The sequence below is a fragment of the Mercurialis annua genome, linkage group LG3 (genome assembly GCF_937616625.2).
Source record: "Mercurialis annua linkage group LG3, ddMerAnnu1.2, whole genome shotgun sequence".
Lineage (NCBI taxonomy): Eukaryota > Viridiplantae > Streptophyta > Magnoliopsida > Malpighiales > Euphorbiaceae > Mercurialis > Mercurialis annua.
In genome coordinates this window covers 70,536,655-70,677,814 of record NC_065572.1, presented here as the reverse complement: position 1 = coordinate 70,677,814, position 141,160 = coordinate 70,536,655, and the positions used below count along the sequence as shown (strand labels likewise).

The following is a 141,160-nucleotide window of genomic DNA, read 5'->3' as shown; positions in this document are numbered from 1 at the left end:
CAGGGGTACGAGCTATTGCATCAGTTAGAGCCTTTCATTAACCAGGTATTATAACTCTTTTTGTATCGCGACAAATTAATAAGAAAATTCAATTTCTCAGGGCAAAGGAAAGAAAAAACAAGAAGATAAATAGATATAATACTTGGCGTAAACTTTTCTGGATTGTCCAAATGCGCTTAGTAAAGTTCTGGAAATAAAAATGACCTGTATGTCCATTTTACCCAGTGTATTCTCTTTCTACGAATCACATCCACAAACTTACTCTCTGTTTATAATTCCTTCGAATCATGGTACAATTTTCTCTGTCTGCTTTTGCTAAAGGCACTTCCAAGAAGCTTAAGAACTTAGTACAACCAGAAAATTCTGTGGTAAGAGTTAAGAGATGATTCGGGAATTCATTCATTCATTCATTGTGCCTCTGTTATTGTTTTGAAGCTGGCAAGTATTTTCTTATTTTTACCAACCTGTATCATGGCTGAGGAACTTAAGTGTATATCCTTCAGAATTGCAGCAATACTTGTAGCCTCCGTACCTGGTATTGTAGATACCATATCATGAAATATACAATTCCGTATAAGGTTAGAAATTTAAGTTTTAGTTAATAATCAGACTTGCTCATAACCTTCTAGAATTTATCGTCTCTCTTTACCAGATGGCTTCTTTAAGCATCCACTTTGATCTCACAGCCACCCCGTCATACATGCAGAATTTGTTTGTGCTACTTTAACTTTTTATTTCATTCTTGAGACTTAAAACCACAAACTTCATTTGAATTTGCTCTTCTGACCTTACATACATTGGTGCCTCTTTGTTTCATATCCAAGTTATTCAAAAGTATGAAACCATATGTAAACTTACTTCGCGTCTGATGAGCTAATGTACTTGCGTGATACTTCCAGAGTTGCCTACTGTTATCTAGTTCCATCTTGAACATATATATAAAGTATGCCCTTTTACTTCTCTCAGTTGGAATACGATTAAAGTTTGAGGGTATTATTCTATAGGTCTTGGCTTATGCACAGCAGTCTAGGGAATGCTCCAACTATGAGCAAGCATCGCTCAGTGAAAGGGCACAAGAGCACATGAGGCAAATTGATAGAGAATGTAAACACCCTGGAGGTGTTGGTTCTCCTAGTAGTGGAGACGGTATGCGGATTTTTGCTAAGAATTCACATAAAGTGATAGAGGCAGTTATGCAATCTGCAGCCAAGGGGAAGGTAGTTTTCAAATGGATATCATATACATACTTTTAGCGTATTCTCCTTGTGAATTGGATCTTTAAACTTTCAATTATATGGTTCTATATTTAAAATAGTCTGCTTAATGAGTAGCTAAGAGCCTAAGACTTCATTTTGCAGGTTCAAACCATCCGACAAGGATATTTAGCAAAGCGTTCCTCAAATTTGAGAGGTGACTGGAAAAGAAGGTTTTTTGTTCTGGACAGCCGAGGAATGCTGTATTATTATCGTAAGCCTTTCAGCTGGACAACAGTAAGTTACTAGATTAAAGACGGCTTGCAACTTATGAGTTTGAAATTATGGTTCTCATAAACTGTCTGCATACTCATCCTGTCTTAGGCAGCTGGAAGTCAATCTTCTGTGCAGAGGAATGTTTCTGCTGATACTGGCCCAGGGTTGCTTAGTAGGTGGCTTTCTTCTCATTATCATGGCGGAGTACACGATGAAAAAACTGTTGCACGTCACACCGTAAACCTGTTAACGTCAACAATAAAGGTTGATGCAGATCAGTCAGATTTAAGATTCTGCTTCAGAATTATTTCGCCTGTGAAAGTTTACACATTGCAGGTGCTTTTCTGAAGTTCAGCATGAACTTATAGTTCCAATCATAATTGTCTAATTAGCAGCACTGGTAAAAACCCTTTTCTTTTGGCATCTATATTGTCATATTCTCAACTTTTTGTGTTTGCAATGCAGGCCGAGAATGCATTGGACCAGATGGATTGGATTGAAAAGATTACTGGAGTGATAACTACATTATTGAGTTTTCAAACACCTGAAAGAGTAAATATTGGTGATTGTTTCAGTTACCATTTAATCTATGGCTTTGTATGGTAATTGATAAGTGCAACATATTTTTCAGCGTCTTTCTACTAGTCATAGAAGAAGTGGTGATCATCATTGTAACAGTGAAAGTTGCTCATTAGTGGATTCTTCTGACATTGACCGGAGAGAGATCGAGGAATTCACATCTATAATTCCCTCTAGAAGTCATTTACATTCATCAAGACTTTCACTACAGCAAGACTTTTCTACGAGAAGTGAAAAGCCAATTGATGTGCTGAGAAGTGTACCTGGAAATGACAAATGTGCTGATTGCGGTGCGCCTGAACCAGACTGGGCATCCTTAAACCTTGGTGTTCTCGTATGCATTGAATGTTCCGGTGTTCACCGTAATCTTGGTGTACATATATCAAAGGTAATTTACCAAGTATTGCATGTAAAGCTATGTTGTTTTCTGCATGGTCAGTTAGTTCCTATATAGTATCTATTTGGAAAACTTGAAGACAGGATTATGGTCTCTTGAAATGTGAACTTTCTAAGAGACTAGTTCTAAAGTTAACTGGTTTCAGTTTCTTTTGGGGGTCGTACACTTTCTGCTACAATAGCTGTTTTCTACTTGCACATTGACTGAATGATTCTCAATGCAGGTAAGATCACTAACACTTGATGTCAAAGTGTGGGAGCCGTCTGTCTTAAATCTGTTTCAGTCACTGGGAAATATTTATGCAAACTCCGTTTGGGAGGAGTTGTTGCATTTAAGAACTTCCTTTACCGGTGATGACATGGCTAAGGGGTAATTAATTCACCTTTGATATGACTCGAACCATTTTACAATCCTTCTCTGCTTTTTTTAATAATGCTAAGAGGGCTGGTGCCTTTTGTGATATAGTTATCCAAAGTCAGATAGACAGAAGCTTTTCCATATAAGAAAACCAACTCATGATGATCCTATTGCTGTTAAGGAGCAGTTCATTCATGCTAAGGTATTTTCTTAAAACAAATATGGTAAGGAATTACTGGTGATGAGTAACAATTAACCGAACCGATTTATTTTGGTTAATGAGGTTAGAGGTTTTCGGTATTCTGGTTGGTTCGGTTACGGTTAACAGTTTAAAACTTGATGAACCAAATTAACCGATACTTTATATATATTTTATGATTTATTATAATTATTCTTTATATTTTTTCTGGCTGAACCAAACTAAGTGACTAATTCGGTTGGTTCAGTTTTGTATATTTAAAAATTTGATATTTCGGTTAATTTGGTTAATTCATTCGGTTTGGTTAATGAGCTAAAATTGATATGGTTTATTTGGTCCGGTTTTGACTTGAACCGACCGAATGCTCTAGGAATTACTGCATATAAAGCATGTTCCCGATACTAGAAGGTACATATTCCTTGTCAATATTAACGGTTTCTTTGTGATCCAGTATGCAGAAAAAATATTTATTCAGGCAATAAAGGATGAGCAGCATCTCCTTCCAGTGGCGGAACAAGTACGGGAAAGGGTCCACAGTAATGACAAGAAAGCAGTTTACCGCCACATTGTTTGCTCTGGAGCAGATATCAATGCCATCTCTGGGCAAGCATCATTTTGTACATCCTCATCTTTGACCTCTGTAATTCAATAGGAAGAGCATTATAACCTTGGCCTCATCTTTGATTGCTTTTCAGGTGACTCGCTGGACAATCCCTTGACAAGCTACATGAAGTCCATAGATGAAAATGAAGAAGATCAGCCTCTTAAAGATTTTCCTGATGGCTGTTCGCTTCTTCATCTTGCCTGCTTAACTGCTGACATTGGCATGGTGGAGCTACTCTTACAGTATGGTGCAAACATTAATGCTTCTAATTCAAAAGGACAGACACCATTGCATCAATGCATCATGAACAAGAGACCTTCCATGGCAAAGTTGCTTCTCATGAGGTTACTTCTTTTTTTTTAACTTTGCTTTAGCATCTTATCTTTAATCTATGACAGCTATCAATTTAAGGTTTTTATTGTTCTTGGTATCCATTTCATCATCAGTGCACTCCATAAGTAGGTAAATTATTATACTATTGTTCCTTGAAATTTCTTTAAGCTCCATTAAACATGGATTTCATTCTCAACAAGAAACGGAAAATACCAAAAAGTTCAAATTCACAGCTAATAATATTGATTCAAGGGCATTTACTATGGAATCTAATATACCCGCCACTCTCTTCCCCTTGAATCCTTGTTTTCAGCAGTATTTCGAGCTAGGGATCTTACATTTCAGTGAAATTGCATTTAGTGATCTCATCTTTAACAGAGTCTTCCCCTTTATTATTATTATTAAGTTAAAGGACCTTAAAGGGTAGTCAGCCATTATATACATGGTGTATGTAGTCATTTTCAAAGTTGTAAATATGCATCTCTGATTTCCAAAAGACCACCACTATTATTTGGGTTATTAATATTACCCCTATGAGTTTAGGTTCAAAGTTCAAACTACTGTTTTCCCTCATATATTCAAAAAATTACTTTCCCCCCATATTTTAGTTTTCTTTAACTAAAACCCTCCTTTATAAGGGGTTAAAATTCAATTATGTAAAACATGTTAAGGGGAAAATAGTATTTTTTCAAAATTGAAAGGAACGGTAGTGCGGATTTAAACTCATAGGGGTAGTAATAGTAATTAACCTTTATTATTTATAGATGGCGAGGATTTTCAAAGTGAAAATTTTATTTTTGGATGCTATTTATCCCGAAGAATGTCTTTTTCCATCTTTTTATCCTAGAAAACTACTTGAGAAAATCTTAATCAAACATGGTATGTAGTAGTTTGAAATAAGCAATTCCTTTAACAATTACCAGAGCTCCAAAGGAAAATCATAGTTCAAGACATAGCCTTAGCATTTAGTTGAATAAGCTGACTAAGCTCGATTGTACTATTAGATGTAAGCGTAGAACCGTAGGTTAAAGGTCATGGGCTGCCCTGGTGTTTTTTCCTGAGAAAAATATATGAAGAATGCCTTGGCAGGGTTTTTTCATCATTATGTCATGCTGTCACGTCACTTTATGCTGAGTGTTTTACTTATACAATAATGCAGGGGAGCAGATCCACAGGCTCTTGACAATGTAGGAAATACCGCGCTTCAGCTTTTATCAGAATCAGCCATTGATGACGGTGAGCTTGTTATTCTTTTAACAAAGTAAATGATGATCACTCGAAAGAAAAAATTGTATCATACTTTAGAAAATTCTGAAAATCAGATTCCTTGTCAAGCAAATAACCAAACATTGTTGGTCTAGCTAGGTTATGTTTGTTCAATCTGTCATATCCAGGAGTGTGTGAATATTGAGTTCAGTATCTGTAAATAGTTGCCTTCCTTCTCAGAGTGCCACTTTTGTTTCTTGGGACTCTGTTAGATTGTAACTTCAAATGTTAAACTACTTTGTATATAAACTACTCTGACAATTTACAGAGCCTCAGTTTCAGTGAATCAGACAAATTATTGTTTATTAGTTCCATATCGCTGTCATAGTTATAGATTAAAGAAATATACATTTATTTAAGAGAATTACTATGACCCTGAGGTTACAAAAAAATTACTGTTTTGTCCCTGCATTTTATTTGAAAAAAATCATCGTACCATATAAGGATCATATGGTTTGCATGCTACATTACAATTGAATCAGATCACTTGATTGAATGCAGAATCCTAACCCCGTTGCCTCTTAAGTTTGCATGCCTCCACCTCAGTTCTGCTGTGGCTTAGTTTTGGGTTGGATTTAACCGGCGATCGCCGTTATAGCCTTTGCTCGGTTGGGTTTCTGTTACATGTTTGCATGGCCACACATATCTTCTTTTAAAGAAAAAATGCATTCCCATGAGAACTAGCTTTCATACCCCCCACTTCAAGATTGTTCTGCGTATTTTGCTTCCACCCAGCTTCTTCAGTCGAGCGTTGCATGCTCGGCAACAATTTGTGGAGAACAGGAGTTGGTAATTCACAATGTCCTGCACAACAACATCAACTTTCATCGTTAGGTTATTAGTCCAATGTCACAACTCAATTCAATTATTTTTTTTGAGAAAAACTCAATTCAAGTTTAATTTGATAAAAAATTACAATTTTACCAAAAAAAAAACACAATAAGTAAACAAAAAATCAGACCAAAAACTGAATTACTTATGTAACTCGTTTAAAAAAAATTTACAACTAGAGGCCTTTTCATTCCATTTTATTTAACGATGGTAGATGCAGAAAATAGGCAAGCAAAACACTATAGCTCACGCAATAACTGAAAAGACCACAAAAGAACGGTATATAACGAGTATAAAAACTGTAAATTCTTACTTGACAAAGACTAGCCGAGGATGGGCCAGTTTTCGTAAGTCAATAGCTGGTGAACCAAGGTTCTGTGACATAGCAGCAACTTAAACACCTATGCAGTGCCAACTCCTTGATTAAAGAACTATCAAGTGTTTCAAGCCTTCATGTAAGAGCTACACCAAAGTTCCCAGTAAGCACTGATAAATTTCATTGGATTCAAAATATCTAGAAAGAAAAGAAAACACCCTTTTCATACAACATTACGACAAAATCACAAGAAACAACTAATCAAATTAATAATAGATGTGAATTCTAAAGATCTTTTTGAGTTAAGAAAAATTTGTACCATGTTAATTTTCCAATTTCTGCACTCCAGTAATCAGGCTCTAGACGAGCGGCTTCCAGTGTTGCTTGATTTAAGAAATTATTCTCAAGAATTAGTAATACTTTGATCCTCGTTGATTAAATCATTTAACGCGATGGAGTCGGGAACCCATCTCAGCCTAACCATGCTTTCAAGAACTGTCAATGCTTCATCTGTTCTTCCTGCTCTGTGGAAACAACATACTAGAACTCGACAAGTAGCAACACTGAGTGTGATTCCTTGCTCCTCAACTTCATCAACTAATCTCAACAGTTTTGAAATATTTTTATGGTAGTACAGGGCATCAATTAGTACAGTGAAAACATGTTTACCTACATTCACACCCTTCAATAACAACTCATCAACCAGCTTTAAAACTTTAATCCAGTTACCTTCTTCTAGGTAAGCATCAACCATCAAACTCCAGGCCACATTGTCAGGCTTGATACCACTTGCGATCATCTCGTCAAAAAGGGAAAACATCTTAGATCTATCACCAACACGGTTATAACCATGTAAAAGTGTTGTGTAAGTTAATATATTTGGCATCACATTCTTTTTCTGCATCTCTGAAAAGAGCTGTTCTGCTTCTTTAATAGCTCCTACCTTGCAATGATAGTCGATCAGTGTTGTATATGTTACATGATTTGGTGTAATATGCTTATCAACCATGTCATTCAACAGCTGGTTAGCATCAACCAGCTTCCCCAACTTGCAGAAGCCATCAATCAGAGCATTGAAAGCAAAAGTAGAAGCAATACCCTTATCCACCATTTCCGAGAATAAGGATAGAGCCTTTGCTGTATTTCCTTCTTTGCAACATCCATCAATTAAGGCACAATAGACGAAACTATCAAGCGGAACCCCCTCTAAATTCATTTTGTCCAGCAACTGAAATGCCTTAGTTAGATTTCCAGATTTGCAAAATCCATCAATCATTGTAGTGTAAGTTACAGTGTTACGCTCTAAACCCCTTTCAGGAATTCCATCAAATAATTCCTGGGCCTTCCCAATTTCACCCGACTTGCAAAGTCCATTGATCAGGGCATTGTACGTGACAATGTTTGGACAGATTCCCTTTTTATACATCTCATCATGAAGTTCAAAGGCCTTATCTATATCACCTTCCTTACACAAGCCGGAGATGAGAGAAGTAAAAGTAAAGACATCAGGAACTAAATCCTTGTCGAGAAGTTCAGAGGACAGCTTTATCGCTTCCTGAAGTTTCCCATTCTTCGAGAGACCTTGGATGAGGATGCTATATGTATGCACATCCGGGATAACTCCTTGCTCAAGCATGCATCTAAATTTTGCAAAGGCTTCAGAAATATTACCCTCCTTGCAGTGCCCATCAATCAAGGCCGTATAAACAACGTCATTAGGTGTTATACCGCAATCTAGCATCTCCGTAAAGGATCTCTCCGCTGCTTGTAATTCCTTAGCCTTGCAATATCCATGAATAAAAGCCCCATAAGTATAAACATTTGGCTTTACACCCTTCGTAGCCATTTCAACCAAATAACTTCTCCCTTCTTCCATCTTTCCGGCCTGGCAGAGGCCAATTATAACAGTGTTATAGCAGAAGACATCAGGTGCTATCCCTTGCTCCTTCATATTTTCGAAAATCTTCATTGCATCCTGAACTCGACCTTCCTTGATGTGACCTTTTATTAAAGTTGAGTAGATTACAACATTGGGTTTCATACCCCTAGAAATAATTTCCATAAACACTCCATTTGCCCGTGTAAGGTCTCCACAGTAGCATAGACCATTCATTATCACACCAAATGTGTACAAACTAGGTGCCAAGTTCTCTCTCTTTGTCTCAATTAGTAACTCATAAGCCTTTACCATATCTTTCACCTTACAATATCCTTCGATCAAACCATTATATGTCTGAACATCAGGTTTTATGCCAATTGCGGTCATTTCACTGAAAAGAGCTTCCGCCTTCTCCATATCACCAATCTTTCCCATCCCATGGATAAGGGCATTATACGTATAAACATTTGATTGAATTCCATGAGCAAGCATCTCCTCCTTGACCTGTAAAGCTTCTCCAACATCACCTTGTTTCACAAGCCCATTAATCAAAGCCGTATAAGCAATAAGATTAGGTTTCAAACCCTTACTATACATTTCCTCCAACAACAACTTCCCTTCTTTCGATCTCTTCTGCTTACAAAACCCATCAACAAGTGTAGCATACGTATAATTATCTGGGACCAAACCCTTATCAGCCATCAACTCCTTGAGCTCCAAAGCTTCAGCAACACACCCAACTCTACACAACCCGGCAATCACTACGTTATAAGTAACCAAACTAGGACTACAACCCTTCTTTTCCATATCAAAAAGCACACTTTTACCCTCCTTAACACTCCCTACTCTACAATATGCATTAATCAAATTAGTATAACTATAAACATCAAGTACTAATTTCCCCTCCAACATACCATTATAAACTTCCCAAAACAACTCCAATTTATTACCTTTTAACAAATCTTTAAGCAAAGAATTACAACAAAACAAACCAACAGTAAACCCATGTTTTTGAGCACCTAAATAAACACTAACAGCCTCATTTAAAAATCCATTCTTCCTATACCCATCAATCAAGATTTCAAAAACCACTACACTATTACTACTATCACTCTCATTAAACCCTTTAAAACACTTAATAACTGACTCCAAAATCTCCAAATGAGGCTTATGAGTACCAACCATGCATTCCAAAACATTGCTAGCAGGACCAAAAAGCTTGGAATTGCATAAAATAATAGCAAGAATTGAAAAGGAATAAAGATTTTGAGAAAACCCGGTTCTTGAATTGACCCAATTGAAGAAGCCATAGAGGCGTCTTGGGTCATGATTGACCCGGTTATCTTTAAGAACAGAAAAAACAACATCTGGGTTAATTTTACTAGGTAACAGTGGTGATGATTCTATTAGGTATTGCCAGTTATTTTGCTTAAGTAATTGTGTGATTTCTTTTACTGTGTTGTCGTTTTGGTTAGGAATTGGTGTTGTATTGGTAGTGAATGAATTTGATTTGAGAATTAGGGCTCTTGCTCTTGAAATTAGGGTTTGATTATTGAAGAATTTGAGATTTTTATGAGTGATCATTGTACCCATTTTACAAAAAATGGGACATCACTGATTTTTCACAAGAAAGAACAGAAGCAAAACTACAGAGAGAGAACTGGCGGAAGAAACGACACCGTTTGAAACACTCCTGTCTTGGGCCATAGCTGAGCTACGGGAGTGAAAGCTACTAATATGTGGCCTTAAATGGAGGCCCGTGGGCTTCAAAATCTTAGTCTTGCTTAGGCCCAATCAAATATCTATATGGAAACATTATATTACATATGATTTTAATTTATTTATTTTGCCTAAAATCCATTTTCAGGCAACCTTATTGCAACTTAAGAATATAATATTTTATATATTGGAGTCTAGGAAAACTCGAGCTAGACGAGAACGACCGATGAAAATCAATTTGGGCTTTATGCAGGTTTTTATTGGGCTTTGTGCAGAGAACAAATCCATAAATAATAAACTTTTCAATTTCTAGCTATTATTATTTAACTTTACTTTTTGTTTTTTTGGTTTTAAACTAAAATGGGATGCGAATGAACTACAGTTTCGTGTATGAAGATGAAAGTTGTCACATAAAATGAATGAATGAATGAGAAATTGACAAAAACAGTGGGCTCAACATGTCTTGCTTTGAAAGGGTAAGAGTTGCTATACTGAACTTGGTTTTGGTTTGTTCACACTTTCAGCAATATAAACATGTGCATTTAAACTATGCAAATTCATAAATTGCAACAATTTCTAGCTACTTCCCCCTTATTAGTGTGATCAATCAATTTTCAAATCAATTCTTACATTCATATTATTACACTTTATTCTATTCCAGTCTTGATTAGATTATTTTATTTTATTTTCCTTGTAAAAATGTTATAAATGAATTATATCTAACAAGTTTTGTGAATTTATAACCTTCTATATTAACAATGTGAGAATTTTTTGAGTGGTTTATAGAATTCAAAACTTTGATCTAATTATTTTGGATTCTATGGAAGTTAGTTGGACTATTTGATAGTTAAATCCTAACTAGTATAATATTATTGATTTTAATCAGTGGGATAAGTAATAGGACTTTATTGATTATTGTAGAATGTTTGAGTTTGAACATAGAAGACTACAAAGGATAAATTTCAACCATAAAATCATACTTACCCATCATCAAATATAAGGTGCATGAATGCTACTAAAATTGTCAATGAGGAAGACTACTTGCATGCCACGTGTAGGAGACATAATACATTAATAGAAGAAGAAAAAACCCTACTCCACCAAGGATCCAAATTAAAACAAGATAAAAGGAATAAAGGAAAGAAATAAAAGAATTTAATTACAATCAAAATTTACACGTTTGTTTTCTGAGTATATATATTGATAAAAAAAATGAAAAGTTGAAAATGAGAAGGTGAAAAGGGTATAAAAAGTTGTAAATTGCACACGTTTTGGCAAATTGAATTGGTGTTGGTTGGACCATATTTATGCAAATATTATGAATTTGATGTTGAAAGATGAAAAAAGAAAGACAAAACAAGAGGAAAATATGCTTATGCTGGGGTTGTAAAGTGGTATAGATTAAGGTATACAAAAATGAAACCAAATTGGTTCAATATATCTTGATATTATAAACAAAAATTATTCGGTTCGGTTCGGTTCGGTTCAGTTTTAGACATAAAAATAGTTAAGTTCTAATGTAAATATGAAAAAAAAAATGACCAAATTAAATTGAAAATGAAACTGAACTAAACAGTTCTGTTAAAACTTCATTAATTTTTTAAAATTATAGTCCAAATTGATTTTGAAAAATGAATAATTTTAATTGGGTTCGGATTGAACTAAATGCACACCTTCACAGAGATGGTAAATGTAGCATTATTATTGATGCATTTTCAGTGCCGTGTTGAAAACCCATTCCTTTTACTAGCAATAGCATTCATTGTTTATCACGTTAAAATGGGACTTACTCGTCCTACTTTGATTTTATTGTCTTTAAATAGAAAAAATAGTTCCTTTTATATACTATATGAATTAATAGTAAAAACTCTATGGACCGAATGCAATCGCATATATGTACTAGGGTTGAACAAAAATTATACAAAATAAAGGATTGAAATTCTCTCAAGTTTAAAATGAATTTGAGGGGTTATGTTCACGATGTACACCGTTCATTATAAAATGAACGGTGTAAATTAATTTGATTAAAATTATACTTTTTTTATCTACACCGTTAATTTTATAATGAGCGGTGTAGATCATGAACATGACCCTCTCAAGTTCAAAATGAACTTGAGAGAATCCTAATCCCAAAATAAATTATCAGAATTTTCATTCATAAGTTATTTAGCAATCTTCTTTAAATGCACGTATATACATATGATTCACTTATTTAATATGAATATGCGACTCTTTCAAAACAAAATAAAAAACACTTCTTGATCCGTCTTTTTAAGTTGTAACATCATTTATGTTAGTCAAATTTCATATTTCAATAGTAAATTAATATGTATATTTGCTCATATTATTTTACGATACAATATCATAAAAACATTCAACGATTTTCACAATATTAGGTAAATGGCATACAATAAAACTAAAATTGATTTCACACAAAATCAACCAATTAAGTAGTGCCAATTATCATTAGTCTAAATGTAGTAACAAATTAATTTGAAGTATTTGCAGAAATATAGTGTAAAACAAAGATGTATATAACACCACATGCCACATTGGCATGTGCATAAGGTCAACAGAAGGCACTAAGAGCATGGATGGGGTTAACAAAAATGGATTGAGGAGGTGCCTCTTAATGAAGCCTTGTTTTGTTGTCTGCCATAAGAAACCAAACTCTAAAAAGTTTCATTTTAAGTGATTTCGTAAGGAGCATGGGATTAGGTGTTTAAGGCTATAAATAAACAAAGTGTAAGCATGTTTGTTTCTTATTTAGTTTCAGTAAACATAACCCTAAAACATTAGTGGTATATATTCACCCCAATCTGCTTCAGTTGAGCACACAGGTTTGTCTAGGTATGGCCTGGGTTAGGTTAAGGTCGACCAATTGCCTATGTTTTTAGCCTCGGTTCAGTACATGTATTAAGGTTGGTCTTTCACTCCTTTGTTGGATGACTGCACTTTCTGGAATAAGTTGAGTTCGCTGCCTAAATATACCTACTTTTGGGGCTTGTATTTTTTTTTCAAACATTGAGTTTCATATCGAAATAAATCGACTACAAAATTCTAAATGCTAGTCCCGATATATGGGCTAAAATTTACATCAAACCTTCCAAGAGCTTTTTCAGTTACTAAAAGCCACTTAACACACTTTCAAAAAAACAAAATATGTAGATTTAGACAAATGAATATAAAAATTACAAGTTTCAAATATCGCAACATAAAAGCCATAGATCTATAATGATCTAAAACTTAAAATTTGTAAACATTTAAATTTGTAAAAAACTAATCTTCTAATGCGCCGGAATATATCGGAAAAGTCGCCAAAGACGCTGGGAAATACATTATTGACGCCGGAAAACCATATGAAGATGAAAATGGGATAGGAATCCGCTGGGGTCACCTCTCTTCTTTCTTTCGCGAGTTCCAGCCATTCTCCTTCAATAATTGGGACCCATAAGGGGTTAAAAAGAACCCATTTTAGGGTAAATAGAATAAAAGGAAAACTAAGAAAAACTAATATAAACTAGGTCTAACGTCTTAAAAAACCCCGACATTTTAGCCCCTTTTCAATCATACCCTGACGTTGAAAATTTGTCAATTTTACCCTATTTTGCATTTTTGTGTTTCAATTGTATCCTGAAAAATTAAATTAACGTCTTTTTCGTTTGGAATTTTTTTAAAAACATTCTCCATGTCTAGCATATATTAATTGTACGTTTTTAAAATTTATTTAAATTTAGTAAAATTAATTAAGAATTTAAGTTAGTGTTAATATGATTATGGGTTTTAGTTAGTTTTTTAAAATAAAGGACTTATTTGTACTTTTTTGAATAAAAAAGAATTTAATTTCATGTTTAAACTTAGTTAATTGAATGATTTCATCATTTAAGTTAAAAAATTAATAAAAATTAAAAAATTGGGGTACAATTGAAAACGGAAAATTCAAAAGTGGGTAAAATTGACAAATTTTCAACGTCGGGGTGGAATTGAAAAAAAATTAAAGGTGAGGGTTTTTTGAGTGATTAGGCCTATAAACTATGATTTGTAGAAAAGACGCCATTTATTTGTTGCATTATGAAAAATTTGGAAAAGTTTGGAATTTGGGGAGGTGATATTGGCTACAATATGGTCAAAGCCACCTCCCTAAAATGCGGTGCCGGTAGAGGAAAAAATGAGGTTAGGGTTTCTCTTTAGAAGAAGAAGTTCGGAGCTTATTTACGCTCACCATCGTTGATGTATTAATTTTGTCAAAAATTTTAGATTTTAATTTTGGCCTATAAATCTTTTCAGTTTAAATTTTATAATTAATAAATTTTTTGCCGTCTATTTTTAAAATATAATAAAAATAAATTAATTATAATATTATTTCTATTCTTCAACTAGCCAATTATGTTTATAATAAAGTTTTAAGAGACCGGTAAATATTTTAAATCACATTTCCTGATTTCATATTTGTCTTCACATAATTTGAAATGTAATAATTAAATAGTATAGGAATATTCATATTTCATGTCTTACATTGAAACCGATAATAAATAGCATAGTATATGTATATTAATAGTATAGTAAAGTATAGAGTGTGTGTGTGTATTTATATATCCTTTTAAAAAAAACTTGTATAATATAAATGCTTAAAAATTGATAAAATCAATTTTAAACTATTGAATCTCATAAAATCCTATATTAATTCATAATTATAGAAAGGCCAAATGACGTAAAAAGCCAAACCTTTTATAAAAGTTTCACAAAAGTCCTAATCTTTTAATTTTGTCGATTTTGGCCAAAAACATATTATTTAATTTCAATTGTGGCCAACTCTCAATTTGATTTCAATTTGTCTATATGACGCCTACGTGGCATTGACATATATTGAAAGGTCAGGATTTTTGTGAAATCAAATAATCAGTTTTTGGCCAAAATCGATAAAATTGAAATGTTGGGATTTTTATAAAATTTTTGTAAAAGGTTTGGCTTTTTACGACCTTTGACATTATAGAAATAAGTGATCCAAGAATGAAAAGATGATAAAATAATGTGGATGGTGGAATATTTACTAGGTCTATGAATTAAAAACAACTATGTGATACTAGGTGTTGCATAGAGGGAAGCAATTACAATAAATCTTCCAAACTTTTTTTATTTATTCTCCTTTTCAAATTTTAACAACGTCATGTGTTACACAATCCTCTGGGTATTAAATATAGTATAAGCTTAGCACACAAAATGTTTAAATCTTGACTAATTATATTTATTGATTATACATACATTCAAATGTTGCTTCCTCATAACAATCACTAATATATAATTATGCAAATTCACACAAAAAGGTTAATTATGCAAAAGTTTAGCCGGTACCAACTTACATTTTAAATTCATCTTAAGGACATAGACGGTGGAATTGTCATTTTAATGTATTTTTTATAAGAGAAAATGTTAATATTTGAATAGGTATAGCATGTCATTGGCTTTCTTGACAAAGACAGATTGCTGAAATATGCCTCCTACATTTGTGAAATTTATGTACTCTATTTATTCAACTATATTATGGCTTATTTTCCTTATATTTCAATTATATAATAAAAATTAGGCTTAACCATGGAAGAATTCCTCATATTTCTGTTTTTTTTTATGATTAAACTTTCAATATCATCAATTTTAGTTTGTTTTTCAATTTTTTATTTCAATTATAGTCATTTATTTAATTTAGACTCGGAAAAAGTTCAAATACACCTTTCATGTTTAGAATTTTTGATGATAAAACGCATATTGGAACAATAAAAAGCAATATGAAGAACATATTTGAATCTTTTTTCACTTTAATTTGAACAAATGACTACAATTGAAACTGAAAATTAAAAAATAGCTAATAGTGTAGATTTTGAAAGTTTGGACCATAAATGAAAAAAAAATGTGAGATATTTTTAGATGATTGAATCTAAAATTATACTATAATATAGCTCTATTTGAATTGATTTTTTAAAAAATATTTTTTTTTTATTAAAGGTTTAATGGTGTTAAAAATTTAAACTTTGTTTAATCTTTTTAAAACTTACACAAACATTCAACAATAAGCTAATTAGTATTTTATTCGGTTAAAATTTGTATTGTTCAAAAGTAAGGGCTGTTATTAACTGAATGGCTTGTATAACTCTAGATAGTCTGTGTATAGTGCAAGGAAGCAAATGCAAGGCTAATTTTCTTTTTGTTTATGTAATTTTTAATTTCTTGATGTTTTGTGTGAGAATTGAGATGGAGTTAACGTTTGAACAAGAAAAATAATGTATTCAACAACTTAGGTCATAGAAGTTATGGGCATACACTACACAATAAACACATGAAAAAAGAAGACACGTGGGATGTAGGGTTTATATTTAGGGTTTTGAATTGGATATGGATAGCTTTATTTATGGCCTTATTTCACATTTCACACCACCACCACCAACATCAACTACCACTGCCTATGCCCCGTCCACGTTTTTCCCTATATTCAAATTAATCACCATATATATATTTATTTACCACATTCTATTTCACTCTTGAATTTACAGTAATGCTAATCGTAATCTTTTAACAACTAGATAATTTGATATCAACTTGAAATTATAGCAGTTATAATTATAAATATTTTTAGAAAATAATAATTTGAGATATAACAAGATGTTTACACTAAATATTTACCTCTATTCTATCCAGCATAAATAATTCGATAGAAAAATAATAAAAAGTAAAAAATGAATATTTCTTTTCTAGGTCATCAATTTCCTTTTTGAGTTTTCATAATCACAATAATAAAATTATTTAATTTAAAAAAATAACATTAATGTAAACCGAAAAGCAAAATAAAATGAGGGTGAATGGATGTATATGGTCATTAACCATTTTTCCATTCACCTATTTGTATTATTAGATTTTTGTAATAATTTTTTTATTATGTAGTTTTTTTGTGTTATTTCTGGTTGTGTTGATGTTTTTTCCAAAAAAAAAATTATTGTTTTTGGAGATCATATATGATGACTCTCTATTATTCCGGTTTGCATATTGCAAGTTTTTAATGGATCAAACTATTAGTTTAGTAGCTCTAGTGCAATTATATAATTTAAACTTCTAAAAAAGCTATAACACAATCTGTGATTGAAAGTGTTCATGTTTGTGGTGAAAACATCTTATTCTAAGTCAATTTGTAAGATTTTATTTCAAAATTTATACTTGTAACTGCAAGATTTTGAGTTGATTTAAATTTCTATAAAAAATAATATAATTTGTTTATAAATCGTCCTACACACTTGAAAATAAAAAAATATCAACTAGATTATAAAGAAATTGCAACATGTAATATTGAAGCGGCACGGAAGTCTTGATAAACTCAAAAAAAATATAAGAAAGACCGCAAAAACACACTAAAGTGACAATAAAAACAAATTGAAACAGAAAAATCTCAAATACGGAGTAGTATTGAAAATAAAATAAAAAATTAACATAAAAATATACAAAAAGGATATAACCATGTTGTATTTAAAGTTCATCTAAACATTATTATAATAAATGGAGAAAATTAATATTTCTGTCCAGACAAATTATTCACGCTGCCAACGGAGGACAGTTGCATCCTCCACAAACAAATTAAGACATGAAAATGGAGTACTAAATGATAACGACGCATACATTTATATATCCGAATCAATGTTGATTTGGTGTTCTTGATTATACATATGTTTCGGTTTGGTATATACCAAGCATCTTAATTTATTTAATTTAATTACGTTCTTACGTTTGAAATTTGTGAAAGAGACTGAACTATTAGCAAAGACATAATTTAATACACTTTATGTTTGACATAACTTTACTATATAAGGTTTATAAAGATAATTAGCAAAATGATGCGAATAATTATATTTTATTTCCAACAAAGTTGGATGATTAATGTACCACACACGTGTTGTCATGCCATCGTGTCATGTTTTTTATGTTATCTTGCTTTGAGTGTTTAATTTAGTAATCACAATTTGACATTTCAAATTAGTTTAAATTGGGCTTATGTTATTGTTGATGATATCATAAACAAGTCTTGCAAACAAAAAAGAGTTGACAGCCAACAAGTAATGACAACTTAAATTGAGTTTTGGCTAATTAAAATTGGGAAGATAAGATTAGGACAAAATTGTTATCATTAGCTTTGATTAAACTCAGGATTCTAATTTTTTCTGGTTAGGAGAGGACATGTTATCATGTAAGATTGGTTAATTAAACTAATAACCACAAGTCATGACGCCCTTGGATATTAGTATATTAGTTCTAATTCTTTTTTGACTTCATTGATAGATTAAATCACTCTTCTAATATTTCATCACAGCTCTCTAATCTAGGAATTATTAAGATTCAATGTCAAAAAAAAATACAACTAAAATTAATTTTTAAAAATTATATAATTAGTGTTTGAACTTTTCTGAACCGATCTACTATTAGTATTTAAATTTAAATTTTTTATGTTAGGTATTTTAATTTTATTAAGAATTTATTAAATAGATATTTTATTTATTTGGTCATCAGTGTGTAAATTTGTATCACGATCCAAATTCTATTGATAAAATAACCAAAAAGTACTATAAAGTAAAATATTTAGAGAGTTCTTTTAAATAAAGATTTAATAAGGACTAAATGGAAAAAAGAAAATTAATAGTACGTGGACTTTTAAATGACTTTAGCTTAGAAATTAAATGTATATGCACTAAAGTAGGAGATTCAGAAAAATTCAGACATTCATGATATGATTTTACCATTGATTTATATAAGCTAGACTGTCATTTTAGAGGATCTAATAAGCTAGAGTAATTAGAAGTTTATGCTGCTATAGATTAACAGTGATAATGCATTAAAATATAAATGTTTATTAATGGACAATTAAAGTTTATTTAGTGCATTACTCAAGTATTAAGTGTCTCAATTCAAGGGATATAGAAGTGATAAGCATTGGAGTTTTAGATAATTATGGTATGAAACTATCTTTATTTAATTTCCTTACTAAGATTTCAAAAAAAAACTGAAATTATATAGTATGTACTACTAATTAATTAAGGGATGTTGGCCATATTATTAAGAGCAAATTACTATGACACCCCTTATATTTAACATAATTCACAGTTTAATCCCTCTTATTTAAAAATTAAACTATATAGCCCTTCATTTTTACTTTTGTCAACGATTTAATCCTTCCGTCCATTTTAAATGTTAGTCAACGAAGTCAACAAAACTATATGGTCCCCCACTTTTATTTTTGTCAACGATTTCACCCCTCATTTTTGTTTTTGTCAACGATTTCGTCTCTCAGATTTGATAATTAATTTACCCACAAATCCTTTGATTTCGTTGACTAAAACTAAAAATTGATGGAGGGATTAAAATATTGACGGAAATAAAAATGGGGGGCCACATAGTTTAGTTTTCAAACAGGAAGGAATAAAGTGTGAATTATGTTAAAAGTGAGGGGTTTTATAGTAATTTGCTCTATTATTAACCGCACCACAAACTTATTTCGATTTTTGTACAACACCCCTGTTGTTTCTCATTTTTCCTTAACAATAGGTGACCAAAGGCAAGGAGTCACCTAAGAGACAGCAAATTCTTAAGTGGACGGTGATTTTATATTCATCTTTGCTACCTAATATTTTTTACAATAAAGTATTATACTATATAATATATTAGTACGTATTATTAAGTGGATTGAATTCCTTAATTTCTCTCCATATGACTAGAGTAGAACTGTAGAAGTGTGCATCGAACCAAACCGAACAACAGTCTGAACTGAAAATGGTTTATTATAGTTTATTTTGAAATTTAAGTTGAATTTAACAAATCTCGAAAACCGAAAAAAGTTAAACCATCATTAAATTTAGGCCTAATGTCTTAAAAAACCCCGACCTTTTAGCCCCTTTTCAATCATACCCTGACGTTGTAAATTTGTCAATTTTACCCTATTTTGCATTTTTGTGTTTCAATTGTACCCTGAAAAATTAAATTAACGTCTTTTGCGTTTGAAAATTTGTTTAAAACATTCTACATGTCTCGCATATATTAATTGTATATTTTTAAAATTTATTTAAATTTAGTTAAATTAATTAAGAATTTTAATTAGTGTTAATTTGATTATGGTTTTTAGTTAGTTTTTAAAAATAAAGGACTTATTTGTACTTTTTTGAATAAAAAAGAATTTAATTTCATGTTTAGACTTAATTAATTGAATGATTTCATCATTTAAGTAAAAAAATTAACAAAAATTTAAATATTGGGGTACAATTGAAAACAGAAAATTCAAAAGTGGGTAAAATTGACAAATTTTCAACGTCGGGGTAGAATTGAAAAAAAGTTTAAAGGTGAGGGGTTTTTGAGTGATTAGGCCTTAAATTTATAGTTTTTGATTTTGATTTTTAATGTTTCTTAAAAAGAAAATTAAAAGAAGAATTATTTTTTGTGTTTATTAAAACTGCACTGAATTTTACCTCTCTAATTCGGTTTAATTTCTAAATTTGGTTGATTTAAAAAAAACAAATATTAAGCCGAGCTGAAAATCAATTGCACACTCCTAACAAAGGTATTACCCAAAGTTTTAGATTTTTTTTTTTCCACATATTTTATGTAGAGATGAAAATGGGGGTCCATAAAGGAAGATTTTTTAAATTTGTGTGCTGAATATTGATGAGCTGGTCTCAGTGTTTCCCCACCAATGCACCCAGAGAGAGAGAGAAAGTGAAAGTGGTAGAAAAGGTGGTGATTACAAAATTGAGGGATGTGAGCTTAATTAATGTTTAATTAATTAATGAAACAATAATTAATTAAGATGATTTAGTGTTTGTGTCACCTCTCTACATCATTTGTTACGCCAAACACACCCCACACCTGTCTTCTCTGTTTGTTTTACTTTTGCTCACACCAATGAGGATTGCCGCCATCATCATTATCCTTTTCTTCTTACTTCTTTATTCCTTTGTTTATTAAGTATCTTTGATCAACATGGAGTGGGATAGTGATCTAAACAAATTGTGCTATTCGCGAGTTATTTGAGATCGATCCGGAAAATTTTAAATCAATTTAAAAACTTCAAGTCGAGCTTGAACTACTCGCTTTTCATATCAAATCGGACACGAGTATCACTTACGGAATCCCGTGAGGTTCGCCAAGTCTAAATAAACTTCTTTTATACATAAACTTCTTGTATCACTTACGTACGGAAACCCGTGAGTCGAGCTCGAACTACTCGCTCCATTTCATTTTAATTGACGTTTTAGATAAAAAAAAAACAATTGTTCCAAATTATATGACAATTTACATTTATCAATGCATTTAAATTTTATTTTTCTCCACATGCCCCAATTTATTACACGCTACTTCTATAATAAACTAAAGTCAAATAATGATTGAGAAAGTTACTATAAAGACATTATAGTATAAAAAGCTATTTCCTCCGTCCATTTTTAGTTGTCGTTTTAGGTAAATAATTTTGTCCATCAATAGTTGTCACTTTAGAATTTCTATGTGATTTTTTTTATAATAGTATTCTAAATTTGACTTTCTTACTAAATCACTTCATTAAATGGTAGTTCAATTTTCAAAGCTAAATCATCCAATAATGGGTTAATCACTCTATTTTCAAAATTAAATTTTTCAATAGTGGAATTTATAAATAGGGTTATATTAGTCTTTATGTTTAGGCTTAATTCCTTAAAAAACTCCCACCTTGTATTTTTTTTCGTTTATATCCTGACCTTGTAAAAACACCATTTGTACCCAATTTTGAGTTTTTATGTTTCATCTCTACCCAAAAGCATTAAATTATATTCTTTTCATTTGAAAAAGAGTTTAAAACAATTTTTTATTTTTAACTTATATACTATTTAGATATTAATGTTATTAATAGTACAAAAATACCATTTTCTTCAAAAAATTAAAAAAAATAATTTTTTTTATTTTTTTAAAAAATATTTCCGAATTTTTTTTAAATTTTTAATTTTTTTTTTAAATGTTTCCGACAAACAAATTTAAAATAATAATAATTTTTTTAATTATTTTATAAAATTAAAAAAATTAATAAATTATTTGGATGTATTTGATTATTTTTTAAGTTTAAGGATTTATTTGTATTTGTAAAAATAGAAAAAAAGTATGTTTTAAACTCTTTTCCAACTGAAAAGAGTACAATTTAATGCTTTTGGGTAGGGATGAAACATAAAAACTCAAAATTGGATACAAATGGTGTTTTTACAAGGTCAGGGTATAAACGAAAAAAAAGTGCAAGATGGGGGGTTTTAAGAAATTAAGCCTTATGTTTATAATTTAAGACAAAAAAAGTACTTTTTTAATCTTATCAATCTAGCCTAAAGCGACAACTAAAAATGGACGGAGAGAGTACATGTTTGCTATATAAAAAGTGAAATTAAAAAGATTAATTAATATAAAATCACGACTTTTATACTGATTCATGAAAAAAAATATCTTTTAAAACGTGGCAATCGAAACCTTCGTTTATGTTTAAATTTAACATTAAGGATGTTTTTGTTGACGTAGCAGAATACGCGACAGATTCATCAGATGTCAAGTCAGTGAGGTTTCACTGAAAAATGTGTTAATGCTAAATTTATAAAAAAAAACGAAAGGTTGTGTCTGCGATTGTCACGTTTTAAAAGTCATATTTTTTTCGCGAATTAGTTTAAAAATCGTGATTTTTTATGTAATTCACCTAAATTAAAATAAAATAGATATTATTTTTATTTTATTTTTTTGAAAGTTTTAATATATAGTGTTAAACACAAGTGTACTTAATATAATCCATGATATATGATAAAAAAATTCATAAATTAGTTAAAGAAAATGATAGTTCTATACGATGTATTGAACAAGGGATCATTTTACTCCCTCAACTTGGCACAAAGTATCAAAAGAGTCTAAAATTAAAAAACATGATAAAAAATACCATGAACTTATCTAAACTGAATTAAAGATCCCCTACACTGACGTAACACCTTAATCGGAGATTGAAATTTTAAATTTTAAATAATCAACTCCATTTTACTCTAATTAACCTAATATAATTAAACATTTAACCATACTTGATATAACTTAATTAACATTTAATCTAAATTTTAAACTGATAAACACTACAAGAAAACAGGGCTTTAGCGACGGAAATTTCCGTCGCTAAAGCCCTCATTTCCGTCGCAAAACTGCATTTGCGACGGATTTGCGACGGATCGTATCCGTCGCAACATTTTTGGTCGCAAACAAAATTTGCGACCAAAAACGTGTCCGTGGCTAATTTTGCGACGGAATCGTCCGTCGCAAAAGCCACAAAGTCCGTCGCAAATGCGTCTCCAATTCATTTCGTTTGGAGACAAATTGGCGACGGAACTTGTGCATTTGCGACGGACAAGTCCGTCGCAAAAGCCTCAGCCTTCGTCTCCAAGGCTGAGGCTTTTGCGACGGACTTGTCCGTCGCAAATCAGCGACGGAATAGATCCGTCGCCAATTCATCAGCTTTTGTCTCCAAAAGCTGATGAATTTGCGACGGACAAGTCCGTCGCAAATTCCTTAATCCGTCGCAAATTTCAATTTTTTTTGGCATTTTTTTGCCGTTTTACGCTATTTTTTGCCGTTTTCCCCTGTCGTTTTAAATACAGTAATAACAATTCATTTATAAATTACAATCAATTGAAACTGATAAATAAATATATATATATATAAATATCAGAGTATAAATGTAAAGGTCAAAAAATAAAAATAAAAACCGTATATATGTGTGTAATAAAATAAGCTAACACGACACTACAAAGCTGGAGTGTCGTCATCGTCTGGTGGGGTAGGTGGGCGCTGTGGCCGATACTCTGCCGGAAGGTTAGGAATCATCCTGGCAATCTCCTCGCGTATCATCTGGGCCATGTTCGCAGCCTGCTGTTCCCGAGCCAGTCGCAGACCCTCCTGAATGCCGGCCTGCACACGGCGCTCGACCTCCTCGTCTGCCTGCTGCGACGTCCTAGAAGAGCTGCCTCGCTGCACCCTGCTGCTGCTTGGCCCGGCGTACCTGCTGCTCGCAGAACCCAACCCGTACACGCGTTTCTTCTTGTTGACGCCCTCGATGTCTAGAAACACCTGGGTCTCGTCCACTGCAGCAGGGGTCGAGGAGCTACCCTCTCCGGTCTGAGGCTGTGTCGCAGCAGCAAGCCTCTCAGTGATGGCGTCCTACAAAACAATAAAAAAGATATCAGTTTAGTTTTCAAGCAACCAAAAATGCATAACATATTACAAAGTAAACCTAATTTCTAACGAAATTTCGACAGCATTTCCTCTGTAATATGAGCATCACCCATTTTTCAGGGAAGTCCTGCAAGCAAATTCCAGTATATAATCCAATAATAAACATGTTTAACAGCTAACCAACAAGCATTTTCAATCTAATAGATCATTTCCGAATTATTAAATTCAACTTAGAGAATTACAAGTTTAATAAAAACTTACAGTCATATCCTGAGCCCGTTTGTCGACCGGCTTCTTGTCAGCCTTCGTGGAGTGAAGGCGAGTGTACAACTCCGTCGCACTCGGTTTCCGGCCAAGCTCCCTTTCCTAAAATAAAAAATACAATTCAATTAGTATCAAAATAAAATAAATACGTTATTTAAGTATTTTAATTACTGAATTTTAAAACAAACCATGACATCCATATGCTTCAGAGCAGAGCGAGATCCACCAGTATGGCGGACAGGTCCAGAACCGGCGCCCGCTGGCTCGCTCATCCGATTTGCTCGGGCGGTTTCTGACCTTTTTTTCTCTTTCTCTGAGTTCCAGAACGCGTTCCAAGCATCCCAGATGTCCTGGGTCACAGAAATATGCTTCTGTTGCGTCCTCCTCATTCTGTGGATGTTGTCTTTGTAGCGGTTGGCTGCATGGACCATGAAGACCTGTCTAATGACCTCCTCGCTGTACGCCGCACTATCCCACCAGAACTCTTTCTGCAAACAGTACAAACATGTTGCATTAGTTAGTTTTTAAAAAAAAATATAATTTAAACGTTACGAAGCTTTAAATTAAATTACCTGAAACTCCTGGAAGTAGAACTCCCTCTGCTCGGCTGTTAGAAAGCGCCATGCTGTTCCATTATCGAACCAGCACTTCCTAAAAATCTCCCGCATAGCCCGTGAAACAGGCCCAGAGTCGATCAACATCGTCCTGTGATTTTTTAGGCATAGTTTAGTATATATACATATTACAATTTAAACGTGAAAAACTAAATTGTAAACATACCTGCTAGGGTCCGGGTGAACCCTCGCCCTACCCCGGTCGTCCAGAACAGCCGGGGGCTCGCCAGGCTCACGCTGTTGCCGAGGCTGAACAGGTGCTCCAGCCTCTAACTGCTGCTGCTCCTCAGCAACGTTGTCATCGCCAGGAACAGGGTCTGATCCCCGTCCGCGTCCTCGGCCTGAGGCTGATCCTCGGCCTGTGCCTGATCCTCGACCGCGGCCCCTCATACCTGCACATACATCAATTTTAAATGTTCGACAAACAACCAACAGATTTATTAATAAAATTATACATTCCTTCGTGAAACATAAAACTATGAAATATTAATTCAAATTCAACAAGTGTACACATGAATAATATAAGTATAAAACATAAATTGGAGAAGCGTTAATACATCATCTTTAACAATTAATTAAGGTTTCAAAAATCTAGTGCATAAAATATACTAAACTACTAAAGTTCTTCGCTTTCATCTTCGTCTGATGAGGATGCGATGAACTCATCTTCTGTTTCTTGTTCAGGAGGCATGAACAACGCATCTTCCTCAGCTTCTCCAGTTTGATCAGCCAAATATGTCGGATTGTCTTCTGTTGCAACAATGAGAGGATTTTCTTCTATGTCATCTTGAAAGGCCGGGATAATCCCTTCGGGCATGTCAAGCTCTGATCGCGCCTTTATCCTGCAAACTGCCCACCAATTTATTTTATCCCTTCTTTTACTCGGATATGGCAGGTAATGAACTTGGTCGGCCTGTTCAGCTAAGATGAACGGTTCATACTTATTGTATCTCCTTCTGTTATTAATATCCACCATGTTGTATTTTTTGTTACTAATTGTGCCTGAATTTTGCGCTGGGTCGAACCATTCGCATTTAAATAAGACAGTCGTTTTCATTGGAAGCGCTGGATACTCTAACTCAATTATGTCTGTCAGAAATCCATAAAAGTCATTTTCGCTATCGACATATTGAGTTCCCCTTACGCAGACTCCACTATTCATTGTAAGTTGTTCCTCCCCATAAGCTTGAGTCTGAAACTTGAACCCGTTTACACGGTACCCCTTAAATGTTCTGACTGATCTAAGAGGTCCTTTAGCGAGACTAAGAATGAAGGGATTGGTACAGACAGTTGGATCTTGCACCTGAAGCGTAAAATTGTATTATAAATCGGAACTTTTACAGATGAGATTCGAAATATATTCTGTTAAATACTTACATATTGTTGAAACCAGCAGGCAAAGTCACTCTCGAACTTTGCTTCAATTTGCGAGGTGCTGATTTCAGGGTTTCCTCTACGCAACTCGCCTTCGAAAACCCTTTAGTTACGAAGAAAACAATAATTAGAAGCTAAATAATCATTGTTAATTACATTGACAGCTGTATTAAAGCTTACTCTCTGTAATTTTCAATTTCTGAACAATTCAACAGAACATATGTCCGGGCAGCAACAATCTCAGCATCTTCAAGATATCTCTTGCGGCAAGCACCCACTGATTGCCCTTGCGGCTTGAAAATCGATAGTCTCTCAACATCATCGTCGACTTCAATGTCACAAACTTCATTTCTTTGCAGCCGCTCAGGTATCATTGGGTCACCTTCTGAAAAATAATAAGCTGCAAACTTTGCGGTTTCTTCATTTAAGTATCCGCTACTAATGCTTCCTTCCACCCTCCCTTTATTGCTCACTTTTTTTTTCAGTTTTCTCAAATATCTGATTCCACATACGCCACAGTAAGTAAACATTACATGTTAATATATTGATACACAGAATTGAAAAACATGTTGAAATATTACCTTTCAAATGGGTACATCCAGCGATACTGAACCGGCCCTGCCATCATAGCTTCGTACGGTAGATGTACGGGTAGATGTTCCATAGAGTCAAAAAAGCTGGGAGGAAAAATACGTTCCAGCTTACACAATATCTTTGGGATTTCCAGCCTCATACGATCTAGATCTTTCTCTGTTAGAGACGTGGAGGTTAACTCACGAAAGAAGATACTCAACTCTGTTATAGGCTCCCACACTTCCTTCGGTAAAAGCTCACGGAGAGCGATTGGCATAAGTCTTTGCATAAAAATGTGGCAGTCGTGACTTTTCATTCCATGCATTTTCATACCGATTGTATCGACACATCTGGACAAGTTGGACGCATAGCCATCTGGAAATTTTATTAACTTTATCCACTCGAGCAAAGCCTTTTTTCCGTCCCTGTCCAAAGCATACATTGCCTTAGGAAATCTCCCAGTAACCGGATCTTTTGCTAACTCAGGCCGAGCACATATGTCATTCAACTCTTCTCTCGATTTTGCATGGTCTTTTGTTTTCCCGGGAATATTTAGTACAGTATTGAAAATGTTGTCGAATACGTTTTTCTCAATATGCATGACATCGAGATTGTGACGAATTAGATTCGTTTTCCAATACGGCAAATCCCAGAATATACTTTTTTTATTCCAACCATAATTTTCCGACTTCGCAGCATTATTTTTCTCAGCCCCAATTTCATATGCCTTCATAAATCCCAGACTGTCCACCTCTGCCAACAATTCTTCTCCGGTTTTCGGCTGTCCGAAACTATTGGTTACGGTTTTTCCTTTTCGGAAATGAGTTGTATTACGCCGGTACGGGTGACCACGAGGCAAGAACTTTCTGTGACAGTCAAACCACGACTGTTTTCTACTCCCTTTAAGCGTAAAAGCTTCCGTATTTTCCATGCAGTGTGGGCAAGCCAGCCTCCCAGATGTGCTCCAGCCAGACAACATCGAATAAGCAGGAAAATCATTAATTGTCCACATAAGTGCCGCTTTCATTTGGAAATTCTGTCGCCTTTGAACGTCGAATGTCTGCACTCCGAATTCCCACAGTTGGTTCAGCTCAGCTATCAACGGTTGCAGGAAAATATCCATTTGGTGTTTAGGATTTCGAGGCCCAGGGACAATAACAGTTAAAAACATGAACTCGTCTTTCATACACATCCCTGGGGGGAGATTGTATGGTGTCAAAATTACAGGCCATGATGAATAATTCTGCCCGAAGGCCCCAAATGGCTGAAACCCATCAGTACACAGGCCCAGTCTGATATTTCGAACTTCTGCCGCAAACTCTGTATGCAATTCACTGAAATGTTTCCACGCCGGGGAGTCTGACGGGTGACACATCTTTCCATCAACCATTTCGTGTTCTGCGTGCCACGTCATATGCTTGGCGGTGGCTTTAGAAGCGTACAACCTCTGCAGTCTCGGAGTTATAGGAAAATAAAACATTTTCCTATAAGGGACGTTAACTCGTCTTTTCACAGAATTTCCTTTAGGGGGCGGTTTCCACCGTTCGTGATCGCAAATTTTGCATCGCGTTAACTCCGCGTCTGACCCCCAATAAATCATGCAATTGCGGAAACAGCAATCGATAACTTCAACCGGCAACCCAAGACCTCTGACTATCTTCTTTATTTCAGCAAAGTTCTTTGGCATCTTGTTGTCCTCTGGGAGCAGCTCTTGTATAAATTCGGTCACATCATCTACTAAAGCTACTGACCCACTATGTCGACATTTGATGTCCAACATTTTAGCAGCTGCAGACAAGGGAGAATGTTTGCTATTACCGGGGCATACAGGTTCTTCGGCCGCACGCATCATATCATAAAAATGTTTAGCTTCATTATTCGGCTCCTCCTCCGTGAACACTACTTCTGGACCCGCAGCATCAATAACCATTCTCTGAACTGAGCTGAACTCGTCACCCCCCTCATATTCCATGTCAACGTCACACTCCGGCAGTTGTGTAACAGGACGGGGATTTAAAACATTTCCCTCCCCATGAAAAACCCAAACTTGATAATCTTTAACAAACCCTTTCTGCAAAATGTGGAGCTTCACTGTTTCGACATCTCGGTAACTCGTATTTTTACATCCCACCCTAGGGCAAGGGCATTTAATATCGGGCCCGCTCATACACGCTGGATGGCGTAAAGCGAAATTTACAAACTCTTGGACGCGCTCCTCAAAACCAGGGTACAGCAACCCGCCCTGGAGCCGCCTATACATCCAACTTCGGTCTGTATCCATTTCTGTAGCACGGATAATTAGGAGGGTTTTTGCTCGAGAATAGCAAAGTCAATGTAATTTACTGCTTTAAAGGTGTGGACCTATCCCATTCGCAAAACTGGCTCCCCTTAACTCGGCCACGATATATGCCTAGCAACGGAGAAAAATATTCGGCAGCCTTCCGGCGTCGTTCTCCTTCAGTGCGATATTTAGTATATGCGCCGTAACGCTAATTATATATTCCGCGAGGAATAAGCGTTACAAAACATATACTATACATCCACCCGGAGAACAAACGCTGGAAAACAACCAAATATTTTTCTACCGCTACTAGACATATATGGTTTTCGTGACCGAGTTACGGGAGGACCAGTTTTGCAAACTGTACAAACTGTACAATCCCGTGTCGTTCAATCTCTTGAACACACGAGACGGGAACTCTAAGGCTAGGTTTGCGATTTTATTCGGTGGGAATAAAATCGCGGTCAATTTAGGTTGAAAGTTGTAATTCAATAAAGTAAATAAAATAACAACAATAAGCAATAACACCTACTTGTTGAAGCGCAGAACCGCAAAAAATAGAAGAAACAGCAGGATCAGTCGGAACAACTCTACTAGCAACCGTCAACGAATACAAACCTATCATATTAATTAAATATTAAGATTTATCAATTTTGTTTTTCTAATTAAATTTTGGCAGCACTTCGCCTAAAAAATGAGCATCACCCATTTTTCAGGGAAGTCCTGCAAGCAATTTATGATACACAAACCACCAAACTACAATAAACAAACAAAATTACTAATAAAACTCAGTCCAATTTACTAATTAAGTTAAACAATTCACCTACCTATCAATATAACAACTTAACAAAAAAACCTAAGTTAATGTAACAAATATTAATCTCTTTTAATAAACTAATTAATCTAACAAAAAATATTAACTAAATAATGTAATAAATTAACCTAATTTCAAATAATTAACATAAACTAACTTTACCTAACAATACAACTAAAACTTTTACAACTAAATAAAAAATTAATTAAATTATAACTTAAACTATTAATTAACCTAATTATAAATATATCAATTTAAGTAAAAAAATTATTAACAATTTTACACAATTAATAATTAACCTTTAATTATTTGGCAAAAAAATAAACCTCTATGTAAATCGAATTTATGAATTTAAAATAATACTAAAATTAAACCTAACAATTTATCTAAATTACCAATTAAAATTAAACCTAAAATTTAATCTAATTTACAATTTAAACTAAAATAAACCTAAAATTCAATCCAATTTATCAATTAATTAAACTACAATCAACCCTAAAATTTAATCTAAAGTACCAATTTGAACCCTAAAATTAAACCTTAAATTCTGCCCTAATTTAATTATATCTAACAAAATATATTAATCTAACTAAAACATATATATATTAATCTAACAAATCAATTTAAAACAAATAACTAACAATTAATAAACAAATAGATAATAATGCAGAAAAAAAACTCACCGGAGAAAGGAAGGCGGAGGCGGCAGCAGGCGGAGGCGGCAGTAGGCGGAGGCGGCGGCAGCAACAACACCAGAAATGAAGAAGAAGAAGGCCGGAGGGGGAAGGCGACCAGAGGGGGAAGGGGAAACAGGAAGGCGACCGGAGGGGGAAGGCTGGAGGTGAAACGGCAGTAGGGGGAAGCGGCAGTAGGGGGAAACGGCGGCAGTAGGGTTTTTTTAAATTGCAAACTGAATGAAGAAGAAGACCTGGGAGTTAATAACATTCGATTTTAGCGACGGACTGAAGTTTCCGTCGCTAAAATGGAATCCTTTACGAAACGCACCGTTTAAATTAATGATTTGGCGACGGACACTTAAGTCCGTCGCTAAATTAGCGACGGACAGATTAAATCCGTCGCTAACGTCTCCACTGAAACGGAGCGTTTCATCATGGGCCACATTAGCGACGGACTTTTGTCATCCGTCGCTAATTTTCCTAAAAAAAAGGCGCCTTGGTTTCCCACCAAAACGCGCCAAATTCAGTGACGGATTAGCGACGGATATCCGTCGCTAATTGTTTTTTGGTGTATTTTGCGACAGTTTCTTAAATGGTCGCTATATCCGTCGCAAATGTGGCTGATTAGCGACGGATTTAGCGTCCGTCGCAAAAATCCGTCGCTAATCTACTGTATTCTAGTAGTGAAATTTATCTGGTTTTTCTTTTACACCACCACCACCATTGTCTCTGCTCCTTCACCTCTACCAGCCACCGTCCAAAATCCATCACCCACCGCAAAACACCAACCACCAATGAGTCTCCATTGAGAGATGAACTTTTCGTCTCTCACAAAGACGTCGAGCTCGTCTCTATGAGAGATGAAGCTCATCGTCTCTATCAGAAAGCAGATGGCGGTGAAGAATTCCGCCAGCTGCTCTTCAGATTAAAAAAAATTGAAATTGTTTGCAAAAAATATAAAACAATCCTTTATATTTTTAGTTAATATGATTTGATACATAGAGTTTTGAAATTTAAAAATTTTAATTGTTTTTTATCAGTTATTATGGATAAATTGAAAAATAAAAAAATTAAGATCATTTTGATTTTTTTGCTATTCAGAACCATTTTGAGAGAAAAAAAACCACTATCAAAATCGGAAAGTGTATCTCATTTTTTGGGTGAGAGTGGGGAGGGAGGGTTTTGATTCGATTTTGCTAAGTTCAGAACAAAAGTGATTTTGTTTTTAATTTTGGATTTTTTAATATTTTATGCTAAGTTAAGGGGTAAAATGACTCTTTGTTCAAAATGTATTTATAGCATGTGAAAAAAAAATGAACAAAGGTTCATTTGACCTCCTCAATTTGTAACGAAGTATCAAAAAAGTCCAAATTGGCAAACCAATATCACTTTTACCCTAAAAATCATATCAAATAGCCCCCTCCCCACTCTCACCCAAGAGAGTCAGACACACTCTCAGATTTTTTATGGTGGTTTTTTGATTAGAGTGGTATTTTATGGTAAAAAAGTTTAAAATAGTCCTAAATATTTTCTAATTTTTATAAATTAACACATAATAATCTAAAAAATCAATTTAACCCTTCTAATTTTAAAACTTTATATATAAAATTAATTCAAACTAAAACATATAGAACTTTTTTGTAATTTTTACAAAAAAAATTAGATTTGGAGATGGGCAACTGCCAGAATTCTTCTCCGGCAGCTACCCATCTATGTTAGAAGAGACAATCTCGTCTCTAACAGATGGAAGATTCTCTTCTTGTCGACATCTTCCTCGTATTCCAATTCACGTTCTTCAACCCAGTAGTTCTGCTCCGTTCCACAATTCACAGTAACATCCATTTGATTGGAATGACCGAAAAGTTTACTTCCACTACTCTGTTGCGGCTGTACACCGCCATTCATTCCCGTTGCTGAGGAAAAGATAATTAACTTTCTCATTAATCCAATATTCCAAGTCTCTTTTTGAACAAGATTTCAGCAAATCAAAAAAACAATATCACTCATCAAAAACCTAATCTTTACTTAATTAAATAAGATTTCCAAATATCATCGAATCAAAAAACATCAAAGGATTTGATTTCTGAGTATTGAACAAAGACGACGCTGCTAGCAGAGACGAGATCGTCTCTGTTGCTGAGAGACGAGCTTGGTCTATGTCTCTCTCGATTAGAAACGGATCCAGGAGGAAGGGTAGCGGTGGAGGAGGAGGAAAGGTGGCGGAGGAGGAGGGGCAATGGTAGTGGTGGTTAGTGGTGGTGGTGGTAAAAAGAAAAAACAATGGGTTTAGGTTAGGTAAATTAGAATAAATGTTTAATTAGGTTAGGTTAATTAGGACAAATTGTTAATTTAATTTGAGTTTATTGAAATTGACTCTCCAATTAAGATGTCACATCAGCATGAGGAGGTTTTTGATACGGCATTGACAAATTTGAGGTATAAGTGATACGATTTTGTTAATTTGGACTTTTTTAATATTGCGTTACAAGTTGAGGGGGTAAAATGATCCTTTGTTCCTGAAAAAAAATATGCAACGATAGTAATTACATGGTCCGGTAATAATTACCATTATTGCTTGTAGTCCTTTTTAAAACAGAGAAGATATTTTTAAAAAAGGAAAAGATATTTCTCTAAATAACAAAAGGAAATATGACGTGAAAAGCTGCTAAAAATAACGTCATACCGTAACGTTCCCACACCTTTACCTAACCACCGGTCACGCAACCATCGTGACAAGACGTAACGAACCTCTCCAAAACCGTCCAAACAAGCTCTCTGGCAAGTCAGATGAGCAGCCACGTGTCCTTTAGTAAGCCACGTTGCAGGAATCCATGGTTGGATAACTGAGAATGGTTGTAGTGACCATGTCAAAGTCGATTATGGCGGACTAATATTTTCCCACCTCTAAATGAAAAACTAGTTCAAATTTTCGGAGCCGTATAAAATAAGATATAAAATCATATGTTAATTGATTTAATCGAGCATAATTAATTAATTTTACTTTCTACATCAACTTAATGTTAGGTTCTACAAATAATTTATAACATGATTCATGTGATTAATACGTTAATTCCAATAGCACGGATACAATATGATGATTGTTGGGTTGAAGAGATAGATATGGTTTGTTCAAGAGAAAAGAAATCACAGAAGCGGAAGAAATATGTCTTATTAATGATGGATAATAAAATTTGTGAAAAACACTCAAAAACTTTATATTAAAGACTAAAATGAGTTTCCATTTTATTAAAAAATGAGTTAATTTTGTGGCTGATTTGTTGAACCTTTAATAAATAAACTAATCTTTTAACACTTTAAATAATATAATACTAATTTTTAATATATTAATAATAACAATTAATCAAATCTCAACAAATATATAATACTATTTTTTATGAGCTACCAACTAAGTAGCTATCAATAACAGTTTAACCGAATATAAGTCGAATAATTTTGTATCATCTTTTGTGACTATATGTACTACTTCATGTGATATAATAGTTCTCTTAGAATAATTAAACGGTATAACTAGAATTTTTCCAATAAAACTATAACTAAATAAAAATAAAGCAGAAGGTATAAAAAAGCCCTCGAATTTTTTTTAAAAGTATATATCAGTCCTTTAACTTTATCTGGGCATAATTAAGCCTCCATGTTTTTAAAATTGAACAATTAAACCTTTATTATTTTAAAATCGAACAAATAAATCCTTTTAGTTTACTTTTGGGACATTTACCTCTTCAAATTTTTGGTAACTATTTTAATTATTAAAATTATGTTTGAACTTTTATCCTATATGATTATGAGAGACATATCATCCATTAACGAGTGTTTCTAATGATGTTGGATGAAAGGGTTATTTGTTCTATTTGAAAATAAGGAGGGTTTAATTATCCCCTAAAAAAGTAAACGGGTTGATTTGTACTTTTGTGAAAACTACGAGCGTTTTTTTATACCTTTTACCTAAAAATAAATAACTTAAACTTCTATTTTACTACTGAGTTATAGCTCAAATGTTATAAACGTTGGGTACCAATTGTTATATCGTGAGATCGATTTCTCCTACAACACTCTCCTTTCAATTATCAAAAAAAACTTAAACTTTTTTTTTGACATTAAATAGCTTAAACTTAAACGGTAAGTAATTAAATATAAGTCTTCTTTTGTTAAGTATTTAAGCCGTCGAGTAATTTTTTGAATTTTATTTAGATTAATGAAGTTTAATTTTCTTAAAAATGAAAAGGAGAGAATAAGGGTCTTAATCCAAAATAAGGGGAGGGTAGGGGGCATTAAGTAGTAAGGAGATGGGGGCTTTGGTCTGTGGGTTAGGGGTCAACAGAGGAGAGATTAGGGAGTGCTAAGGAGAGAGGAAACACAAAAGCCGGACCCACTACTAGGATTAGTGTAAACTAAGCAGGGGACATTTTATGGGTTTTATTTTTATTAATATTATTGTGGAATTGTTTAGATTGTGAGTATGATTTTTATATTTTTCCTCTTACCTGTGTGACCTGTCTCTCGGTACACCGCACCATTTGGTCAAGCTAATGAGCAGCACTGGCTTGTGTTCCATTTCAACACTGATGCTCATGGACCACAAATCTTATTCATTCATTCAATATTTGCAAATTTCTACTCCTTTCGTTCTTTTTTAGTTGTTCATCTAATAAAATTTATTTATCTGCAATTATTTTAATCTGAATTTAATTATTATTTTCTAAATTTATTTATTCTTAATAAATAACTCTATGAGTTAATTTATAATACATTTATTAACTAATAGAGTTATATTTGTATTTATTTTTATAATTTAAAATTAAACACCCACGATCTTAATATGTATAATTTTAGCTAAATAGACAATTAAATAAAAACGGAGGAAGTATTAGAGTAGTTTCAAAAATGTAATTAACCGCACTGACTTTCATCTTTCTCTTTAATTATACGAAAAAGTAAAATATTTGTAAAAAAAAAAATGAATGTAAAAAATAACACGACCTTTATTTTTTGAATGAAGTAGAAGGAATTAGACATCAATAATGTATGAGCTACACGATCTTAACTAATTTAATATTCAATGTTTATACCATTCAAAAATATAATTTATTAGTCCGAATTCATTTTATTAATATTTTTCATATTTCTCTAGTCAACTCTTTTGACCAGTATCGATTTTTAACTATTTACTTACAATTCTAACTATGCATAAGCAAAGGATTGATTAAATCAAATTATCTATTTTAATTATTTATTTTGTTAATCTAATTAAAACAACCAATAATTTTATTCCGATTAATATATTTTGATTTGGTTATATTTCGGTTAATCAGCCTAACTTAAAAGTCTATATATTAAATTATTATTTTTATATTTTTTTAGTTTAATTGAATTAACTAACTGATCACTTTATTGGATAGTATTAATACTTTTCAATTTTTTCATTATTCTTGTTAAATGGATTTTAAAATTAGAATTAATAACTTAATCTATAATAATTCAATTAATTTATTTTAATTAAATTGATCGTCTTTTAATCGAGCCGGCTGTTAGCTCATCCTATAAACGACTCAATTTAAAAGGTTAGCAAGGTATCTCTCATCTATACTATATATATAAAAGCACGGATGAGGGGGGGGAGACAGGTAAATTTACTGAATAATCCTTTTCAGTTTACTACTAATAAAAGGTTTTATAGTCATTAACTTATAATTAGTCATTTAATTAATCACTGTTGCAATTAAAACCCTAATTAGAATAGGTAGCTAAATTATCTCCATTTTAATTTTTAGTATGTAAAAAATAGCTAAATTGTCTCCAAAGTAGTATGAATACCTATCTTTTAATTTGATTGAGCTATAAAATTAAAATACTGTATTTGGTCAATATATTATTATTTAAATTTCTATTTTTAAAGATATTATTAATAAAATTAAGTTAATTATTTAATTATAGTTATTATAAAACCAAAAGCAGAATAAATTCAATATGGAAAAAAAATTAATAACCGAATATATTATATTCACTTTTACAAAAATTATCAACTAATTTAATATTAATTATAAATAAAAATTTAATATAATTATAATAAATTTATTAATATGTTCATTGAGAAGTTACGTTACGAGCCACGTGCATAGCACGTAATGCGAAACTAGTATTAATTAAAGATGCAATTTACAACCAAACAAATGAATTATAAATTTATATTTAATTTTACAATTAATTAATTAATGCATATCTACTACTAATGCCAAACAAATTAATAGCATGAGATGTTCGATCTAGAATAAAAAAAAGTCAATGATAAAATAAAATTGAATAAAAGCACTAAAATAATTAAATTCAATCCCAGTAAAAGAATAAGTTATGAATAGTCTTCCTCTATTTTTTTTCTTTTTAACCAAACCTCCATTTGAAATTATTTTTTTAAAAAAAAATTGGAGAAATACTCTCTCTTAATAATACTATAATTTTCTATCTTAATAAGAGAAAAAATAAAAAAATACCTCATCTATTTAATATATTTTTCTTTTACTAAGATATATTTATATTATAATTACATATACTTTTTATTTTTATTTTATTCTAATCGTATTTTATTATATCACTTATCATTTTTTTCTTTCTCTATCTCTCGCTCTTTTTTCTTCTTCACTTTCTTTTTTTTTCTCTGTGCTTTTTTCGCTGTTTTTTTATTTCTTCTTTTCTTCTCCAATTTTATTCCTTTCTTCTTCGTTGTTCCTTCGCTCTGCCGTCGCTCCACCATTATTTTGCCGTCGCTCTGTCATTTTTTCATATTTGATTTTAGCGATTTTTTTAAATTCGTGATGATAAATACGATTTCTTTTAACTTTCGGATCTAAATAAATTATTCTTCAGATTTTTCAACTTTAAATCTAAAAATCTGCATAAAAAACGATGCTATGATGAGAAAACGATTTTTCTGCAAAAAAAACATCTGATTATCATATGAGTATCACTGCATTATCATATTATTATCATAACACTGCAGAAAATATATCTTTTTATAAAAAAATAGCGTATGATAATATTGCAGGAAAAAAAATTGTACATAAAATAATGTTTGATTATTATATCGTTGTCATAATATTATTATGTCGTTATCATAACATTATTGTATGATACCGAGATGATAATATTTATTGTACCTATATGGTAATATTATGATAATATTATGATAAAACAGTTTCTGATTATTATGTCAGTGTCACCACAATATAATATCGTTATCATAACACCGCAGTATGGTAACTAGATGATAATGAAGTATGCTTAGTTTCTGATAATTGTATGATAACCTACAAAAAAAAAAATTACATAAGGATTTATGATAATCAGACGATAACGAAGTAAAATCATAAATATTTTAATATTTTGTAACTTTTCCATGTTGAGATAAAAAGTGTAAATATTTTTATTTTTGAATTAAATATCTAAATTTTCCATTATTTTATAAGTGAATTTTTTTTGATATCCAATCATAAATTTACCATTTTATATTTCATTATATCAATATTTAATTACATCAAAAACTAAACTTTGTTTGAACTTTATATCTAAAATTCTTGATGAATCGAGGTTAACATATTATTGAAGTATGATGGAATAGTGAAAATAAAAAATACAAAACTGTAAATGGTTGTTGGAAATTCTCATGATTAGATTTATTGAATTATTTGTGCTGCTCAAATATATTTCTTAAATGGCTTAATGGCAAAAAAAAAAAACTCAAACATTTACGACTTGTTATAATTATATCCAAACTTTTTAATTTTTGCAATAATATCCAAATTGTATTATTTTATTGCATTAATATCCAAATTGCACTTTTTATATGATTTTTTTTTGAGTTTTTTGCCATTTTTTGGGATTTTTACTATATTATCATACATCAAAATATAATAATAGGCTAATATTTTAATTGAAAACAACAAGTTTAGCCATCAATTTGACTATTATTGCTACAAAAAATGCAATTTGAATATTATTGCAACAAAAAAATGCAATTTGGATATTATTGCAAAAATTAAAAAGTTTGGGTATAGTTGTAATAAGCCGTAAAAGTTTAATTTTCTTTTACCATTAGGCCTTCTTAAATTTATGTTTTGGTGTTTTATTTTTTAAGTGGATTAATTGTTCGTTTCTTTTTTGCATATCGTTGATTTATAAAGTATTTAAATATTATCATACAAAAAGCACTAACTTTGAAATTGGACCAATAATACCTAATTTTAATCTTAAACAAGTTTACCTACTTCCATGCTGACCTTTTTGTCACAAAATTTGGATTGCTTAAAGTTTAATCACGTGCCACTATTAGACTGTCGATCAAGTATTAAATTGTTTGCATCAATTCATTATCGAACATTTGCAAAACAAATTATCACATAATAAAACTCCAAACCATACTTGTTAAATTGGAATGCAAATCGAGAATCAAAATGTTTAATTAGTGAATTGAAATTGACATGAAACGTAAATTTCGGATTATATATGTAATGTTATTTATTAAATATATACTCACATAAATTACATATAAAATTTCATATATGCTTCAAAATATTACTCATCTATTTATTTTTTATTTATAGATATTATTTTATTCAAAATGATGAAATATGAAGAAGCACAAGTAACCGTTTTTTCTTATTATATTTTTTTGCGTGTTACATGGTGAACATGTGATTCATTGTTTCACTAGAGATTCGAGATTCAACAATTTTTTTTTAAATTCGTATTGATTTGTAGTGAGTCAAATAGAATCACACAACCTGAATTATGAATCGTGAATCTTATGATAATGAGAATAGAACTCTAAACAGATTGCATGAGACGGTTTGTAGTTTTGTCAAACATATCTATTAAATTGTTCTAAACCTTTTTTCGACTGTTTTATTGTTCTTCACATTTTAAATACATAAAAACAAGATCTTTAAAAAATAAAAAAAAGGCTAAACCTATTTTGAGGTCCCTGAACTATACATTTTTGGTTAATTAGATTCTCAACTTCTATTTGACTTATTCGAGTCCTTAAATTTTTATTTTTTGGTTCATCGGATCTTTCAACTTTTATTTGCCTTTCTCAAGTCCCTAATTGTTTATTTTTTGGTTCATTGGGTCCTTAAAAGAATCTTCATTTAAGGAACTAATGAACCAAAAAATAAAAGTTTAAGCATCTGAGAAAGTCAAATAGAAGTCGAGAGACCTGATGAACCAAAAAATAAAAATTTAAGGATTTGAGAAAGTCAAATAAAAGTTGAAAAACTTGATAAACTAAAAAATAAAAGTTTAAGGACCTTAAAATGAGTTTAGCCAAAAAGAAACGAGTGATGAAAAATCTACAGTTTTGACCTTTACAAATATAAAATTTATTTATTTCTCAATAGGGGATGGGAAAAAATATACAGCACACCATGTTTACTACAGAGAACAGTTGGACCTAGTATGAGCATGACTTTACTAACTACCAATAGAAAAGTTGCAAAAATTTAAAAACATTTTTTATAGTTTTTCTTTCATTTATATGCTGATTTGGAATTTATTGGATTCTACATATAGGTGCCGAGCTACTATTGCAAATTACATCAGATAATTCAGAAGAAAAAGAAATTACAGTGACGCTTTCTAATTATTTTTTCTCTTGATTATTTTTAAAATTTATATAACTAGATGCTTGTTCAAATATTCCATTCTAAGTCAGGTCATTAAACCAATGAGCTATATATCTAAAGATATAAACGCTTAAGCGTTTCGTGGGTTCAAATCAAATATATAATCACTAGCTTACGTAATAACTATTTTAAAAAAATGGATGTTCTATTAATTGTTTTACCAGCCTAAACAACAATCAATACAAATTCATAGTCTTAAACAATCATGAGTTAGTAAACTAAGTTCATTACAGAATTATGAATTTAATTATCAAAAGATATTAAAAGTGACTATTGGATTAAGCCGAGGGGTGCATTGATCATTTGTTAGTGAAGCACACTATTACATGGGTAGCCAAATGTATCTTTCCAACAGAAATAATAGTTGGAATAAAATTATAGTTTCCTTTTGGGACCTTTATTGTGTGTGTTGATAAATACTTTTGCAATTAAAGTTCATTTCCATCTTTAAATGAAAAAAACTCTTCTCAAAAGAGTTTAAATCATTAGTTAAAAATATTTCTTAATTCCTTGATTTGGGAGTCAAAAATAGTAATTGATTCAAAATTATTAACTTGTTGTTTTTAATCTTTCAGTTTAAACTAAAGGGCTGAAATAATTTCTTACTGAATAATTTTGTTACATTATAAATATTTAATGTCTGTTTCATATTAATACCTACTTATGCATATATTAATAAATATTTTCACTGAAATACATTATTTAATATAAACCCAAAGTTTATATAGTAAGGACTAATTGGGCCAAGTGTGGTACACTGATTGCCAAATATGTACAATGCCACTTTTGAGTGTTTGCCTTTAAATAGCTTTCCTTCTAACTCAAAGGACTATTGAATTAGTAGAGAAATAAGTGGGAAATATTAAAAAATTGTGCATTTTCCTCAAAATGATCATCTATTATAGGACTGGTGGCCTTACCATTTGCATGACAGTGTTCAAATCTTTCTAGCCATATCACATGCTTTCTGTGTCCCCTAATTTCAGGATGACAATTAGAGTACTGTCATTTATAATTCTTATTTTTAAGTTAACATTGCTAAAATTACAATTTCCTTATTTCATGTAATAATTTTAGTTTGATCAAACCTAATCTCTAATTGGCAAATTGTCTCATGGCAAAATTGTTGAAAACCTCAAAATACTATCTTTTTAAAACTCAGATCAATGAAAAATTACTATTTATTTCATATTGCTATTCTCAAGATTTGAAAATTAGAAGTGTGTATTTTGTTCAAACCAAGCCGAACCAAGTTAAAATTATATTTAGCCAATTTGGTTGATTTGTTAGTTCAGTTTGAGTTGCACTAATATCTAACTTTTTTTATGTGCATGAAAGGCTATGATATGACGCGTGATCGGTATGTCAGGAATATCTATTGTTACAAAAGGACTCTAAGCGATTATGAATGAGAACCTAAAATCAAATGTATTAAAAAATAATTTTTTTATAATATCAAATCACATCCAATCAAATTTGTCGGGTTGGTTCTATTATTATGTACTCTTATTAAAAATTACAAAGATCTCGAATTGGATTTTTATATTGCCATATCCATTTATTTAAATAAAAGTTAATCATTTTTACAACGAATATAAAAGAATAAACTACTTGAAAAACAAAAACTATATATTTTTTGAAATTATAAATTACTACTAGACAGATATAATAAATTTTATTTACTATTTGGTACAGTTCAATAATTGTTTTACCTTGTTGAGTAGAACGAGTAATTGTTGTAAAATTACTGAAAATGGAATTATTGTTATTTATAGTATTGATTTTAACATTGTATTGTGATGATCAACAATTGTAATTAATGAGCAAATGATAACAAAAGGAACTCGTCAACAAACTGTGAAAATGACTATGCTCTCATATTTATAGAAAATATTTGCATTTGTGTATAAAAAGATAACCAATAAAACCTAAATTATAGCCTTCACCTTTCTTAAATTATTATTTTTAGCATTGTTATGCTGATGTACCATCGTATTAAGATTCACTTCATATTTTCTGGTTTTACCTCCAATAGCTCAAAGATCACTTCATTGAGGAGGAAACTAAGGGTAGGTTAAATGGCCCCTCTCTAACTTTCCGTCTTCATCGGTTATTTTAATTTTTCGATATAATATTTTTAAAAAAATTATTTTTGTTTTGGTTATCAATCATTTTTCCTACTCATTTTATTTCTTTATTTCTAATTTTTTTTAATGGACTTTAACATTAATTACATTCAAGTAATTAACTATACCAAACTTTAAAAGATTGGGAAAAAATAGCGACCAATTGCCAACGTGGTTTTCAAATCTATTTATAAATCTCAAATAATTATGAAATTTTTAATTAAGGATCAACGCAATCCCTCAACTCTCACATACACTTTTTTCCCCATCAGGTTTCCAGAGCTTTGCCCGCGCGTCGCGCACCTGGCATGGTGGGTGAGTCTGCCAACAAGGATTTTCTACATTCACAAAACTAGAACCGAAACCTTGCTTAAGTGATACTGAACCGCTTACCATTTGGACTAACCCGTTGGTTCACACATACACACATTGATTAAGGATCAACACGCATTATTTACAAAAGGCTTATCCCCTTAAAAATCCCTCACCTTTTACCCCCAATTCGTTTCTACCCTCACGTTGAAAAACCACCAAATATACCCAAATTACGACCTTTCACTTTCAATTGCACCCTCAAGCATTAAATTGATCTCTTTTCACTTGAAAAAATAGGTTTATTTTTGTTTTAAATAAAATATTAAGTCCTATTTTAAAATATATGCTAAAATTTAAAGTATTAATTTGAACATTTTTCAAGTAAAAAGAGGTCAATTTAATGTTTGAGGGTACAATTGAAAGTGAAAGGTCGTAATTTGGGTATATTTGGTGGTTTTACAACGTGAGGGTGCAAACGAATTGGGGGTAAAAGGTGGGGGGATTTTAAGGGGATAAGTCTTTACAAAACTCAAATATATAAGGTTTAGCTCCTTTTGTCAATTAGAGACATTTTTTTTGGTCAAATTGCTTCTAAATTTGTTCACAAGGCTCAAATAATTTAAACTTATTTTATTAATTAGAGACAGAAGTCTCTAATTGTAGTTCATAAGTTCTATTTCCTCCTCTCTTCTATCACATGCAATTTTTTTTTATTTTTTTTCTATAAATATGTCAAAAAAAATGATTTCTGTTCTAAAAAATAATGCTTTTAATTTTATAAAAGAATCACCGATTTTTTTTATTTTTTTTCCAGTTACTATCTATATGTAATTAGATAGTTTGATGTAGTGAATATTACATAAGAACAATGTTTTTAAGCAAATACACAACAAAATACTACTTATATTTGAGGTGCACCTTGTTTTATTTAGTGGTTTGCTTATAATTTTAACTATGCTAATTTAAGAAGCATGAATCTCAAAGTAACTGCAAATTATTCTATGATTTTACTATACTTTTTCATTGTTTTATTATAATTTTAATTATGTCAAAGTATTTTGTATAATTTTAAGAGGAATGAGTTCCTCCTCCTCCCTCGAGCTTAATTTCTTATTCAGAAATGAAATATTTGTCACGCATAAAAATACTTATATGATACTTTCAACTATAAATTGATGTAAAACTATATATTCTTTTTGCCTCTAATTGACAAAAATAATTACGTTTAAGTTATTTGAGCTCCAAGCACAAATTTAAGAGAAATTTGATTTGTTGTCACTAAGTGGCCAAAAGAATTATTTCGGAATTATTTTATTTCCATGCACAAGTTTAGCGGCCATATTGGCCTTTAATCACAGATCTTTGTTTCTAATTGAAAAACAAAAGAGCAGAGTTTTAATTATTTAAGGATCATGCATATATTTAAGGACCAAGTTGAACCTTTTGCTCATTAACTAAGTATCTGTTTTTTGAAAGTTAAAATATATGACAATTCTAAATTGAACAAAGGATCAATTTAACCCCTCAGCTTGGCACGAAATATAAAAAAATCATTTTTGAAATTTTTGGATCAAACGGACTCGCGTCTATGTCCTTTAGTATCAAACCCACCCCTCTGACAAAACACACAAAAAGGATAGTGAGATTCTCGAATTACGAATTTTAATCCTTGGTAATTCTAAATTAATATTAATTAAACATATTTAAGCCCGAAATAACACAAACTAAACCTAATTAAACAAAAAATTCACCACCGCCACCTACCGCATCACTGTTGCCGCCAGAGGAGGAGTTGCTCCTCAAGCGAAGAGCTGCTACTCCTTAGGCGAAGAGCAACATATGCTCTTGAGGAACAGATCTGTTGCTCCTCACCCGAGGAGGAGGTGGTGGGTGGCGACAGTGGGAGGAAAGAAGAAGAAAGGGGAGAGGGGAAGATCTCCATAATTTTATTAAAAAATAAATAATTATTAGACTTTAAAATTAAAAAGATATAATTGAATTTTAAAAATTATCAAGAATCAATTTAAGATATAACTAAAAAATTAAGAGTCTTTTCAAAATTTTCCCATTCTTATATGGAGAGTGTATCTAACTCGAGGAGTGAAAGTGGGAAAAGGCTTTTTCGATGTTAAAGTATAAACTTGCAAATTAGTTTGATCCAATTTTTTGCGAAAATAACTTTGTTGATATTTCGTATTAAGTTGAGAGGGTGAATTTATCTTTCGTTCATTCTAAATTACACTATATCAAAGAAAGCTGTATATGTATAAGTGGCATTTAAGACAGGTTACAGTTATACCGTTTTTACTGGTTTATTATGTTAAAGTTATACTAGATAGACCTGTAATTAGGTCCCTTTAGGGGTATCAAATGGGTTAGCGGGTCCTGTTCGTGTCGACCCAATCTGTTGACACGATTAGGGTCAACACGAACACGACCCATTTAACTAATCGTGTCAAAATTCCCAACCCTAACACGACATTAATTTTAAACGAGTGACACGACACGACACAACACGATTAACACGTTAAAATAAACAGATAACACGATTAAGACAATTATACAGCTAACACGACACAACTAACACGACCCACTTAACATTTTTTTAAAAAATGTAACCATATAAACATAATTTTAACCTCAAATTTATCAATTAATATTCAATTGTAAAATTTTAATATAATTAAGTAATTTAGTAATTTTCTTTTATATTTTTTTATAATTACAACTATTTTATTTTTATATTATTATAAATAATAAAATTTATAAACGGGTTAGGTGGGTTAGATGGGTTCACGAGTCAACCTGTGACATGACCCATTTATTTCGTGTCATAAACAGGTTGACATGTTTTCAACACGAACCCGCTAAACCTCAACCCGGATTCGCCAAATTTACGGATTAGACGAATCGTGTTATCGTGTCATGACCCATTTTAACACAACTAGTTAACATTCAATAACAATTGAAATATATATGAATGATTTTTTTTTAACAAAGGCTAAATATTTGAATGATTTCAAAAGAGTATTAAAATATCTTAAACATACATTCTCCAAAATTAATAAAATATGTTAGTTTTAAGAGAATCAATTTTACATATAAAAATAAATATAGAAATACCAAATAATAGATTTTTCTATATCACAAAAACAAAAATTTAAGATTATAATAAAGGCAGATTTAAAAAGTATTTTTCTCTCCAATACAATTTAAGAGAGATGCTCCGTGTATTAAAATAAGGCCTAATCACTCAAAAACCCCTCACCTTTAAACTTTTTTTCAATTCCACCCCGACGTTGAAAATTTGTCAATTTTACCCACTTTTAAATTTTCCGTTTTCAATTGTACCCCAATATTTTAATTTTTGTTAATTTTTTTACTTAAATGATGAAATCATTCAATTAATTAAGTCTAAATATGAAATTAAATTCTTTTTTATTCAAAAAAGTACAAATAAGTCCTTTATTTTTAAAAACTAACTAAAAACCATAATCAAATTAACACTAATTTAAATTCTTAATTAATTTAACTAAATTTAAATAAATTTTAAAAATATACAATTAATATATGCGAGACATGGAGAATGTTTTAAACAAATTTCCAAACGCAAAAGACGTTAATTTAATTTTTCAGGGTACAATTGAAACACAAAAATGCAAAATAGGGTAAAATTGACAAATTTGCAACGTCAGGGTATGATTGAAAAGGGGCTAAAAGGTCGGGGTTTTTTAAGACATTAGGCCTTAAAATAATGCGAAAGCTAAGCAGAGTTTGGTTTATGTTTGGTTAAGCTGAAACAACAGTGATAAAAGTAGTTGATTAAATTTAATTATAGTAATACAAATATTTTAGATTTAACTTTTTGTTTACAATATTTGGGTAATTCTGAAAAATAAAAAGTTAAATTGGGACAAAGATTCCTGCATTTGTTGCTTTAGACCATACACAACTGCTAATAGACAATACAGGTGGGCCCCCACTATCCTGCCCTTCCACAGCTGCTTTCCTCCAGTTCTACACGTGACTTGCCCTGCGTTTTTTCCTTATTTACATTTTTACCTTTATTTATTTTTCATATTTTTGCCATCTTCCCTCCCTTTTCTCGCCTTTCTTCCGGCATTTTGCCGCGGTATTCTGCCTGTCAAAAAGTTATTTTTTTAGCTAAATGTGTGACTTTTTTTATTGTAAAAAAAATAGTATATGATAAAATTAGTAAATTTAAAATGAAAGATTAAACAAAATTGTATTAAAAAATCATATTCTAAATTTATGTTTTAGATCGAAAAGGCTAAATTCACAATTGTATGGCTGATAAATTATTTTTTAATAAATATTTTATAAATATGTTTATTTTATATTTAATTTTATTATTTTAATATTGAAATTCATAAAGTTTTACATTTATAGATTAAAGTCTATAGAATAAAATTGATACACTTTAAAAAATTTGATCCAAGCACTCTATTGTTTTATTTTTAATTTTATTTGTTACACAAATATAATTTATATTTACTTTAATTTAATATAAGTTTTAAATTACAATTAGTTCTAGAATTTATCTTGATTTAATCTAAATAATTTATTAGGAATATAACACGATAATAAATATTAAATTAGTTAAATTGGATTTATTTATCAAATATATGTATAGAATTACTATAATGATAAAACATGAAAAAATAAGTTATATTATAATTTCATTTTAACTTACTAACGAGCTGTATCTTAAATGGTATAAGAGTTGTTACAAACTGTTAAAGTTGTTGGTTTAATTTTTCCCACAAACGCTTTTCCTCCAATTATTAAAAAAAAACTTCATTTTGAGTTTATAACTTGTGTAGTTTATTACTCTAATTAAATGTAATTTCGAATGCTAGTTATTACACGGGAAAAAAATGCTAGTTATTAGTTTATTACGAATTTTTTTAATGATATTCTTGATTTAAAAAAAATGAAGAAAATATTTATGATATTCTCAAGAGAAAATATGGTATTATGGTAAATAACGTGCCGATTCAATATAGGGGAGACAACAGAACTGTGCTGCCTGCATGGGTTAGGGTACCCTACCATACCAGGCGCACGAAAGCCAGCAGCGTAGATGGGCCAAGTAAAATAAACCATAACTAACATGCGCTGAAATATGTATCCTGCGCACCCCAGAAACCTCTTTGCCTCCCTAACCCACTCCACATCGACCAATAGCAGGACAAAAGCCAATTTCCCCATAAAAAACGAACACCTTTCCAATCAACGGCGAAAAGCAAACGGCCGTCATCTCAACACAGAAACAATCTCAAACGCCGTTAAATGACGAAAGCCGCCTTTATTAAATATATAGCCAGAATGGTGTCGCTTTTAACTGGTCCAGAAACGGGTTATAATTATCACAACCGGCTAAAAAAGGTTAAACCAACCGGTGAATGCCGGTTTTTGGCTCGGTTAAAAATTGACCGCGGTTGAAATAATTGGCCAGGATTTGACTATACTATGGTTAAGACCCTCGTCTCCTCACACAGACAAGAATGATAGAGAAGAGAGAGACAAGAAGATAGATAGAGAGAGAGAGCACAAAATAAAAGTTGGAGAAAACTAGAGAGAGAAAGCAAACAGATAGAACCAGAGAGTGTGTTGGTGAAGCTTGCTGAAGTATTAAAGAAAAATTTAAAGTTTTAAACAAGAATTAGTGATTGTTTTTGAAGTTTTTTTTACTAGAAATGAGAGATCTGAGGTGATTACAGAGAGTTTAATTTAATGAAGGGAGATTTTATGGATTCTTCAGAGATTTCAATAAAAGGAAATAATAATAACGTAAGGGTAGGAGGAGGAGATAGCTTCTCTTCTAGTTACACTGAGACTAACGTCGCCATGGAAGGGCAAAAAGGTCATTCGTCTCGTCCGGTTTCTCCTAAAGGTACAGAAACAATCTCTGTTGATATTTTTTTTGTTGAATTTTAGGTGATCTGATTTTATTGTGTTTTCTACTTCTGTGGCGGCGCGTGCGGTGCAGACGCGGAGAAGGCTCTTTATACAGAGCTGTGGAATGCTTGTGCTGGTCCTTTAGTCACCGTTCCTCGTGACGAAGAGCTCGTTTTTTACTTTCCTCAAGGACACATAGAGCAGGTTTGTCTACTGTTGTTTTCCAGAATTTTCACTCTAAACTGCTGTGAAATAACAAAACGATGACGTTATTTTCGTCCGTAAGCTAATTTGCTAAGAAATTTCTGGCTGCTGATGAAAGCTTAAACATATGATTTTATAGAGTTATTTTTTTTGGTTAATTTGGTTGGTTTTAAATGAATTATAGGTGGAGGCGTCGACAAATCAGGTAGCGGACCAGCAGATGCCAGTTTATGATCTTCCTTCGAAGATCTTGTGTCGGGTGATAAACGTCCATTTGAAGGTAAAGCTGATCTGCAAATTTTAACTTTTTTTTGTTCGAGAGATTGTTTTGTATATGAATTTAACTTGGGGTTTTATGATTGTAGGCTGAACCAGATACTGATGAGGTGTTTGCACAAATTACTTTGATTCCTGTACCCAACGTAAGTGAGATTTAGACATTTAGTTACGTTTTTTGTTGGAATTTGGATTTCAGTGATTTGATTATTTATGTTTTAGCAAGATGAGAATTCGGCGAAGAACGATCATCCTCCACCTGTGCCACCGCGGTTTCATGTTCATTCATTTTGTAAAACCTTGACTGCCTCGGATACCAGCACCCATGGTGGTTTTTCTGTGCTCAGGCGACATGCCGATGAATGTCTGCCGCCTCTGGTTAGTATCAGTTTTTCTGGTAACCAGCAAATTCTTTGCACTTCTTTGATAATGATTGCTATAGATAATCCTCGTTCTAACTTGGCATTTTCTTGTTTGGTTCATAATATAGGATATGTCAAGACAGCCTCCAACGCAGGAACTGGTTGCTAAGGATTTGCATACAAACGAGTGGCGTTTTCGGCATATCTTCAGGGGTAATGATGGCATTCTCATGATAGTCTCCACTTAATGTATTAATTTGTAATTACAGTTAAAAAGAAAGGGATGCATTTCTTAAGCATTTGTATTCATTATTATCTCACACTAATTTTCTGATAGGTCAACCACGGAGGCACTTGCTTCAAAGTGGATGGAGCGTGTTTGTTAGTTCCAAAAGGCTTGTTGCCGGTGATGCGTTTATCTTTCTAAGGTTAGCTTCTGTTATAGTTAAATTTCTATCTTAATGTTTATTTGGTTTTTGCTTATGGATGAGTAAATGTTATTTTGGGATGCAACTTGTAGAGGTGAGAATGGAGAACTCCGAGTTGGTGTTAGACGAGCCATGAGGCAGCAGGGTAATGTTCCGTCATCTGTCATATCTAGTCACAGCATGCATTTGGGTGTTCTTGCTACAGCGTGGCATGCTATCTCCACAGGAACCATGTTTACTGTTTATTATAAACCAAGGTATGCGGTTTATGCAATTCATTTGAATAGGTAATTCCATTTGTTTTTGCAACTAAATGCTCTAAAAAATTTGCTGTTACAGAACAAGCCCAGCTGAGTTTATTGTTCCATATGATCGATATATGGAGTCTGTCAAGAACAATTATTCCATTGGGATGAGGTTTAAGATGAGATTTGAAGGAGAAGAAGCTCCTGAGCAAAGGTGTGGTTTCTGCTTTTTGGGTTTTGTTGGGAGTTGCTCTGTCATTCTTCTATCTTCTACCTGCACTTTTCCTTTGTAAACTCAGTAGTTGCTCATATTCTTATTGTAGATTTACTGGCACAATTGTTGGAATTGAAGATGCTGATCCCAAAAGGTGGCGAGAATCTAAATGGAGGTCACTCAAGGTAGTATTCTTGTCATTATTTTTTTTGCTACTTTTATTTGGAAATGCCAAAGAGTCTTACCTAATGCATTTTTAGGTGAGGTGGGATGAAACTTCTACCATTCCTCGTCCTGAGAGAGTTTCACCATGGAGTATCGAGCCTGCTCTGGCTCCTCCTGCACTGAATCCCCTACCAGTTCCTAGACCTAAAAGGCCTCGATCCAACATGGTGCCTTCATCCCCCGACTCGTCAGTTCTTACTAGAGAAGGTACAGGCACATGTATCACTTGCATCTGTTTTTCATGGGCTTAATACATAGTTTGACCCCTGAACTTGTACCCTTTTACCCATCTAACCTCCAAACTTAACGTCTCACCTATCGAACCCCTGAACTTGTTAAATAACCCGATTTGACCCCCGAACTTGATAAATACGTAAACATTGAACCCCTCCGTACACAATTTCTTCTAGAATGTTTCAAGTGACAGGTGGACACGAAGGGTTCAATATTTACATATTTATCAAGTTCAGGGGTCAAATCGGATTATTTAACAAATTCAGAGGTTCGATAAGTGAGACGTTAAGTTTAGAGGTTAGATGGGTAAAAGGGTACAGGTTCAGGGGTCAAACTATGTATTAAGCCGTTTTTCATGTATGGTTATCTAATGTCTTATGTTAGATAGAATGCGGTCTGATTCACCTTGATCTGTTGAATGGGCTAGGTTCATCCAAAGTAACCATAGACCCTCCCCCTACTGGATATTCAAGGGTCTTGCAAGGTCAAGAATATTCGACCTTGAGAGGCAATTTCGCGGAGAGCAATGAATCTGATACTGCTGAAAAGTCTGTAATGTGGCCACCCATGGAAGATGAGAAGATTGATGTGGTATCTGCTTCAAGAAGACATGGATCAGAGAGTTGGTTTCCCTCAGGGAGGCCCGAACCAACATACACGGATTTGCTAGCAGGCTTTGGGTCAAATGCCGATACATCTCATGGGTTTGGTTCACCCTTTATAGATCAATCTGCAGCAGCTGCTGGTAGGAAACTCATATTAGGTCATGAAGGCAAGTTTAATTTACTTGCCAGCCCATGGTCCTTGATGTCATCAGGTCTGTCACTCAAGTTATCAGAATCTAATACAAAGGTTCCGGTACAAGGTCGTGATCTACCTTATCAAGCACGAGGAAATATCAGATGCAGTGCTTTCAGCGAGTATCCTGTGCTTAATGGTCATAGAGTTGAGCAATCGCATGGAAATTGGTTGATGCCTCCCCCCGCACCATCTCATTTTGATAATTCTACTCATGCAAGAGAGCTGGCGCAAAAACCGGTAATGGTTCAAGAACATGATATTGGGAAATCTACAGATGGAAACTGTAAGCTATTTGGTATTCCCCTGTTTAGCAATCCTGTTTCACCAGAGCAGGCAACATCGCATAGAAACATGTTAAATGAGCCAAGTCATGCTCATCCTCAGAGTCACCAACTTCGTTCTGTGGAATCTGATCAAAGGTCAGAACAATCCAAGGGGTCTAAAGTAGCTGAAGAGAATGAAAATGAGAAACAAATTCAATCTGGTCACTTGCAGACGAGGGATATTCAAAGCAAAGCTCAAAATGGTTCAACGAGGAGTTGTACAAAGGTATTTCTGTTACTTGCATATGTTTGTCATTGTATGGCATCAATGTTTTTAGTTGGGGAAATTCGTGCTAAAATTGTTTATACTCTTAGGTTCACAAACAGGGGATTGCACTTGGCAGGTCTGTTGATCTTACCAAGTTCAACAATTATGATGAGTTGATTGCCGAGCTGGATCGGTTGTTTGAGTTTGATGGCGAATTAATGGCTCCGAGAAAGAACTGGCTGATTGTGTATACCGACGATGAGGGTGATATGATGCTTGTTGGAGATGATCCCTGGCAGTATGTACTTTTTGGCATTTTGATTAGACTTAATTATTTATGGTTTGGTTCTCTTTGTTATTGATGGCTTTTTATGTGTTAATCAGGGAATTTGTGAGCATGGTTCGAAAGATTTTCATCTATACAAGGGAGGAGGTACAAAAGATGAATCCCGGGACCTTGAATTCCAAGGGTGATGAAAGTCTATTGGATATGGAGGGTACAGATGCAAAAGAAGCCAAACGCGTACCACTTCCCACGACGCATAGCACTTAGAATTATTAGGTTTGCCTCTGGATTCTAGGTAATTTCTGGATATCCGAATAAATTTTGAGATAATTATGTCTGGTGAATGATTTTGGAACGGTCCTTTGCTACTCTTACTTTCTATTAGATGTATAAATCTGATGAGTAATTATTCTTGCCTCAGGTCTGTTAGAGGAAGCTGGGAAGGATGATATTAATAGTCCATATCAGTTGAAAAGTTTGAGATGTGGAAGTTCTATATAAGATGGCAAACTTATTGGCATCTCTAAATAGACGGCAAGAATGATATTACCCAATTTTGGACATGCTTCATGGAGATAGTATTGTATGGTGTCCATTTATACATATATATATGTTATATATATTCTATACTCCCCTTCTATGCCGAGCAAGGGCAATTGCAGCCCTTCTCTTAGTTATTTTAAACCCCCATCACCTTGTACATAGCTGTTTTAGCTTCACCTCCCCCACCTTCTGATGTAAGTAAGTTCATACATCGTTTTAATGGGTTTTTTTGGGCAGGTCACGATCTTCTAACGTTCATTTTTCATATTTATTGTCTTCCTTAATTGTGGGATCTTCATTGTCGGGTGCAGAGCTGCAAGTAATTTGTCTTGGTTATGAATAATATATAGCTGTACTCTATCTTATGATCATAACATTATGTTTTGATATTATTTGAAATTTTAGTACATATTAGCTGTTCTCTCTGGTGGGAAGTCACATTGAGCTTGTGCCCACTTATGAAGTTATTGTACTATAGAGCTTTGGTAAGATATGTGGTAGTGAGATTGAATCCAAATAATTGAATGTGGCTGGTTGGGACCCCTTGTAGCAAAAAAGATTTGCTTTATTTGTTTCTGATTATGGGGCTTTGAGGGATATGCTGGTTCGGATACGAAGTTGGTTACTTCTATACTCAACCTAAGAGTATTAGTGCAAGACAGGATGTAATGTGTGATACATGAGACAAAAGCCGTTGCAACTGTGAGGACCAAATCAAATTGGACAAATCTACACTGACGAGGACAAAGCAATAAGTTGGATATGCAATGGATATAGTCACTTCCCTATTGCTCAAGCTTCAAGTCTCTGTCTAAAAATCTCAAGTCAAAAACCGTGTTTTTGATCTAAGTTGGAGACCAGAGATGATGAGGTCAAACTAAGCATTGACTATGAAAGTCAATAGACCTTTCGCTCCGAAACTCCACAGCAAGGAGTAGCCAAAAATCAGCGGACAAAACGAACTATTCTTGATTTGAATCAGTCTGAAGATGCAATTGATTTGGCTTTTGTATTTGTATTGACATTTCAACTTGTATTTCTATCGACATCATAACTAAGAGCATCCATCTACGAACTCAAGTATATATTGGTCCCATCAATAGTCTATTTGATTATATTAGTTTCTATTGATTGGACTTCATATGTTTAACTAGAACGAATTACATAATCAACGTTTGAATTCATTGATCAAAATTAAATGTTGATCAATTAATAACTTAAGTGATTAATTGATATTTAAGTGCTTCAACTTAGTACTAGGAACAATTCAATTCTGGATTGTTTCTAATCGTGCAAGGCCTCTTTGCCTGTGTATCATGCTATTTGACACATATTTCACAAGCTTTAAAAAGACACGTATATAATTTTGATGCTAAAACCTCATAGAAAATTACAGATTTCTGATCCTTCCGAACAACTATAGATGGCAAACTACTATAATTAATACAGTTCAAAAATTAAAAAAGGAAGCAAAACTATTACTATTTAGTTGAAATCACCAATGGCCTCTTAGCATTAGAAAATATATAATGTTGCTCGATGATTTTTCTGTCCGATTTCAGAGTGAGCGACTGTTATATCATACCATGGAAGCCGGCCGAGTCGAGGAGTACTGCTTTAATCTGTTCTGGATGCACATCTTGCCCTTCTTTGCATTGCTGGAATATCAACAAGAAATACATCAGCCTATAGACAAATATTCAGACTGCATGCTTGACTAGTAAGGAATGAATGCAAACCTACCTCAGCTCGGAAGATATCCATGGCAAAACCGTTGAAACAGCTTATGACAGCTTGTTGAATGTCAAGGCCTAGATTGTCCATAGCCCTCATGGTGGACAGCAGGAGGCCGGGTCTGCGACTGCAAAACATATGTATGTTTACTGCTCGTCCTTCTCTCACTCTGACTTCGACCTATTATTATCACACAAGGCAAAATTTCACGAATTATATTTTTTCTTAACTATTTCAATAAAGATAAATGCATATCCACAAGAAAAGAACACACAATTGGGTTACGAGATTCGACAAGTTCCCATTAGCATGGTTTTTTTGTGCAGTGTTTGCTTGATAAGAACCAAATTTGATGTAGTTCACTGTTATTTGGACTAGAGTGAATATGGCAGAAAAATAGTTTCAGAAGTTCTCCAAGGACCCCGTATAAAGACCTCCTCAAGCATTTGAGGAGCAAAAGCTAAGGATCACAATGTTAAAAATAGAACAGACAAGCTAGAGGCATTAATAAAATCTCAGAGGAAAGAAAAATTACCCTTGCTGGTTGACCATTTGGACTGGGCAATGAGCTGGCACAAATCTTATCTTTGATACGGCTAGGCAGGGCTGACGGAGTGGGTGTCAACGGGTGAAAGCTTGTCGTGGGCGTCAATGAAGAGCCAGGGGGAGTTGACTCCAATTCATTGTGGAGGTCGTTGATCCTTTGCAAAAGTTCCTTCAAGTACTCAATCGCATCCCCAAGGATTGACGCCCTATCCATCTGTCAGCACAATTAGTATTACTCCCACCATACAATGTATATGCAACACATGATAAGCTCTAAAGCTCCAAATTGTTTATTTAGGGGCTTGGCCTGAACTCTGAAGAGTCATGACATTTCATTTTAGGCTAGGTTTCGAGAAATCATGAACAATTAGTCACATTGAGTACTAAACAAGTTGGTCTTATAGCAGTTTAGTACATTAAGCATTCTCTATGATGCAACTTCTAGCAGATTAGGCCATCTGTTGTATTTCTAAGCTATGAAACCTAGGAAATAGAATTGGTGCAATATTATATTTCCATCGACTGAGAAGATTTTGACCCTTTGAAATTGAAACTGAGTTATCATATATCATCTGTATTTCAGATCTAATTTTGAAGGCTCAAAGAGCTTTCCTAATATAAACTGAAAAACAGCTATATCTAGTAACAATGATACAAATTCTCATCGCTAATAATACGCATAGATGTAACGAGCAAGCAAATCACCTAATGGAAGAATACTGTGAACAACTTAGAACCTTTAGAAACATTGTACTTCAATCACATAACAGGCAAAGTATATACAAATAGAATCCAAAACAATAAGATATATTCCTCCAATGAAAGATTAAATTGTAGAAACAAGATGAACTGAGTTTGTCATGCCACAAGTTTACTATAGTATTTTATCTATGCTAGCGGACCAATAAATTATGGTGTGTGGAAGTAAAGCAGTGTACAGTGTCCATGTGAAAGACATTAATGTAACTATATTATTTATTATCACAAATTTCAAACGACAAAAGAACTAAGAAAAAACACTCTCATCATCATCTTACACATGCTGAATGATTGTAAGAATTTTTCCCATATCTAAAAAAATGCAGCAGTAGTTAAACACAACATAACATATACTCGAATTCACAAGAAAATAGTGAAAAGGAAATTTCTCACCTTGCTTATTTTTGGCACAACAGATCTCAACATGTATAACCTATCATTAAGCTTCTTCCGCCGCCGCCTTTCGGCCATCAAATTCTTAGCAGGAAGGCCCTTCTTCTTCCCCTTCTGATCACCGCCGCCGCCGCCGCCGCCAAGGCCGCCAGTAATACTACTATTAGCATTTGAGCTATTTCCACCATTTTTACCAATCTCCTCCATCTTAGTATTCTCAGTAAAATCATCAGAATCATAATTAAAACCTGACCCATCAATACTAACATCATCAAAAGTATCATCAATACTAAATTTTCTTTTTCTCTCATTCTCTTCACCCATTAGAGTCATTTCCCTCTTACCTTTATCTATCTCAATCCCACTCAAAGACCCTAAATTTCCAGGGCTATCACCTAAATTCTTCCTCAAAGCTGCTCTCTTTTGAAACAAAGTAGGCTGTGCACCCATTGAAGGGTACGTTTCAAGAGGCCTTAATAACTTATTAGACCTATTCAACAACAAAGAATTCCCTGAACCCTCGTCAAAACCCCTAAACCCTGTAAACCCAGAGCCATTTTCAGGCAATTGAAGCATACGGGTAGTCGAAAAAGGCGGATCAGAACAGAAATTAGAGCTACTAATCTGATTATTTGAGGCTAAATCACTAAAATTCTCCAAAATCCCACCACCTCTATTCATTAAAGATGACACATTTGGCACTGTAGTCACTGACTGGTTTTGAAAAAAACCAATCTCACCCAAATCAAAGCCATGAACATCTAAAGAATTGTTGTTGGTACTAGGAACTACATTAAGAAGTGAGGATAAACTAGGTTTTGGGTGCATAAAGTAGTGGACTTGAGAGGGGTCAAGATTGTTAAAAACTGAAGAATTTGGTGAGCAAGACGAGGATGAATCAACCGAGTGAAGTAAAAGATTATCAGGGTCACCAAGATTAGGTGAAAATGTAATGTCATGGTGGTTTTGGAAAGCTGAAGTAGTGTTAGAAGCATACCAGTCATCTTCAACCTCGAGCATGGACTTGAATGTAGAGAGAGAGGCCATGCTATTATCTTCTTTGCTGCTATGTTCTTGTTTATTATTGTTGTGATTACTATTATCTTGAATCCAAACGGTGTCATTTAGTCCGGACAGCATTTTTGGTTCTGGAAAATTCTGTTATGAGTTGCTTTTATTGTTTGGTTGTCTGGAAAGTGAAGGGAAAAGAAAACAGAAGAGAAAAGGGACGTTTGCATAAAGAAAAGGGGAACTTATAAGAGGTAGAGAGGTAAAGAAAGAAAGAAAAAAATGGTGGGTTTATGACATCTGTTTGAACGTTACAGTAATGAGTAGAAGTAGTGAGTTTGGCTTACGTTTTTGTTTTGTAAGGATAGGCATCTCATTAGGTCCACTTAACCTCAATTTCATGCAACTTTCTAAACTTAGTCCTAACCAGTAACTACAAATAGTTCTTTATTTTATTGATGAAAATAACAAGATCAATTTTTTATAGTTCTATATATATAAAAAAGGTAGAGGACGATGTCGTTTTATGATATGTACTTTTAAAAGTTTCTTTTAATATATATGTTTAGATTTATGGTTGGTTCAAAAGATTTAGTATAATTTTTTTTGGGGTTGTGTGTTGGAATTTCTTAGTTTATAAAGGTTTTTGAAGTATAATTAAAGCAAATTAGAAATAAAGAATTAAAAATAAAGCATTCTAAAAAGTTAAAAAAAATAAGTAGCAAATTATTTACTGAAAATCTAAAGAAGAAAAAGCAGAAGAAGATTTTTGGTGTCGTTAGATTTATAGTATTTTTATTATTTTTCTTCAATTAAATTTTAATTGGCAATTTATTTTATCATTTGAAATATGGGAAAATATAAAAAACAGAAAAAATTATAAAAATACGTACTTCTCAAAAAGTTTACATTTAATATCTAAAAAATTTGCAAAAATATAAAATAAATTTTCACTTTTACATACAGTATTAGAGATGTATTGATAATTTATCAAAAATGTATTTTTTATAGTTTAAAAAGGTACGTAAATTACATAAAGTTTTTTAAATTTTAGATATTTTTTGACTAAATACGTAAATTTGTAAATTAAGTGATGTTTTAGGGTAGTTTTGTAGTTACCTTATATATATATATATATATATATATATATATATTTCAATTTGTTAATATAATTTATATTTTAAAAAATAAAAAAAAAATCCTTTTAATTTTATTTTATATTACTTTTTATATATTTATTATTATTAATAAATTTGGTACATAAATGATTTTGTACTTGAATAATTTACTTATATTGTGTAATTGCATTTTGCAAATAATTAATGGTACTTTATTTATCATAAAATAAGTTATTTTATTTATATTATCATCATCAATTGTATAGTCACCGTTTTTATCTAAATTTGTTAAACAATACTCTATTAAGATCGTGAGATAAAATTCTCCAGCAAATGCTAATAATATCTCTTTCTAAATGATTAAAAGAATACATCAACACCAAAGTAACTTCGAATTTTCTATGATAAATAATTTATTTCAGCCTCTAATGTAATGAATTATTTCATTACAAATAGTTGATATATATATATATATATATTCATCCAAAATGTAATTAAACCCCAGAAACAGCAAATGCCCTTAGAAAACGACTACATATAACTTAGGATTGTCTGTGCTATGTATTGACATGCTATATTTATTAATTTGTGGTCCTCATTACCAAATGTCATATTCATAATAAAACACTATCTTCTTTGTTTTACTGCTAAAATAATCACCAATTATCTTTTTGTCTTTATATGCATTTAAAGGTGAGCAATTTTTCCTCTTTGTTTAACTGCAAAAACAATAAGCAAATTTTATTAAGCCAGAATTAATTATACCAATTTAAATAAATTGAAATCCACTATGCCATTCCATTAATTAATAAAATTTGCTTATTTTCATTTTACAACTGAATTTTACCGAAATAGATAGGTTACTTCGATCATCTCTATATATAAATTTTTTCTAAAGTAAAAATTACATTGATATAATTGTTGTTTATTATGATTACTTATTTTAAAGTTTGTATTTATGTTATGTGTTTTGAGCGCTCAAAAATGAAATTCAAAATGTATATAATTAAATTGTTTGAATGTGGGCTCAAATGAAAAGAATTGAAATTTGAGATTTAGCAGTAAAGAAGAAAAATCAAAGTAGAAGAAGAGGAGGATAAATTGAACTATTAATATCCCAAGCATCTCGTGAGTCCTTTTACTTCACCGCACCTAATACCCAATCACTCCCTTAACTTGCCTGTCTGCCCCCAAACTATTTTCAAATAATATATTTAAACTCCTATAAAAATAAAAGTATAAAAATCACCTTAAATTCAAACAAATTGAACAAATTAGCCCTTCAATTAATGCCGTTAATAATTTTGTTAATAATGGGATCCATATAATAATCAAAGATTATACTTGTAGCATGTTGTATGTAAACATAATAATTTTAAATTTTTATATGCAAGAAGTAAAAAATATATTTTTTCAATCAAAAACTAAAAATACTTCAAAATAATTTAATTTCAATTTTTTTTAAAGTTATAAAATGTCAAACATTTTGAATAGTAGTATATGATTCTACTCCCTCTAATTATTAGCATAATTTTGTTGAATCAAAAGTGTAGAAAGAGGAAGCAAGTGGAGAAAAGGACCACAATGAATGAAGATTGATTGCAAATGGTAAATTAAGAAATTGCCTTTAATTTTCTTCTTGCAAACCCCGTGATTCTATTTTTTACATCATCAGAAATTGCTCTTGCCCTGCCCATCATTGCATTGCATAGAAATTCAATTAATTATTGTTTTCAAAAAAAATATTTTTCATTTTATACTTTCAAATTGCCAATAATACATTTTCTTGTACAAATCTAATACAATGTGCAAATTCCTAATTAAAAACAATTGCATATTGTCAAGATTGTAACCTTTTTAGGATTAAATGTAACCCAAAGCCTAAACCAAATCAAGTACCATGATATATTTGCAATTTCAACAGAAATCTTTCATTAAAATTAATTTCAATCACTTATAGAAAAATATGACTAACACCTGTCTTATATTTTTAAATTATGACGTTCCACATCATCACCCGATTAACCAAACTTTCATTTAATAATTCAAATAGAAAAAAAGGGAAGTTTATATATCATATTATCGAATTAAAAATACATTATAATTCATGACAATTTATGTGTTTAATTTTTTTTATATACATATCCAATTTAAATTTTAAAATTCAAATTATATTTTTGTTCGGCTTGACTAAAGATATGGGGACAAAAAATTTAGAGCAGCAAGTTAGGCTTAGCCACATATTATTTGGGGTGTATATGCCAATCTTATCTTCACCTAAAATCCAGCAGTTGAATTTTTGCTAAAAGTTGCTCTTTAAGGACACCATGAGATGTCGTTTTACGCAGCAGACAGAACACAATGTTGATCCAGTGATTCAGTACCAGTAGTGTACTCCTCTGCTCATAAGAGGGGGCAAACGTCAGGTCGTTGGGTGGCAATTATTAAAAACTATAAGACGAGACAAAAACAAACAACCGTCTTCTGTCAGCTGTGTCATCAAGCGACACTGGGTCTTCCATAAATGATTCACCCATTAATGCTAAATCATGTTCAGGCCCATATTCTAATGAGGCCCAGCCCAATACTCTTATTCACTCTGTTATGTAAATGTCAAATCATGCTCAGTGCCCAGCTTCTAACTAGGCCCGGCACAATACTACTATTTGTGGGCTACATTTGTTTAATTCGATAGGCGAGGTTTTGGCCCATTGTTTCACCGATGCTTGGAGGCTGGAACCTGGCTTCAAATCAGAGCCTGTCTCAGCCCACACAAAAATATTAATAATTTTTATTTATAAAGATTGGGAAAATTTAATTAATAAACATAACAATTTTATGTATCTCAAACAAAAAAAAACAATTTTATGATTCGTCAGATTGGGGTAAGATTTTTAGAAATTAATATCAACGCTAAAATAGTAACACGAGTGGCACTATTTTCAAAGTAAAAATTACTAGATATTTTTTTATTAATTCTATAAGATTCTTGTTTTAATGTATGTATAATTTTGTAGTATAACATTTTTTTTGTAACATAACTTATGTTTTTTATTTTTTGATAATTTGAGAAGGGAAAGTGTTTGTGTGAGAATTTAAATATACGACCTAACAGTTTTATAAGATCACTTATGTTATTCTACTTCTAACCTTTTCTATTTTTTTATATAGTCGGAAATAAAACATGAACCCACAACTTTAACATAATATTATCCAACCTTAAACACATGTTACTCTATCTCTAACCTTTTTTTGTTCTTAATAATAATTTGAGCTTATTGAGTACATTGAATGCGTTTAATTAAAGGGTAGACCAGGTTTCTTTGGTTACAGTCCAGTTATGCAAAATTTAAATATCATTTTTAGCTTAAAGAGAAGGCAAATTTATGAGGAAAAGATAAACAAATATCAAAAACAAGGTAAGTGAAGATAAGACTAAAAGAAATGATAAGAGAAGAAAAAGGTCAAAATTGGGGTGCCATTTTTAAAAGATATTTAAAGAAGTTTGCATCATAAAATTGTGTAGAATATGAGGCCCTACTTGTTACAAGTAACAATATTCACATCCCTGTCTCATATCTCCAACTTCGTCCGCTAATTTTAGTTAATTACTAGAACTATCATGAAGTCTTCACATAATGTTGTACTATAGTCTCAAAATGCATGAAGCTTCTTAAAAAATAATACTCTATTCCTCCCAAAACAATTATTTATTTTCCATCTTTTTTATTTTTTCAAATACTTGTTCAACTTCAGTAAATAGCAATTTTTAAAAATCGTTTTTATGTTATCCTTATTTAAAATCCAAATCCATTTTTTTTGTTATTATTGTAAATAAGTAAATTAGTCATAGTTTTTTTAATAGAAGTATAATAAAAAAATGAAAATAATTTATTAATTTTTTTAATATTGATTGTGTGTTCTTAGACTGTGTGTAAAGAGTAAAGAAGACAATTATTTTGAGATGGAAATATCTTCATTTATAGCCATAATGATAAAAGTAACATCAATTTAAGATAAATTTTAAAAAATTGATGAGCTTTTTAGATCAATTTTTTGTGATTTTTTTATTTTAAAATTAAAAAATTTATTTATATGAACATTTTTTATTTTAATTTGGGCTATATAAATTATTTTCCTAACTAATATGTAGGGATGTTAACGAACTGAGCCAAGCCGATGTTTAAAGTGTTTATGTTCAATTTCTCGTATAATGTGATGTTCATATTCTACTTAAACTCGGTTTATTTAAATTTTATAATATTTATTATTCGGTTCGAGCTTGCCTTGTCTTTGTTCATTTAGATGTTAAACGAATTGAGACTGAACTCGTATTATTTAGATATTAAACAGGCTAGGGTCAAACTCATTCATTTTAAATGATTATGGGCCGGGGCCAAACTCGTTTAACATTAACGAAGACAAACCAATTTCATTTAGTATCAAACTTTTCATTAACTAACAATTTATCATCTAATTTAAACTATAGTGTATTTATATACAAGTCAGTTTGCGAGTTTTAAATAGGATTTCTTTGCGAGTTATAACGAGTCAATCTTACAAGTTTATATATGAATTGTTCATAAACGTAAACGAATAGAATACCACTAAACTACAATTCAACTCATTTAATTAAATAAGAATAAATTAAAGTTCACTCTTTGTTATTTAAACCGACAAATAAACTTTTATCGAGCCAATCACCAAGCTGCTTTTGAACGATTGAATTTATCTACAACCCCAATAACATGTAACAAAATAAATAAATAAATAAATAAATAAATAATAATATTGAGAGATTTTAAGCAAAGCCCAATAATAATATGAACAAAATTAAAGTCTAATATACGGCTAATTTTCAGCAACGTAGCTGAAGTAAGAGGGCAAATTCGGGACACTATCCTGTGGCAACCGCTACTACTCTATTTATTCTTCCAATCAACACCAACTCCACAATTATTCCAATCCAACGGTCCATACACACTCTGATTATCTCGTTAGGTGACGGTGAAGGTGCACGGAAGTTAACGGAACCTCAATAAGATAAAATTTAAAAGCCAAAGACATCTATTCAATCCTTTTTTCTCGGCCGACCATAAAAGAGAGTCTCTCAATCTCTCTCAATTTTCTTTTCTCTTTGAAATCCCAAAATAATACTCAAAATTAATAAAAATTTATTTATAATTGGAAAGACCCGTTTAGGTTCTTTCGAGTAATTGTTTGTATTACCGTTTGTATCGCTGATTATTTTAGGTAAGATTTGTTTTTTTTTTTTAAATCTTTTAGCTAGTGTTTTCAGTTAGGGTTTTTGAATTATTGTTGATGATGTTGTTGTGGTGAAGAAGTTTAGTTTTTTGTTCTTTTAATTAATTAGTAGTGGGGTTTTGAGTTACTGAAGGTAATTAATTTGAGGTTTAGGTCGTTTCTTAGTCTGTTTTTTGGGGAGTTTTTAATTTGTTTTTTTTGAAGTGTTTTGGTTATTTCATATAGTTTTTCTTAGTGAGGTATCTTGATGGGTGATTGATTTCTGTATAATTCGACCAAAAGTTTTAATCTTTACAACTTTATGCTTTGAAAGTTTTTACTTGTGACTAAATGAACATGTGAATCTAGTTGACTTTGAACTAGTTGTATATCACTTTGAAGTTGGGTTTTTGTCTGTGTTTTATCTTGCTAACCTAGTGTGAGTTATATACTAGTTTAGAAATTTTATTCTTATGTGAATTTGCTGAAACCTTAGCTAAGGATGTTGTTCGCCACCTATCTTCATCTAGTTGTTTTATGTACTGCTCAATTGATTGTTGCGATGTTGTTAGCTATAAGGAAATGGTTTCTGCTCTTTCCAGTGTTATTGTTAATCAGGAGTTTGTCCTTTTTGAACATTGAATGGTTCTCTGACGCTCTGGTTAATTTTTTGTTTATGATTGTAACTGTTAATATATTTGATTGTACAGAAGATCAATTTATAGGTTTTCTTATTTCCTTTTTCATAGTTCTTTTTGTTTTAGCTCATAGTATTGTTACTGAACTGCGCAACCATGAACTGCAGATTGTAACTTCTATGGCGAGGCTTCTAGTTCATTCAATAAATGTTCCTGCTTTAGCTCCTCGTCTAAAGCATGGACAGAGTCAAGAATCTGAAACGTCAAGGACTCCTGCTAAAATGATGTGTAGCTCTAGAACAATGGCATTGACAATGAGAGGATACTCAGGTCTACGCAGTTCAAACTGCTTAGACGCATTGCTAAGATCTGGACCAGATTTCCATTCCAAAGTTGCCATCACAATGTCACGCAGGCAGCAGAAGGCTAAGCGGTTTTTACCTAGGGCTATGTTTGAGCGCTTCACAGAAAAAGCAATCAAAGTTATTATGCTTGCCCAAGAGGAAGCAAGACGGCTTGGTCACAACTTTGTTGGTACTGAGCAAATCCTATTGGGTCTTATTGGTGAAGGAACTGGCATTGCTGCGAAGGTGCTCAAATCTATGGGAATTAATCTTAAAGATGCACGTGTGGAAGTGGAGAAGATTATAGGGAGAGGCAGTGGATTTGTTGCAGTGGAGATTCCATTTACTCCTCGTGCAAAGCGTGTGCTGGAACTCTCGTTGGAGGAAGCCCGCCAACTAGGTAGGACTAATTTTCTTCCATCCCTCTCTCCCTGATGGGTGTCCTTTGCCTTATAATTGTCACTCTAGTTCTTTTTTTTTGGGCCTAGCATAGAGTTTTATTTTGTCAATGGTTTTGGGCTGTTATGTATTAGCCAGTTTTTTTGTCATTTAAGTTGCAAATATCTGATGTGTTAGTCTTAACTTGAAATTTGAACTTCATGCATTGCAGGCCACAACTATATAGGATCCGAGCACCTTCTTCTTGGATTGCTCCGTGAAGGTGAAGGTGTAGCAGCCCGTGTTCTTGAGAATTTAGGTGCTGATCCTAGCAACATTCGCACACAGGTGATATATGTTTGTGTATTGAGATAACCAAAGTGTCTGTATGTATATAGTCTTGATTGTTAGTGCCATACTGGAAAGGAACTAAATAGTTTTTGTTTTCTAATAATTAGGTCATTCGTATGGTGGGTGAAAGCACAGAAAATATACCTGCTCCTGTTGGACCAGGAGGTGGCAGCAACAAAATGCCCACACTTGACGAGTATGGGACTAATTTGACTAAGCTAGCAGAGGAGGTTAGTGGATAATAATAATCCTTCTATTAGCCTTTCTGAGTTGTAATGAGTTATCTATATGTTATGGAGGACGTTTCTTAGAGTATTTCCCCCTTGTTCAGGGTAAATTGGATCCCGTGGTTGGAAGACAGCCACAAATAGAACGTGTCATCCAAATCCTGGGTCGGCGAACAAAAAATAACCCCTGCCTTATTGGAGAGCCAGGGGTTGGAAAAACAGCAATTGCAGAAGGTCTTGCTCAACGTATTTCAAGTGGTGATGTTCCTGAAACAATTGAGGGAAAGAAGGTACCAAGTTCATTCACATTACTTATGCTTAGATAATGCTTGCAATCCTTTTCAATTTTCGCATGTTAGTTGGCGAGTTATTTTCCAAAGCGGTGCTGATGGGCCTCAATAGACGCAATTGGTTGAACACTGGGATTAATATGGCTCCTCTGTTGGAAAAGAATATTCAATTTTTTTTAATTCTTTTACATTTTTAATTATGTTCTTCCAGCCCCAGGAACTCACTTCTGTTAAATTGCTCTCTCTTTCAGCACATACATATATTACCTGTGATTTTTTTTTACAAACCATCGAATTGTGGCTTATTTCTCAGTATGAAAATTTGTTAATTAGTTGTACTTGGTGATGTAGGTTATTACCCTGGATATGGGACTTTTAGTTGCTGGAACTAAGTATCGTGGTGAGTTTGAAGAACGATTGAAGAAGCTAATGGAAGAAATCAAACAAAGTGATGAAATTATCCTCTTTATTGATGAGGTACATACCTTAATTGGAGCTGGAGCAGCAGAAGGTGCAATTGATGCTGCTAACATCTTGAAACCAGCTCTTGCAAGAGGAGAATTGCAGGTACACATTGTTTTGGCAGGAAAGAAAAAAAGTTTAAATAGTTCCAAACTGGATATGAGTTTGACTTGAGTTGGAGTCTGTTTTAATTGAGTTTATTTTTGTTTAGGTTATATTTTGCAATTGTCACAGCTCATTTTTCTGGAATATTGTAACCATCAGAGTTCATATTTCTATAAATGAATAAGATATTGTCGACCTCGTCACCTTTCTTATATTGCTGTTTATGCTTCAAGTCCAATGTGATTCTTAATATGTTTGACTTCTGCAGTGTATTGGAGCCACCACACTGGATGAATACAGAAAGCACATTGAAAAAGACCCTGCTTTAGAAAGACGATTCCAGCCAGTAAAAGTTCCCGAGCCTACTGTAGATGAGACAATTCAGATTCTGAAAGGGCTGCGTGAGCGATATGAGATCCACCACAAGCTCCGTTATACAGATGAATCTTTAGTAGCTGCTGCACAATTGTCATATCAGTATATTAGGTTGGTGATACATATATGATGTAACTATATTTTTCTTTCTGAGTTTTTATTTGTTTATTGCACCATAATAGCTGCTGGATTCTTTTTGCATTTGACATGTTACTGGTATTTTATAAAGAGTATCTATTCTCTGGGTTAATATGTTTTTTTATTGTTCACTTCAGTGACCGATTTCTGCCTGATAAGGCAATTGACTTGATTGATGAGGCTGGTTCTCGAGTCCGCCTTCGTCACGCACAGGCATGTCTCTACTAATCATTCCATCACCTGCTTTTCAAGATGCCATTTGTTTATGGTCTCATCATCCATGTTGCAGGTTCCTGAGGAAGCTAGGGAGCTTGAGAAAGAGGTCAGGCAAATAACAAAGGAGAAGGATGAAGCTGTCCGCGGCCAAGACTTTGAAAAGGTACAGTGTTTCTCGCATCTTGGTCTTTGACTTCTCTACTATATGGGTATAGTTATATGAATGGAGGGGCTATGGGTAATTTTCTTTTAACACCTTTAATATGACAATTCATATTTGATATGTGAAAAATGCTAAAGATTGAATTATATACCTCAGAATATACAGCTTTTTTCATTCAACTATACTCTGGTATTCCTAACAGGCTGGGGAATTACGGGATCGTGAAATGGATCTACGGGCACAAATCTCAGCTATTGTGGAGAAAGGCAAGGAGATGAGCAAGGCTGAAACTGAAGCAGGGGATGTAGGTCCTATTGTCAACGAATCAGACATTCAACACATTGTTTCTTCCTGGACTGGCATTCCCGTTGAAAAAGTATCAACTGATGAATCTGACCGCCTCCTGAAGATGGAAGAGACCTTGCACAAGAGAGTTATTGGTCAGGATGAAGCTGTCAAAGCCATCAGCCGTGCTATCCGAAGAGCACGTGTTGGACTTAAAAATCCTAATCGTCCTATAGCAAGTTTCATATTTTCTGGTCCAACTGGTGTAGGGAAGTCAGAACTGGCAAAATCACTGGCTGCCTACTATTTTGGTTCTGAAGAAGCCATGATCCGACTTGATATGAGTGAATTCATGGAGAGACACACAGTCTCCAAGCTAATTGGTTCACCTCCAGGTTATGTTGGATACACCGAGGGTGGTCAATTGACTGAAGCTGTTAGACGTCGCCCTTACACTGTCGTGCTCTTTGATGAGATAGAGAAGGCCCACCCTGATGTCTTCAACATGATGCTTCAGATTCTTGAAGATGGAAGGTTGACTGACAGCAAGGGCAGAACTGTGGATTTCAAGAATACCCTGCTGATAATGACTTCAAATGTCGGAAGCAGTGTTATTGAGAAGGGAGGACGACGGATAGGATTTGACCTGGACTACGATGAGAAGGATAGCAGTTACAATAGGATCAAGAGCCTGGTGACAGAGGAATTGAAGCAATATTTCAGGCCGGAATTCTTAAATAGGTTGGATGAGATGATAGTTTTCCGTCAGCTCACTAAGCTGGAGGTTAAGGACATAGCTGATATAATGTTGAAGGAAGTCTTTGACAGGCTGAAGGGCAAAGATATAGAGCTTCAAGTAACAGAGAGATTTAGAGACAGGGTGGTCGACGAAGGGTACAACCCAAGCTACGGAGCAAGGCCATTGAGAAGAGCCATCATGAGATTGCTAGAGGACAGCATGGCTGAAAAATTGCTCGCAGGAGAGATCAAAGAGGGTGACTCAGTTATCGTGGATGTTGATTCCGATGCCAATGTTATTGTGCTGAATGGCAGCAGTGGCTCTCCCGAGGCATTGCCAGATGTTTTGTCTATTGTGTAAGCAAGTCGCTCCCAATTCAGCAATCCACTCCCCCCTTGTTGCTTGTACTGCATATATTTAACTTAATATTGGCAATGTAGTTGTAGTCTGTTTTGTTACAATGACTACTCTGGTGGTGGATTTTGGGCCGATGATTTATTTGTACGGGCTGGGTTTGGAGGATGTACTCTTATATCAACCATCAACAGGATGAATTGAATAGTTAGGAGCCAGATAATGTAATGATGGTATGTGGGTTAGCTTTTCAACAATAAACGAATATAGTCATGGAGAAGTTATCACTCAGTTCTTTTTTCCCCTTTTTATTGGATCTGTCGTGTAATTTGGAACTCTGATTTCAATTTGCAATGCAATCTTTTCCTCTTTGATTAGGCTAATTGTGAATTCTGTAACGCTAATTTACATAAACAATTCCAAAACATTGTTGCACAAAACAAAGTGATTTTCAATGTTCCACTCTATATAGACACACAGACCAATACAGGCGGTACTGTTCTGCTTCTATACCGCATTCAAATTACCTGTCCATGATGGATATTTTACGGCTATATTTATACTTCGCCAGCAGCTTAATACATTAGATTGTCGGAAGGGTATTCTTGGTGAATAATAGGGATAGTCCTCAATTTGTAATTTACTACATGACTTGAGATGTTGACTGTTGCACTATTCTTAGTCATCCACAACTAATGGAGTCTACAAAGCTTTTTGTATTTCCATCATGACGCAATCCACACTCCCTGATGATATAGCCTCTTATGCGATTTTCAGTGAGCTACTGCTTAGACCAGCATTCTTTCTGCATATAGGACAAACTTTCATCGTCGGCTAACCTTTCCGTGCTGTTTCTGATCAAAATTCATTAACGTTTTTGCAAATCCATCATTGGACCGTGCTTGGTGGTAAACTCGACTTGGCTCATTCCATGCTTCTGATATAGTGCAGTTCCTGCATCAACCAAAAAAGTTTACCCTAGATATGTATATTGTTGCAGACTTAGGGGGGTTCCTTCTAACTAAATCTCTCTTATTCCTGAGCATCAAGTAAGCAAGAACCAAGATGGCACTTCTACTTTTCCCTTCAAGCAATGAGCTAGAACTTTCCTACCTTTTAATTCTATATGATCAATGAAAATCACAATCTTCATCGAAGATACCGTCGATATTTGAACCTTTGCTGTTATAGCTGTGATTTTTTTTGACAGGGAGAAGGCTTCCAAAATTTCAAAGCTCTACCTCTTCTACCACAGGGAAGACAGTTTAATTGGAATGCCGACCAAACAGCAATCCAGATTTTCACACGCTTTTAAATCATACAGAAAGAAAGAAACAAAAATACAGACTGCCACTGAGCGGCCATGAATTTGCACTGAAGTAATTTCTTGACAAAGCCAACTGAACATTTACCAAAACTACTTGATTTTCCAATGTTAGATATGCCAAAATTTAAATAGTATTTTGCAACTGTAAAATGTTAGCGAACCTTAAGTTCGTAAGTCTTATTACTTGGCAAAGGCTTGCCAGAGAATATGAAATATGACCGCACGCACACACCACGAAAAAAAATGAGGCTGATGTAACAATCCAAATAAACTTGCTTAAATTAGGGAACAAGTTCTATCTTCAATCTTTCATTAAGGATAAATATGTTTTACAAATTCCTAGACTAAAGTGAAAAGCAATAATGATCCTATATTTCACACGGCTGCCCTCCTTGTTTTCTTGGCGGCAGTGTGCATTTGGGAACAATACCAAGACTGAGGACTCGAGGAGTTAGACAATTAGAACCAGACTCAATATTTATTCCTAACCTTAACCACTGGTCACTAGAAGCAATGTAAGCAATCATGGCGAACTTGTGGGGAAATGACCCTCATAATAATCTAAATGCAAGTTATCAAACAAATGCTGATATCTAAAAACATTATCTTCCCAAATTACTATCTTTTATGTGGTTGTGCACCTGATCTCACTATTAAGTCTTGTTTTTGACGTATACATTTCTTCTAGAGGCAAATGTCTCAGCAACCAGTAGGGGGAAAGCAATTGTTGCATCACAGTGTACCTGATTAAAATTTGAAGGGAGAGCAACTTAAGCCACACACTCATTGCAACTACAATTAGTTAAACTCTTAAACACTATAAGTCGATTCCAACCATGAGTGCAGGGAATAATAACGAAGTGCTGTAGTGCTTTTGATCATTAATGACAGAAAATTAAAGAAGTGTGACTGATAACATAAGTGCAAAAGAGGGAAGTCATACACATACCTTGACAGTTTTAGCAGACCCTCGAATTTTCCCCCATGATATAGCCTCATCGGGACGAGCTCCAGAATCACTCCCATCAAATTCTTGTGCTGTGTTTATGAAAACAGCATAGTCTGCACCATTACGCATCATATTGGCATTGCATATGTGGTGCTTAGGAAGCCCCCCTCCAAGAACAATTATTCCAGTCTTCCTAGGAGTTGCATGGACAGCTTCACCATTTATGGCCCTAATGTCTGTCAAAAAAATAGATCCGTGATCAATAGGACCTTCATATCTCATGTTGCTAACTATCATACCAAGAAAATTATTGCAGCAAGAAAAACCACCTTGTACAATGTCAACAATAAGACCTGGGCTACGAAAAGAATGAAAGTACAACATGTCTCCCAGAGAGCCATCTGTTAAACCCGGACAGAATACTGGAATGTTGTTCTGCAAATTGTCCAAATAATTGAAATTAATAATTAGTAATTTAAATTTTACAAATATTATATAAAAAAAAATTTAATCTAATAAAAGTAAGAAGATAAGATTTATTGTGGGTAATTAATTAGATTCTTTTTATTTGTGGATTTTATTAGTTTTTTTTTTACAGGGAACGGGTGCCTAATTTGTATTATTTACCGAAATGGTCCCAAAACGTTTTAAATGAGGTTCAGAGAGTTTTGGATACCGTAATGTTTTGGCAATGGGAAACAAGGCTTTCTTAAAAAAATTGTGCTTCATTGCAGAACAACCACCACAACACTGGAAATGATCTAAAGACAACTTTTCTGGTGTTGTTACCATCAAATATCATATATTTCCATATCGTCAATCTTAAAACAAGGTGGCTCTGGGAGCGAGTGCAAAAGATTGTAAAATGCTAGCCACCGGAAACGTAACACAATGGAATTTAAAAATGATACAAACAGGAATCCATGGAAAGGGCAGAACAGAAGAAATTAGGGAACTCATAATTAATAAACAAATATATATATAAACATAATCAATCTAAAGCTAGTTACATACCTTGTATGCCCAATAAAGGTATGAACTCTCGTCATTTATTTCCTTTCCCAAGCGAGCTATCATTTTAGATGGTGTCCATGAGACATTCTGTCAAACAGAAAAACCCCAGGAAGATATTTAATTTTCTCAAACAAGGTAAATGGGGTTTTTATTCTAAAAGAAATCCAGAAGGATCTGAAGCAATGAGGGTATTATAAGAAATTAGCATAAAAAAGATAATCGCTGCATCTCTAAAATATTGATGGACTAATGGTCAAATTCTAGTCAATGATAAAGAAACATATACGCACCTCTTCTATTTGTTCTTTCAACATTTGGTCGAAAATTGGAATGATCCAGTCCTCAAATTTGCAGTAGTTGTCATTAGGAACCAACAAATTACCGATGCGGTTCAAACCTTTTGAGCGCAGTTGAGCTCCAGGCAGAGAAAAGTCACCTTTAAATGTGGGCGCAAGACACTTGATGAGATCTTCTTCTATGCCACCAGCAGTTGTAACCACCACATCAACCTGCAGTCATATCAGAATCAACATTTTCTAACTTAAAATTGAGACACATGAGAAGAGCGCAATCATCAATTTGGAAATTTGGAAAATTACTAAATGAGTTATGACCTGACTAATGCAAAACAATTCACATCAGAGACATTAAAAAATTCATAATTGTCATAAATGGAAGTGCCAGAAAAATAGCTTATACTTATATGAAGCAGAACAATTGAACTACTACTTCACAAGATCAACTAAAAAAATCTTTATACCAACAGAAAGGACCTAATGCAAAATCCCAGCTATTAATTAAGCAGAATTCATCAGATTAGTGCAGCCAAAACTTTCAACAAATCTTCCAGTTTGTATTTGCATTTTCCTTCACCTCTTCACCAATCCATATTTTGAGAAGAACAAATTTCAATTTATAAGAGTGATTTTTTTTTCCTAAAAAATTCCTCTGTTTTTGGATATTTTAGTTCCCCTCTTCTCAACATAAGCATTTAAGAACACTCTTCTACTTTGCTAAAGAAGATTTACGTTCAACATAAACTACACATATATGCAATAATCGTCTCCTTTCATGCACTGAAGCCAAAAAACCACACAAATACTCATACCAGAATCTAATCTTTCAGATTTTGAAATATATTTAAACGTAAACTAATAACAAGCAATCAAACTAAAGCATTAATTACTCACCATACGATGTTGAACCAGATAGCGAACTGTATCTCTAACACCAGACGAAACAAGATTCGACGTAAAACCCAAAAATACTTTGCATCTCAGAGAGTCTCTATAAACTGGATTCTCTTCCTCCTCACTGCAATCTTCCGTAATGTCCTCATCAGAAAGCCTCCAGTCTAGCTTCAATCACACATCAAACTTGGGAATAATTATACAACACAACTATCCAAATTATATGAGAAGATGTGAAAATTAAAGTGAGGAAGTGAACTGACCATCTGGTTGACAACTTGAATGGCATCACCGAGGCTGGATGCTTGAAATCCTGTGGAGACCATAGATTTAAGAAGCTGAGAGTAGTTAACTCCTTCATTAAAATCATAGCCCTCAATTTTAATGCATTTTCCTTCGAGGGACTCCGACTCTTTAAAAACTGTGGCGTGTACTGATGATGGCAACTGCTCCTCCATGAATGCACTACTGCCCAAGCAAGTGTAACCAGCTTTATCAAAATTAGTTGGACAATTGGGAATTTTTTTAGGTTAAACTTCCAAATTCATTCTTGTAATAAAAAACATAGCTGGACTGCTGAAATTGATTTGCAGCAGGCCGTTAACAAACAGAAGGGGCCAAACGGCGTTAAATAAAATCTCAACGACGTCGTTTTGGCCCTTCGAAAATTAAACAAAAAAAGAGACCGGTTTGAAAACATTGTTGGCGCCATATATACATACATGGTCAAATTCCAAAACATTGTCGCACAAAACATAGCGTTCCTTTCATATTGTTCCTACAGTTATAGCAAGTCATTTGTGCAAATACTCTTATTCTTAATTAAACAATAAACAATAATTAAAAAATCTCTGCTATAAATACTCATTACCTTATTATGAAAATTACGTGGCACAATTATTATATGAAATAAACAGTTAAACACTCTTATTCTGTGGCGAATCCAGAAATTTTTTTATAGAGTGGGCAAGATTACATCAAAACTTCATAAAAAGGATAATATAAATTTTTTAAAATGGTCAGTGCTATAAATTTTAAAGTCTAAAAACTATACTACTAACATATATATTTATATTTTTTCTAAGATTCAAAATAATAAGATAGTCAACTGCCCGCCATAAGCCCTTCCTAGGTCCGCCCCTGCTCTTATCCTTGTAATGAACCGATAATGGTTACAGCAGTTGTCGAAGACTGTAATTTTCTACATACAACAGTGAAGAGCTAAAACTGGTTACAACAGTCATTCTTATGATATCTATAGCAATACAGGTGGTTAGGGGTAATTTTCACCCACAGATTTCACCTTCTTACCAACGGATTTTTCTTTAATTTTGTAACTAGAAAATGAAATACGGTCATTTAAATCCTTATAATTAATTTGGCACGTTTTTCTTCCAAAATTGCTGATATGGCCGCTACGAATTCAAACACCAAACTCTTCCATACTCGCCATCAATCAGAGTGTACTTCACTTCTACACCACATATTCAAATCAGCACGCCAGTGGCGGACATTTGACGGATATATTTGCATCTTCGCTCGCAGCACAATACATTTGATGCAATGCCAATCTTGGTGAATTTACTATACGGCTGGGAAGCAGAAAATGAGATGCTTCATGACTTTGTTGCACTATTATTAGTCATCCACAACTAATGGAGTCTGTGTAGGGCTGACACTTCCACTCCGAGTCAGTTTCAGAGCTTCCAAAGCTTTTTGTATTTCCATAGTCATCGCACTATCCACACTGCCTGACGATATCTTCTTATGTGATTTCTGCAAATGAAGCTTCAGCGAGCTACTGCTCAAACCAGCATTCTTCCCACATATCGGACAAACTTTCATTGTTGGCCTCCGTTGTTGCCACTCCATAGACACCTTCCCGTGCAATTTCTTATCAAGATCTAACAAAGCTTTTGCAAATCCATCATTTGGCTGTGCTCTGCGGTGAACTCGTCTTAGGGCATTCCATGCTTCTGATAGAGTGTAGTTCCTGCATCAACCAAACAAAGTTTTAAATAGTGCACATGTGAAGCACGTTTTTCATCGTTCTAACTAAATCTCACACTTACTTTCTGAGCATCAAGTAAGCAAGAACCAATGTCGCACTTCTACTTTTCCCTTCAAAGCAATGAACTAGAACTTTCCCGCCTTTTAATTCCACATGATCAATGAAATCACAAGCTTCATCAAAGATACCGCTGATATTTGAATCTTCGCTGTCGCAAATCTGTGATCGAAAAAAAATGAACCAAGGTAGGAGATGGATCAGACTCTTTAGCCGCAAAGAAAGCAATTCTTTTCTGGGATTTTAGTTCTTGTATAGCAAAATTTACTACCATAATTAATCAATTTCTTTGCTAGATCATTGTTCATGACAATATAGAATATTTGGGAACTGTGATGCAAAGATAGTTAAATTTATAAAACAAGGCGGAAACATTGCCCACTAAAAAATGTGGCTAGAGCAAATAGGTGTGATAACAAATCACTTACAGAAAAATTTCGGTAGTTGAATAAATCAGGATACTGAGAATCTGACTGTCCAATTTCATTGGCACATAAACACAATATATGAGTGATTCCAACATGCTGTAAAGTATAAATGGATTTAGCAGCTAGGGCACCACCAATAAACAAACCATTTGTGATATTTGATGGTTTCTCTGTGTTGGCAGCATCAGAGATCAATGATATTCTCTCAAGAATATGTTCTAGTCTGACCTGTAAGAAAATTTAAAAGGAGAAGGAATTTAAACCCCGGGAAAAGGAAAAATGGAAAGGAAGGACAGAAAATTCAATCTTTTACGAAAAACGGTTGATTATATTGAACACAGACAAGAAGAGAAAGCTGCTTCAGAATGGAATGGACATCTCACCTTCAACTCATAAGCATCAACTACACAATTATTATCATTGCCTTCAAAAAATCCCGTAATAAAATTGTTATCTTGACAGAGTTTGATGCAATCGTTTCTCAGCATTTCATTCCATTGTTCCAGCTCTTTATTTGATTCTGTATCAACCTGAGCACAATGATCAGAGTTCAAACAATCAGTCACGGGCTAGTAATAATTTATTTCTTTACAAAATCAATTCTGCTATACTTGAATTTCCTTTTTCTTTTTCTTTGTATGTTTATTTGCTTGCTAACTAGCAGATCAAGTATAACATTGTCTCTTCTCTTTCTTTCTTCCTCTTATATTCAGATATATTTTTCATGAAGTTTGAAAGATTATAAAGCTTTAAAAATGCTAATAAAAAAATGAGAATTCATGCAACAGTTCAACCAGGAAAGCCACCATGCTATTTCTAGGAGATGTATGATAAATTCCAATGAACTTGTTAAGGTACCAACCTTGGCACATTTATGGATGTCACGGAGCTTTGATGTCAAACGGAGATTTAGAAGGGGTTCTCCATTCCCTTTGGAATACTTCCCTGACCAGCTTTCCTTGGACATGGGAGAACGACAATCTAAGGTTTCTTTACTTCCTGAAGATGATAACTTTGGTGCCGTTCTCAATTCTGAATCACTAAAATCTGGATGATTATCGTTAGAGAATCGTTCCTTGCTTGGAGTTGGTGGAGAAGGACAATTTCCAATTCCATGATAAGGTGACTCAGGAATCACAATATCCTCTTTGTCAGAGTCTCCAGTAGTTTTATTTGTGAGGTTCAAAAACGCTCGTAACAAGCTATCTAGCTTTTGGTGAAGTGTAAGAAGGAAAATATGGAAACTCTGGAGATCTCTAAGAGCTGCACGAAATCCACTCCGAAATTCCCGAACTCCTGAAATAATTTCTGTTGCCTGTACATCTGTTCTTGGGGTGTCTTCTAACGGAGATCCTAGTTTCCCTCCTGTTAAGTCGTATAACAAATTAGAAGAGTAATCTGAACAATTGAGAAGTAACTCAACCAATTTAGGGTAATTTGCTTGGTCATTTGCACGTTTTCCAGCAGGCGGTCGCCGAGGAACACCAGAGTCAATTGCCACTATATGAAACTTGTGGAGTTCAGAGAACACTGATTCATCTGATGTTTGACTTCTTAGGCTTATATTACTAGATTTTGGAGATTCTGTGACATCAGAAAGATCAGAACCCTGTGACACCAAGCCTGTTTCACGAGAGCTCCATCTACTATCCACTGAAGTTGCCCTTCTCTCTTTCTGAAAAGTCCTTATCAACTGTGGTCTGAATCGGTTAATTGTCGAGTCAAAAACATCCTCCAACTCCCTCAAATTTGCAGTGCTCATTTTATCAGCCAACAACAGATTTGCTGAATTTCCACGCCATCTGAGCTGCGGACAAGGCAATCTATCCTCATTTCTAATGACAAGGTCCAACATCAACACCCTACCAAGAGCTGCCGCAGTTTTTTCTGCAGCTTCACGCAACTCAAATGCAGTTGAGCTTTCTAATAAAGGAGATCCGTGAATATATCTGCAAAATTATAAAGGTTTTGGCCGTTAGAGAGAGGAACATGACAGTGAAAAATTGATAAAGAAAAGTTAAAGAATCAATTCCTTTTCTATTCTTGGTATTCTAAACCTGATTTTCTAAGGCTCACTGTAATGGCCCTAAGAATCTAAGTAAGTCTCATTCATTTCTGTGAAATGAAAGTTTCCCCGATTCCTTCTAGCCTAATTCTAAGACAGAAAACAAACCAGGTTTTGATTTAACCTCATCAAAAGAAGGCATCGACTAAGTTCAAGAGCTTCCAGAAGTTCTGAACATGTAACTTCACCGAGTTCATCTCCTTCTGAAGTTGCTGAAAGTCTTGCTTTCTCTGCAGCCTCCTTAATCTGGTGCCACTCTGTACTGCAATTATGAATGACTCTAGCCTGCAATACACCAGCAGCTGCTTAGTCGCATTAAGAAAAGGGAGAACGAGGCTGGATTTTTAAGAGAAGGTCTAGGTAAGATCATAAATCACAAAAGTATCAAGGTATAACGACACAACCTGTGGAGTCCGGACTCCTAACCACCTTGCAAATTCATAACCAAGGCGTTCAGATTGTGTGGCCATCCTTGATGATGAAAATTTTATGACTGCTGCTGCTTCCTTAGAAATAGAATCACCGTCTCCCTGCTGGTTGAATAATGCAAAGAAGACAACTCCCCCAGAATTCACAGTTACCTACATGCACATTAGACATGATAATTTGAGATAGCAGAGCTGCAGAATAGAACATAGTGATGTCAACGTTATTATTTTTAGATCACTATTTTAAAAAATTAACCTAGTAGTAAGGATCCAAATTCAGATCAACTATACCCAACTAGGATTAGTTCAATCTCGATGCTGCATATGCATTAACCCCCATAACATGTCTAATATAGTAACATAGGTATAATTTGTAGTTCTAAGACAATAATTTTAACATATGAGAACTAGAAATCCTGTATAAAATTCTTGAACTTAATTAACTGGACTACCATTAGCAGACAATTTTTTTTTCCGAATCTGGGTGAATTAGGAGGCAGAGAAGGCTCAATAAACGCCAGTAAAATAAGATCACATACCTCTAAGGGTTTATTCATTTCATCCTCAGAATGTTCGGTGCTACTACTATGCTCAGTATGATGGAGCGAGGAGAGCATGTTCCAGGAAAATGAGTTCGATTCAATGTCCAAAGCAGCCACTTTACCGAGCCTGTCCCACAAACAGATCTCAGGAGCTTGTTCAGTCGGTGGATCACTTTTTGAATCAACAAGCAGTTCTCCTGTACTGAATGGCAGCAGTGTTGTTGACAAACATATAGAAAACGATTACATGTCATTATGAACATAATTCAATGTTCCAATAATTAATTTACATGTCATTATGAATATAACTCAATGTTCCAATAATTAATTTTGATTTCAACTGCTTGATTCCAGCACTATCCCAAAAGTTAATTATCATATACTAATATCACAGGACATGAATTTAAAGGTCTCATGCAATGAGTTATGGATATGCATTTAATGCAAGAATGAACCATATCATGAATTTCTTGCTATACCAGATTTAGAGTAAACAAGTTGAGGAATAATTCCTTATGTGTCTACACTCTATAATCTATCTAATTAAAGAGGCAAGGTCAAATTCATTGAATGGACTCCAATGCTTTAAGATTGCCTCACAGGTTACTACTTTAGCTCAGCTGAGCTGCAGCCACTCATTAAAACAACCATGCAACTAGTTATATATGATTAGCATACAATTTGCTGATGGAAATATAAAGATAGAGAAAAACCTAGCGGAGGGCATGGTGTCAAGCCCATGAGGGCGGCGAGGAAAACCAGAGGCGGGATATTTGGAGCTTCTCTTACGAACCGATTCCAGCCATTGCGAAAATCGATATGCTGGACCTGCCGTTATATCTCCCAACATATACAATACCTGCATTAATTACACCAAATCTCCATTTCAATCCATTTGCAAATTTATAAACTTCAACAATAATCTATTAATTCAATCATATACACAACACCAAGATTCATTCTCTCATTTACCCGGGACGTGACCGTGAGAGGCAAAGGAGCGTCAGGTTCTTCAGCCACCAATTCCACTTCCCTTTCTTCTTCTTTCTCCTACAATTTCACCATACACATACTGACATACATTTTTACACCATATTAAAAAAAAATCTTTGAAAATGTAAAACGCTGGATTGCTATTAAATTCCCCAGTACACTACAGATCCTTAAATTAATTAATGAATGCGATAATCCATCATAGTCCCCATTTACATTAACATTTTTAGATACATATAATAACATAATTAAGCAACCAATGGATTTTTTTTTTAAAATTATGATATGCAAAGATATGTAATGATGATTTAAGCTTTTGAGTAGAAAGAAAATAAAATGACAGGTGGCAACTAAGAGCTATTATTTTACCTGTATGCTGTTGTTGATGATTGCTACAGAGCTTTCTTTTTGCTGCAATTCCATTATTTTTTGGTTTGGGTTGTTTTCAAGTTTTAATATTTTATCAAAAAAATTGGTTTTCTATTTTTGGGTGGCGGACTTTTATTTTAAAAAATGAAAAATGAAGAGCGGGGAAGAAGAAGAAGAAGAATGAGTTCTTGTACTGCAATCTACACTCACTTCCACCATTATTTTACTTAACTAGTCTCTGTCTGAACTCTGATCTGATGCAAACTTTGCTCATCGTCGTCATCAATGGTTTTTATTTTTTAATTGTGAAAAATTGTAATAATGATGTCTCAACTTTTTATAATATTCTGTTTTAATGTTTGAATTTTTATTTCTTTTGAATTACTCCTGCTTTAGTTTTTTTTTTTTGATCGCCAAAGAGAAATTATATAGAAAACTCAAGAGCCGAAGAAATATCTTCGAGAATACAAGAACGGATAAGATTAGGAACATCCTCCATAATCACGATATCCTCAGAAATTGTTAGCGCCCACTTAGCTAAAGAGTGCGCTGTTTTGTTGTTATCTCGGGGAGTATAACCAAAACTAATGCTATTAAAATTCGAAATCAACCTGAGAATATCTTCTACTATTAATCCTTGATGATTTGGATCAGCTTTTCCCTTCAAAATTGCTTGAATAACAACCTGCGCATCACTCTCCACCAGAACAGCAGTAAAGCCACATTCCAAAGCAATTTTAAGGCCATGAAGGATAGCTAGACTTTCTCCAATGGCTATAGACTGAACAGCAGCTAACTTCTTCCCTGCTGAGGCCATAACTTCACCTCTGTCATTCCTGAGCACAACACCAAGGCCTGCTGAGCCATCTGCCATTGAAATCGCAAGGTCTGAATTAATTTTCACCACACCCGGTCTTGGAGCCTTCCATCCTGGCTTAGCAATCTGCTCATCATTGCGACTCTGAGCCGAAACTTGCTGCACACCGCAGTCTCTACTCCTGTTCAAGAGGGACTCCATAGAATCTTCCTTTCCCTCATGGATCAACATATTACGGGAATACCACAACTGCCATAAAATCACCACAAACAAAGCAAAATCATCTTTTGTTAGCCGCTTTAACATAATCTCAACCCAAGTATGGAAATTGGGGACATCAATATCATCAACCCGAAGGCCCAGCTGAGAGCTCAGCCAAATACCCCTAGCCCAGCTGCAATCTTTCAAAACATGGAGAGTAGATTCTCCTGGTTCACCACATTTGGGACAAAAATCATCAACAGCAATCCCTCTATTTATCAACACCTGGAAACAAGGAAGAATGTCCTTCAAGGCTCTCCATAAAAAATGTTTTATTTTCGGCAGAATTTGAATTTTCCAGATAACTCTCCATATCATAGAGTTTGAATATGAAGAACCTCCACAGTCTCTACCATTGAACTTCAAAAGTTGGCACGCATGGTAGCCTGACTTCACCGTGTAGAGACCACTCTTAGTATGCATCCAGAACATTTTGTCAATAGGCAATCTTGGACTGAGGGCCATCTTAAGGATAATGTCCGCCTCAAAAGGCAAAAAAGAAGCTTCAATAATGTCCCTTTTCCAGCTCTGTGTTTCTGGGTCGATTAAAATATTCACCGTCGCATCTCTAGGCAGATTTTGCACAACCAGCGGCTTCAACATCGTCTCCCCACACAACCATTTATCATTCCACACGCTAATCCTTTCCCCATTGCCTACCCTCCAGCTTTTTCCTGCATTAATTAACTCGAACGAGGCTTGTATGCTGCGCCAGAAAAAACTTGGAGTAAAACCTGAACCTGCTGCCAAAATATCACTCCGGGGGTGGTATTTTGCTTTAATAATCCGAGCACACAAGGACTCCGGACAAGAAGCCAAACGCCATGTTTGCTTAGCTAATAAGGCAATATTGAAAGACTGAAAATTACGAAAGCCTAAACCTCCATCATCTTTCGAAATGCACAGTCTGTCCCAACTCATCCAATGGACTGGATTCTTCTTTTCGTTATTCCCCCACCAAAACCTACTCACTAAGCTCTGGATTTCCTCACAAAACGTCTTCGGAAGGAGGAAGCAACTCATAATGTAATTGGGGATCGCTTGCGCAACAGCTTTAATAAGAATCTCTTTGCCTGCACGGGATAAGATCTTCTCCTTCCACCCCTTAAGCTTTTTCCAAATACGCTCCTTCAGAGAACCGAAGATACGCTTCTTCGATTTCCCAATAATCGTTGGTAAACCCAGATATTTCGGCAAGTTCCCCACTTCCTGAACCTGCAGAAGATTTTTAATTTCAGCCCTCCGCTCCATTGGAACCTTCGAGCTAAAAGAAATCTCTGATTTACTCACATTCACCTGCTGTCCCGATTCAATCTCGTAGACATGTAACATATCTCGAAGAACCCGACACTCTTGAGTGGTCGCTCTAGTAAACAAAATACAGTCGTCTGCGAATAGAAGGTGGGATATGCTCGGGCTACCACGACAGACTTGAGCCCCATGGATATCTCCTCGCTGAACCGCTTGACGAACTAAAGCGGAGAGGCCTTCAACGCACAGGAGAAATAAATACGGCGAGATGGGGTCTCCTTGCCGGAGTCCTCGAGATGGCTGAATATAGCCCTTCACTTGGCCATTGACGAGAAAGGAAAAGGACACAGACGAAACACAACCCATTATTAAATTAATAAAATGACCCGGGAAGCCCATTTTATTCATCACTTGACGAATGTATCTCCACTCCACTCTGTCGTATGCTTTACTCATATCGAGTTTGAGCGCAGCAACACCCTTCTTGCTTTTAATCCTGTGTTTCATTGAGTGGAATAATTCAAAAGCAATAATGGCATTATCCGTAATCAACCGGCCAGGGACAAACGCGCTTTGCGATTCGTCAATAACACTTGGCAGCACTTTTTTCAATCTATTGGCCAAAACTTTGGAGATAAGTTTGTAGACGACATTGCACAGGCTGATAGGACGGAGGTCCTTCATTGTTTCAGGCGCTTGAGTTTTGGGGATTAATGTGATGAGCGTGTGGTTTAATCTAGGCGGCATTATACCTGTTTCCAAAAACTTGAGGACAAGAGCAGTAACGTCTTTACCAACTATATTCCAAAAGTTAATAAAAAACATAGCTGACATACCATCAGGCCCCGGAGATTTATTTGGATGCATCTGCTTCAGCGCAAAATTCACTTCCTCAGCTGCGAAGGGAGCAGCCAACAAATCAGCATCGAGAGGACTTATCTGCTTATCTAAGGCTTCCAACGTACTGTTACAAACCGGAGGATACGATGTACTAAAAAGATTGCTATAATACTTACATATTATCTGCTCAATATCTTCAGCTTTCGTTCTCAAAATACCTTCTGCATCCTGAAGTTTAGAGATAGTATTACGTTTCCTGCGATTTGAAGCTTTCATGTGAAAAAATTTCGTGTTGCGATCTCCTTCTTCTAGCCAAACCGCTCTTGACCTTTGACGCCACATGATTTCCTCCCGTTTGAGCAGCTCGTTAATCTCAGTGTGAACAACTCTTCTCCTCGCTGCAACACGGGCAGAATTGGGTAAGCTCTGGAGCCTCTCTAGCTGCTTCGTCAACGAACGTTTCAGCTTATAAATATTCCCATAGACTTCAGCATTCCAACTCTCCAAGCTAGAGGCACAAGCTGAAATTTTTTCCATAGCAGAAGCCCCATGCTCTAGATTCCAGCCACCCTTTACTATCTCACCACACTCTGGATGCTTTAGCCACATTGACTCAAAACGAAATAATTTCGTCCTGCTCTCCCTTCTATTAACACCACAATGATGGAGAAGAATGGGGCAGTGATCAGACGAGATTCTTACAAGATTAGACGAAACAGCTTCAGGAAACATCGCTTTCCAACTAGAGGTAGCAAAGAATCTGTCAAGGCGTTGTTTAATATTGTCCACCCCTGTTCGCCCATTATCCCAAGTAAAAGGATTGCCTGACCAACCTAAATCTGCAAGCCCACACTCATCAATCACAGCACGAAAAACTTCCATCGCTTGAATTGATTTAGGTCTTCCTCCAATTTTTTCGCTGCTCTTGAGAATTTCATTAAAATCCCCAAGGACCAACCATGGAAGCAAGGACACTCCTTCTAAACTTTTTAGCAGCTCCCACGTCTTATATTTGGCTCCAGTTTCCGGCCACCCATACATACACGTACCCCGCCATTTCCCTTCATTATTTGGCATCTCACAAACAAAATCAATGTGATTTTTGGAGAAGCTAGAAATACTAACATTGCAGTCTTTCTTCCACATAAGAATAAGACCACCACTGCGACCTCGGGCATCAACAACAAAATAATAGAAACTAGAAAACGAAAACTTAAAATAATTAACTTCAAACTGACAAAGACGAGACTCCATAAGAAAAATAATATCGGGGTTATGGTCATTAACATATTTCTTTAAAGCTCTTACCGTCCAAGGATTCCCCAACCCTTGGAGGTTCCAACTGAAGGTTTTCATTGCGACTGGCGAGACTGTCCTGCAGTCTCCGCCAAAAAAGAAGAATTTTGATCCAGTCCAGCAATAGAAGCTTTTGGCTTCTTTGAGCAGAGATCCTGCATCTCGACATCCTCCGAGTAAATATCAAGTAACTGAAGTTGATATTGGGGTTTCCTTTTTAACATTCTCGCCTGTAAAGATTCGTTGTCAGTCGATTTACTCACAGCAGGTTGGACACCGCGGGCTGCGTTTTTCAGATTCCTTCCCCCTTTTTTCTTCGCTCCTAACCCCGATTTCTCTTGAACAGCTCCAGACCCCCTGCCTGGTGTGAAATTTAGACTATCAATCCTCACCCCAATTTCACTTCCATGCTCAGACACTATATTCAGCCTATTCACACCCTCAGCTTCTCCTTTCTCATTATCTACAACAGTTTCTGCTTCTTTACTTAACACAGGTAGTTTGGATACCCCACAAGTGAGATCATTTATTTCCCCCTCAAACTCTTCATTCAAACGACGGCGAACCTGGACATTTTCATTATCACCCATCCCTTCACTTCTCGAGAAGACAACATCAGCTCTCCTTTCAGTAGTTTTGGATCCGACAGCTTTACGGAATGGAGATGCCCGTAGTGCCGGGCTATATGGCCAGTCTATCTCCTCGACACACTCCGGACGCGTCTCACAATCATCATGAACATGCCCTAACAAGCCGCACCAGTAACAAAAATTAGGGAGTTTTTCGAATCGAAAATAAACCCACACCTTCTCGCCCTTGCTATTACGGATAAAGGTTCCCCGCTTAAGAGGAACATTAACATCGACCAGTACCCTAACTCGGATATGTTTACCCCATACAGCAACGTCCTCCTCTCTAATCTCCAATACCTTCCCTACTCGTTCTGCAATTCTAGTAATACTCTCACTGTCTCTGCAATTTAACGGCACGTTGCATAACCGAATCCAGAAAGGAGATTCATTCAGCTTCACCTCTGATAATTGCTCATCGCCTTGTACCTCCGATAAAATAACCAGCTGTCTATCATAATGCCATGGGGCTTCTCTCAACACCTTCACCTTATCCCTATGATTTTTGAATTCACAAACAAACACTCCTTTGCCAATATCTGATATATCAAAATTTCCGTTGATTTTCCATGCACCAGTCATTGCACTATGTAGTGCTTTGACGTTGATAGGTTTCCCCGGAAGCAAACGACCCACAATGCACCTTTTAAACTTTTCTGCATGTACTCCTCCTGTGCCATGTTCCCCAAGTTCAACGATATCTTGTTCCTCATCAGTTAATGAAAATTTCCTCCAAAGGTTTTCTAACTCATTCTCCATCTCTACGGGAGAAAACACAACGACAAAACTCAACAACACCTAGCAAAGAGAACAAACAATCGTAGATGAATTCTACAAGAGAAAACAATCGAAAGAACGAATAAAACTCCACTCCAGGAAAAAAAAATGACCTAGACTAGGGAAACCCTAATTTAGGCATAGGAGCGCTCCATAGGAAAACCTAGGAAAATCTCTAGCACCATTCTTTTCTCCTGCTTTAGTTTTTAAAAACATATCAAAACGGTATTTTATTCATTTTTAATCACCGGTTAGGTCTAGAAGAAAATTATGAACATTAAGTTAGCTAAGATGGATTTCATAATCCGTTTGATAATTTTCATCATTGAAAATATTAAATTTTCTCATTAAATTAATTTTAATTTGAATCTTTCCAATTTTTTGATATATATTAAAACAAATTGATATTATAATATATATAATATCTATAATATACATATAAGTGTAAAGGTATAATTATAGATAATTTTATTAAAAGATTTAAATTTCCAAAGATATTTTATTGATTAGTATGATAATTTATATTTAGAATTTTTTAAGTTAAATATTTTTTTAATATATTTGACTTAATTAATTAAGTCAAATTGAAATTATATTGTTATTAAATGTTATTTAATAAAAATAAATGCTGAAAATTTTAATTTCAATCATTATGTTAAGAGAAAAGGTGAAAAGATGACTCAGAACCGGCGGAAGAGTTCTCAGGCCAATTTTTCTCTTAAGTTATAATCAAACACCACCTTAGTTCGTATAAACTTCATCCTGGTAGACTATTAATTAGATCAAAATTAAATATTAAATTTGCTAATGTATTTGCTATTTCGATACCACATAGAAAAATATTTCATTCGTATAAATTATTATCTTATTAGTATGACAGTGAAAATTATTAAATATAATGCTTACTTTTATCGTTTTAGCGCAGTGATAATTGAAAAATATTTTTAAATTCTTGTATGATACTATATTTTAGAAGTTAAAATGCCTATTTAAAAGAAATAAGAGTTTAAATACTTTAAAAGCATATTTATAAAACTTCAAACACCAATAATAGATTTTACCCTATTGAATTTTACTTTTTCTAACTTTTCAGCTTTCAGGATTGGGGCGGTCATGGTCGGTGATGAGCCAACTATATATATATCCACCTTTATAGTTTTTTTTTTAAATTAAATAATAGGAGTACTACATTAATATTAGTAAAATATTAATTTAAATTCTTTCACCATTTTGTCATCAATCAAATGAGTTCTCCAGTACTTGCAAAATAATCCAATCAAAGAAATCTATCATCAAAATTGCAAATTGTAGTAACCTTCAACATTGATTACACTTGAGAAAACCCTAATGACACTCATTTTCTTTTTGCAAAAACAAAGAATATTATGCTTTTGAATGACTATACCAACACCAAAATATGTACATTACAATAAAAAAGAATATCAGAATTCTACAGGTAGATGTTTGCCTTGCAAAAACGACTTAAATAGCACCAATGATCTCTCCGGCTGCGAGTATGGCACTTCATGAGAAGCCCCTCTTATCGTCGCAAATGACAGAATCTCACTATAAACTTGAGTCCATCCACCAACCTATATCAAACACATTTCAGAATTCATAACAATTTATCCATAAACTTAATGAAATATGTGCTACATTTAGTTGAGTTTTACCTGCTTGTCTGCAAACCAAACTCTATAAGGCACGCTCGTGTTGAGTTCCAACTCTTTTGCTAGTCTATGAACAAGGGTTCGGCTACCCGTTAATGGAATCACAGAATCTTGATCTCCACTGTAAACCAGTACTCGAATTCCAGCTTTGATAAGCGATCCAACGATATTGATCGTCGGTATTTCTAGATTAAGCACCTCGTACTCCAGTATGCTGTTTCCAAAAGAAAACCAGTCAAACACATATTTCTTTTATGATTGAACGAGTAAAGCATAGAGGTAATTCAATTACTCGCTGCAAGCTTCCCATCGGCCAACGCCAACAAGCCGAGCATGTAAAGCCTTCTGTACATCCTTTCTGTTGAGATAGTTCATGGTTTCGTCGTCTACGCACACATCTATTCTCTCCGATACTTGCTGCCATTGAAGAATGATAAGAAAAATTATGAACCTAAACAGAATATAGAAAAGAAAAGTTGTATATGCAAAGAATAGACTTAAATATAGTTTGGCCCTTGAGCTGGTATGTGTTGGTCAATTAGCAAAAACTTGCGAATTATTATCAATTTACTCCCTAAACCATGCACGTATATTTCTGACCAAATTGATAAGAATAGACAACTTTTTGACTAATTTGATAGTAAAATGAATATATGTGCTAATTTGCCAAAGCGTGCAAAATTAAAGGGGCAAATTGATATTTAAGTTCAGAGAAATACATACCTGCGGTCTTAAAACCTTGGACTGCGATAAGATTGATGAAATGCAGACATCAAGCGTAACATCATATTTATCCACAAACCTACTGGTTTCTGAGTTAACTCGGGCCATAACTCGTGAGCAAACACTTGAAAGTGAGTCTCTATAGTATTCACTCACATATCTCGAATAATTACAAGAAGTAGTAAACATTTCAAATGTTGAATCTGAAATCAGCCCATGAGACCATAAGTACTCCGCTCTTGAATTCAAATCAGTAGCATATTCTAGTACAGGATTTCCCAACTGCACCACACCAATTCATTAATTTATCAGCTCAAGTCTTAAAGAATATCAGTGGACTAATTATAAACATTAATTAAATTTCTTACTGCAATTCCTTTTAGCTGGAATAAATTTTCCTTTTTGTTAATTTCAACCATAAGCTTTGCAAGTTGAGGAATGTAGTGACCTGAACAAAATGATTAAGCATAGTTGGATTAGAAAAAAAACTACGTTGGCACGGAATTTTTTTGAATTATATGTTCCAGAGTTTATTTTCGTTTCCATAAATGCTCGTAAAATCTATATTTATAACATGTTCTTAAAAAAGATAACATTTCCCCGTTTCTTATTTTCGATATATTTTTCATTTCCGTTTCGATGCTAGGTGGGAAAAGAAGGAAAATGTTGTACCTGCATAGCTTTCCCCTGTTAAGAACAAGTCCCTGTGCCTATATTGAGGGAACTTGTTGAACCAGCGTTTCAAGAATACAAGATTGTCCCTAGCTTAACACAACAATAGCAAGAGCAAAAAAAAACTCAGCTTGGAATTAAACATTGTTTAATTTTGCAAAAATTGATAAAACACCAAAAACAAGCAAAAACAACTTTTTATTGCATTTTTGTTTTGTTGTTTTGGGATAAACAGTAACAATTGGGAGACAAAACACTGTTTTATCTGTAACAACATAATTCATAAAGGTGACAAACTTTTGCTTCTTTTTTTGGGTCAAAAGAAAAAAAAAAGCAACAAAACTATTTGGAGTTAAGTTAAGGGAAATTAAAGAAAAAGGAGATGAAGGTTCCAAAAATATTAATTTGATGGGTTTATTAATAGTATTTACCTGTTGCCTCATCATCCACTGCCACATAAGATGATCTATCAGTAGCATAAGAGAATCCAACTCCAACTGGTGACTCCAAATATAACATATTTGCTTCTGCAATCAAATTATATCATATTAACCGCTTGTGGGAGGAATTGAACTCACCACCTTAGCATTTAATAACGCTTATACGATTTGAGCTATAGCCTATTGATGAAAACAAAATTAGTTGATACCTTTATTCCAACTATATTCATTTCTCATTAAAACTTTTCCATTTGGTCTGAAAGGTCCATTTTCGGAGAATGCTCCAACTCCAACAGAAGAACAACCAGGACCTGCAATTAAACAAAGTTTAAACCCACATTTTATTCAAAGAATTTACCCATAATACTAATGAAATGAAGCAAAAGATGAGAATTATAACCTCCATTTAGCCATAGAACCAAAGGCTTAGAATCTGGATCAATCTCAGCTTCAGCAAAGTAATAAAAAAGAGCTCTATGCTTCGTTTCATCAACACTAACATACCCCGAAAACTGCTGAAACCCGACGCGGGGTTGTCCGGGGAGCCTCACGATCTTATCAGAATGATGAAAACATAGAGAAATGCAAATTAGCTGAAACACCATTAACACCAATGCCAAATTTTTGCATGTTAAACAAAACATATTGAATTTCACAGCAGCAAAAAAAGAAGAACTGGCTGAGGTTTGAAGAAAGGGTGGTGAGTGGAGGACAAAGAGGTGAGGGGGTGGGGTAGTAAATAAATAGGAGGATAGGTTTTGTATTATATTATGATTACGGTTCTTGCTTTTTGGTTGCAGGCCTGAAAATGGCGTTGAAAGAGATGTATCTAACACTCGATGACTCCATAGACTTATAATTTTGAGGTGTAATGTAAGGGCCAATATCCGAGTCAGCATATATATATTAGGGTTATTTGCTTATTTAATCCCAACGTTTCACGTTTTCATTCTTTAAAACCTCCGCATATATCTCAATTTTTCGCGCTTTTGTAATATAGTGTTTTCATCAAAAATAAAGTTAAAAATGTGTAAAAAAAACGGTGACATTTTGAATAAAACAATATCACGAAATAGAAATATGCTACACAATACCAAAAATTGAAAGATAGAGTGCGATGCAATATTTTAAGGATGTGATTAGATCTCTACAAACATAAAACTTTGGAATCTAATATTCTAATAATTCTATGGTTGGCATTTTTGGAATGTGAGCATGCTTTTTGCATATTTATTTTGTTTTCTAACAGGAAAGTATATATATTTTACAGTTGTGATGAAAAAAATTTAAGTTTTCAGTAGTGGTAAACCAATAAGACGAGTGGGAATGCAGAAATAGGTTTGTATCTTTTAAATTATACTAAAAAGATGAGGAGAGGGGTTGTTCTTAAAAAGTGACTTTACAGTCATTACTTTCCAATTCTCAGAAAAATGTGACAAATTCGCTTCTGTTCTTCAAAGAATGTGGCAGGAATATTTTGTAACAGTTTTATCACTTCCTTTTTGTTTTTCCAAAATATGGCTTGGTTGAATCAGAGTTGTAAAAATCGAATCGGTATTGTCCGACGGTTATGGTTCAATCAGTTCAACCAATTAAATAAAAACATACATAAAAAGTGGAAAATTAATTAATAAATAAATTACATTCTAGCTAATAAATAAGATGAGATGAGCTAGATCAAGTGGTAAGAACGTCCCACCTAAAATCTGAATTTTAGAGAAGAATTGAACCGGCTGGCCTCTATGCAGTCGAGCCAGTTCCGTTTGGCTCTTAAATCATGGATTTAATTAAATTTTTCTTTTAATTCCAAGTACAATCCAGCATTTTGTTTTCTTATATTGAGAAGACAGTTCATATGGCTTAGGCAGATTTTTGTTTGACATAGAGAGAATCACTCTGTTACTAGTAAGACTATATTTGGTTCACGGTAATGGAATCTAATGCAATATAATTATCTATCTATTTTGGTAGACTTAGTCCACCACGTCATCCGTAGATTAACCTATCACATTTTGACACGTCATTAAAATAATGGCACTATCGTAATATTACTATCCAAAGGTGTAAACAAGTAATGAACAAAATTACGATAGTCCCATTATTTTAATGACGTGTCAAAATGTGATAGGTTAGTCTACGGATGACGGGTAGACTAAGTCTACCTAAGAATCTCTCTTTGGTTAGATGTTTTTTTGATAACAAAGGAAAATAATTATTGAATTTGATAATGATACCTAATTAATTTAATTATAATTTCGATTACTTAAAGTGAAATAGGCTTTAGATTAGGAAAAAAATGTAGCTTTTCTTTTTATACTTATAGGTCAATGAATTTGTTATCTTAGTGATGTTTTTGGTAAAATGTGTCTTGTTAATAGTTAAAACGACAATATAATAAGATCTGAACATCCTCCACCTGAATCTTTTGAAGATTTTACTCTACCAAATAGATTGGTCCGCCACATGTCCTCCCATCATAGCTGCAAAACGACCACATTATTATAGCTACTAATGAATCTTCTTTCTCACTAATTACATGATACAATCAATTTTAGCATTTTGTCTAGAATTCAACACAACTTTTAAGTCAAGGGCTTTTTCATGTCAAAGGATTAAGACTTTGTGTGCATATTGCTTTTTTAAAAAGGTCAATGTCATTTTTACAATATGTCGATGAGTTCGATATAGTATCTTTAATTATTGTTTATTTTTTTTATTACTAAATATTTTAACATGACAAACACTCTATTAGTTTGTTATACGAATAGCACAGCTATTGTGCTGTATAACTATTATTATCCAAAATAGTCCAAATTTTGTGATTTTTGTCAATTTTAGCAATTGTCCAAGTTGAAGAATATTATCTTAATGTATTAAAAAAAAACTAGTATTTTGGAGTTGGAGAGAAGAAAATAGATAAAGAAAAAATGTTGGATTAGGACCACTCTAACAGAAAGGGTGGAGAGGGGCGGGGACTGACTGTCTGCTATCAATGAGCTACAGTAAGCCAACAGCAAGATGACAAAATGGATGCCTTTAAATCGTGTTTTGGGCACTATCCAACTCACACCCAAACAAAATGTACACAACACAAGGATTTTATCATTACTCATCAGTCTCGCTTATTTCATTTGCTTGGCAACAAAATTAAATTAAATTTTTTAAAATTATTAAAATTTTGAATCATTACCTTTAAGGTGTTTAACATAAAAAAATGAGAAGTGGTTGGAAAATGTGTTGTATACGGAGTCTGGAGGGGTCTTAAAATGAAAGCAAAGGTTGAGTTTTATAATTATAGTAATAGTTTTGTTGTGGATATTATATTGATAGTGGGAAAAAGCTCATCAACTTTTTATATTTTACTGTAAAATTGTACCCTTTTCTGGCTTGGCGTGGGTTATATCTCACATGCCTCATTTGTCACCCATTTCAAACAGTGAGATCGATCTCGTGCCTTCCCATTTCCAAATAAATATTGAGATTGCTATTTTTGTAATAATTGAGATGTAATCTTCCTTGATTTTCTTATATCATTATAGCTCCCCTCCAATATATGCATCCCTATATTAAATTAAGAAAGTTTCAAACATCCATAGTAATAGAAATGAAAAAAATATTTATTTTGGAATTTATATGTTTTCTATTCTTTGAGTTCCTTTTGTAACTTGTTCTTTTAATATTAGTATTTAAAAGTGTTTCAAATTCAATGGCCTCTCATATTATAATAAAAAATCTAAAATTATAATTTAATTTTTTTTTATCAAAGATTAAACTTCACTGAATACCATCAGTATCATCATTAAAATCATCATTCTGCCGAGCCCTATTCTAAAAAAGTCGAGGCATTTCGAATTGTTTGTTGACACAAATATAGTCAAGAAAAAACTCTGAAATTATTTCAATATTGGACGTTGGACATATAATAGTTCCAAATCGAATCTCCTCAGGAAAAAAATCTTGTCTTGCGGTAGCATGCAAACTTATATACAAATACGAAATGATTGTTTGAGATTGATGAAAGCCATTTTAAGATTATATGATGAAAACTGTAAAAGCAATCATTCACAATTTTTATTTTTTTTTAGTTTCGAAATTAAGCATCTTGTATCAAATAAATTAGCTGAGAATGTAAATATTTTATTTAGCATTTTCTTGATTAGGGTCTCATTTGGCATTTCAATCAAATGTTTCTTTTTCAAAAAATTATTTTATCAACACTTTTTAATTTAAAAAAACTATTAATAAAAGAACACATAAATAAATATTTTTAAAATAATAAATTACCAAAAAAAAAAATCAAATAATTAAGAACACTGTTTCTTTCAATCCAAGAGCAATACCAAAACAGGCATTTGTATAGTTATGAGCTGACTGAGCAGAACAAGTCCCCAGCTCATGTAGAAAATCCTCTTACAAGAAAGACTTCAGAACCCACAAGTGTATAAAATTCAAGCCAAGTCACCCTTAATATGGATATTTTTCTTACATAAATTTGCTTAATCTGGAGTCTTATATGGAATCAACTCGCACCTCAAACTTACACCTCATTTTTAATTACCCCAAATTACATTTATTTCCTAAATCTCCTTAAATTTATCAATTTTATTGATTACTTAATCCAATTTTTTCATTTTTCAAAACAAATTTAGAAGAAATAATTAATAAAAGATTAATAAATTTAAAAGACGAATTTATAATAAGACTAATTTAAGAGCTAATTCCCCCAAGTCTTTATGGATTGCAGGGATCCACTATTAAAAGTGCTCATTGGCATGAGGCCATAAAATGGCTCAACCGTTCACTCCTGGTTGAAATTCAAAATGATATTTCAATTTTCAACTATTTCACTTCCATATCCAATATATAACATTTCACTCCCACAATTTCGTCAAGAGCTACAATGACTATACCATTGATTGTTGCATCAAGAACTAACTATATCGCCAAATAAGAAAATAACCGCGTAATAAGGAGAATTCCTCTAGCATGTAAAAAAAAAATACTATGAACATTGACAAGAAAAAAAAAAGCATTAAATTGAAACAAGCAACCTACACAAAATAGAGAAGAAAGAATTTTCAAAAAAGAGGCAAATTCAATCAATAAGAGATTTCTGAATCTGTACGTTTATGATTGGCAACTGAGCCAGAGGTGGGCGGCTCAATTTCTCTACGAGATGCTTCCCAGAGCTGCTGTTCTATGCTTAATTTCCTCAATTCCAACAATCCTCTCTCAACTGCAAAACACCGCAAAACATCATAAGTTCATTTCCCGAAATAAGATGCAAATAAATCACAGTAACATCATAGCTCTTCATTACTACACATATCTAAGATAGTTGTATCTCATCCTTTTCCTAAGTAGGATTGCATCAAAAAAATTGTTTTAATCATGAACCCAAGATGTACCATATCACATGAAATACCTAGACCCATGGTCAACTTGCTAGTATGAAATGGTAAACCGGGAGAATGGCCTAAGCAACAAATCCAATAGTCTGAATACAATCTGCACCGTGCATAGCTAGGCAAAGCTAAAGGGAAAGAGAAAAAAATCCTACAGAGTACACACATTTTTTTTTGGATATTGTCGCTTTCATATAGCACGTATTATAAGCACAAAAAAGGTAAGGTTTACCGTCCACGGCATCGTGCGAAGTAGGAGGCTGTCCACTGCGGCTGATCCAAAACTGAAGCCGCTCTTCTGCAATATCCTCTTCAACACCATGCATTTTGGCTCTTCTCCAGAAGTATGTAAGCCATGCCTGCAAATTCCATAATAGCCATTTTAACAGTTTTTGAACAAAAAGAAAACGGGACTATAACAAGGAATAGCCAAACTCAGTCTACTATCATATCAAGGACCCTTAACAATTCACAACAAAAAGAGAAAGGAGATGGCTATAACAAGGAATCTGACCTCCTTGAAAATAACATCTTCGGCCTCCTGCTCGCTTAATTCTGCAGTTTAAAAGGGGGTGGCGATATTAATAGGAAATATACTGAGCAAAACCACTAATACAATAAGTAAGATTATTCCTCTTACCAAAGGCCTCTGCAAACTTGGGATCAACTGATGATCTCAAACCTGGAAAACCAGACAATAAAAAGATTAGGTAATTTTGATTAGAGTGGCATACGCCTTGATTTAAAAGTTATGTAAATGAAAGAAATTCTTTTACAAAATAATTTTATCAATTAGCTTGACAAAAGACATTTCATGAACCAATTAGAAGACACAAAAGAACCTGCACAAGTAAGACAAATCAGATGGAGTATCAAACCATACTTGGACGTCTGTACTGGGCCCGTGCAAGAACGACAGCATCTTCAACCTTAAGACAGGTGAAGAAAACAAAAATTGAAAATTTCAGATTGTATTTTCACTAAAAAAAAAAATAAGCGAGAGAATGGGAAAAAGAACGTTAAACAGAATGGTAGGTTGATCATTATATGATAGCAAGAGAAACAACTCCAATCTCAAAATCAACTCAGGATATGTAGGCATGCAAATTTCTAAAAGACAAATAACACAGTCCCCCCATCCCATAAAGATATAAAAAGTAGCATTTTCACAAGAATTTCAAATTTATTAATTATGGTTAATTTATTACTATCAACACCGTTTTAATTTTCTAAAAATGAGTCATTATGGAGTCACTATATTTAACACTTATATGATAAAATTATGAGGGTATTTTGATAATTTTATCTTCAACTAAAATTAAGTATGGCAATCTTTTCTATCTTTATGGGACGCCAAAAGCGACAACTTTTTCCTTTATGTGACGGAGGGAGTAAATGATTAAGGATGCCCATGAACAAGAGGTTCGGAATAGAGCTGGCTGAGCAAGGGGAGGGTTCAAAGAAATTCCTTAGGTAAAAGATAAGGACAAACCTTCAAAGAAGCCAATTCCCTCAGTCCCATTTCAACTGAAAGCATGCTTTCAATATTTCCTTCCCCAGTTAAATCACTCAAATCACGAACAGATTTACCCCTATCTGGATCATCACCATCTGTTCCATTCAATAAAGTACTTAGGTTTAAGTAACAGCGAGCAAAAAGGATAAGAATACATAAACAAATTGTAGTAAGAAAAAACCACCTTTATCCAAAGCCTCCTCCTTGGCCTTTTGTCCGGCAGAAATGACAATTTCAAAAGGTAGAGGAGCTAAAGCTGACCAATGCTCATGCTTTGTTACAGCAATATCAGAACAAATGCCTGTGAAGCAGCCATGAAAGTAAGCATCAGAAAGATAAGTTTACTTGCCATCTGTAGTTCTATGTTCAATGCGAATAAATAGCAAGTAAAACTATTAAACCAATCAACAAGGTAAACGTGATAATGCATCAATCTTTGTCTCCACATGCCATATCAAGGAAATTAATACATAAAATTAATTACCATGTTGTACAGCTAAACCCCAATATCGAGCAAGCCAACATCTCTTCAAGACAACTTCCTCCTAAAAAGTACAAACAGCATACTGATATCACTCTACACAGCTAAAACAATATTTCGGTTCAATTTCACTGCACATACCATCTCTTCCTGAGTCAAAATCATTCTCTGTGTCATATTTCGAAGAGTTTTCGCCTCAGATTCTGCTTCTTGAAACTGTTCTAATGCTATTGCAGCTCCTTCTTTCAAGTTCTAATTAAGACAGATGAGGCAACCTATGATATTGTAACATAACCTTTAATGCATTGACCAAAACCAGCAGTAGTATCATGCTTTACCTCAAGTTCAGAACGAAGAGTTGCAAATTCTTCATCTTTGCCATCTTTATTTTGTTTTGCAGCCTTGAGAGCAGCCTGCAATAAGAAATGAAAGTAAGTTTATGAAATAGCAGCCACCAGAAAACTAAGTTGAGTTGAGGGCCAAACAAGTAGAGAGATATATTATTGATAATAGTTTGCTGATGATGATGGTTTGCACAAACTAGGAAAACATGCAGACATATATTATTGATAATAGTTTGCACAAACTAGGAAAACATGCAGACATATATTATTGATAATAGTTTGCACAAACTAGGAAAACATGCAGACATGAGAGAAATAGCTCTCAAGGCGGCCCAAAAATACTGTTCCAGTAAACATGGAAAAATAAGTAGACCGCATAAAAGCCATATATGGTCATGTTCATATCTACTTCATAGCCATAAGGAAATCCCGACTCACCTCTCTTTGGCGCAATGCTGCTTCCTTCCTGAAAATACAGAATAAAGAAAAACGAATAAGAGCAACAAGCCAACAAGTAATTAGCAAGAGAGACATAATCAACAAACATACAAGCATGTTTTACCTGCTCAACAGTTTGGCTTCCAGGGAGACACCTTCTCCAAGAGCTGCAACCTGTTCATACAGAATCAGAAACAGAACTAGCATCCTCACATGTGTCCATATCAAGTAAACATCTTATTTTCCAATCTTAAAACAATATTTTTCGCTTAGTAGGAGTATGCAAGTACACAGTTCATGCCAGAGTCAGCATAATGAAGAAAGAAACTAAATTGAAACGAGAATTTCTTATAGAGCAAATAAAATGACCTGTTTCTCAAGCTCCCTAGCTCTAGCTTCTGCCTCCTCGCATCTTTCTTCTGCACTATGAAGCTGTACAGCAGGTTCTGACATGTTAAACATGACAGAACATAGCCAAAAGGACCAATTACATTAGGGTGTGAGAATACAAACCTTGTCATATATAGCCTGATTCTCTTCTTGTAGCATGTCAAGCTGCAAAATTCAACTTAAGTTAGCTAAAAATGTACATCCTGGCTAGCAACTCACCCTTATCTCGATTAACATAAAGATATTTATTTTCCCCACGCGAACATGTAAATTTTCATAATTTACCTCATCACGAAGTGCTGAAGCTTCACGCTGATCTCCTGCATCTTTCGACTTAAACTGTCTCGCATCTACCGAAAACCTACAACGATCAGAAATAAATCAAACCTACACTGAATAATCCTAATTGCAAATGAACTTAAGCTTCTTACATCAACAAGAGTAACCTAACCTTTTTTCTTTATTAATCCTATTATTAGGAGCCTCAATTGGAGGTATGGAAACCGGAGTTCTTATAGACGATTTACTAGGCGGTACCAATGCTGCTGCTGCTCCCGTTCGAACCGATGTTATCGACGGCCTTCCAGCTGATGTTGATCTCACTGAAGGTACAGTTACATGATCTGCAAAGTTCCGACCTAACTAAATTTAAACATACCAAACAAAATTATCCAAATTATTAGATCTCTAAACAAAAATAATTAGCTATAAATAGTCTAAAATGCATAAGAGTATAGTTTAATACCGCAGGAGAAGGAGATCTATTAGGTCTACCAATCAAAATATTATTATTATTACTTCCACTGTGATTGTTATTATTATTGTTACTGCTACTGAAACTAGAGGGAGCATGTGGTGGCGGAGCACTGAATCGAAACCCTAGATCGTCATCTTCGTCGTCGTCGTCGTCTCCAGTAGTTTGTGACGCCATCACTTGAGCTAGACGTTGAGCTGCGGCTTTTGCGGCAACGTTTTGAGTACGCTTGATTGTTGACATGCTTGAATTAAAACGATGCGCCGGTGACATCACCGGTGAAGATGATCCCGTGCTGCTTGAGGTACCGCTCCACTGCCGCGTGTACACTGGACTTCCGGTCCTCCTCCGATCCATCAATTATTTATATGTGTGTGTTAGTTGTGTACGGGTATGAATTATGTGCGCGAGTATTTGACAGTGAAAACGATAATTATTTTGAAGAGAGAAGGAAACGGAACTGAAAATTTTGATGTTGAAATGAAGTGAATATTGTTGACGTTTTTGGAAATCTTGTGAAAACGGGGTGTCGTTTGGATAGTTGAGCGACGACGTTGATGCGAGCTTCGCGGGAGAGGGTCGTGTCTCGTCTGTCTGCCAACTGTAGAAAATGGAGGGACCCAATAATTGGTAGATCTCTCAAAGTGGTGAAATGGTGACGTGTCCGATACTGTCGTGTATTGTCTGTTGCGGTATATTGGTGAAATTTATAATGATTTTGGATGGAGAGTGTTTGGCGGCGCGGTAAATTTAATCATTTGGCCAAGTAGTGTAATTTTAGATATAATCATTTCATCGTTTTTAATTTTTTATGGTCTAAATTTAAAAAATTGTTAATTTTAACTTACATTTTAATTTTTACAGTAGCTATTTATTTAAATTAAAGTAAACAAAATTAAATATACTTTTCATATTACTTTATATTGTTATAATTTACTTTTTAGCATAAAAAATTTCAAACATAAAGCAATATAAAGGAAATATATGAATTTTTTTCATTCTAATTTAAACAAATCACAACAATTGAAATTAAAAATTAAAAATGAGTTCAAATTAAAAATATTTTTAAAAATCTAAGTTATAAACAAAAAAATTAGAAAATGAAATATTTCATAATAATAATAATAAGCCGGTAGTTGTTTTATATTGACAGAATAAGAGATAAAATAAAAATGATATATATTGATGTTACTATAAAATAGATAAAATAAACTATCTTTTAAATTATAATATGTCTAAAGTAGAAAAATATTTGCATGAACAATTTACCATGTAGAATTATAATTTATTCATTATTTATATGACATGTGGTATTAATAAATACAATTAATCAATCGATAAGAATGACAAGGGCGATATATTAATTAAAATAAAATATTATTATTAATTGATATAAGATAATAAATGGATGATCACAATTTTACATGATGAATCAAGTTCATATTTTTTTTTCTAAGATCAGTTTCTCTATTACTTTTATTTCCATTAGAAGCTAAAAGGTAGTTTTAGAAGTGAGATTTAGTTAGAAAAAAGAAGAAGAAGAAGTTAGAGCATGTAATAGATCTATGGTTAAAGTGTTAAAGTTTAGAGGTGAGTTATGTTCTATGTAGGGTTGAGCATCGGTCGGTTCGGTTAATTTTTTTTGTTTTTTTCGGTTTGGAAAATTTCCAAAGCGAGCAGAACATTCAGTTTCGAGGTAAAAAAACCGAACCATACCGAACCGAAAATTTCGATTTGGTACGGTTCGGTTAAAACTAAATTTGACTATTTTAAATTTTTTATATTAAAATTAATTCAAATATTAAATGATTAGAGCCTAATAAAATTTCATATATATTTAAATAACTATTATTAACTCATGTATCAACTATAATTAAATATAAAAATAAAAAGCATAAAAATATAAGTATGTATATATTTTTATATATATATATATATATATATATATATATATATATATATTATTTTTATAGAATATATATTTTATATTAAAGTTCGGTTAATTCAGAATTTTTGGTCGGTTCGGTTTTTAAAACACTCAAACTAAATCGAACACCGAACATCAAACTTTACCTAAAATAAAAACCAAACCAAACTATATTCACCGAAAAATCTAACCAAACAACAAAATTCGGTTTGGTTCGATTTGGTTTTTTGGTTTAGTTCTGTTCTTACTCACCCCTAGTTGTATGTATTTACACATCTATCTATCTATATCTATACTATATATAAAAGCACGGATGGGGGGGGGACAGGCAAATTTACGGAATAATCCTTTTCAGTTTACTACTAAATAAAGATTTTATAGTCATTAACTAATTAGTTATTTAATTAATCATTATTGTAATTAAAATCCTAATTAGAATAGGTAGCTAAATTATCTCCAATTTAATTTTTAGTATGTAAACAATAACTAAATTGTCTACAAATTAGTAGGAATATCTATCTTTTAGTTTGATTGAACTATAAAATTAAAATATTGTATTTGGTTAATATATTATTATTTAAATTTCTATCTTATTATTTTTAAAGATATTATTAATAAAATTAAGTTAATTATTTAATTATGGTTATTATAAAACCAAAAGAAGAATAAATTAAGTATGGAAAAAATTTAATAACTGAAAATATTAATTATAAAATAAAAAATTGAGATAATTATAATAAATTTACTAATATGTTCATTGAGGAGTTACGTTACGAGCCACGTGCATAGCACGTAATGCGAAACTAGTTAAGTAAACAATTACTTGTCCTTGTTGTCACGACAAATATCCAATTATTAGGAATATAGATTAAATTGACAAAAAATATGTCAAAACATGTAACAGGTTAAATTAACAGTCTAGTGTTCGAATAGATGAAAGTGTACAAATTTAGGGGTGAAAACTGCCCATTTTGCCTTTTACTTTTACAATGAGTACTTATAATTTATAAGCTGCAATATGGCAGGAAGGAAGGGTAAAATGATAGTTTATGGCTATGGAGGTTGATGCTTAAAGCAACGGTAAAATTGGTTGTTTTGAGACCCATAAATCAGGAGTTTGAATCATAAAAAGAGCATTGCTACAAGGGAATTCTCATTTGCTATGTAGATGGGTCTTAAAGAAATGGCAAGCCATGGACTTTAAAACTGGCAAACGAACCTCGGCCTAGCGTGCAATTTCATTATCTGGAAATACAAAGAGAATGAATTCAGTTTGCCGACCAGCAAGCACATGCAACTTAGAGATGAAGTCAAGAGCCATAATAACTCGGATACTTTAGGCCTAGGCAACTGCATGATTCTTTGGCACATAATTAACTTGAGCATTACCCCAAACTGATTACTCAATCAATAAATAAACAAAACTTGAAATTCAATCAATCTAGTAATCCTAAAACAAATGGGGAAATCCAATTGATTTTAATAAACTCATCAGGCTGCAGCTTCAGTTTTAGTTTGAACGAGTTTCTCAATCAAATCAGCTGCTTCTTGGACTGTTGTTATGTTCTGAGCACTGTCCTCTTCCACACTAATCTCAAATTCTTCCTCGAAAGCCATCAATATCTCCACCTGCAACAGCCATAACCATAATTATGCTTAATTAATATCTCAAAATCCAAGTATTTAATGAAAATGAGGAAGATGGCTTACAGTGTCGAGGGAATCAGCACCAAGTTCAGAGAATTTAGATTCAGGGGTGAGCTTGATCTCAGGAGCCAAAGCCAATTGTTTAGTAACAATACCACAAACTTTCTCCACTGTCTCTGCTTTAGCCTGTCAAGCAATCATTTTGTCAGCATCCACATTCATTAAAAAATGTTTACATTATGATACGTCTAATTCACCACTACATAGTGGGGCAATAGTAACACCAACTTAGCAGCAGTTTTAAAACTGTTGCATTAGTATATATAAGATAGCTTAAAGATTACAATTTGATTAGCCTTTGCAAAACCATTAGCAAATTTTTTTATTTTATAACATAAAGCTGCAGATATTTAAAAACTGCTGCATTATCTTTAAAAAATACAACGGTTTGGGTAAATATAGCAGCATTTTCGGCTAATAATCACTCATCGTCTCTGAATTTTGGGGCCTCTATCACCCAAACCCTAATTTTAATCATTTGCAAAAGTTCAAATTTTATCAACTTTTATTGATTCTAATCCACTTTAGTCTGCTTTGAATAATTGCATTTCAATAATAGCTAAATGCAACTATTCAAATCAGATTATAAATGTGGAAATTAAAATTGGGTAAATGGTCAATAAATTGTGAATTTTCAACATGATTAGACATATATTACATAATAAACAAAGGAAATGTGCATAGTTTTCCTTAAAAAAATTAAATGGGAAAAGAGTATGATTGTGGGAGAAATAAAACCCACAACCTTTACAGATTTATAACTGTGCATAGTTAACAGACGCGAAGAATATAATTACCGCGCAGGAAATGCGGAAACGGGAGGCTTTTAAAGAAGGGAAGCCTTTGTTTGCCAAGTTCATCGAAACCACATTTAAATTTGTTCTCTGCAAAAACAATATTAATAAATGTCTAATAATACAATAGTTGGCTAATAATCTGAAGATTAGTGAGTCGCATTGTATTTTCAAATAAATTTATAGGAAGGTAGAGATCAGAAAACTGACCAGGCTAGTGTTGTTGGAGCGGAGGAGTACAGCGGGCTGGAACCGAAGACAAGAAGCTGAGACTGAAGCCATGGAAACTCACTTCAAAAGAGTGAATTAGAGGTCAAATTAATGGAGAATTAAGGTGTCTTGAATAAATATTGTAACGAGGTTTATCAAGTTTGGAATTGAAAGCTGAAAAAGGTAAGTAGAGAGGCAAATACGAGTGGATAAGATTCAGCCTCAGTATTGAAGGCCTATCTGCTGTTTGCAACTTGCACAATTTTTCTAATTTTCTTTTGTGAAAAATCATTTTTTAATATAAAAGTTATAATGTAATCAGATTATAGAATAAACTGTTTATGCAGGCATTCAATTTTTTATTATGTTAAATATTTTGCAACGAAAGTAGATTTGTCACAGGCTAGATCCGATTCTTTTACATGTAAGTGTAAATTTTGAATCCAATTTAAATTCAATATTTATTATCTAAGTCCGACATGTAAATTAAATCTATTCGATCTTAGGTCGGATTTTTCTCGGATTAAAATTAAATATTTAAATTTAAATCTGCAAGAAAAAAAATGAATTTGATACAAATTTGAACCCAAATATATGATTCGTTGAAAACACCAGTATGTATCAAATATGACCCAAATGAGCGGAATCTGAGCAAACAAGGTGATACCCAAACTTGTAAACAATTCTATCTGCCATCAGGTCAATATCTAAAGGGAGTCGCCAAACTAATTTTTGGTAACTCCCTTTCTCTAAGGGTGTCGTCAAAAATTATTTTGGTGAATTCCATCTCTCAAGAGTCACCAAAACACGTTTTGGATTATTTTATTACTTAGTTAAATTATAATTTACGAATAGATATCATATATTTACAATGTTATAAAATAATTTTAAATAGCCGAACAATATGTCGTTTCAATTATAAAAAAATAGCAGAGCGACACAGGTCGGTTTTGATATTTTTTAGAATAGGCGAACGAATAAAATTCTGCCGCTTGAGTCGAAATCTCGATTTCGCGGCTGCATATAATCATTTACCAATAAAACGAGAAGACAATAAATAAAGAGAAGAAGAGTCTTTGAAGTTTCTACTAGTCAAACGGCTGAATGCATTAACAAAAGGAAAGCCAATGTTTGAAGAGAGACGAATTTTTGGGATTGTGATTGTGGCTGTTAAACTTGCATAAGATTTGAAGTCCAGTCTTTGAATTACCGTGCGGACCAAGTTTGATTAGTTTTAGCACATATGCATAATTGCAGTCTCGCACATTATGACCAACTTAAAACCATTCTGTGACATGTCTGCTTGGGCTAGTTGAATAGTCTGCCATCTTTCTTCTCATTTTTATTTTGTGAAATCCAAAATTCTACATGAATAAAACTTGCTAGCATAATGAATTAATACAAAATCTTGGGGCTTTCTAGAGCAGAGTCACTTGACTTTTCTACATCACTTATAAATTTTTGCTTAAAAGTAAAATCAAACTATTTATAATTTTCAAAATATAAATGAGTTGGTAAGACACTCTCTTAAATTAAATAAGGTTGTAGGTTCAAACTGTACAGTCGTTAAAGTTTGAGCCTTTGAGGATAAAATTTTGTCTCCAACAAGGGATTTATCGCGGCTCAAAAGTAAATTAGTCTAGATTTGAAAAATTTAAAATTCTGTCTCGGAATTGGAACTCATATGAACACCTCGTGTATCATATACTAAAAAAACTGAATGATTAACATTGATAATTATTATATCTTATTTTTTAGCTTGACTATTTTATCTTTTTTTTTTTTGACAAAGAAAAATATAAAATAGTCAAAGCAAACCAATTCTAGTAGAAGCAGAAGAAAATGTAAGAAACGCGCAAACAAAAAATAGTCGTTACAAATTTGAATTAGAATCCAGCGAGGCAGACAATTTCGACTAAACTATCTCGCGCCATTTAAACCCACACACCTTCTATTTCCTTCTTTCACCAGCAACAAAATTCTTTCCATTTTCCTCTCATTAATTACCTTTCTCAAATCACAATTTCATATCAAACGAACAGTGCGGAATTCAATCGGAATCCACCAATGGCCGGTTCCGATCAGTCACGCCATTCTCTGATCCCTGCCTTTCTATACAAGGAACACTACTTTGATCTTGATGCTTCGGAGAACCCTAACCGTGGACTTTATCAGTCACCGATCATTTCTAAACGAACATCGCCGTCAAACGTTGGCCTGTCGAGCAATAACTTTGTGATTCCGTCACCTAGAGAGAAGATTGAGATGTACTCGCCGGCTTTTTATGCTGCGTGTACGGCTGGAGGGACACTTAGCTGTGGCCTTACTCATATGGCTGTTACTCCGCTTGATCTCGTCAAGTGTAATATGCAGGTCCTTTATTTTCACTTCATTTCCTGTTTTTTACATTTAGCATATACTGATCATATATGGCATCCGTGCCACGTATGAAAAAATTGCCGGAAAATGAATTTGGCCTACAAAATGCAAAAACGTGAAAGAATATGATATTATATGTAAGTTTTAAACCATGGGATAAACCGCTATAAACATCATACGTTGAGATTTATTATGCCAATAGTATGAACTTTGCTCTTGGATTGACAATTGTATGTTATTGATACTTTAGATCAACCCAGCAAAGTACAAGAGTGTTTCATCTGGATTCGGGGTCTTGCTCAAGGAGCAGGGAATTAAAGGGATTTTTAGAGGATGGGCGCCTACTCTGCTTGGTTATAGTGCACAGGGAGCTTGCAAAATGGGATTTTATGAATTTTTTAAGAAATACTATTCAGACATTGCTGGGCCTGAATTTGCAGCCAAGTATAAAACATTGATTTATCTTGCTGGCTCTGCTTCTGCTGAAGTTATTGCAGATGTTGCTCTTTGTCCTATGGAAGCTGTCAAAGTTCGTGTGCAAACGCAGCCTGGTTTTGCTCGTGGCTTATCCGATGGCATGCCCAAGTTTATCAGATCCGAAGGCTATGCTGGGTTATACAAAGGGTTAGTTCCTCTATGGGGGCGTCAAATTCCATGTAAGCTGAAATATTTTCCAATATGTTAAGCTTTTTTTATGCGTATGCAAGAGATTTGTTTTACGATTAAACTGATTTGAAAACTAATGTGCTGCAGATACAATGATGAAATTTGCATCATTTGAGACTATTGTGGAACTAATATACAAGCATGCTATTCCAACTCCAAAAGAACAGTGCAGTAAAAGTCTGCAGCTCGGAGTCAGCTTCGCTGGCGGATATGTTGCTGGTGTTTTCTGTGCTATTGTTTCGCATCCTGCTGATAACTTAGTTTCTTTCCTCAACAACGCCAAGGGAGCGACTGCTGGGGATGTGAGTGAATCTCTCTCTTTGCTTTCCACTTTATTTTCTTCATCTGTTTTAAAGAAGATTTGAAATATTAATGGATCGTTGTGTTTTCAGGCAATCAAGCAGCTAGGCTTGAAGGGGCTCTTTACGCGAGGACTTCCTCTCCGTATTGTCATGATCGGAACCCTCACCGGTGCTCAATGGGGCATCTATGATGCTTTCAAAGTGTCTGTTGGGCTGTAAGTATCTCTTTTAACTACTCGTCATGCTTTAGAGTTTAGATTATTATACCATGTGGTATTATTATTTTTTACACTCAATTTCATACAAAAAATTTAACTAATGGTGGATGATACTCGAATTAAATTCAGACAAATATATGTTGATATATCATTCAGAGATTATCTAATTACCATTTGCCACGTCAGCATACATTAACATCAATTTATCCAAGAACCATCCTGAAACATTAAGTTATGCTGCTTTGGTACAAATTGAAATTTTAATACCAAATTAAAAGCAGAGGCAAAAATTTGATACCATACGGACTAATAACCCTCATACTATGCTTTGTTAATCTATCATGCATGTAGACATTACAACATGCAGGATATGATGTAGATGATCAAATAACATTTTTATTCGTTTCTTTCTGATAGGCCAACTACGGGCGGTGCTCCTCCACCTACTGCTGCTAAGGCATGAATCTAGAGCTGATGCGCGAAGAGAAGGGGGTATCCAATGATGTGCTGATACCCCCGGTATAAATAGGCACTGTATTCTTTCGAAATAATTTACAGCTCATCTGTCGTTGATATCTTGAAGTGGGGGTTCTGATTTCAATCTCCCATTTATCTCAATTTAAAAATACATCCTGCTAGTTTGGCATCTGATATTGTATCTTAAAAAGATTACATGATAATGAATTTTTTTTGCAATTCTAGCGCACCTGAGTTGATTGAGATGCTATTCATTAGCCTGAGAATAATGAATTGAATGCGCTTCTGGACGCCCTTGTACACCAAGACTGAAAGAGCGGTTAAAGAACTTGCAGAGAGTACCTCAGTGAAATTAAACTGGTAGAACACATGAATATCAGGCTCTTTTGATTTCTCTTGAAACATATCTTGTAATGCCTGTTTACACTCTCCAAGCTCAGGTTAAATTGAGTGGGTACACAGTATCAAACACAATTCTTGCAAAAACATGTCGCAGTTCCTGAAGGTTTCCTAAAGCCACCGACTCATACTTTATCCTGCTACCTTGTTTGGGGATAAATCCCCTCTCTTTACCATGTCTTACACACTTGAAAATCTCGCAAGTTTTCGTATACAACATCAATGAGATGATTACCTGCAATATTAAATACTCATATAAGCTGTTTCCCACTTCTGGTATGCCTCTTTCTGATTAAAATGCTTCTGTGAAATGATTATATTGAAGAAATTATAATGGAGAAAAGGGAGTCCTTACTAGATCTGAATAAGGGGCGCGAGGATATTCTGCCATCGCTTGAGAGACATAATACTCAGTAGTCATCATGCTTAGTACGTGTTTAACAGATTCTCCGAGATCTATTACCTCATTAACCAGTGCATCTGAATCAAGATCTGTAGATTCTGATAATTCATGAAAGCTGATCTCGTGTTGCTTGTCGATCTTCCTTGCTATGCTTACTGCTTCTGACATATCTCCACCATTGTGGACAGCCAGACAAAATGCAGCAACCACCAAAGGATCTCTTGGCTGTTCAAATAAGGCTTTATGGAATGCTAAGATACCCACCCTGAAAAGTGAAAACTTGCTATGAGTAGGGCTAATACTCCAAGTTGCAAGCAGCCATTTAATGCGAGTGCATTGGGAGCATTTAAAACATTTTCAAAAAAACTTCGTAAAATATATTAATGTTTTACAGTGAAACACAACCAAATTATTGTTATATACATATCTTTACTAAAAACTTACCATAAACTGCCATGGCATGGTCTATCAGGAGCAAAAAGCTTATCCATGTTGGAAAGAAGAGACTGCAGATGGAATGGCATCCTCTTTCAGGTGACCATTAAAGAATAACAAAATATTTTTCTAAAGGAGTAGAAACAAATTAACAAACACCTAATATAAAGAGCAACTTAAAGCAGTATTATATAGATATGTCCTCCTACGAAATGCATGTCTACATGTAATAATATTTCCATTTAAGACACTGTTGAACAAGGGAAAGGTGACAGCCATCTTGATGCTCAAGAGAGATTACACTTTTTCAGATGGTGTAGAGCTTAACAGTTATTTTTAGGAAATAGATCTGTAGAGCCCTCAAAATATTTATGATCAATACTAAATAGAGAAAGAAAAAAATCCATGCTTTGGCACAAACTTCTATCTTGGTCACACATGGTAATTAGGAAACTATTAATCCTCCAAACTGCCTGCATTTTCAGTATTTAAAAGTTTGCACATACTCAAAAAGCAAACAGAAGCAACAACCATAAAATAAAGTAAAATTACCAAAAGCATGTTAGATCTCTTGTCACGCCTCTTAAAACCACTGCGGACTAAATATGCTGCCTGCATGATGAAGCTATTTTAGATCTGTATGAGAACTCTAACATAAAACATATAGTATCAAACAAAAACCTGCATGGGCAGAAGTATTTCAAGAAGCCCAAATCTCCATAACAACCTAAATGAAGCCTCAGAAGAACCATATGCTAGCATGTAGTTCATTTCCATCAGAAGCCTTGCCTAGGAATTTTGGCACTAGGAATAAGTCAACCAGGAAATTAAAATTTAATGAATAAACATGAAACTCAAAAAGAGCAAGACAGAGCTGTTTGGTTACCTTATCAAGTCTTAAAATTGAGCTAGCAAAGTTTGTAAGAAAATGAGCTGTTTCTCTTGAAAAGCGGAATCCTAAGCGTGCAGCAACTCTTACTGCACGTAGAATGCGAGCTGCAAAGACAACGGTGTCATTTATTTATTATAAAGATACAAACGAAAAGATGAAGTGTTTCCGATATGCGTACAACAAATGAAATAATTAACGTCCATTTCATTTGACTAGAAACTAATTGAGGTAACTGCAGCTTACCACAATCCTCCTGAAAAGAATTACTTGCAGGAATAACAGTTCGCACCTATACCAAATATATGATGTTAGAACAGCATATATTACATAAAAACTAATGTACGAAATAATAAAACAAGAAATACATGCACACTTTAGCCTTTCTAATATCTTCAAGACCTCCCATGTAGTCATACACTATTTTTGCATATGGATCAAACATCAACCTGCATATAATAAAAGGGATGGTCTGAAAGTATGATAGAAAATTTCCAGCACAAATCAGCTAGAAGATTCAAAAAAAAAATGAAGCTTAAAAGATAGTAAATATTGATTCTTAATCACCTACGCATTGATTGTGAAGTCCCTCTGCAAACAATTCCTCCAACGAACATAATCTTTCTTGTCACAATCAAAGGGACTTTGAACATCATAGCTCCAATCCCCACCGAACTTTTGTGCTGTAGTGCCAAAACTTGAAACCTAACATTACAGTATACTTATAATTATGGTGTAAAAATAAACAAAAGAAAGTCAGAATTAAAACATGCCAAAAAACTCCCAACAAAAACAAGTTCAAAAGATATGTCTAAATGAGCTTATCATATGTGGTAATTTTACAAATCGACCAAAAACATGAGCAGAGCTCGTATCTTTTTCTTTTTAGAAAGGCAAGAATGCATACCTCCAATGTAGTATCCCCTATATGGACAAGACATATAGGGAACCGTCTGCCAACTATTTCACACCGTGCGAATGTCCTCGCTACCTGCAAGTAGGATGGAATTACAGAATTTCCAGGCATGCAAATAAATTAAATGGAAAAATTACACTGAATTTGAACTTAAAACACATACCCTAAACTTACTCAATCCTTTCTAACTTAAACTATCATACTAACTTCAATCAATGGTGTCAAATATCAACTTTGATCAAGCACAATTAGAACATCAAAACATAAAAATGAAAATTAAATTAAAATAGAAATGCACCTGTTTAAGTTCAGCTGATGTAAGGATATCAAAATCCTTTGGAACTCTGTCCAAAATAAGATCACGAACACAGCCTCCAACAAGGTACACCTCATACCCTAAAGATAAAGTCCAACACATTGTTTTTCTTAAGCACCACAAGTTTAAGAAGCAAGCATCATACGATCAAAAGAAAAACCAAAACTATCAATCAATACCTCTTTGCTTGAGCCCACTAAGAACCTTTTTCGTAGGCCCTGATATCATGGAATTACTAATTCCAAGGTCCTTGGATTTCAATTTCTTCCATTCCGGTCCCTTTACCTCTCCTTCTCTAATTTCTACTCCTAAAATCAAGTCACTAAAATTTTAAAAATCTAAAATAAACACAAACTAATCATTTAGCTAACCGAATCTAACAGTAAAATAGTAGTACCTGAAGAATCATGCTTCTTCTTTTTCTTCTTCTTATTATCATTGATTATGTGCTCCGGTTCATCAATAGTCTCAATTGCTGCTACTGCACTGAACCGCGCCTGCTAAATAAAAGAAATGGAGTACGTAATTCATTCTAAAAACTGGATAAGGTGAATAATTTAAGTTTATAATTTATAATTTTGACCTTACGAAGGCAGTGGAAGAGAGGGGGGCGGAGATATAAATGAGGTCTGCAACTGCAAGCTAGGCCACCGAGGCCTGTAATCGCCATTAATTGGAGCAATTGTGTTCCTATTTCACCATGAGATTTTGATTACGATATTTACCATAAACCCTTATGTTTGAATTTGGGATTTTAGGGTTTTAGAAAAATTGAAAAAGGATCAATAAGAGGGGGACGATAGAATATGATGAAATGTCAGGATGCCACGTCGCTGTGTCCGATGCCGGATTATCCGAAATTCTGATGGGAGAAAAGCCCATGGACGTAACAATTGGGCTGCAAGTATTTCGGTACGACTAATTTGAAAGCCCAATATTTATGAAAGAGAAAATCACACAAAATACCTTTTTAACCCATATTAATCTCAAACATACGAGTCCAAGTTTCATTTTTGAACATTACGGTGGCCATCTTTTTCCTTGCAAAAATAATCTTCATTATCTCAACTTTATACCTTTTTAATTTGAAAAATATGGTAAGAAGAAATTGGAAAGGATTTTCATATCTTCCATTTAGATAGAACTTTAAAGATTCCACCGAGATTTTCGGTATTGATTTCTCCATTTTCTCTAATCCAAAAGAAAAATCTAATACTTATGAACCAATAAACCCTAAAATTCAATTTTGATAAAACCTGCTCACTCTCTCTTTATCTTTTACCTCGCACCAATAAATTGAACCATTAAGTTGTGGTGACGATGGCGGTCGTGGAAGGGGTGGAAGATTCGATGGCGGACGTGGAAGTCGGCGGGAGGTCGTGGCGGTGGTGAGTTATTTTTTTTCTACAATTTATTTTTAAAGTTTTGGAATCGTCTTTATTATTTTACATTGAAGTTCATGTAGAAGAAAAATAGGACTTCACTGTCAATGTTGTGAAAAAAAACAAACCGATTGCTCCTCCGCCCGTTGATGTCAAGGTAATTGTTCTAAAAGTTCCTTATATTAATTGCTTTTAGAGTTCAGAATTATGCATCGTATTTAATTAAAATTCATTTGATCTTATAATAAACAACAACCTTCAACGTTGTCATTCCTGCATTTTTAAAAAATAATTACTGTCAGTATCCATGTTAGTTAACCATTAGGTAACTATTAGTATACTATTAGTTAATTTATAACAGATACTTTAATTCTGCAAGCATTTCTAAAGTTTTTGAATCGTTTTTGTTATTTTTTATATTGCAGTTTTGTTATGTCAAGTTGATGAAAAAAACGATGAACGAAGGCGGTTTGAGTTGAACGAAGAAAGCAGTCGTTGGAGTGGGACGAAGATAAGCGAACGATGAACGAAAGCGAATGATGAACGAAGGCGCGATGGCTGGCAACTGTTGTCTGTTTTTATTGTAATTGGGATATTAGCAATGATATAAAAATAATTAAGGTTAATTATATGTTTTTTAATGGTTAATTAATAGTTAACTAACTTTGTATGATTTTTTATATAAAACATGAATATATATTGATAATTACTTTTTTTAATTACAGTTAACTAATATGTGACTAATAGTTAACTAACAGTGCCTATTTAATGAGTAATAGCATACTATTAGTTAACTGTATGTTAATTTCATATTAATTTTATTTTTCAACCTAATGTTAAGTTATTAAGAATAAATTGATATTTTTTAATGATTCGTAGTATACTATTAGTTAACTGAAAAATAAAACCAATGTCTACATAAAGATCTTCCTTCCACACTCTGTCATATCAGAACTTTCAATGTTGTCATTCTTGCATTTATAAAATAAAAAATTTGTTAATTTTCATACTAGTTATCCATTAGGTAACAATTAGTAAAATTTTATTATTTAAAAAAAAATCAAATCCTTTTTTTGTTAAAAAAATAATTACAGCTGGTTTGAAAAAATTGTTATTTGTTTTTTAAGAATCATGTATTTGCCATAATATATGGGAATTACATTTGAATTTTTTATTTTGCTGGATTTTTTTTTATTTCTCAAATGCTTGTTATTTTTATTTTTTTAATCATTTTATTTTTTTGGTTTTTCTTTTGCCGTTTATGACATATAATTCAAATTCAGTTGTTATAATTAAGGATTATTAAAGATTCTTGAATATTAATTGCTATATATTTATGCTTTGAGATTTTGTAGGAGATTTTGATTCTTGTAACCACTTCCTTCCTTTTTTATAGTTGGCAGTAATCCTCAAATATCATAAAGTTATTTGTGCAATTTAGAAACTTAAAAAGTATGTCATCAATTTTTTTTTTGGTCAACAGTAAAAATCTAATTAAATATAACCATGTAGGGTACTTATTTAAAGAAGCCTGTATGAAATGCGCTAAACTCGCAAATGGAGGCGCATTAATCGATTTTTTTTCGGGCTTATTACCCAATATACCTAAATTTAGCCCAGGTTTACTTTTATACCGGTCCAATCTAAAGTTTACTTTTCATACCGCCCAAAATAAGAATTGTAACCTAATTTTTTTAAATTTTTACTTTTCTATTGTTTCTTCTTTTTCTCTTGAATTTTGGCGGCTCCTTCTTCTTCTCCATGAGTCCAGCAGAGTTTCTCCACGTTCTTCTTCCTTCGCTTTCGCCGTTCCGCTTCCGTCATTCCGCCTCCGCCGTTCCGTTTTTGCTGTTCTATCTCCGTCGTTTCGCCTTTGTCGCCGCGCCATCTTTCTTTTCTCTTTTTGATTTTAGATCTGAAATTTTTTGTTTTTTATGTTTTCATTTTCAGATCTGTAATCTGTTTATCTTTTACTGTTTATTCACCATTAAACATGTATAAAGAGTATTTTTAAAGAATTTAATACTTATTTCATGATATGTAGAATAATTTTGTGATTTTATGTAATAAAATTCTGTTAACTCTGCATTTTTTTTGTGTTTTGTTGTATTTCTGCGTTTTTTTTATTCTGCCGAACGATCTGTAGATGATGATTGATTGCTGAATTACTGTAATGTTACGGTGTTGTTGATTTTATGTTGATATTATGTTGATATCAACTATTTTTTTTATTTTAACATTGATAAAAAAAGATAATATTGTCTATGAAATAAATGCCTCCTGTAAGTTTGCGGAATAAATGTTTATTTGAAAAGCAGCAGGATGGAATGTGGAGTGCACATATTTGTTTGAATGATTGATCTCTTTGTGTTTTTTTCTCGATAAACGTTCTGAAATTCCTTACATAAACATATGTTATTGGTATTCAGCCATTTTTATATAACATTCATTTTCTAGAGTGTTATTTTATTAGAATATACTAAATTCATTTCGGCATTTTTGAAATTTAGTTGGTTTTTTTGCTCCTTATATTATGTTCTACGTACAAACTTTATTATAAAATCAATGTTGAATTTTATTGATGTACAATTATTTAAGCTATATTAATCAAAATCAACGCAAAATCAACTCGATGTCAACCTAAAATCAACCTAAAATTAACATGCACATATCCCTAAAATTAATTGAAAATCAACATAAAATCAACATAAAATCAACATGTGTATACTATTTGTCATTAAAATTAATCAAATATCAACTCAAAATTAACACAAAATCAATATAAAATCAACATGTGTACATTATTTATTGTTGACATTTGTGTCAGTTTTAATATCAACACAATATCAACATAATATCAACAACATTTAATAAACTGGATAGTATTAATTTTGTAAATCTTTTTTAACACTAATTTTTATTTTTAATATTTATTTACCTTTATTTTTGCTAATAATTAATCAAAATTTACTATTTATCATATATTTTATTATTTATATATATATCAATATAAAATCAACATTAAATTAATCAAAGATTAATAAATTATTTTTCCAATCTAAAATACCAACACAAAATCAACATAATATCAACATAAATTCAAATTTGTAATATTATAATAATTCAAAATAATTATTTATATTTTTTACCTATACCAAAATCAACACCATGTCAACACTATATCAACATAAGATCAACATTGTAACATCACAATAATTTAACATCATTATTGTCTTCTTCACCGATGCTAAAATCAACAAAATATCAACCGAAAATCAACACCATATCAACATTGTAACATTACAATAATGCAACATCATTATATGTCTTCTTCCCCGATGCTACCATATCATTATCTAGTCTCAATTTAATTTAATTTAATTTTTTTAGTTTATTTCACAGACAATGTTATCTTAGTTGTCAATGTAAAAATAAAAAAAAATCAGTTGATATCAACATAAAGTCAACATAAAATCAACAAAACTGTAACATTACAATAATTCAGCAATCAATCATCATCAATAAATCGTTCTGCAGAATAAAAAAAACGCAGAAACACCAAAAAAATGCAGAAATAACAGATTTTTATTCCATAAAATCACAAAATTATTCTACATTACATGAAATGAGTATTAGATTCTTTAAAGATAATATTTATACATGTTTAATGGTGAAAACAACAGTAAAAATAAACAAATTATAGATCTGAAAATAAAAAAAAGAATTAAAAATTTCAGATCTGAAATCAAAATGATAAAAGAAAGATGGTGGAACGACGGAGGCAAAACGGCGGAGGCGAAACGACAGAGGCAAAACGGCAAAAATGAAACGGCGGAGGCGGATTGGTGCGAAGAACAAATCTGAAATTTGTGTGAAAAGTGAATTGAAAGAAAAAGGAGAGAGAAATTTGAGGTGAGAGAAAATAATTGTAATTATGAAGATTTGTGTTATTAGGGTTCTATTTATATGGATGGTATAAAAGTAATAATTTCTCCCTTGCATGGTAGTTTTAAAATGTTAAATATGTGTTGGTATAAAAGTAAATCAAACATGAATGTTGGTTATTTGAGTAAGAAGCCCTTTTTTTTCAGGCAGTATTATAATAAAAGGATTTAAGTGGCAATTTATCCCCTCAAATAGAAAGAAATGGTTGATTAGCATATATTTTAATTTTATAGTTAATTTGGTTTTAAATTTGGCTTTTTAATCAATTTATCCTATCTTTAGCTCTTTACACCTAATTCGGCGTGTGTTACTCAACTCCGGTAATAATTATTATAATAAGATGGGGCAAATTGATACAAAAATATTATCACTTAAGTCATAATAAAAATCCTATATGCTGTTTCTTTGCTATAATTTGTATGAAAATGAAAAACGTGTATTGTGTTAGCTAGCTTGCAGTTGAATGTGCTTCGGTCACATAATCACATTATAATCCTCTTAAATTTATTGTATATCACAGTTCATGTTCAATAGTTTATTTTTCTTTTATATATATACTATTCATTTTGTAAGAAAAAGTATATATTTAAGATTAAATAATTATGTTCAATCAACTTTTAAAAAAAATTAATCCGCTTCAATTATTTATATACGCTAAAGACAAGATTTGTTGGATTATATTTCTTAATTAAAAAAATAAATTTATCTATCCATAACTTTTGTGTTTTCGTCAAATATAGCACGATTTATAAATCTTGTTTGCGCCATGTGAGCTCCAAATGAGCCGTGGGTATATGTGGTAAAGATTTAAAATATGATAAACCAAACTGTCAAGATTTAAATATCGTAATATATTTGATAAAAATGGAGGGTAGATAAATTCATTTTGGCTTCTTAATTTTAAATTGGTATTGTGATAACCACTTTTTATACTTATCCCAAATTAAACTGTTTTTGTTAAACTTTTCATAGGATGATGGATTATCATTGATTATGCAATCTATTTTTCCCTTTGTGAATTATTAGAAAGAAAATGTGTATGTTTTTGAGATTATCTTTTATTTAAATGATTGTTCTTTCAATGTTTCTGATGATCAACTACATAATATAGAAATCTCTTCATCTCGAGATTCAATCTATTACATAAATATAACTAAGCCTTTCATTGTTAAGAATGAAATCTAATGAAGCACATATACTTATAATTAACATACCTAGATATGCTTCTTGTCTTGAAGGCTATGTATGTTGAGGAATTCCTTACGTCTCTAGTCATAAAAAGTTAAAATATAATTCTTAATGTTTTTTGTTGTATATATGTATAGTATTAACAACTAAAATCCATGAAAATTTTAATGTCCAAAATCTTGAAAGGCCCCATCTGAACACCTATCGGCAGTCTCCATCGATGCATTTTCTGTCAAACTAAAAGCCAATATTAACTCATAAATTTACCTTTTTCTATGGTTTTGTTTTTGTAGAGTAACAACTAAGAAGCTGCGGCCTTATATTATGAAACCGCGTATTGTGATAATGAAAATTACAGTCCAACTTGCAATGTAATCTTTTCTTTACATTTACATCCAACCAATTTTGGTGGCAATAAAGCCAGCAACCCGTATGTTGTAACATTGATACCGATGTTGAATCTTTGGTACCAATTGTCGTGACCGGTTCGTGACCAGATTGGTATGCGCAGCGGAATCGAAACCATTGGTAGGTATTTAATAATGGATTTGATCAACAAATAACAATATAGCAAAATAATAAATAACACAAGAGATTTACGTGGTTCTGCTTTAAAGCGTACATCCACGGGCGAAAGATTCGAGCCATCCACTAATCATCAAAAGGAGTACAAAATTGGTGGAGAATCACCAAATAGAGAACATCTCTAGTAAATATGCCCTTAGAAGAAAAACCCACAAAGTGTTTCTCTCTTTACAAGAAGTAACCCAAAAGGGTAAGAATTAACTTATATTCCTCACATCACACACACCCTTTTTTCCCCTTATTCACATCAATGTCTACATTGTGTGTTCGGTTTTTGGTGTCTTCTAAAAGGTGAATAAGGTAGTGTATATATAGTGAATAAATAGTCTATATGGCATTAGGAATATTAATCCTAATTGGATTTATACTTCCTAATTACTCAATGACAACAAAGTTATCTTTCACCTAAATACTCCACAATAGAGTCCTAATCCAAATAGGAATTAGAATTCTAGGCATATTCCAACACCGTATATTACATAGACATTTGCATACTGACAAAACCAATTGTAACCCTTTTTCATGCTATTTTCAGTGAACAAATTCATGCATGCATGCTCTTACCTAAAAATATGGTACATTCACTTCACGACAAATATTCACAAAGCAAGTCGATGAGATAAAACTAATTTCAAACCATTCATTGTATGACATATGACGTGATTGAACTAGCTAGAATCGCTAATTATATTATTTAGAGTTAATGTTGCGTTCTTTAATTGGTGATTTAACTCAAAATTAAATGACACACATTATTTTTGTACAATTTTGAAACGGCTATGATTGAAGGAAATTTACGTGCTTTATTCTCTTCCATTGCTCTTTTGAGGGAATCAAACCTGCATGTCATGCATACGCATATAATCAGTCATATTGTTTCAATTTATTTCAACGTGAAAGTAGTGATTTTAATTTATGTTGAAATATATTTTTAGGTTGGATGCATCTATAAGGCAATTTCGTAGAAGACCCGTATTCAACTCAAAGTCTATAGTGCAGACAACTTTGTACCTCTATATCTTTAACATTTTGATATCATTCGATTCATTATCTTTACTTGAAGTTGCCCGTTTTTCCTTGACAACTAATTATTTTGTACAAATTACCTGCATTTTAAGAGTTGTATATCAAATAAAATATAATAATAAAATTAATTAGTTTATTTGTGTTAATTATAATTAATATTTGTTTACTCTCTGTGTCCAGCATAAGTGAAGGCCATATCAGTGGTATATCCAACCACTCAGTAAATCAATTGTGCTCTTCTTCTCCCGTCTTTATAAGTGTGACGGTATTTTCATTAGAAGAAAAAGCATTATAATTCGTTCACCAGTAACTAACGGAGAATATACAACACTTTCTAATTTCCGTTTATTCAAAATAAAAATAGTAAAATACAAAGACTAAATAATATTTTTTTTATCTTAAAGACGGAATAAGGAAAAGAATAAAATATAAAAACTAAATAAAAATAACATTTTAGGACCAAAACAAAAGAAATTGTAAATTAGGTACAATATAAATTATGTCTTTATTATATAATGTGAGGTTTATCATTTATTGAACAGACACTCTAAAGTCAGAATTCATTAACATATATTTCTATCAATTTCTGGCTTCGCTCATGTATCAATGTAACAAGGGGCGAACCTACATTAGAATCAGAGGTGGCCATGGCCACCCCAACTCCTAAGGGGCCGTTTGGTTCGCCAAAAAAAGGAAGGAATGGGAATGGGAATGGGAATGACTCTCATTATTTGTGTTTGTTTTGTCAAATTACACTAGAGAATGGGAATGTGATTACCCCTTCAATGGGAATCACCACATTCTCCCCTTACCCCATGGGAATGAACTTTTTGGAATGGAAATCAAAATTTAATAAAAAAATTTAATGATAAATAATAAATATATAATTATTAAAAAAATTATTTTAAAATATTAAAAAATATACTTAAAATTTAAAAAAAATATTTTTTAATATTTTTTTAAAAAAATATTTTTTTATTTTTTTATTTTTTTTAAATAATTTTTTTTAAAAAAATATTTTTTAAAAAAAATTTAAAAAAATTGATTTAAAAAATATTTAAAAAAATAAAAAAAAAATTTAATAAATAATAAATAATGTTTTTATTAAACTTTACCCATTCCCATTCCTACACTTTGAACCAAACAAAAAATGAAAACAATCATTTCCATTCCCATTTCTTCTCAATCCGATTCTCATTCCCAACCTTGAACCAAACGGCCCCTAAGTAGGTCCCTAAAGAAATAATATATAAATTTTGATCCTTAGAGTTTTTTTATTTTAATTAATTTTGACGAAAATCAATTTGTTTTTTTAACCAAAATTGATAACTTAACATTTCGCTAGTCATATAATTCAATTCAATGCATGTGGGATTCTCCAACAACTATTACTTGAGGCATTCTTAGCTCAATTACTTGTGTTGTGCGGCATTGTTAGTAAGTTAGTACTCCATTTATCACTAATAGCTGTTACTTTCATAAGCCATATTTTAAAACAGTGTCACTATCACATTCTCATCACTCATCAGTTATCAATATTAGAAGCAAATATCATATTGAGTTGCCTCTCTATGAACTAAAATTAATCATATTTCGTAAACAGCTAATTAATTATATTAACATTTCAATCAATTACAATTAAATTAAGACACGAATAGACAACATCGATCTATATAAATCATGCATAAAACCAAAGAGGGGCTCTTGAGCCGTACATTTGAAGATATGGTCGGTACTGCTTTTATTATGTTAAGAGTATCCATAAAAATTATCAAAAATAAAAGAGTATCCATTTAAAGATTGCATGCGGCTTTCAGAGAAAAATGACATAAATATATTTCCCATCAACAAGTATCATAATCATACATTTGTCTCCACATTACAGATAATTATAAGGTGGTGATAGATTTTAATTTCACTCCTTTGAAAAGCAACAGTTAATTTGTACTCATGCAATCTTATCAAGAAGCTGGCAGGCACATATATTCTATCTTCTGTTTCTTTTATATACGTTTTTTCAATCATCTGAAGAAATTTTATCTTTTTTTAGGTCCATGTATATATCCCAATCAAGAAAGGAACATTTTAGATGTTAGTTTAATCAAATTTAGGACTATAATTGAACCGACCCGAGCCGAACCTTGAGGTGTTTATGTTGGTTCGATATATGAACGAAGTGTTTATATTAAGTTTATGTTCGTTCGAGTTTATTTAATTAAAACTACATAATTTTGTTGAAAACTATGTAGATTTAAAATATTTTATATTTAATTCAACTATAAGATAGTTCGCAAACTCTTAATTAAGCTTTTATACGATCCGGTTCAAAAATCAAGCTCATATACGAGCTCATTCACGAACAATTAAACGAGCTCATATACGAGTTATTCGTGGATATAGATGATCCGAACAACACTATATGTTTATGTTCAGTTCTTTTAAATAAATTAACATAACATGTAAAGTTTGACTTCGGTTCGTTTAGGATACAAAAGAACATGAAATGAGCTCTTCTCGAGCCGAATGCCAGAACCTCGGTTCGTTTGCAGCCCTAAACTAATTAATCGTCTTAAAGTGGTTAACGATAATGATCAAGCCTATCAGCTCATTAAGGATCTCTTAAAGCAGCACGTATTCTTGTTTTCTTGCTAAATTGCGGACAGTGCACCGGCAGATGCGAACCAAAGTCTGTAGGCTGTAGCTGTTAGCCATTTTAGTTTTGTGCGGGTCATAGCTAGACAAGTATTGAAACCATTAGATGTAATCAATGAGGCCTAGCATGCACATCAAATTTAGGCAAGATCACTTAAAAAACCCTCATTTTTTATTGTTTTCATTTATATCATATCCTAATCGACTAAAAATGTATATTTTAGCCTAATTTCGCTAAGTACATTGCAATTATAGCTAATTGTTCATTTTTTTTTCCAGAAAATGTCAATACCTGGTCTTTTTTTTTTCATTTGCAGAAAAATTGTTATCAAAATACAGAAAAAAAATAGTCCATAAATGAAAAATATAAAAAAAGTTGGTCCTCTTGAGAAAAATTGACTATAATTAAAATATACTTATTGAAATTGGAAAAAACATATTGTTGTTTGTCTAAAATCTAGTAATAAATAATTTTAACATATTTTCAAAACGAATGAAAAAACACCCTTGCAAATTTTTTGCTTAATTTTATAATGTCAATTTCAATATATTTGTGATTTGTTTTTAACATTCTATGTTAGTTCAATATTACTACAAGATCTTGTCGGGTACTCCAATTTTGAGTTCCTTTTAAGTATTTTCTGTTTATTTTGTGCATGAATCAACATTGATCTTTGCTCTGATTTGCACAAAAATTTAAATTGTTTAAAATTTATTTTCCTTCATGCTTTTTTTAGTTTTTTTATTTTATTTTAATTTGAATATTGTATCTTGACCTTTCTAATGTTATTATTGCTAACATTGAAAATGATGCATTCACCAATAGGGTCAACTTAAGCCTCATTGGTTCGTTTTATAGCAAGTTTCAGAAAGTTAACTTTCCGGAAAATATAATTTTTGAAAAGTTAATTTTTTATAAAATTTAATAAATGTTGTCTGTTTTAATTTTTACTTCCCGGAAAATACGAAATTAATTTTAATATAATATATTATATTCAAATTAAAAAACATAAATGTCCTTTGATAATTTCTATATTGTTAAACAAATAAGTATTTCTTTTTTTAAATCGAGCAATAAATAATTTAATTTTTTCTTATTAACTCTTATTTTACGATTCAAGTACTATTTGAGAGCGTTAAATATTAAAATTTAAAAATTATATTTTTTATTTTAATTTTACATAATATAAAAATTGTCGATAAAAATGTTAAATAAAAATATTTAATTTTATTATAAATTATAATTATAAAATGATATAGGTATATTTTTTGAATTGAATAAAAATAATTTTTATATGAATTTTTAAAAAATAAATAAAAAGAGTTAAGGTCAAATTAGGAAAATCCAACAAAAGTGATAGGAAAATTCTACTATCTTGGATTTTGCTAGGGAAGTTATTTCCTTAGTTAAAGGGAAATCAAACATCTAACTTTGCGGAAAATAAAATATATGAATTGAACCAAATAAAAAAAAATTACTACTTCCTGAAAAGTACGATTTTCTTAGTTTATTTACCCCAAAACAAGCGAGCTCTTAGTTGGAATGTTCTTGCTAAGGCGTTTTCTGAGCTCCATTCTTTATTTAGAAAAACTATAAAAATAAAACAGTAGATGTAATTAATTAACTTTATTAAAGAGCTTTGGACTATATAATCAAAATATATTAAGTTTGAATTAAATGAATTTTCTCTATAAGTTTTTTTTTTTGTCAAAGATAGCCTACTATAATTGTTAGCAGGGGTTAGCGGGAGTTAATGTTAGACATTTTTTAAATAGACACACAGCCCGTGAATTTTCTCTATAAGTTCAAAAAATCGAAACTACTCTTTGCTCATAAATTTTAACTTCTTTTATATAGCACGTAGTAGGCTTTATTTTCTACAATGAACCGAAAATATTAAAAATTATTCTTATATTATGCATCAATAATTAACTAAATAAATCTTACATATTGATGGAAGAATTTCAAAGATCCATCAGAGATATGACTTGTCGTTTAAGCTCTTCAATATCCAGTCAGCCTTCTTCTCCGGGTTTTCTTATTAATCAAACAAGAATCAAGAAAATGTGAGAAAATCTAAATATTTTCAAAAGGTCCCTACTATCATTAATTACAACTTTGGCATTATACTTGTCGGCATTTACAAATTTACCTGTTATTGATACAAACGTGAATTTTGAAACCATTTTCCCTATGATTGATTGGTCACAAACAAGATTTGGTCGGTCAATAATCTGTAATCTGTAAATTAATCTTTTCATGTAATTTTATTTTGGTTTAATTACTTAAAAAATCCCCACCTTTAATCTTTATTTCGTTTATACCCTGACCTAGGAAAACTGTCACATATACCCTTGACGTTGTCATTATGTTTCGCCTCTACCCTCGAGGTATTAAATTGACCTCTTTTCATTTGAAAAAGAATTTAAAATAATCCTTAATTTTTAGCATATATTCTAATTACACGTCAATGTTATTAATTATACAAAAACACCTTCTTCTTTAAAAAAATTCAACTAATAATAATATTTTAATTTTATATTAATTATCAATAATTTTTTAAAAATAAAAAAACCATAAATTTTTTTACATAAAACAAATAAAAATTCAGACTAATTAATTCAAACTAATACCGTATTTTAATTTTAAAATCCATTATTAATTTTTTTTTAAAATAAAAAAAATAGCTCCGAGGAGCTCTTCTTCCTTCCATGGAAGGAAAGAGCAGCTGCTCCTTCCTTCCATGTGAGGAAGGAGCACGCTGCTCCTTCCTCCATGTGAGGAAGGAGGATTGGATAGATCAAAGAAAATAAAAAAAAGGAGCAATAGCCAATTCCTTTTTTTATATTTGAAAAATGTTTCAGGGGGGATCTTTGAAGTAGACGGCGGCAGTTTATTTGTGAAAATTTATGTATCGCCAAAAGCGGAGCCAGGATCTTTCAGAAAATGGATTCCTATTCGAAGAGTGCATAACTGCTCCTTCCTCACATGGAGGAAGGAGCAGCTCCTTCCTCCATGGATGGAGGAGTCCATGGAGGAAGGAGCTCACTTCCGTAAAGATAAAGAAAAATTAAAAAATAATATTAGCGGTTTTTAAATAGGAGTACGGTTATAAGTAGGACTTAATAAAGATATTTTATTTTATTTATTTATTTTATTTAAATTAAAAAAATTAATTAGTTTTAGGACTTATTTGAACGTTTTTAAAGATGAAGTATTTGTTTGTACATTTTTTAATAGAAAAAAGTATAAAATAATCCTTAAATTTAGTTGTTTTCAATAAATTTTTTTTTTTTTGAAATTTGGGGTAGAGGTGAAACAAAAAGAAAACGTTAAGGGTATATGTGATATTTTTCCTATGTCAGGGTATAAACGAAATAAAGATTAAAAGTGAGGGTTTTTTAAGTAATTAAGCCTTTTATTTTTGAGGAAATCTTTTCATGTAATTAGAACAATTAAATTAGCACTTAATTGGATGGTATATTGAGCGTTGTGAATGTGCAGCTACGTGGCACGAACACTTCACTCTCCATTAATATTTTTCATTTTAAAAACGTACCCAATATTCAGTGTTTCGAATATAACACTTCAATTTAAACATAAAAAAAACCTTAAATAACATTGTTTCACCGTGTTCATACTCTAATATTCTGTTTTCTCGTGTCCTTACGCTGATACATAGTAAACGAAACAGATCAATTTGAAAGAAAAGAAAACCTGAATGGTAAGTAGGGGCCCACAAGTGGAAGTAAGTAAGGAATCTGAATGGTTATTTTCAGACAACAGAGATCCTAACTACTCTATATTTCAGAAGAATGCAAGTAATAAATAGAATTAAAGGCAAAAATTAAAAGCAGAATAGTAATTAAAAATAATTGTAATAATAAGTTAAAACAAATTAGGCACAGAAGGTGAGGACCCTGCAAAACACATAAATCAAAATGAGGTACTAACACGTGTACATGGATTACAAGTCTCATCAAGAAATGACCATTCTTTGGTAAAATCAGAGAGGACAGAGTACTGCATTTAAGGTGAGTGGGTTTGTAGTGAATCGATAGGTACAGACATCATTACCAAAAACACGGGGAGGAAGGAAGAAGAACATTGCTGTTACATTTCTCTGTAATTAACGTATAAAACAGTGTCGTTTAGTTTCATGCATGTAAAAGATTCATAAGATCCTCTAATTAACGTATATGTATGCAAAACGTTGGCATAAGATCGAAACATACAGGTACGGATTTAGGAAGAGTTTATAGTTGGTATTGCACAGTTGACCACCTTATTTTTTAAATCTCTGAAAAAATGTAAATATATACGTTAATAGTATAATTTTTCGGCCTTAAAATTTATAGCACTTATTATCTTAAATATTTTATATGTCCATTTTAATAAATTTTTTATACAATCTTACCCACTTTATATAAAATTTATGAATCACCCACAGGAAACAGAAATCCATCCCACTAGCCACTATTTTTATAAAGCAAAATCCATCCCAAGGTAGTTGTGTTATTCGTTTTATATGCCCTTACAAAATTAATTGGAATTCATCATGTAATTTTATTTCTTCAATTATCATGTCCTTAACACAAATGAGAAAAAAATATAATCACATGTTTTTTAACGAAACTAGAAATAAAGAAACAGCAACCCCAAGGCGTAGATGAGTTGGTAAGGCGCTCTTCTAGCTTAAGTGAGGTTGCGGGTTCGAACCGTACTCATGTATGCAGCCGTTTGAAACTTGGGGCCAGAGCTTTGCCTCCCGCAAGGGACCTACCCGGCTCGAGTGAGGATTAGTCTGAATGTGGAAGGCTTAAAGGTGCCGTTTCATAGTTGGAACCCGTTCAGGACACCTCATGATCAGATCAAAAAAAAAAGAAATAAAGAAACAGGATAGCAAATTTAGGTTGGTTATTTTTTTTTTTAAATTAATTTAGGTTGGTTATTAAAGGTGAGTAATACGGTATATTAATATAAAATTCAATGTGCTAAAATAGTTTTTTTAAATAGAGAGCCAAAGATGGATAATTGCCCATATGATGATTAAAGTTGCTTTGCCGCTAATCAATAGTCGGAATATATTTTTTCACTTGAACTATATTTTGACTTAATTTTTAATGATATGTAAATTATTTGTTTAGTGCTAATTTGTAAATTGCAGACGTTATAGTTGTAATTTTTTCATTTAGCTTTATTTACGTTAAGATAACGACTTATTAATTGAAAAGTTAAAATTACACAGACTCGATAAATCTCAATTAATTTATAAGGATCAAATAATTAAAAAATATAAGGCACATGAACCTTAAAATGAATTTGCCTTGATAAACCATGAGATATACAAACTTGAAACTGCACACTTCTGCAATCTGAACTTTGATTTGTATCTGTATACGATGCACTTCAGAATACAGATAGATGGCGAATTGATTTGTTGATCGAAATCAGTGACCATTAATGTGCATGGATGAATTTGTATTGGCTCTAACACCCTTATCTTGACTTGAAATTTTATTGGCTAGAGCTGGATTGAAAAAGAGTTTGATTGGCTATTCAAAGTTTCACACCGTATCCATACTCCATAGCTAACATATAAATGCAGGTACAAACCTAAATAACAAATGCACACCTAGTCCAACCAGTTATTCATTCAACTTGGTCTAATATATAGTGCCAACAACTAAAAGGAATTTTTTTTGGCTTTCAAAAATTCTATTCGAAAAATTTAGAAGTTGATATAAATTGTTCAATTTTTTAAAGGGTTAATGTCATAAAAATTCACCAATTTTACATGTTTTCTCATTTTAATCACGCAGTTTAAATTTTCTCATTTTCATGCACGAACTACCACTTTTTCTCAAATTCATGCATGGTGCTGAAATGTCACGTTTCAATTGGTGTAATTCGCTGAGGTGGAGATTATTTTACACCAATGAATGAGTGACACCTCAGTACCGTGTATGAATTTGAGAAAAAGTGGTAGTTCATGCATGAAAATGAGAAAATTTAAACTACGTGATTAAAATGAGAAAATATGTAAATTTCGTGATTTTTTTTTGACATTAACCCTTTTTAAAAATAGACATAATATTTTTCTTAATATTAACTTATTCAAACTATGTGACAAAACAATTGACAACTCTCTTTCTTCAATTTTTTTTACATTATACATTCAACTTCTATATAGTCCAATTAAATTATTTTAAAAATCTGATAGATATTCAGTGAATTTATCAAATTAGGGATAATTTACGATATTGGAAAGGTTTGAATAGAATTTTAAAAAATAAAAAAGATTTGATTTTTTGGCGATTCAACTTTACAAATAATCTAAACATAACTTTAAAATTTTACATTGTTTTAGACCATCTCTAACTCATATTTTGAGTATGGATTTCTCTTTTTCACTTCATCCCATACTCAATTTTCACGTTTATGAATAGCAAAAACTCATTTTTTTAGTATACACTATTCACACGAATTCATTTCTTAATTAATTGAATATTTATTTTTTAATTACAATTTATATAATTAACTTTGTAAATATTTAGGTCTCGCTTGGTTCGTTTTATAACAATTCCCGGGAAGCTAACTTCCCGGAAAATATAGTTTCTAGGAAGTTAACTTCTCAGCAAGTTGATAAATTTTGCTTGTTTTGATTTTTACTTTCCGGGAAGTACGAAACTAATTTTTAATTAAAAGATAAAAATGTCCTATGATAATTTTTATATAAATTTAAAAAGGAAAAAAAAGAAAAAATTAAGGTTAAATTAGGAAAATACAACAAAAGTGCTAGGGAAGTTCTACTTCCTTGAGTTTTGCTAGGGAAGTTACTTCCCTAATCAAAGGGAAGTCAAACGTTCAATTTCCTGGAAAGTAGAATGTATAAATTGAACCAAGTAAAAAATATTTGCTACTTCCCTAACCTATTTACCCCCAGCCAAACGAAGTCCTATTTTTGTCCAACTTTTTATTGAATACTAATCGATTTTTTAATAATTTAATTCAAATTACTTTTATTGGTAAAAATAAAATTTATTTTAATAAATTATATATTAATATTTAAATTATAATTTTATTATTAATATTTAAATGTGATGTATAAATTTAAATTTAATTTTATTGTTTTAATTTTAATTATTATTATTTTATTTTTTAAATTGAATATTAGATAATATTTATAAGAATTTAATATTATTTAAGCATTATTAAATATATTTTAAAATGGTAAATAGTTAAATGTAGTAGTATTGAATATAAAAGAGAATATTATTTGGTGTGAAAAATAGGGTAGTGATCGAGTTGGAGTAAAAACATATAGAAACCCCCAAAGAGTGTAAATCGAAACTCATTTTTGAGTTTTGGGTGGAGATGCTTTTGCCACAATCTTATTAGATTAACAATAAAATTATTGTTAATAAAAATCCGTACTTATAATCTTTTTCAAAGCTAGCTACAAAAATCTTGATATTTTTTAATATATTAGATTAACGTGTATTTATTAAAATAAATAAGGCTTGATTAAATTCTTACATCAATATTAATGAGAAATTACACATTTTTTTATTAGGTTAAAATAGCTATTTTAAATTGAATTTCATCTTTTTTTTTTTTTTTCAACAGACGCTCCCGAATAAGAAGCAGAAACATGTACAAGTTGGCAACAGAAAAAGGCCAAAAGCAGTCCGAAATGTGGAGAATGATTCCGTGGTAAAATATGGATCCATCCGTAGTCTCGACTAGCCTAGGTCTAGCCCACACTCTAAGGTCCGTACCTTGTTAGCCTACCCGTAGGAATAGGATCTTTCACAATTTAGCTACTCAACAATACAACTATTTTACTCCACAATAATTAATTCTTTTTCTAATTCTCATTTATGCTACTCCAAACCAGACTTCTTCTTTTTTTTTTTATAATACCTACATATTTGAAATAGTATATATTTTACTATATAAACTCTACCAACAAAATTTAAAGTAAATAAAATAAGATTTATTCTTCTTCTTCTTCTTCTTCTTATTATTATAATAACATTTTGAACTAATAACATCCAATCATCCATATTATGCTTACATATGGAGTGGTAGAGTGTATATTCGATTTGAACTGAATAGAACCAAAATATATTGCTTTTTTCAAAATTAAATCAAATTAAATTATAAAAAAGTTAAATAAAATTGAACTGAGTCGACCAATGCTATTAATTATTTTAATTTAGTTTAATAACTTTAGTTCAATTTTAATTAAAAAGATTAAGTAAATTTTTTTATGGTCATAATTGGATTGAATTGAAAATGATTTATTCACTAAAATAAAATTGAATTATGTTCAGTTTGATTTGCTAATTTGGTTCCATCTTTTTGCAAAATATAAACAATTTCGACCAACATTTGACTTTCATATAGTGCATTTGAAGGCTTGGCCTGATGTCCAAGTCCTTCAATTTGCATGAAGTCGGGAGTTCGAATTCTAATTCTCTTCAGACTGTGGTTAGCCTAGTTTAACTTTAAAAAATACATTTAATTTCCGTTAATTTTCGATAACAACCAACTCTTCTAGATAAAAAAAAAAACCTTCATATAGTCTATCTACAAAGTTTACCTTGGTGCAAAAGTAATAGTGAAACTGGCCCTGTTTCCAAATGAGTACTCTAAATTAATTTGTCATCTACTAGCTTTTACCAACCGTTATTTTTTGTTTTGCTTTGATGCAAGTCTTCATCTTGTCTCACTGTAAACTCATTTAATTCTCTTGTTTTTTCTCCGACAGCGACTTCTTTTTCCTCCATCGATGGTATCTATTGGCTGCTTTGAATTACAACCACATGCAATACGCCTTCGTTTCATTTACATTTTACAGGATAAAGCAAACAGTAAGAACCACAAAACGTATCTAAATTAGTAAAATGCTCTTTTAACTTAAGCGATGGTGCAAGTTTAAACCGTAATTATATATATACAGTGGCAGTATCTAAAATTTTGTTCATATGGAGAAGTTTCTTTTAATCGAACAATACATCGTTAGGCTATTTTCATGTTGATTGACTTTTTTTAATTTCTTAGACTAAATGACATATTAGATTGAAAAAATGTGTTATATGATTCTTTTTTAATTTTTAAAAACGACATATCATTTGACTCAAATTTTTCACACAAATTTATTTGATTTTTTTAAAAATAATTATTCGGTATTTATTGTTTTCTAACATTTTGGAATCAGGATGGAGCAACCGTTCCATCCTAGTTCCCTCAATCAAAGAACCTTTTAAAAGTTAGGGTTAAAACTTTATCTTTTATAAGGGATCAACCCCACCTCTTATACATATTCTTGATATAAAAAATTTAAATTTTTTATCTCATAGTTAGATTTCTTTCATAACACTTCATTTAGCTTGAGATGAAAAAAATAAAATAAATGATAACATATAAAATTCTTGTTTAAATAAAAGAGAAAATTCTAAAAAAAAAAAAAAATTTCTGTTATCTTCAACTAAATATTTATTCTTTGCTCATTTTAACCCCATAATTTTATTCCGTTCTTGGTTTGTATTTATTACTATTATAAATAAGAGATTGAAAAAAAATGATAAGATAAGACCAGTCAAATGAACACAGACAACTTTTGTCATTTTACAATTTTTAATGAAATTTAATAAATTTAAAAATATATTTAAATTAATTAATCACTCTTCTGATCTCTATATAAACCTGGGGGCCTCTAAGTTTGTCACAGACCCACTTTTCTTGACTGCAACCTCAAAGTATCATAATCTAAGCTCTCTCTTCCATCACTTTCTTGAAAAACTTAGCATTTTTTCCCCTAAAACCTTCAATTCCAAAGCTTATTTTCTCAAAAATGGCAGCTTTTTCTTACCAACAGCACCACCCTTTTCATTTTGACTCAGTTTTCTTGCCAAACACTACAATCAAGAATCTATCTGCCTTTATGGAAGAAGGGAACAGCAATATTTTCATGAATCCCAACTATTTTGCTCAATTTTACCCTTCTCATGACCAAATATCACTTGAAAACTCTGATCTTGATGCTAGATTTTATGACAGTACTCCAACTCTTGATCATAGCTCCATGGTAGCTTTTAGTGATAATGAAAATGAACCTTCTTCTGTAACCAAGAAGCAGAGCACTGATAATTCATCTACTGTGGTAGATAAAGCTGAAAGTGGTGAACAAGTTAGCCAAAAAATGTCTCCTATGGACAAAAAAAGAAAAAATTCTCTGAATTCTGCTCAATCTAAGGTATTTTGCATGCAATATACTTAAATTCTTTGAATCTAATTACATAAGTTATATTATACCAACGAGTTATAACTCAAATGACAAGTGTTGAGCAGCATTCTGTTAAAGTCGTAAGTTTATATTCAAAATAGAAAAAACTTAACTTTATATTATTAGAAATTATTTTCTGATTATTTTGTTGTTTTGTTTAGGATGCTAGAGATGGAAAAAGCAAGAAACAGAAGAAATGCAATAATGAGATTAAAGAGGAAGATAAAAAGGGTAAAAATGAGAAAAAGGATGAAAAGAAAATTCATGATCAAGATCCACCAACAGGTTACATTCATGTAAGAGCAAGGAGGGGCCAAGCAACAGACAGCCACAGCCTTGCAGAAAGGGTATATTATATGCTCATTAATTTTAAATTATTGGATTTTTTAAACAGTAATTAAGTAAATAATAATAATTTTGTTTGAATGTGTTTATTTTAGGTAAGAAGAGAGAAAATAAGTGAAAGGATGAAGATATTACAGCGACTTGTTCCAGGGTGTGACAAGGTAATTATTTTTTTGTTTTAATATTATTTAAGGAATTAATTCATGTCTTGTATTATTTTCTTCTTTAGGTGAAGTATTTATCTGACATTTTTATGTGGTATGGTTTATATATAGGTTACTGGAAAGGCCCTTATGTTGGATGAAATTATTAACTATGTCCAGTCCCTACAAAATCAAGTAGAGGTAATAATAATTAAGACTAATGTTTAATACAATTTACATTATGGTTAATTATGTTCATAATTTGTATCGATCACTTAATTGATAAACTAAATGGTTCTTCATGTTATCATCTACAGTTTCTCTCCATGAAGCTTGCTTCTGTTAATCCTATGTTCTATGACTTTGGAGTGGATCTTGATTCACTTATGGTCAGACCAGAGGTAATATATTGTTTTATAGTAATTTTTTTTATGAATTGTTTGATAATTTTATTTGCTTATATTCTATGTTAGCACGAAAACTTATCGAGTCTTATGTTCGTTTTATTTTCATTTATGGAAGCTTTTCTAAAACTTCAAAAGATTTTATATTTATTACTTATAATAAAAAAAATATTTTTTAGTTATTCGGTATTATTAATTAGCGTTTTCGCGTCTAACACGAATGTGTCGTATGCAGGGATTAAGTAACTTGGCTTCACAACATATGCAACAATGCACTCCTCCCACAGCTTTTGCTGATGCAACCACCACCACCACCACTCCCACCACCCCCATCACCACCACCGCCGCCGCCACTTTTGCCACTTTAAATAGCTATCCTCTAATTGATACTTCAGCTACACTTTTATTGCAAGGACAAAGGCCTAGTCATGACTTCATTCAGGTAATTACCATTTTTCAAATGCTGAGTTGAGAAATTTACTGAATAGTGAATAATAATTATGAATTTGAAGTTGAAATTTTCCGATTTTTGTGACACTGACAAAAACATCATTTTCAGGAGACTGCAGGAGCTTGTAATGCACTGTGGGACGTAGATGAACAAAGACAAAAACTTCTTAATTCATCATCTGCCTTCACCAACAACTTATTAATGTGTTCTTCTTTCCATTAAAATTAGTGCCCTACATTATAACATATGGTGAGTTAAACTTTCTTTTCTGTCTGAACAAATATATTTGTAAACCAATTTATTACTTAATTATTTCTTGATCCTGACTATTGATTATCCATTTAACTAATTTATTATTTCCTTTTCATTGATCCAGCTTGTAATGGGATGTCAAAGCCAGACAAAACCATGGAGTCTAGAGAGAAGATCAAAGACATGAAAAAGCTAGAGAGAGAAAGCTTGGTTTGTTCTTATGCAAAGTACACTATTGGCATCTTTTTAAAAAAAATATAAGAGATTTAAAAGTATAGAGCAGAAAATTAATTAAATTAATGGATGAAGAAGATGAAGATGAAGATGAAATTATACGACCGACCAAATAAGACCATGATCTTTTAACAGATCCCACCCTATCTATAATGCACAAATACCAAGATTATCTTAGGCATTATTTTTACAATGTAGAGAGTATTTTTTTGTAGAATTAATGTATTTATGTATCCTTGTTATTATGGAATTGAATTATTGTAGTTACAGTTAATTCTGTTATTGTAGTTATTTTTACCGTTACCCTCCCGCCAATTTTTAGTTAGAGAAATTGATGCTGTAATGCTGTGGCTGTAATTTGACATGACTAGTACTTTGTTTGTGCATATATTTTTGGGTACTGTTGGAATCTTCTGTGTTTTGGCATTTTTTTAAGATTTTTTTAGAGTGAACTTCTCCATACCCATATTGTATTATGGGTTCTGGACAATTTTTTGTTGTTGTTTTTGATACAGATTTTTAATGTCTGGATCAGTATTTTAAAAATTGAATCAGTATCGAACCGACTAAGCCACCAATTTTTGGTTCAACCAGTTCAACCCATTGAAAAAATTGTGCAAAAAAATAAATTTTACACATAGTTATAGTCTAACTGATGGGACCGCCGGTTCAATTGGGTCAATCACCAGCTGAACCGGCGGTTTAACTTGGGTCAGTTAGAGAATCACCTACTTTGGGTCCATCGATTCATCTCAATTTAATTGGATTTACGGGTTTAAAAGTTAATCAGGTTAAACAGGTGGCCAATTCTTAATTCTACTAATTGGCCGGTTTTTAATCACTGGTCTGAAATCCATTTCCCAACCAATTCAAACTAAGTCGGGTAAGATTCATTAAAATAATTAAACTCTTCCAAAATATTTTTAAATTTATTCTAGACTCAACGCTCGAACTCGAAATCACCGGTTAAAGAGAAAAGAGCCATCAACATTCCATCTGTAGTCCCACTGATTTGTGGATAAAACTTTTGGTTTATGCACCTTCTTCTTCTTAATTTGTATTTTTTTACAAATTGACCACTTGGATTTTTATTTTCTTTAACAAGTTGAACCTTAATAGTGTTATCCAATAATTGTGTTTCCAACTTCAGAAGAGATAATCAATAATTATTTGATAATTTTAAATAAAAAAAATTTGAGACACTTTTTATTGGAAATTCAGAGAACATGTCTGGCCATGAAGAATCATAAAATATAGGAGGATTTGACATTTAACATCTTATATTGTCTCTGTGACAGCTTCAAAATTATATAGATATAAATGCTATTAATTAAATAGAATAAACTAATATTGACAGAGTAATTTATCCAAAAATAATATTGACAGAGTATTTTATTTTTTAAGTAGAGCTATTGAAAAATACAAATATATATATGAAAGAAGTCTAAACTAGCACATTTAAATAATGACACCAACAATAATAATATTTTATTTGGTGATGATAATAGAAATGTCATTAATTTTATAAAAGTTAAAAATTGTAATTTTTAAAATTATAAATTATAAACATTTACTTGGGTGTTATATAAACTAAATTGGAATATGATAAGAAGTTAAGTAAACTTTTTAAAATGATTTTGTATTTCAAAATGCTTAAGAAAAAAATATTAACAAATGAATATTTTACGGTACAAAACAAATAAAATAGAAGAAACTTCAAGCCACCTTATCAAATCAATCAGAGAAATTTTAAATAGACTTGGTCCACCATGTCATCTGTGGACTAAGTCTATATCACATAATGACACGTTATTAAAATAATGACAACCTTGTAAATCCGTTTATTATTTATTTACACATTTGAATAATAATATTACAAGATTACCATCATTTTAATGACGTGTCATTATGTGATAAGTTTAGTACACAGATGACATGATAAACTGAGTCTATTTAAAAAAATTTCAATCTAAGAGACAGCAAAACACACAAGCAATGGCTTGTATGAAATAATCTGAAAGATAACTACAAAATAAGAACAAAGGGTCAGCGCGCCCCCTAAACTTATAATTCGAAATCATTTAACTCAATTTAAACTTGTTTGAGAAATTAACCCCAAAACTCTTCATTTTTTGGTCAAATTATCCCATAATTTATATTTTTATTGCAAAAAATAAGTTTACGATAATTTTATCGTAACAATTAGTGAACTTTCTAATTCTTCTTTCACATCCCTCACCTTCAAATTGTATTTTACGCGTTTTAAAAATAAAATTTTGGAGCAATTTGATCCAGAAATGAAAATTTTTAGAATTAGTTGCTCAAACAAGTTAAAATTAGGTTAAATGGACCCCGTGTTATAAGTGCAGGGGTGCGTTGATCCTTTGTTCTACAAAATAATGCCCTAATTAAATAATGTTTGTTTTTCCTTTTTAATTTCTCTTATATTATTGTGGATATTCTGCAATTTGGAAGCCCCTGTTAATTATTGTTTCCCAATTAATAATAAATAATCTAAGCTAATCAAAGGCTAATTACATCATTATCAAAATAAAAATATCTAAATCTAATAATGAAATCACTTTATTAGTTCAAATGATTGAAGTGCGATTATAGCATGATTAGAGATGCAATATAATCATAATCAACCTAGGCAAATCAAAGGCTAATTACATCATTATCATAATAAAAGCTCTAATCCTTATGATATTACTTTATTAGTTTCAAATGATTGATGTTTGATTAGATAGAGATGCAATATAATCATAATCAACAGAGATTAATTAAACAATAAAAACATTTCACACCTGCTAATAGAGGTGGCTAGGGCCGGGTTAAGCCACGAACCGGCCCGGAACCGAGCTGATCAAATCCGATTCAAAACCAATTAAACTCTAAATCAAATTCGGAACCAAAGAGAGGCTGAGTTTAAGCCGGTTCAACATTTTTTAAAATATATAATTTAAATTATTTATTGTATATGTATATATAATTAATTATTAATATATCATACTATATTTATTTATAATATATATGTATATAATTTTTTTATATCATGTATCTTACTATTTTCAAATAAATCTTTTTTTAATCTCCATTTAAGTGTTCTATAAATATATAAAATATAATTTATTTACCAAAAAAATATTTTAGTTTGATATTTTAATTAAAATTTACCATTAATTTTATTTGGGTATTGCAATATAATAAATATTTTATACCATTACAATTATAATTTTTTTTTGATAATTGTGGAGGGAGAGCGCTTGTGGGAGGAATCGAACCCACGACCTAGCAGTTTGTTGTCGGCGCTTATACCATTTGAGTTATTGCTCGTTGGTACAATTATACTTAACATGCATGGAATTTCAAAAAGTATATGACTCTTCAATCTTCATGCATGGCTTGTTTCAAACCATTTAAATTTTCCTAGATTATATTTTCATTTCTATTAAACTTTAAATAGTATTTTTGTAAAAGAAAATTTGTTAGAACAGTAAATATAGACAATCCATGTGGAATTCGTGTTCTGTCTGTTGACCCATATGTTGATTTTATACATATAGTAACTGGATCATATTGTATATGCATAAATCCAAATCAAGAAATGAATCTTCTCGTATATATATGGCTAGTGGCTAGTATGAGTGTATGACTTAATCAGAAATTGAAGAGGGGGAACACAAAGTAATTTCGAAAGTTTGATCTGTCGATTTTGAGAATCCTATTATATTCAAAAAATAAATAAAATTGGAAAATATATTAATAAAAATAAATTATAAATAAATAGACTGCCTAAATTAGGTTAAGAATTATAATTTTTTTATCAATTAGGTTATTTTTTTTATTTATTTTTAAATATGATTGTCATGTTTCACAAAATTAACGGAATAAAATAAAACTATTACATATATATATATATATTTGTCAATTTTCTCATATATGATTAAACAAAATTATTTTACCTTCAAAAAATAATATCAAAAAAATAAACGTAAACAATGACGATCAATTGTAGAGCCACATGCAAGACAATAGGGCCATTTTTTCCCTCAATTTTAAAAATGAAAAAATTATTTAAATGTATTGCATATTGACTCGTTTAATTTAATAAATATATTTTTTATTTTTTATATAAAAAATATTATATTTTACTCCTTTTATTTATAATTTCTAGTCACACCAATGCTAACAATAATAGAGACCACCGCTCACCTACTCCCGATTGAGCTCGTCGCTTCTAGTCTCATCTCTTTGCACTAGCTAAAAACACAAACCCTAAAAAAACAACTGGTCCTTATTGATTTCCTTTTCATCCAGCATTTGTGAGTAGTATCAATCAAAATATGTTAAAAAAGAAAGTGATCATAAAAGTTGGTATATGCTCATATATACGTACGTACATATAACATTTTCAATTGATCATATAAACACAGAAATGGTGACCAATCAATAGCAGATACGTGGCCCACTTAACTCTTTTAGTGACACTTCGCTTACCCTAGATGTTGAGAACACGTAAATTAATTATTATTTTTCTTCTTCTTGAATTTTAAATATTGGTTAAAATTTATGAACTCTCTCAAGAATTGCTTTCATAAGTACTTGTTGCCAACTGGTTGATGGAATTGCAAAAAAAATTAGCAGCTGGAGAAACATTTTGTAGCTCTACCAACTGATTGATTTCCTCTTTTGGGTCCCTGTTGCTTAATTTTTATTTATTAATTTCTTTTGTTTGTTTTTTGGGGTCTGTATGTTGATTTATCGTAAAACATTGGCATTGGCTTCATTAATGATTAAATCATTAAATTAATTTATGAATTTCTTTCTTAATTTGAGTCGTCCAATTATTTAACTAATTATACAAAACATATTTACATACATGCATGATTTTTTTTATGATAGAATGATCTAAAATTTGATATTAAAAACAGCTCTAATAATTATCATGAATTAACTATTTCAGCATAAGATAATGATGGATTCAATGAGTACATGTGAGCATACAAATACTTTAGAAACTTCATAAAATTATTGTAAATTATGATCAAATCTTTTAACACAATAATCATGGATCGTTTATTAGAAATATTGGCGGGAGTAATTAATTATAAATTGGTGAGAATGTGACAATCCACCCACATATTTATGAGAGTGTTTAGGTTCAACCATGACCTAATGATTAAACTTTTACACTTATAAACTCATTTATATTTGTTCTCCTAAGTAATGTGGGATTATCTTTAACATTGTTCATTATATAAAACTTCATAGTATATTTTTTGGTATTTTTTATATATTACTCGTATGATAGCGATTCTAATCTAAAATTTAAAATGCCGACAATAATATAATTATGAGTTTGCATTGGTATTAATTTTATATTTTGTAAAAGTACTTATTTGACAATCAAATGGAACACACTTATATAAATAAATTTTGCAAATAATATTTAAAATACTCATTTTATGTCCTTTTTTCAATCAGAAAATTCCTTATTTGTGTTAGAAGTTGGAAATGATAGCCTCGGAGACTATCAGCTTTGTCAGAATTGGAATTGGCAGAAATTTATATAAACAAAGACATGATGAATTGTGTTAATCAATTGAAACCGAGACGGTGGTCCAAATTTGAGGCATTATTTATTTGCACAAAACTAACCCTCCAACAACTGCTTAATAAATGTTATAAATTAAGAAGCAGAATTTGTTGACACTTTAAACAAACACTGCCTGGACAAAAACTTTTCTCCCTTTGTAAAAATTGAAGTTCCCCTACAAAAATTGAAATCTTTTACACAAAGCAAATTATTGTACTAAATATTGTTAATTTTTACTTATAAATTACTTAATTTTCTCTGAATTATTAAATGTTTAATTTATTTCTATCTCCAATGTTGATAATTGAGTGTAGTTTTCTTAGCGGATAAGTTTAATTCAAAATGTAACTAAATATAGTTAACAAATAAATCATTTCTAAAGAGTTCTACATGCATGCATTGTTCCTTAATGGAGTAATTAGAAGAAAAGTCTTTTGGGTAGTAGGATCCCTAATCTTTCTTCCCATTATAAGTCGCCTTCTAAAATGGTAAACCATTCACTAATCGCATAATAAATAATTTTATTGAATGAGCTAATGAACTAGTAAATATTATTAATTAATAATATTAAAATTAAAATTAATTATTTTTTATCAATTGATTATTCCATTTAATAAATTCACGTCTGGAAATCATAGTTCATAATTTCAAATAATGAACTAGGATTATGCAAAAAGTTCAGTCTAATCATCCATATATAACTTTTTTTTTGGAATGTTGATGTGTAAAATCTACTTTGCATAAAGCAACTTTCATAAGCTTTACATTTGTCATAGTTTATCTATCAAAATTGAATAAGATTGCTGAAAATTTTCATTAATTAGAATGAAGAACACAACTCTTTACTTATAGAGTTTTTCTTTGTACACGTGTTATGTTTTTACTGGAAGTAACTAAAACTAATCCCATTGGTTAATACCCTAACGGCTATAACCTCTTTAACAGCTAACTTCACTAACAGCTGTAACTGTTATTTCCAATCAGTGAAATAACTAACTCCTCTATAACTGCTTCTTCTTCTGTTTGCCTGAATCAGAAGCTTTTTGTTCTTCAAGTTTGATTAAAGCTTGAGCAAGGAAACTTAGACCTTCATTATGCTTAATATTATCTCCATGGTGTGGGTAATGTGCAAATATTTATGCAACTTTTCGCATGATTTCAATTCTTTATAAACGATTCACGTTTGTTTAAAATTTTCTAAATAATTATTCCTTCTATCTAATAAAAATGAAATGGAAAATTAGAGTAAAATTGAATTTTTTTGGAAGTTTTTAAATATAATTAAAAAAAATTGATTATTAAGAGATTAGGCCACCAGAAGATCAACATCTAGATAGAATGTGAATCACACAAGCTAAAGAAATCTAGGCAACTATTCTAAGCAATATTCAGACAGCTGAACCACAAGTTATTTTTCATTCAATCATCACCAAACGAACCAAGGTCTTCCAGCGGTGTCTATAGGGATCCTTTTCATGTGCATAAATTGCAT

General features: G+C 32.5%; 16 protein-coding genes across 21 annotated transcripts in view; 5 read left to right on the top strand and 11 right to left on the bottom strand.

Moving 5' to 3' along the window:
* The window catches only part of LOC126671365 (ADP-ribosylation factor GTPase-activating protein AGD1), an 8,187-nt gene extending 2,669 nt beyond the window's left edge, over positions 1 to 5,518 (top strand). The window contains exons 10-20 of one of the 2 annotated variants that reach the window (XM_050365135.2): positions 4 to 45; positions 1,005 to 1,217; positions 1,359 to 1,490; positions 1,578 to 1,805; positions 1,935 to 2,021; positions 2,101 to 2,436; positions 2,669 to 2,814; positions 2,911 to 3,004; positions 3,453 to 3,618; positions 3,697 to 3,949; positions 5,098 to 5,518. In XM_050365135.2, the coding sequence (XP_050221092.1) occupies positions 4 to 45; positions 1,005 to 1,217; positions 1,359 to 1,490; positions 1,578 to 1,805; positions 1,935 to 2,021; positions 2,101 to 2,436; positions 2,669 to 2,814; positions 2,911 to 3,004; positions 3,453 to 3,618; positions 3,697 to 3,949; positions 5,098 to 5,203 (1,803 nt within the window). In that variant the 3' untranslated portion in view covers positions 5,204 to 5,518. Of the gene's footprint in view, positions 1 to 3; positions 46 to 1,004; positions 1,218 to 1,358; positions 1,491 to 1,577; positions 1,806 to 1,934; positions 2,022 to 2,100; positions 2,437 to 2,668; positions 2,815 to 2,910; positions 3,005 to 3,452; positions 3,619 to 3,696; positions 3,950 to 5,097 lie in introns of those variants that run through there. The other variant, XM_050365136.2, reaches the window with a different exon arrangement.
* A 67-nt stretch (positions 5,519 to 5,585) lies between these two features.
* On the bottom strand, positions 5,586 to 9,882 carry LOC126671364 (pentatricopeptide repeat-containing protein At5g61990, mitochondrial). 2 transcript variants are annotated; one of them, XM_050365134.2, is made up of 3 exons: positions 6,671 to 9,882; positions 6,349 to 6,549; positions 5,586 to 6,008 (listed from the first exon to the last, which is right to left on the bottom strand). In XM_050365134.2, the coding sequence occupies exon 1, from the start codon at positions 9,821 to 9,823 to the stop codon at positions 6,755 to 6,757; it is 3,069 nt and encodes a 1,022-aa protein (XP_050221091.1). In that variant the 5' UTR covers positions 9,824 to 9,882; the 3' UTR covers positions 5,586 to 6,008; positions 6,349 to 6,549; positions 6,671 to 6,754. The 2 variants fall into 2 exon arrangements, with proteins under 2 accessions (XP_050221091.1, XP_050221090.1); XM_050365133.2 differs by having other exon boundaries at positions 6,349 to 6,497.
* A 13,766-nt stretch (positions 9,883 to 23,648) lies between these two features.
* LOC126671310 (uncharacterized) lies at positions 23,649 to 25,467 on the bottom strand. The gene is made up of 5 exons (XM_050365074.1): positions 25,229 to 25,467; positions 25,021 to 25,153; positions 24,637 to 24,936; positions 24,446 to 24,550; positions 23,649 to 24,169 (listed from the first exon to the last, which is right to left on the bottom strand). The coding sequence occupies exons 1-5, from the start codon at positions 25,450 to 25,452 to the stop codon at positions 23,756 to 23,758; spliced, it is 1,176 nt and encodes a 391-aa protein (XP_050221031.1). The 5' UTR covers positions 25,453 to 25,467; the 3' UTR covers positions 23,649 to 23,755.
* Positions 25,468 to 25,547: 80 nt separating this feature from the next.
* Positions 25,548 to 29,304, bottom strand: LOC126671309 (uncharacterized). Its single transcript, XM_050365073.2, has 4 exons — positions 27,018 to 29,304; positions 26,617 to 26,934; positions 26,440 to 26,539; positions 25,548 to 26,365 (listed from the first exon to the last, which is right to left on the bottom strand). The coding sequence occupies exons 1-4, from the start codon at positions 29,288 to 29,290 to the stop codon at positions 25,679 to 25,681; spliced, it is 3,378 nt and encodes a 1,125-aa protein (XP_050221030.1). The 5' UTR covers positions 29,291 to 29,304; the 3' UTR covers positions 25,548 to 25,678.
* Positions 29,305 to 48,467: 19,163 nt separating this feature from the next.
* On the top strand, positions 48,468 to 53,594 carry LOC126673751 (auxin response factor 2B). Its single transcript, XM_050368005.2, has 15 exons — positions 48,468 to 48,831; positions 48,928 to 49,040; positions 49,225 to 49,320; positions 49,406 to 49,462; positions 49,539 to 49,694; positions 49,807 to 49,891; positions 50,016 to 50,106; positions 50,199 to 50,363; positions 50,446 to 50,565; positions 50,675 to 50,750; positions 50,826 to 50,997; positions 51,452 to 52,374; positions 52,464 to 52,654; positions 52,741 to 52,937; positions 53,064 to 53,594. The coding sequence occupies exons 1-14, from the start codon at positions 48,672 to 48,674 to the stop codon at positions 52,907 to 52,909; spliced, it is 2,574 nt and encodes an 857-aa protein (XP_050223962.1). The 5' UTR covers positions 48,468 to 48,671; the 3' UTR covers positions 52,910 to 52,937; positions 53,064 to 53,594.
* Positions 53,595 to 54,528: 934 nt separating this feature from the next.
* Positions 54,529 to 58,035, bottom strand: LOC126673752 (transcription factor ICE1-like). Its single transcript, XM_050368006.2, has 4 exons — positions 56,618 to 58,035; positions 55,455 to 55,679; positions 54,929 to 55,099; positions 54,529 to 54,843 (listed from the first exon to the last, which is right to left on the bottom strand). The coding sequence occupies exons 1-4, from the start codon at positions 57,755 to 57,757 to the stop codon at positions 54,760 to 54,762; spliced, it is 1,620 nt and encodes a 539-aa protein (XP_050223963.1). The 5' UTR covers positions 57,758 to 58,035; the 3' UTR covers positions 54,529 to 54,759.
* Positions 58,036 to 63,839: 5,804 nt separating this feature from the next.
* LOC126674158 (chaperone protein ClpC, chloroplastic) lies at positions 63,840 to 69,343 on the top strand. Its single transcript, XM_050368545.2, has 10 exons — positions 63,840 to 63,996; positions 64,793 to 65,369; positions 65,580 to 65,695; positions 65,806 to 65,928; positions 66,030 to 66,215; positions 66,567 to 66,782; positions 67,051 to 67,268; positions 67,433 to 67,508; positions 67,585 to 67,674; positions 67,877 to 69,343. Exons 2-10 carry the CDS (start codon positions 64,805 to 64,807, stop codon positions 69,056 to 69,058), a joined length of 2,772 nt encoding a protein of 923 aa, XP_050224502.1. The 5' UTR covers positions 63,840 to 63,996; positions 64,793 to 64,804; the 3' UTR covers positions 69,059 to 69,343.
* A 1,317-nt stretch (positions 69,344 to 70,660) lies between these two features.
* LOC126674159 (deoxyhypusine synthase) lies at positions 70,661 to 74,103 on the bottom strand. Of its 2 annotated transcripts, none has more exons than XM_050368546.2 (7): positions 73,796 to 74,103; positions 73,533 to 73,700; positions 72,633 to 72,851; positions 72,343 to 72,429; positions 71,658 to 71,763; positions 71,329 to 71,564; positions 70,661 to 71,122 (listed from the first exon to the last, which is right to left on the bottom strand). In XM_050368546.2, the coding sequence occupies exons 1-7, from the start codon at positions 73,988 to 73,990 to the stop codon at positions 71,033 to 71,035; spliced, it is 1,101 nt and encodes a 366-aa protein (XP_050224503.1). In that variant the 5' UTR covers positions 73,991 to 74,103; the 3' UTR covers positions 70,661 to 71,032. The 2 variants fall into 2 exon arrangements, with proteins under 2 accessions (XP_050224503.1, XP_050224504.1); XM_050368547.2 differs by having other exon boundaries at positions 73,533 to 73,696; positions 73,796 to 73,888.
* Positions 74,104 to 74,495: 392 nt separating this feature from the next.
* LOC126673839 (dual specificity protein phosphatase PHS1) lies at positions 74,496 to 80,706 on the bottom strand. Of its 2 annotated transcripts, XM_050368142.2 has the most exons (11): positions 80,426 to 80,706; positions 80,036 to 80,113; positions 79,777 to 79,922; positions 79,061 to 79,265; positions 78,498 to 78,674; positions 78,218 to 78,378; positions 76,891 to 77,977; positions 76,412 to 76,558; positions 76,029 to 76,256; positions 75,605 to 75,762; positions 74,496 to 75,525 (listed from the first exon to the last, which is right to left on the bottom strand). In XM_050368142.2, the coding sequence occupies exons 1-11, from the start codon at positions 80,477 to 80,479 to the stop codon at positions 75,171 to 75,173; spliced, it is 2,796 nt and encodes a 931-aa protein (XP_050224099.1). In that variant the 5' UTR covers positions 80,480 to 80,706; the 3' UTR covers positions 74,496 to 75,170. The 2 variants fall into 2 exon arrangements, with proteins under 2 accessions (XP_050224099.1, XP_050224100.1); XM_050368143.2 differs by lacking the exons at positions 80,036 to 80,113; positions 80,426 to 80,706 and having other exon boundaries at positions 79,061 to 79,260; positions 79,777 to 79,903.
* A 4,240-nt stretch (positions 80,707 to 84,946) lies between these two features.
* Positions 84,947 to 87,411, bottom strand: LOC126672940 (uncharacterized). Its single transcript, XM_050366887.1, has 2 exons — positions 87,358 to 87,411; positions 84,947 to 86,317 (listed from the first exon to the last, which is right to left on the bottom strand). The coding sequence occupies exons 1-2, from the start codon at positions 87,409 to 87,411 to the stop codon at positions 84,947 to 84,949; spliced, it is 1,425 nt and encodes a 474-aa protein (XP_050222844.1).
* A 153-nt stretch (positions 87,412 to 87,564) lies between these two features.
* LOC126675281 (serine carboxypeptidase-like 45) lies at positions 87,565 to 90,715 on the bottom strand. The gene is made up of 9 exons (XM_050369894.1): positions 90,202 to 90,715; positions 90,011 to 90,112; positions 89,793 to 89,888; positions 89,362 to 89,454; positions 89,058 to 89,137; positions 88,690 to 88,971; positions 88,259 to 88,383; positions 87,970 to 88,180; positions 87,565 to 87,888 (listed from the first exon to the last, which is right to left on the bottom strand). The coding sequence occupies exons 1-9, from the start codon at positions 90,698 to 90,700 to the stop codon at positions 87,739 to 87,741; spliced, it is 1,638 nt and encodes a 545-aa protein (XP_050225851.1). The 5' UTR covers positions 90,701 to 90,715; the 3' UTR covers positions 87,565 to 87,738.
* A 3,894-nt stretch (positions 90,716 to 94,609) lies between these two features.
* LOC126673750 (coiled-coil domain-containing protein SCD2) lies at positions 94,610 to 99,694 on the bottom strand. The gene is made up of 17 exons (XM_050368004.2): positions 99,121 to 99,694; positions 98,827 to 99,017; positions 98,661 to 98,736; positions 98,499 to 98,540; positions 98,355 to 98,417; positions 98,110 to 98,159; positions 97,986 to 98,013; positions 97,542 to 97,616; positions 97,345 to 97,455; positions 97,207 to 97,267; positions 96,907 to 97,023; positions 96,699 to 96,817; positions 96,090 to 96,135; positions 95,847 to 95,888; positions 95,721 to 95,761; positions 95,439 to 95,565; positions 94,610 to 95,037 (listed from the first exon to the last, which is right to left on the bottom strand). The coding sequence occupies exons 1-17, from the start codon at positions 99,484 to 99,486 to the stop codon at positions 94,901 to 94,903; spliced, it is 1,692 nt and encodes a 563-aa protein (XP_050223961.1). The 5' UTR covers positions 99,487 to 99,694; the 3' UTR covers positions 94,610 to 94,900.
* Positions 99,695 to 102,255: 2,561 nt separating this feature from the next.
* On the bottom strand, positions 102,256 to 104,014 carry LOC126675286 (acyl carrier protein 4, chloroplastic). The gene is made up of 4 exons (XM_050369900.2): positions 103,768 to 104,014; positions 103,561 to 103,647; positions 102,767 to 102,889; positions 102,256 to 102,685 (listed from the first exon to the last, which is right to left on the bottom strand). The coding sequence occupies exons 1-4, from the start codon at positions 103,837 to 103,839 to the stop codon at positions 102,548 to 102,550; spliced, it is 420 nt and encodes a 139-aa protein (XP_050225857.1). The 5' UTR covers positions 103,840 to 104,014; the 3' UTR covers positions 102,256 to 102,547.
* Positions 104,015 to 105,619: 1,605 nt separating this feature from the next.
* Positions 105,620 to 108,033, top strand: LOC126675285 (mitochondrial phosphate carrier protein 3, mitochondrial-like). Its single transcript, XM_050369899.2, has 5 exons — positions 105,620 to 106,140; positions 106,397 to 106,802; positions 106,900 to 107,114; positions 107,205 to 107,329; positions 107,750 to 108,033. The coding sequence occupies exons 1-5, from the start codon at positions 105,835 to 105,837 to the stop codon at positions 107,793 to 107,795; spliced, it is 1,098 nt and encodes a 365-aa protein (XP_050225856.1). The 5' UTR covers positions 105,620 to 105,834; the 3' UTR covers positions 107,796 to 108,033.
* Positions 107,902 to 111,994, bottom strand: LOC126675283 (uncharacterized). Of its 2 annotated transcripts, none has more exons than XM_050369897.2 (14): positions 111,751 to 111,994; positions 111,565 to 111,664; positions 111,347 to 111,469; positions 111,150 to 111,247; positions 110,843 to 110,926; positions 110,507 to 110,640; positions 110,312 to 110,384; positions 110,182 to 110,227; positions 109,933 to 110,042; positions 109,728 to 109,835; positions 109,599 to 109,658; positions 109,056 to 109,117; positions 108,564 to 108,876; positions 107,902 to 108,443 (listed from the first exon to the last, which is right to left on the bottom strand). In XM_050369897.2, the coding sequence occupies exons 1-14, from the start codon at positions 111,835 to 111,837 to the stop codon at positions 108,246 to 108,248; spliced, it is 1,596 nt and encodes a 531-aa protein (XP_050225854.1). In that variant the 5' UTR covers positions 111,838 to 111,994; the 3' UTR covers positions 107,902 to 108,245. The 2 variants fall into 2 exon arrangements, with proteins under 2 accessions (XP_050225854.1, XP_050225853.1); XM_050369896.2 differs by having other exon boundaries at positions 111,347 to 111,475; positions 111,751 to 111,993.
* Positions 111,995 to 131,538: 19,544 nt separating this feature from the next.
* On the top strand, positions 131,539 to 134,372 carry LOC126675284 (basic helix-loop-helix protein 80). The gene is made up of 8 exons (XM_050369898.2): positions 131,539 to 132,210; positions 132,402 to 132,587; positions 132,681 to 132,746; positions 132,861 to 132,929; positions 133,046 to 133,129; positions 133,368 to 133,574; positions 133,692 to 133,832; positions 133,960 to 134,372. Exons 1-7 carry the CDS (start codon positions 131,809 to 131,811, stop codon positions 133,803 to 133,805), a joined length of 1,128 nt encoding a protein of 375 aa, XP_050225855.1. The 5' UTR covers positions 131,539 to 131,808; the 3' UTR covers positions 133,806 to 133,832; positions 133,960 to 134,372.
* The last annotated feature ends 6,788 nt before the right edge of the window (positions 134,373 to 141,160 follow it).

Bases quoted from the DNA above. Each gene is read 5' to 3' on its own strand.
- LOC126671364 (XM_050365134.2), bottom strand. From the start codon at position 9,823: ATGGGTACAATGATCACTCATAAAAATCTCAAATTCTTCAATAATCAA.
- LOC126671310 (XM_050365074.1), bottom strand. From the start codon at position 25,452: ATGAGGGGCCGCGGTCGAGGATCAGGCACAGGCCGAGGATCAGCCTCA. The intron at 24,551-24,636 runs GTTTGTTTTAAA...TTTTTATTTTAG, and splicing joins TGAAGCATATGGATGTCATG to GAAAGGGAGCTTGGCCGGAA. The intron at 24,170-24,445 runs GTAAGTTTTTAT...ATTGTTTTGTAG, and splicing joins AACGGGCTCAGGATATGACT to GACGCCATCACTGAGAGGCT.
- LOC126671309 (XM_050365073.2), bottom strand. From the start codon at position 29,290: ATGGATACAGACCGAAGTTGGATGTATAGGCGGCTCCAGGGCGGGTTG. The intron at 26,935-27,017 runs GTAATATTTCAA...ATGTGGAATCAG, and splicing joins TGGATGTACCCATTTGAAAG to ATATTTGAGAAAACTGAAAA. The intron at 26,540-26,616 runs GTAAGCTTTAAT...TCGTAACTAAAG, and splicing joins GAAATTGAAAATTACAGAGA to GGTTTTCGAAGGCGAGTTGC.
- LOC126673751 (XM_050368005.2), top strand. From the start codon at position 48,672: ATGAAGGGAGATTTTATGGATTCTTCAGAGATTTCAATAAAAGGAAAT. The intron at 50,364-50,445 runs GTATGCGGTTTA...TTGCTGTTACAG, and splicing joins ACTGTTTATTATAAACCAAG to AACAAGCCCAGCTGAGTTTA. The intron at 50,566-50,674 runs GTGTGGTTTCTG...TTCTTATTGTAG, and splicing joins GAAGAAGCTCCTGAGCAAAG to ATTTACTGGCACAATTGTTG.
- LOC126673752 (XM_050368006.2), bottom strand. From the start codon at position 57,757: ATGCTGTCCGGACTAAATGACACCGTTTGGATTCAAGATAATAGTAAT. The intron at 55,680-56,617 runs GTGAGAAATTTC...TTGTGCTGACAG, and splicing joins TTGTGCCAAAAATAAGCAAG to ATGGATAGGGCGTCAATCCT. The intron at 55,100-55,454 runs GTAATTTTTCTT...TGATAATAATAG, and splicing joins CAAATGGTCAACCAGCAAGG to GTCGAAGTCAGAGTGAGAGA.
- LOC126674158 (XM_050368545.2), top strand. From the start codon at position 64,805: ATGGCGAGGCTTCTAGTTCATTCAATAAATGTTCCTGCTTTAGCTCCT. The intron at 67,269-67,432 runs GTTGGTGATACA...TGTTCACTTCAG, and splicing joins TTGTCATATCAGTATATTAG to TGACCGATTTCTGCCTGATA. The intron at 67,509-67,584 runs GCATGTCTCTAC...TCCATGTTGCAG, and splicing joins TCCGCCTTCGTCACGCACAG to GTTCCTGAGGAAGCTAGGGA.
- LOC126674159 (XM_050368546.2), bottom strand. From the start codon at position 73,990: ATGGAGGAGCAGTTGCCATCATCAGTACACGCCACAGTTTTTAAAGAG. The intron at 71,565-71,657 runs GTGGTTTTTCTT...TTTTTTTGACAG, and splicing joins TATTGTTGACATTGTACAAG to ACATTAGGGCCATAAATGGT. The intron at 71,123-71,328 runs GTATGTGTATGA...AATTTTAATCAG, and splicing joins GGTCTGCTAAAACTGTCAAG to GTACACTGTGATGCAACAAT.
- LOC126673839 (XM_050368142.2), bottom strand. From the start codon at position 80,479: ATGGAATTGCAGCAAAAAGAAAGCTCTGTAGCAATCATCAACAACAGC. The intron at 79,266-79,776 runs GTTTTTCTCTAT...GCTGCCATTCAG, and splicing joins GACACCATGCCCTCCGCTAG to TACAGGAGAACTGCTTGTTG. The intron at 76,257-76,411 runs GTGAGATGTCCA...ATTTTCTTACAG, and splicing joins TTGATGCTTATGAGTTGAAG to GTCAGACTAGAACATATTCT.
- LOC126672940 (XM_050366887.1), bottom strand. From the start codon at position 87,411: ATGACCGCCCCAATCCTGAAAGCTGAAAAGTTAGAAAAAGTAAAATTC. The intron at 86,318-87,357 runs GTAAAATCTATT...TCTCTTTGCTAG, and splicing joins AAAAAGTAAAATTCAATAGG to GTGTTGTTGAGTTTTGTCGT.
- LOC126675281 (XM_050369894.1), bottom strand. From the start codon at position 90,700: ATGCTGACTCGGATATTGGCCCTTACATTACACCTCAAAATTATAAGT. The intron at 90,113-90,201 runs GTTATAATTCTC...GTTTAATTGCAG, and splicing joins GGTTCTATGGCTAAATGGAG to GTCCTGGTTGTTCTTCTGTT. The intron at 88,181-88,258 runs GTAATTGAATTA...TTTTGGAAACAG, and splicing joins CGATGGGAAGCTTGCAGCGA to CATACTGGAGTACGAGGTGC.
- LOC126673750 (XM_050368004.2), bottom strand. From the start codon at position 99,486: ATGGATCGGAGGAGGACCGGAAGTCCAGTGTACACGCGGCAGTGGAGC. The intron at 97,024-97,206 runs GTAATTAATTTT...GCTGCTTCACAG, and splicing joins GGGTTTAGCTGTACAACATG to GCATTTGTTCTGATATTGCT. The intron at 96,818-96,906 runs GTGGTTTTTTCT...TGAATGGAACAG, and splicing joins GGAGGAGGCTTTGGATAAAG to ATGGTGATGATCCAGATAGG.
- LOC126675286 (XM_050369900.2), bottom strand. From the start codon at position 103,839: ATGGCTTCAGTCTCAGCTTCTTGTCTTCGGTTCCAGCCCGCTGTACTC. The intron at 103,648-103,767 runs GTCAGTTTTCTG...TTGTTTTTGCAG, and splicing joins GCTCCAACAACACTAGCCTG to AGAACAAATTTAAATGTGGT. The intron at 102,686-102,766 runs GTAAGCCATCTT...TGGCTGTTGCAG, and splicing joins GTGCTGATTCCCTCGACACT to GTGGAGATATTGATGGCTTT.
- LOC126675285 (XM_050369899.2), top strand. From the start codon at position 105,835: ATGGCCGGTTCCGATCAGTCACGCCATTCTCTGATCCCTGCCTTTCTA. The intron at 106,803-106,899 runs GTAAGCTGAAAT...AATGTGCTGCAG, and splicing joins ATGGGGGCGTCAAATTCCAT to ATACAATGATGAAATTTGCA. The intron at 107,115-107,204 runs GTGAGTGAATCT...TTGTGTTTTCAG, and splicing joins AGGGAGCGACTGCTGGGGAT to GCAATCAAGCAGCTAGGCTT.
- LOC126675283 (XM_050369896.2), bottom strand. From the start codon at position 111,837: ATGGCGATTACAGGCCTCGGTGGCCTAGCTTGCAGTTGCAGACCTCAT. The intron at 111,248-111,346 runs GTATTGATTGAT...CTTTATCTTTAG, and splicing joins TAGTGGGCTCAAGCAAAGAG to GGTATGAGGTGTACCTTGTT. The intron at 109,118-109,598 runs GTAATTTTACTT...TTCCATCTGCAG, and splicing joins AGAGATCTAACATGCTTTTG to TCTCTTCTTTCCAACATGGA.
- LOC126675284 (XM_050369898.2), top strand. From the start codon at position 131,809: ATGGCAGCTTTTTCTTACCAACAGCACCACCCTTTTCATTTTGACTCA. The intron at 132,211-132,401 runs GTATTTTGCATG...TGTTTTGTTTAG, and splicing joins TGAATTCTGCTCAATCTAAG to GATGCTAGAGATGGAAAAAG. The intron at 132,747-132,860 runs GTAATTATTTTT...GTTTATATATAG, and splicing joins TTGTTCCAGGGTGTGACAAG to GTTACTGGAAAGGCCCTTAT.